Source organism: Pristis pectinata, chromosome 37, assembly GCF_009764475.1.
Source record: "Pristis pectinata isolate sPriPec2 chromosome 37, sPriPec2.1.pri, whole genome shotgun sequence".
NCBI classification, from domain to species: Eukaryota; Metazoa; Chordata; class Chondrichthyes; order Rhinopristiformes; family Pristidae; genus Pristis; species Pristis pectinata.
This window is the reverse complement of record NC_067440.1, coordinates 13,234,159-13,361,310: the sequence shown is the minus strand read 5'-3', so window position 1 is coordinate 13,361,310 and position 127,152 is coordinate 13,234,159. Positions and strand designations below refer to the sequence as shown.

General features: G+C 55.3%; 5 protein-coding genes across 7 annotated transcripts; 2 read left to right on the top strand and 3 right to left on the bottom strand.

Annotated features, from left to right (window-relative positions):
* Positions 1-5,995: 5,995 nt before the first annotated feature.
* LOC127586617 (sodium/potassium-transporting ATPase subunit beta-2-like) lies at positions 5,996-22,908 on the bottom strand. The gene is made up of 7 exons (XM_052044728.1): positions 22,685-22,908; positions 16,379-16,507; positions 13,362-13,466; positions 13,070-13,275; positions 11,919-11,975; positions 9,415-9,510; positions 5,996-8,853 (listed from the first exon to the last, which is right to left on the bottom strand). Exons 1-7 carry the CDS (start codon positions 22,791-22,793, stop codon positions 8,674-8,676), a joined length of 882 nt encoding a protein of 293 aa, XP_051900688.1. The 5' UTR covers positions 22,794-22,908; the 3' UTR covers positions 5,996-8,673.
* LOC127586613 (rhodopsin kinase GRK1-like) lies at positions 13,497-46,414 on the top strand. Of its 2 annotated transcripts, XM_052044722.1 has the most exons (10): positions 13,497-13,670; positions 29,430-29,584; positions 29,905-30,008; positions 32,989-33,705; positions 35,371-35,498; positions 43,183-43,340; positions 43,914-43,997; positions 44,547-44,671; positions 45,064-45,265; positions 45,908-46,414. In XM_052044722.1, the coding sequence occupies exons 4-10, from the start codon at positions 33,007-33,009 to the stop codon at positions 46,186-46,188; spliced, it is 1,677 nt and encodes a 558-aa protein (XP_051900682.1). In that variant the 5' UTR covers positions 13,497-13,670; positions 29,430-29,584; positions 29,905-30,008; positions 32,989-33,006; the 3' UTR covers positions 46,189-46,414. The 2 variants fall into 2 exon arrangements, with proteins under 2 accessions (XP_051900682.1, XP_051900681.1); XM_052044721.1 differs by lacking the exon at positions 29,430-29,584.
* A 2,575-nt stretch (positions 46,415-48,989) lies between these two features.
* shbg (sex hormone-binding globulin) lies at positions 48,990-76,628 on the bottom strand. The gene is made up of 12 exons (XM_052044766.1): positions 76,378-76,628; positions 70,349-70,538; positions 69,551-69,697; positions 63,610-64,122; positions 63,099-63,275; positions 59,679-59,785; positions 59,020-59,215; positions 56,255-56,416; positions 53,943-54,108; positions 52,813-52,967; positions 50,060-50,279; positions 48,990-49,235 (listed from the first exon to the last, which is right to left on the bottom strand). The coding sequence occupies exons 1-12, from the start codon at positions 76,626-76,628 to the stop codon at positions 49,072-49,074; spliced, it is 2,448 nt and encodes an 815-aa protein (XP_051900726.1). The 3' UTR covers positions 48,990-49,071.
* Positions 74,186-109,992, bottom strand: zbtb4 (zinc finger and BTB domain containing 4). 2 transcript variants are annotated; one of them, XM_052044706.1, is made up of 4 exons: positions 109,565-109,992; positions 107,079-107,196; positions 91,440-91,619; positions 74,186-82,251 (listed from the first exon to the last, which is right to left on the bottom strand). In XM_052044706.1, exon 4 carries the CDS (start codon positions 82,235-82,237, stop codon positions 78,560-78,562), a length of 3,678 nt encoding a protein of 1,225 aa, XP_051900666.1. In that variant the 5' UTR covers positions 82,238-82,251; positions 91,440-91,619; positions 107,079-107,196; positions 109,565-109,992; the 3' UTR covers positions 74,186-78,559. The 2 variants fall into 2 exon arrangements, with proteins under 2 accessions (XP_051900666.1, XP_051900665.1); XM_052044705.1 differs by lacking the exon at positions 91,440-91,619.
* Positions 87,645-118,766, top strand: LOC127586649 (solute carrier family 35 member G3-like). The gene is given in 8 exon segments (XM_052044765.1): positions 87,645-87,791; positions 100,109-100,287; positions 102,681-102,710; positions 117,778-118,041; positions 118,043-118,164; positions 118,167-118,523; positions 118,526-118,666; positions 118,669-118,766. Coding segments are annotated over 8 exon segments (1,338 nt in total).
* Positions 118,767-127,152: the final 8,386 nt, after the last annotated feature.

Sequence of the window (127,152 nt, the reverse complement as noted above, 5' to 3'; positions counted from 1 at the left end):
CGGTGCGGCGCACCCTCAGTAGTGTCACCACAAGAGTTTGTTCATAACATTTAACTTGAATGTGTTGGAGTCCATCATGGTTTTGGATGGCATTTGGCTTCACCAGTAACCCCCCACCCGCCCCCCCCCCCAATGGGAGAAAATTCAAATCCCTGTCTATTGCCACACAATAGCTTTTGAGTCTATAGCAATTCAGTCAATTTCTGGGTTCTGAAGTCCTTCAAAAGCTAGACACTGGTCAGTCTGAAGCTGCCACACTGCCATAGTGATTACAACATTTCCTGAATTTCTTCTTCCCAATTCCTGATTTACAGCTAGTTTTGGGATGTTACTCAGTCATGAAGACTGATGCAAAATACCCGTTTAATTCATCTGCCATCTTTTTTTCCATTATTAATTCCACAGTTTCACCTTCCATGGGACCAATACTCAGTTCTTAAGTCTTTTATTTTTAAATAGCTACAAGAACTCTCACTATCTGTTTTATATATTACTGGCTAACTTTTTCTCGTATTTCCTTTTTCCTTCCTTGCTAATCTTTCAGTCATCCATTGCTGTTTCTATATTCTGTGCAATCTTCTGAGGCCATCTTTGCATAATAGACATAGTTATACAGTGCAGAACAGGCCTGCAGCCCAAATTGTTCACGCTGATTAAGGAGCCTCCTGAGCTCGTCCTATTGCCTGCAATTTGCCCCATATCCCTCTCAACCTTCCCATCCAAATGGCTTATGAATGTCGTAATTGTTCCCACCTCCACCACCTCCTCTGGCAGCTCCATCTTGTCAGCACTCGGTGTGGGGAAAAGTTGCCCCCCCCTTTTAAATCTTTCCCCACTCACCTTAATTATATGCATTTTCTATCACACTCTCTCTATATATATATCCCTCCATCTCTGTCCCTACCTTTCTCTATCTATGTGTCTCTATCCATCTCTATCTCTCTATATCTTTTTATCTATCCATCTTTCTCTCTCTATCCCTCTGTCTCTCCTTTCCCTATCTCTCTATCCCTCCCCCTCCTCTCCCCCTGCACAACTACAGTTGAGTTATCAGCTGCCACTGATACCGTGGTCTGACAGCCCTCTTCTGAGCCCTGTTTCCGGGTTCTACAACTTTGGTCAACATCAACCTCCATCCTTTGAAAGTTCATCCCAGGTGAGGGGAGAGATGGAAGGTATAAATGTTGGGATAAATCAGGGTCGGATCAGGATCGACTTGTTACACTCCTGTGTGGCAGCAGCAACATACCGACAGATGTTACCGTGGTTACTGTCATCAATACTCAGTAATAGGAGAGGAAGGTGAGAGCAGATCTGGAGTGCACCCTTCCTCCACAGAAGGAACTGTCGACCTCTGGGGGACAAAAGTCCCTGACTCCCAGTGCACCCTGTGTCATTTGGATGAGAACATGGAGCTTAAGCATTCTAAATCTGCTCTGAACTGGGATTAAAACCTCTGCCCTTCACCAACCTCCCAGCTGTTCACAGAGCCTGAATTACATTTAATGATGAAATAATGAAACTTCTCTCCCCAGTGGGTTGGGGAGAGTGTGGAACTCACTCCCGCAGGGAGGGGTCGAGGCAAAGCCTTTGCTGCCTTCCTTGGAAGCACATTCCCCGATCTGGGATGTGCTTCCAAACACAACATCTGTTATAAAGTTATGATGCAAGAGCAGGGATGGGTTTAGGGGGAATCTGAATAACCAGCTGAGGGAGAGAGGGATAGCAGGAGATGGGCCAGGATGGGGCAGAAAGTCTGACATAGAGCTCAGGGCTGAATGGCCAATCTATGACATGGAGCTAATCTCACCTGGATGATCAAATGCTACTGATACTCTACTCCAGAGACCAAGTAATTGGATAATTATTCCCAGAGTCAACTAAAGATGCCAGTTGGTGCAATATGAGAGTAAAGAGTGGTTAATTTTTAAGCTCTTTTCAGTATTCCCAAGTCTCAGTTTCCCTCAGAGCAGGTTCGGGGGAGACTTAATGGAGGCGTTGGGAATCAGAGAGGGTTGGGACGGAGTGAATGAGGGGGAACTGTTCCTGGGGCAGGAGGGTGGGTGCCCAGGGGACACGGAGTGAATGAGGGGGAACCGTTCCTGGGGCAGGAGGGTGGGTGCCCAGGGGACATGGAGTGAATGAGGGGGAACTGTTCCCGTGGTGGGAGGGTGGGTGCCCAGGGGACACGGAGTGAAGGGGGTTGGCAGAAGAACCAGAGGGGGGAGGAGGGGAACTTTTCTCCGCAGCGAGTTGTTGTGATTGGGAATGCGCTACCTGGAGGGGCGGTGGGAGCGGATTAAACAGGAACTTCCAAAGGGAATGGGGGGTGGGTCACTGGAAGGGGAAACATGCCAGGATGTGGGGAGGGAGAAGGGGAAGGATGAGCCCAGTGCTGGAAGTTGGGGGGTAATTGTCTCACGCCTGGGGATGCAACCTGATGAGGCTGACAATTCTGAAAGGGCATCAGGATATTGATTTCTCTGTCCCAGAGGTGGAGGGTCAAAAAGGGATGAGCTGACGGGTGATGGGTGGGGAAAGCCATCAGCCTATTTACACAGCAAGATCCCTGAGGCAGATGGATGATCGTCATCTGACTTTGTGATGCTGGTTCAGGGATCATTATTGGCCCCGGGGATCTGGGGTAACCCCACTGCCCTTCTCCACAGCAGTGATCCGTCCACTGGTGAAAAAGGTGCTTCGGACAGTGTGACCCTCCCTCAGTACCGCCCCTTCCACAGTGTGACCCTCCCTCAGTACCTACATCCTTCAGTGTGACACTCCCTCAGTACTACCCCTCCCGCAGTGCGGTACTCTCTCTGCACAGCCCCTCCCACTGAGCAAAATTCACCTCCTACCCAAGATCTCCAATGTAGATGATCCACCTGTTGTACATGGGATCTTGCTGTCTTATTGCAGCTCTGTTATGGAAAGCACTGGCATTGGTTGTGAATAAGCTTTGGATGCACTTGTGGTCTCTCTTTGAGACTGCATGTTTCTGTGATCCAGTAGTCACAGATGTGATCCATACTTGAATCAGATTGCAAATCTATTTTTAGTCTTTAAGTGTCTTAGCTCTAATACTGAGTACCGGTGGCTCAGTGCACTGACCTGCTGTAATATTCCAGCCGAGTGACCTGTCACCCTCGGCCATGGTCAGTGTTCAGTCAGATGGGTGTAAGGGGGAGCTGGGAAACACACGGGAGAGACAGGAATAGAAGGGTGGGGATGGAGGGGTGGGGGTGGTGGGGAGGAGGGAGAGGTGGGGGTGATGGAGTGGTGGGGGAGGTGGGAAGGTGATGGAGAGGTGATGCAGCAGTGGGGGAGGTGGGGAGATGCGGGGAGTAGTGGGGGAGGTGGGGTGGTGTGGGAGGTGGAGAGGAGCTGCAGCGGTGGGGGAGTGGTGGAGGAGATGGAGCGGTGGGCAGGGTAGGGAGGAGGGAGTAGTGGGGGGTGGGGAGAGGTGGGGGAGCAGTGGGGGAGGTGGGGAGGAGATGGAGAGGGGGAGGAGGGGAGGAGATGGAGCGGTGGGGAGATGCGGGGAGATGCGGGGGAGCAGTGGGGGAAGTGGGGGAGCGGTGGGAAGGTTGGGAGGAGGAAGCGACGGGGGAGGTGGGGAGATGCGGGCAGCGGGAGGAGTGTGTCGAGCAGAGAGACCAGAGTGGAGCAGACAGACTGTTTCTGGGCTGCACCATCCATAGCAGGATGATATACCGAGGGTGAGACAGACAAGGTTGTTCCCCAGGATCCGGGGCTGATTCACACTGGCCACTTTCCCATGGGAAGTCTCCGTGTCCTGTACTTCGGCTGCTCGACAACAGGGTGCATCCGGTCTGGTGTATCCTGTGGTGCTGGTGGGGAGGGGCCTGGGCAGTGACCATGACCAGGACCAGGACCAGTGACCCTAGGCTTTCCTGACCCCTCCAACCTGTTGGACAACGGTGTATGTGACCTTTCACCACGTCAGCACCCTCTGTCCTCTCCCCAGACCCACACAGATTACGATGCCAAGTTGGTATTTTGGTCAGCATGGAGTTTTCAAAGTGAAACTCTGTCACTGGATTAAACTAGGGATGGAATATCTGGAGAGAATCTGCACACACACTCAAATTCACACTCATGCATACCCTTGCACGCACGCGCGCACACACACACACACACACACGCACATTCTCACACACATACACATGGATTCATGCTCAAAATTAGAATTATCCACACACTCACATACAAATACTCACATACAAATACTCACATATAAACAATCACATTCACACATACAGTACTATCTCACACAGACACATCTATAATTCTGTCCATATACACAAAGACTCTCATATCCCCATTGACATACAAACATTTAAACATTTACAGGTTTACACACACACACACACACACACACACTCTCTCTCTCACAACCTACCTGTCCTAACCCATTGTCAGACTCTTGCAAATCACAACAGGGACTGTTCCTGCCATGGGCAGTGCACTGCTTGTGGCTGTGTTAATGACTGCAATAATATTAACTTCAGGTACATTGGCAGTTGTTAAATAATTCATGGCGTAGCTACCTGATCCACATCAGAACAAAGGAGGCTGGAGATTTTAATCGCCTGAAGTGAATCCAAATGATCCACGATGTCAGCCCACGTAGTGGCTGCCCTAGCTGCAGGACTCCCCGAGTCCCCCTCGCGCACGTTCTCCTGACACCCTGGGGCTGCTCTAGAGTGTGGAGCGTGAATTTTATAACCTAAATGTGTTTCAGTGACTCTGGTCCAAAGTGCTCTTTCCCTTTCAGAACCTTTTCCCACTGCCCCCGCTCCCCGTGGGAGGGGTAGTACTGAGGGAGCTCCCCATGGGACGGGCAGTGCTGAGGGAGCTCCGCACTGTGGGAGGGGTGGTGCTGAGGGAACTCCCCATGGGAGGGCAGTGCCAAGGGAGCTCCCCATGGGAGGGGCACTGCCGAGGGAGCTCCCCATGGGAGGGGCAGTGCTGAGGGAGCTCTGCACTGTGGGAGGGGCAGTGCTGAGGGAGCTCTGCACTGTGGGAGGGGCAGTGCTGAGGGAGCTCCGCACTGTGGGAGGGGCGGTACTGAGAGAATGGCACTTGCTGATGCAATATCATGTGGAAAATTGGAAAGATGAAGTTCTTTTTAAATGGTGACAGGTTGAGAGGTTTTGGTGTTGGGTGGGTGGAAGGGGGGGGCGGTTCCCTGGGTGTTCTTGCAGATGAATCACTGAAAGTTGACCTGCCGATAGATGAAGCTGTGAAGGAGGTGAATGGTACGTTGGCCACTATTACAACAGGATTTGAATCGAAGAGTAAAGATGTCTTTTTGCAAATATATTGCAAATATATCCCTGTTGGGACCACATTGGAATGTTGTGTACACCACCTTATTCTGGCTTCTGCCCTCTTCCTTTCCAGTCCTGATGAAGAGTCTCGACCCGAAACGTCAACTGTTTATTTCCCTCCGTAGATGCTGCCTGACCTGCTGAGTTCCTCCAGCACTTTGTGCGTATTGCTCCAGATTCCAACATCTGCAGAATCTCTTGTGTCTCTATGTTGTGTACACACCTGATCTTCCTTCCAAAGGAAGGGTCAGTCCCGAAGCAGTTGCTGAGGCCATGAGCTCTGGAAATCCTTCGCTGAACCTTTCAACCTTTCCACCTCTCTCACTGTGACCAAGCTGTTACCTTCCACGTACGTCTGTCGCTGTACAACACTGGGATATGGTGCCGGTGGGGACGGGTCCATCACTGTATAACACCGGGGTACGGTACCGGTGGGGACGGATCCGTCGCTGTACAATGCCAGGGTACAGTACTGGTGGGTCTGTCACACTGTAACAGCAGGTGGTGTGATGTGTGATGTAGTCAGATAGTACATGATAAAGGTCCAACTCCACTAGTACATGTGTAATTTTACCTCAGAAGGGTGATGTTAAATTGCCAAAACTAGCAAAATTAAAATTAGTGAGACGTGTAAAGTTAAATGTTGTCAAAGTTGTAATGGTTTATTTTTGGGAAAATGCCAGCAGAACACTGATATATATACACCAATAGAAGCGGCATCATACGAAGTTGCTGAAGAGAAACCAGTTCTCCCTGTGACCACGTTATGTCAATTCACGGCGGGGGAGCCTCTGAGTGCCAATGAAAGGCCATCGATGGGGTTCACCCTCTCTGAGGCCTGACTTGCTGAGTATTCCCATTACTTTTTGTTTGATTTCAGATTGTTGAGAATGTTAATAGATTTGGAACAAGTTTTGTGGCTTTGTTGGAACAGGAGAAGTACGAGCAGGCTAAAACCATTCAGTTCGTTGAACCTGCTCTGCTATTCTACAAGATCAGGGCTGATCTTCTACCTCAGCAGCAGTTTCCTCCCCAGTCCCCACATCCTCCGATATTCATCCGGTTTGAACATAATGACTGAAACTGCACAGCCTTCCAAAGAAGTAATTATTTCTCATGCCAGTCACAGATGGCTTACCCCCAATTCTGAGGCTGTAACATTCCCCTGGGGGAAACATCCCCCCTTGTACCTGCCCTCCAAGAATATTTTTTTTTACATCTCTATAATGTCACCTTTCATTGTTCCAAACTCTTAAGAATACAGGCTCAGCCTACACAATCTTTCAGACCAACCATGCTTGGACCGGTCTAGTGAATCTTAGCTGCACTCCTTCAACAGCAAGTGTATCCTTCTGTGTTAAATATGAGACCACCGATAGTGCGCACAATACAGGTTTTGTCTCACCCTGGGTCTACACAATTGTAAAAGTCTTGCACTGAAGTCCTCTAGTAATAAAGGGCAACATATCATTTGCCTTCCAAGCTGTCCACTCCACCTACACATTGGCTTACAGTGACAAAGGTACCCAGGTCCTTTCGAACATCAATATTTCCCAATCTCTTTCTGTTTGAAACAAAACTCTGCTGTTCTGTTTTTACCACCTGTGGGTAATATTTTGTCTCTATGTCACCAGGCCACATCTCCCTCCATCCCCACCACCACTCCTGTCCCACCTGCAGACTTCAAAACTTTGTGGTTGGCCCCCCCCCCTCAGCCTGATCATGAGATTGTGAATTGTTGGGTTGGGATGTAGATCAGCTGATAACGAGAGAGAAGTTTGAGGGATTACATGTGCCTGCTCAAGGGGCTGAATTAGCCCCTCCTGATCTGTACAAGGGGCTGGATGGCCTCTTTCTGCTCCTGCATAACAGCCTTGCCAGACTGCATGGCCTCCTCCTGTTCCCATTCAACCCTTGAGAAGCTGGATGTTCCTCCTGGTAGGGCCTCCTCCTGTTCCTGTGCAACAGAGCCAAGGGGCTGAATGGTCTCAGGTTCCTGTGTAACAGGCTGCAGCAGAGAGCACCATTTGAGTTTGAGTTCCACCTCCTCAGTGTATGTCCCATGGCAAAGGGGTCCACAGAATAAAGTCAAGAATATCATTCTCTGGGGCAGACTCATTTCTGGCCTCCAAGGGCGAGATGTATGGAAGGGTCAACAGCAAAGTCAGGGCTTCTTAACCTGGTGCTTACAGCAAGGAAGGAAGCTGGACATTGTCCAGTGGGGATCTCCAGACCCTCACTGAAAGAGTCCAGCACTTCCAAAGTGGCTTCAGTGCAAGGTAGGATGAAGGATTTAAGCTCCGTATCTTTCTTTTGCTCACCCCTCCCACCACCCCCCTCCCCCTTGTTGTGGGGTCTCAACAGGATGGATGCTCAGAGTATTTCCCCTTGTGGGGGTATGTCAAACTAGGGTGTGGGGTTGAGACATTTAAGACAGAAATGAGGAGGAATTTCATCTCTCAGAGGGTCTTTGCAGTCCTCCCCCCCACCCCCTCCCCAGTGAGTTGTGGAGGGCAGGGGTTATGGGGAAGGGCCACCTGAGTGGGGTAGAAGCCAAGATCAGACCAGTGAAATCACAGCCAAAGGGCAGAGCAGGCTCAGAGCAGAGTGGCCAAATCCTGCTCCTACTGTCCCTTGTGCCTGAAGTCAGGAAAGGGGCAGGGTGTGGAGAAGGGTGGCAGTTTGCAGGAGGGGGGTCTGATCTGATAGGTCGCCACACAGCAATTGTTCACCCACAGACAGTGCAATGAATAGATCTCAGTGCCAGAGAATGTCGACCTGATGGGACAAGGGACTGGCCACAAGCCTGGTCACCATTGCAGGTTTCTATTCATGCAGCTCCTGAGGGTACGGGACACTCCTGTACACATCACGCACACTCCTGCAGGAACACAATCCCAGGGGCTGAATTTTTGGGAATGGAGAGAAGGTCGAAGTTCACGTCCTTCTCTCGTCCAGCTCACCCGAAGGTACATGAGCCGAAACACACAGAAGGTGAGATAACAGTGTTCACTGCTTTATTGGTGAGATAGACTGTTTCCCAAAGCTCTGGGGCAGGAGGAGGAGAGATCGGCAGTGCTGGACCCCACCTGGGAGAAGGAAGTGACTTCAGACTTGGGACTCGGATTTTAAACCAACCCCTCTGATGTGGGATGTTACCAGTGTCCAGATGTCCAAAGTTAGGGTCAGATGGGGGTAGGAATGGACCGTCCGTCCAGATTCAACCTGAAACGCAGTTCGTGAAAGATTCTCCCAGCCACCCCTCCTAACCCTGCGATAGTTCCTCCCCACCTGCCCACACCACAACTGGGGCAGTGGGTTATTGGGAGCCAGGTGGGTTCAGGCCGACATTGAGTGTGAAGACCACCCTGCCGGCAAACCTGTCTCGTTCGTCGTCATTCCTCACGTTCGAGCCGTGCACTTTGCACTCCACAGTGATGTCCACGTTGGTGGTGACATTCATGAACTTCACGGCCACCACTGGCTGGGTGTAGTTCACCTGCAGTGCACAGTAGGGCAGCCGTTAGTCTCCAAGTCCAGCCGGCAGGCAGAAGGTCATCCCGTCCTCCGGATACCCTCCCTTCCTCATATCCCGTCTCTGTCACCCCCTCTGGCCCCAGCACCCCTCCCCGTCTCTGTAACACCCTCCGGCCCCTACACCCCTCCTCATCAGCCCCTACACCCCACCCTGTCACCCCCTACAACCCTCCCCATCTGTAATCCCCTCTGGCCCCTACACCCATCACCATCACCCCCTACACCCTCCCAGTCTCTGTAACCCCCTCTGGCCCCTACACCCTCCCACTCTGTAACCCCCTCTGGCCCCTACACCCTCCCAGTCTCTGTAACCCCCTCTGGCCCCTACACCCCTCCCAGTCTCTGTAACCCCCTCCGGCCCCTACACCCCTCCCAGTCTCTGTAACCCCCTCCGGCCCCCACACCCCTCCCTGTCTTTAATCCCTTCTGGCTCCTACACCCCTCTCGATCCCCTCCATCCCCCTACTGTGACCTGCATAGGGTGGTGTGTCTGGAATGTACAGGCAAGATTCCTTTAACTCACGTGTGCCTTTTTCCCATAGTACGGGAAGTACATCAGGTCCAGAGTTCCGTTGGGAGGGAAGTACCTCAGCTTGTGAACTTTATCCACATCTCTGGTCTGGATGTAGAGGGCCAAACAAAAGGTGTAATTCAGTGACCTGATACCACCACCAACATTCAAGTCACATTCTGGGGCAGAAGGCTCAAAGCAACCATTTCATCGGGTTGTGCTGAGAGACTGGGGGGGGGGGGGGAGGGGGGGGGGTCACACATCTTTATCTCGGGATGTCCCAGAGCAGACCACAGCCTTTCATCATCATTGTCAGTAGCAAACACAGCGGCCAATTTTGCACAGCAAGATCCCACAGAGGGCACTTGTGATAATCCCCAGATCATCCTTGACAGTGAAGCTTGAGGGATAAATACTGCTCTGGGACACAGGTCTTCTTCAGAAGAGGCCATGGGACATTAATGTTCACCTGACAAAGTGGAAGGGGCTCAGTGTAATGGCCAACTGAAACATTGCACAGCGCGGCACTCTCCCGGTACCCTGGGGTGACAACCTTGTGTCTGATTCACTTCACCATCCATCAGATAATGCTCTGGTCCTTTCCTGCTCCTTCAGCAGGCTGGGACACTGCTGATGCCACACGTGTCTAAGGCAGCAAGAACTAGGGGCCAGAAATTCTATCGCGTTTGGCACTGTGCATGAAAGTGGCATTGTGTGGAGACATGTCGGGTTCACCCCAGGTCTGGATCTTGCACGTGCACATGAGGCAGAGTGTAGGAGACTGAGGGGTGACCTTATAGTGGGGTACAAGATCATGAGGGGTATAGATACACAGTCTTTCTCCCCAGGGTTGGGGAATCAAAACCTAGAGGGCACAGGTTTATGGTGAGAGGGGAGACATTTAAAAAGGGACCTGATGAGCAACTTTTTCCACCCAGAGGGTGGTCTGTCTCTGACGAGCTGCCCGAGGAAGTGGGTGAGGCAGGTACAATTACGACATTTGAAAGACATTTGGACAGGTACATGGATAGGGAACGTCTAGAGGGATATGGGCCAAATACAGGCAAATGGGACTGGCTTAGCTGGGCACCTTGGTCAGTATGAACGAGTTGGGCTGAAGGGCCTGTTTCTGGGCTGAAGGGCCTGTTTCTGGGCTGTACAACTATGATTCTATGTAATGTGACATGTAACTGTCACGCCTCCTTGGTTTTCTGCATGTGACTGTGTTCTAAGCAAAGTCCAGTGAGAAATGTGCTCCGATCTCTCACCCGAGGGAGACAGATCTGGTTCTCAAAGGAGACCCACTGCTTCTGGTGGTGGGGCCAATCCAGGGCAGACTGGGGATATCTCCCACTGATTCTAGGTGGGAGAGCTGGGCCTCCTCAGAAGGGATCAGGGTAGGCTGGGCTCTCCCACCACCCCCAGTGACGCCCTTACCCTCAACACTGGCCAAGGTAGAGTTGGTGGACACCCCAACATTGGGGCAGATCATGGCCCACGTAGAGCTCTGCTGTATGCACAGTTGTTGCAGCTGCACCATCAGGCATGCATTGCAGGTTGCAACATTACTGCATGCAACAAATGGTTGTGGCCTGGAAGTGCACTGGCAGTGGGACCAGGGAACAGTGGAGGCAGATTCTACTCCAGTATTCAGTAGGGAGCTGGGCAGGTATCTGGAAGTGAATACGGCAGCACAGTAGGGCTGCTAACACATAGCTCCAGAGACCCAGGTTGAATCCCGACTTCTGCCGCTGTCCATGTGGAGTTTGCACATCCTCCCTGTGACCACAAGGGTTTCCCCCGGGTGCTCCGATTTCCTCCCACATCCGAGGTGTGCAGGTTGGTAGGTTAACTGCCCCTAGTGTTCAGGGGAGAGCTAGGATCTGGGGGGAGCTGATGGGAACGTGGGGAGAGTGACAGTTAGGATGTGTAAAAGCGTACTTGATGGCAGGTTGAGAGACCTGTTTCCATGCTGTGAGACTCTAGAGGACTGTGGGGAGAGGACATAGGTGGGAGGCAAACTGGATAGCCCTTGCATGGAGCCCCTGCAGACTTGATGGGCTGAATGGCCTTCCTCCATGGTGTAACCTCTCGTTGATTCAGTTGCCTCCATGCACGGGAGCACCTTGCCCGTGGAGCTCCGCGATAGAATTTCTGTTGCACAGAACACAATCGGGGTTCCGATTCACTCCAGGCTTGATGGCAACTCAGAGGTGCCGCACTGCACCACACTCTCCCCCAGCCTGGAGCTGTTACCTGCAGCTCTTGGGCCAACCAGTGCTCGCAGCCTAGAGCACAAGCTTTACTCATCTACTGACAAGCCAGGGAAAGCTTCTGCTAGCTACGTTTTGTGCCAGAAACTGAAGACATCTCACCCTTTCCTTTTGGTGAGGCTTTGCCTCCTGCAGCGGGCCGGTGGGTGGGAGGAGGTGGAAATGAAGCAGAGGCAGTTAACAACATTACTCCCGTGAAGACATGGTCACTACAACAGTGCAGAAGATCCAGTAGCCACTGACCTTTCCGGTGCAGGACACATATGGAGTCATCGCTTCCCCAGGAAGGAACCCGATGATCTGAAAAGGAGAAAGGATACATTCACTGCTATTCTGATGAGGGGTCCAGGCCCTGAAAGGTTAATTGTCTCTCTCCCCACAGATGCTGCCTGACCTGCTGAGTGTTTCCACAAGTGGGAGAACCTCGAACGAGGCAACATCGTTAGAAGAGGACGGAGCAGTCATTTAAAGTCAAGGTGCAAGTTCTGAGGGTGGTGAATCTTTGGAATTCTTTACCCTGGGGTTGTGGAGGTTGGATCTTTGGGGGTATTTGAAGAGGGGGTAGATAAATGTTGGAAGGATCAGGAAGTGGAGGGATGTGGGGAACTGGTACAGGACAGAAGTTGAGGCCTGGGGCAGATCAGCCTCGATCACACCAAATGGCAAGGCTGGCTTGAGGTTGTGTGGCTCCTCCATGCTCCTATTTTGTGTTCTTTTCCATTTTCAATCCATTACCATCATCCCTTATCCCCACCCCAGGACTGCCCAGTACAAGAGGCATTTGGCGCACCTGGTCCTTGCTATGTTAGCTCCCAATCCCATCCGCCCCATTCCTTCTGATATCTGTGCATTGTTCCATGGCACATGCATATCAGCCATTAACCCAAGGGCCATTTACCCAATCCGGCAAGTGTTTGGGATGTGGGAGGGAACCAGAGCCCCCGGGGGAGACCCACGCGATCACAGAGAGAACGTGCAAACTCCACACAGACAGACAGAGCCGGAGGTCAGGATCGAACCAGGGTCTCTGGACCTGTGAGGCAGCAGCTCTACCTGCCACACCACCGACCAATGTGGGCAGCACAATAGCCAGGCTGCACACAGCAAGATCCTACCTGACTAGCAGCTGCTTTGAGATGCTGGTTCCGGACTCCAGGGCACCTCCCCTCTATTGGTCCCCAACACTGAACCAAGTGGCTCACTTTGAGGGGGTGGGGGGGGGGGTGCGGGGGGAAGAATATTTAGGCACGAAGGGCCGAATGGCAGCCTCCTCCCACGAGATAGGCTTGAACAGCCTAGCAGGCCCTGCGGTTCTGCCCTGAAGCAGGGGACGGGTGAGATTCTCTGCAGTGGGATTCTCTGTGGTGGGGGTTACCAGCCGCTGGCCAACCCACCTTGTTCATCTTGACGAGGATGCAGGGCTTGCCCTCGCTGTACCCGTAGGTCTGGTCCTCGAGGCCCGAGCACTGGCCCAACATGGTGCGGTTGAACTGGCAGGCACGTTTGGGCGTATTCCTCACATCCCCGCTGTCCTCCTGCAGGTAGTAGCTCCCTGGCTTGCACCGGTCATTGGTCGAGACCTGCACACTGTCGTTGTAGGCTGGGGTGACAAGAGAAGACCAGGGCGATCACTCAAAAGAGCATCAAAACCGCAAGCTAACGTGTGCTTCCGCAATGTCTACTCACGGTCCAGGTAAGTGTTGAGGGCGTTGACATACGTCTGCCAGGAGGCTCTCTGGGACACGTTGAACCCCACCACCAGGCTCTCAGATGTGGGCCGAATCATCAGACCTAGGGACGGAGAGGGAGAGGGGCATTTCTGCAGCACCTGTGGCAGCCTGTGCCCCAACAAACCCCCCACCCCATCACCTCACATGCCTGGCACAGGAACAAAGGAGAAAGACAACACGCAGTCGGTGTCTGAACCAACAGGCGATTCATCGAACCTGGTGCACACTGGAGAACGGCCAAAACGGATTGGCCCAAACAATTCTGGTACGGTTTATACACTTCCCCGCACGTGATTACACACAAAATCTTATTAATAGCAAATCTAAGTTTTGATTTAGGTGTACAAAATATTAAGAGGAATAGATAGAGTGGACAGCCAGCACCTCTTTCCCAGGGCACCAATGCTCAATACAAGAGGGCATGGCTTTAAAGTAATGGGTGGGAAGTTCAAGGGAGATAGAGGAAGGTTTTTTTTTTACCCAGAGAGTGGTTGGGGCATGGAATGTGCTTCCTGGGGTGGTGGTGGAGGCAGGTACATTGGTCAAATTCAAGAGATTACTAGATAGGCATATGGAGGAATTTAAAATAGAGGGATATGTGGGAGGAAGGGGTTGGATAGTCTTAGGTGAGGTTTAAAGGTTGGCACAACATGGTGGGCCAAAGGGCCTGTATTGTGCTGTACTGTTCTATGTTCTATTACAGAATAAAACATGGAATTATCAGTAAATCTAGTTTAGTTAACAGCAAGTTTAAGTTTCGGTTACAACGATAGTCACAGGCAGTAACAGTTATCAAGCTGCTGTACCTTGGGTGCAGTTACAGCTGCACCCAGTCTCTCTACGGTTAAACTACCAGCGGTTCCCTGCTCCCACATCAGCTACATCCTGTTTCACTGCTTATTGACTCTCTACAACACCTGCCCACTGATGCTAGGTTGGAATAGCAGCCAAGCTGTGCACAGCAAGCTCCCACAAACACAAGTCACCAGGTGATAGGTCCTTTCAATTCTATTACAACACTGAAGCAGAGCAACCCCATTCCCCCACTGATGTTCCCTGTAACCCATTCTTCCCACATTCCCATCAACTGCCTCCCCCCAGATTCTACCCCTCACCTACACACTGGGGGAAATTTACAGCAGCCAATTAACCCATCGACCCCGCACGTCGTTGGGATGTGGGATGAAACTGGAGCACCCGGGGGAAACCCATATGGTCACTGGAGAACATGCAAACTCCACACAGACAGTGCTGGAGGTCAGGATCGAACTGGGGTCTCTGGAGCTGTCTGTGTGGAGTTTGCACATCCTCCAGTGACCGTATGGGTTTCCCCCGGGTGCTCCATTGGCTTCATCCAGCTAGACGTGGGGCAGAATTCGAGGAGATGGTGCTCAGATCTGGGTCCTGTGTCTTGAGGGAAGAGTAACTGCTCTTGGGGGCAAGGGTTGGCAACAGACTCAGACATCCCAGGGCTGAAAGGGTTAAATCACAAGGTCCGGTCACACAGACTGGATGAGTTTCCTCCAGGGGAAAAGAATCGGGAGTTTGACAGAGTGGATGGTGGGACTGTTTCCTTCCAAACGGAGGAAGCTGAAGGGGGATGTCATTGAGGGGCACAAAACTCCGAGGGGAGGCAGAGGAATGATTAGACAAGGCCTACCTTCCCTTGGACGGGGTCAGACATCGGGACAGATTTACAATTCTGGGTGGAAGGATTATTTGGCCCACCGTGTCCATGCCGACCATTTTGCCCATCTACACTCATCCCATTTCACTGCATTAGGTCTGTAGCTTTTATTTATTATAAATGTTTATTAGCTAAAAGCACTACAAAAAGGACAACCAGTGTCAATACACAACATCTAATACAGAAAAGAAGAAACAACTAAGTAACTGCATAACTACAGTAGATAATGCAAACTAATACCCAGATTTCCTTTAAACATTGTAAATGTACGTGCCTCTACACTTCCTCTTGCAGCTCGTTCCACACACCCACCACCCTCTGGGTGAAAACGTTGCCCCTCAGGTCCCTTTTAAATCTCTCCATTCTGTGGCACTTCCCAAGTTGGTCGAGATCCCCTTGTAACCCTCTCACTGTCCAAGTGCTTCTGAAATGTGGGATGTTTAGTCTGCCCTTCCCAGAGGGTGGGTGGTATCTGGAACTTGGTCTAAAAGGGTGCTGGAGGCCGGCACCACTCCCTCCCGCCCCTACCCCCCCCCCCCCCCCCCGGAAGCTGGCCAAGACCCCTCCCTTCCAGAACTTGGAGCCGTGGTCTGCAGGGTGCGGACCCAGTGGTGGACAGTGGGATTAGACTAGGTAATCATTTTTGACCAGTACAGACAGGCTGAATGGCCTCCTTGTGGACAAGGACTTTTGCTGTTGCCATGAGTGCAGAATGAAGAGGAAGAAGCTCGGGATTTGACTCAGGAAGTACCTCCGTAAGCAGAGGGTGGGGAACCCCGGAGGTCTGTCAGTGTTTGGGGTGGGGGCTGGTTACAGTGAGACAGAGATTTACCCCAGGTTTGAGTGCACTGGGGAAGAGAGAAGGCAGGGAGTCACATAGAACTGAAACAGGCACATCGTCCCACTGTGTCCATGCCAACCCCACGTATCATCTCATTGGTCCATACCCTTCTACACCTTGGCCATCTGAATGCTCATCCAGATACTTTCAACGTGAGTCTCTGTCCCACCATCTCAGGCAGCACGTTCCACATCCCAACCATCTTCTGGGTGGAATAGTCTTTTTCTTCAGATCCCTTTAACCCTCTCACTCACCATTATGTCTCCATTATGGGGAATGTTTCCAACCATCCAGCCCAGAAACACCCCTCAGTTCTGCTGACGCCAACTCGGGCCGATCACTGCGATACGGACGGCTGGTGATGTGAGGCAGAGCAGACACACAGGGCAGACCAGCCGCCTCCTGGAGACAGGGAGGGAACCGAGCAGCCGGTTCAAACCCTTACCTGGGTTTGTGATCCTGTCCTGGTACTTGGGGGTGTACTCGTCCACGGTCTGCAGCATCACCCACATGGTCAGGCTGAAGAGCCCCGTCAGGAAGGCGTAGAACACCACGTAGAACAGCAGGATGAGGGCTGTGGGGGGAAGCAGAGCACTGACAAGAGGGAGACCGGAGGCTGCAGCTGCTGGATTCAGAGGACCTCAGCGGGTCGAGCAGCGCCCGCAGGGGGAGATGGATGGCCGGGCAGCGCCCACAGGGGAGAGACAGATGACCGGGCAGCCCCCGTAGGGGGAGAGACGGACGGTTGATGCTTCTGGTCGAGAACCTTCATCGAGATCCAGCTGAAGGTCTCAACCTGAAAGCCAACTGCCCATTCCCCCCAGCAGCTGCTGCTTGGCCCAGAGCTCCCCCAACAGTTCTGTCTGTTCCAGACAAGGGGCAGTCCACTGACGGGGGAGACCTTTGCTCTAGGCACAAACCAAGAACAGCGCTCGCTGGACACATGGTGTGGTGATACAGCAAACACACAGCAAATCCTGCCTCTCACGTTGCACTCAGTCACACAATAACCATATCTACAGCCCAGCAACAGGCCATTCAGCCCCTCTGCTCCACACCAGCCTCCTTCTATCCCCCCCATTCCGCTGTGGAGTGGCGCAGTTAATTGAGCTGCTGCCTCAGTGCTGGTGACCCAGATTCCATCCCGACCTCGGGAGCTGTTTGCGTGGAGTTTGCAAGTTCTCCCTGTGACTACTCGTTTCCTCCCACATCCCAAAGATGTGCGGGTTGGTGGGTTAATTGGCCACTGTAGATTGCTCCTAGTATGTGGGCGCATGGTAGAATCCGGGGGGATTCATGGGGGACAGGTACAAGGGGAGATGTGATGTTTGGCTATGGACTCAGTGGGCTGTTTCCATGCTGCACAGCTCCCTGACTCTTCCCCCACCCCACAGCCCCCCTCCCCTGTGTGTTTCTCCAACTTCCCTTTAAACCCATCCCACGATTCTTCCTATGGGAACGAGTTCCACATTCCCCTGCTCCCTGGAGAAACAGGTTTCTCCTGAATTCCCAATCGAATTTATCAGGGACTGCCTTATGTGGATGGTGTCTGGGTGAGGGGGAGTTTCCTCCCTTGGAGGGAACTAGACCCAAGGAGCAAAGTCACCCACTTAAGATGGGAGACGAGAAGGAATTTCTTCTTAGGAAGGTGGTGGAGCCGTGGAATTCTCTATCCTTGAGGGCGGTGGAAGCCAAATTACTGATCATATGCTTGGCAGAGATAGATTTTTGGGGAGTGAATGGTTAAAGGAACCGGCAGGAAATTGGAGACAAGTCCAAGATCAGATCAACTGCTGGGATAGCCATCTCGAGGGGCCAAACAGCCCAGTCCTGCTCTTTTTTCTTAGTGTTACAGAAGTGAAAGCACCTCACTCTCGACCAGGTCATCATTAGCCTTCTCTTCGAGGGGAAGGCTCTAGCCCATTACCAACAGCTACAACCCATCACAATGGGTCACCTCTTCATGTTGCTTAACCCCCAGTGGCCTGAGGGAGCCCACCCAAGGACATTCACTCCCACACCCTGTTCAATTGGACATAGTCCCTGACATCACGTTCAGGGGTAGATGGAAGACCGAGCTGGGGTGAACGAAATGGAGAGAGGCTGAGAGGGGGAACAGGAAGAAGGAACTTGCCTCAGTAGAGAGTTCCATAACTGGGGTGATGACTAAGATTCTGAGTGATCAGGAGAAGGGTTGTGGAAGGTAAATTGAGGAGAATTATTGGGGAGCTTGGGGCTCTGGGTTCAGTGCTCGAGGGAGGTGAAAGCAGTAAACTGGATGGTACTTGGAGCCACAGACTGGGAGCTGGGAGGTAGAATTGGACCAGGTAGTTGTTCATTGGCCGATTATGGACAGATGGCCTTCTCTGCCACAAATTTCTACAGACTCCTAAAGTTGGCAAAGTCTCAAGACTCTGGGGCCACTGGAGATTTGGAATACAGAGAGGGGGGGGGGGGAAAGAGAAGGAAAACACAGGGCAGAAATTCACCTTTCGCCACCTTGGGATGTCCCAAATCCCTCTGGGAATGATGAAGGGTGTTTTGGAGCTTAGTCACAGTTTTGGTCCCCTTGTTTATCAAAACATTGGAGGCATCCAAGAGATTCACTAATTGCTGGGATGAGGGGGTTTGTCCCACCATGAAGGACTAAAGAAATTAGATAATATTCTTTGCAACTTAGAAGAATGAGGGGTGATCTTACTGAAACATACAAGATCCTGAGGGGTCACGATAGGGAAGATGTTGAGATGTTTCCACCAGTGGGAGGGTCCCAAATGAGGGGACACGGTTACAAGGTTCAGAGGGGTGGTAACTTAAAACTGAGGTGTGTTGGAACTGGTTCTCGCAGAGGGTGGGGAACCTCTAGAATTCTCTGCCCCAGAGGGTTGTGGAGGCTGGATCATTGGGGGTAGGCAAAGATGGGGTAGGCAAATCTGAAATGGACCCCATCATGGAAACAGTCCCTTCAGCCCAACTGGTCCATGCTGACCAAGGTGCCCACCTGAGCCAGTCCCATTTGCTTGTGTTTGGACCCATCTCCCTCTAAACCTTTCCTATCCACATGCCCGTCCAAGTGTCTTTTAAATGTTATTGTTCCTGCCTCAACCACTTCCTCTGGCAGCTCGTTCCATGTACAGACCACCCTCAGTGCAAATGCTTCCCCTCAGGTCCCTATTAAATCTCTCCCCTCTCACCTTAAACCTATGCCCTCTAGTTCTTGATTTCCCAATGCTGGGAAAAAGACTGTGTTCACCCAGTCTATGCCCCCAAACACTAGGGAGATCTCACAAGAGAACAGGGGCAGGAGAAAGCCAGCTGGGCCCTCTAGCCTGCCCTGGCATTCATCCCCCTTCTTTCCCAAACAGTGGCCACGGGATCCATTACATCCACCTGAGAGGGCAGGTACCTGTAACTAATACACTTGGTAATTGAAACGCGATAGCGAGTAGGTCTGAGGTAGCAGACTGAATTTCGGTTCAACGTCAGTCATGTCTGCAAGATCTATTTCCCTGGTCCCTGTTTAATTTGCAAACACCCATTACTCAGGATACAATTCCCAGCAAGGTCCAACAATAAAAACCACAGGAGGATAAGATTCTCCTTAAGCCAAAGACACCACTCCACTAACATTACCGACTCAAATACAATCCAGTCACCTGGAACCATGTCCTGGACAAAACTAGGCCAACGGCAGGTGCTGGACTGTGGGGCAGTGAGCTGGAGGGGAGCTTCAAGATGATACCTCTGGATACCTCAGAAGATCCCACTGTCCCGAGGAGCACAGTGTCTCACTGGTGCCCCAGAGATGCAGGAGAAGCCTAGTCAGTCCCTCAGCTGATCATTATCCCTCAAACCTCACTGCAAGAGATTGGCTGGAGACTACCGCAATGCCATTCGCGTCATCTTGCTGTGCGCAAGTTAGCAGCTGCATTTCCTACACGGACCGCACTTGTAAAGTACGTCCTTGGCTTTCGGGATGTCCATTGCTTAGGTCTGTACGTCATTACTGGACCATCGCTACCTATGGGGTTGGGGACTGCTGTTGTAAATGGCAGACTATCCCAGAATGCTCTGTCACAAACTCCAGTGGGCTCAAGTGTGGGGGTGGGGGAGGGAGGAAACCAGGTGAGGGGGCGGGTGAGGAGGGAGGTATTGCAGATACATCAAGGGTGTGAGGGACAAAGCTTGGAACCCCCATGATCTGGACAAGCCTATGGATAGGAGAGGTTTAGAGGGCTCTGGGCAGATGGGACCAGATCACTGGGGAACACAGTCAGCATGGCCCAAAGGGCCTGTTTCCATGCTGTATACAACTTGGTTCCCAGCATTGATGGTGGTCCGTAGAGGAGAGATCCCCTCACTTCCAGGGAGAGTTCTTGGAATTCCCTCCCCCAAACAGCTATAGACACCTGGTTGTTAGGGTATTCGAGGGTGGGATGGACAGATTTCGAACATTTAGGGAATGGAGGGAGAAATCAGGCGGAAAAATGGACCAATGTAGAGAAAACCAGCCAAGACCTTACTGAATGGCAACGGGGCTGAATAGTCTTCTCCTGCTGGTTCCAACGGACCTGCCCTGGGCTCAGCGTTGGAGCAAGGGGTGGGGTTGGTGGTTTCAACAGTGGAGTGGGTGGGTATCCAGACTGTGGCAGTTTCAGCACCTGAGGGAGCTCCCCAATAACATTTGGCCACCAGAACTCTGTGGGGAAAGGCGGGAGGATGCTAGTGGAGATCGGACCTTTCGCAACTGGCTCATCATTGGGTTCAGGAATAGGGCAGAAAGCCTGACCCATGGACCCACATCCTGGAGGTCAGCTGGGTAAACCAATTGCCATCACAGCCTGTAGGTTGTCGTCCCAGTCACAAACCCCAATCCCAGGAACCATCTCCCCACAGCAGCAAGAGAGATCTGGCTTCACTCAGAAACAGGAGGCCACTCAGCTTCTCAAACCCATTCCAACCTACTTGACCATATTAATCTATAATGGTTCAGAAATCCCAAACCAACTAAAGTCCCATCGATCCCTAGTCGAGGTTGAGGTGGTCGAGTCCACTCTCTGGAGTTTAGAAGTGATCTTATGGAATCACTTCAGGGTTTGACAGGGTGAGGGGACATTTCCCCCCCATGATGGCATCCAGATTGGGGGTGGGGAGGGGTGTGAGTCTCAAACTAAGTCGCCCATCTGAGATGGGGATGAGGAAATTCCTCGGAGGGGGGTAACTCTCTGGAATTCTCCACCTTGGGGCTCAGGTAGAGTAGATTCTCCACGTAGTCACTAACTCAATTTGGGTGCCTGGGATTCAGAATATCTGACCAACCTCCTGGACCAGACCCAGTTCAGCATGGTGGTGAAATCCCTCCCTCCTGGAAATCCCATCACCTTTGCCATTCCCTGGGCAACCTCCACTACCCACTACACCCCACCCAATCACAAAGGGGGATCATTTGGCCCATCGTGCCCAAGTTGGTCGGATTCGGCAAAATTCCAAGGAGAATGTTAGAAACACTCGGCAGGTCAGGCAGCATCTGGGGAGAGAGGGTCATTGACCTGAAACCTTAACTCTCTCGAAACAGTGTGTCTCTCTCTCTCTCTGTAGACGCTGCCTGACCTGCTGAGTGTTTCTGTTGAGGTTAGTCCCATCTCCCAGCCCCTTCCCCTGCAAGTTCTGCTGCTCATCTACCTACACATAGGGAGGTCTCTGCCCCCACCAGCAGACCCTCACCACACATTGAGGGGAGGCATTTCCCCTCATCTGTAGAATTCCTCTCGCTGATCACCTTTAAACCAATTGCCCTACAGGTTGGTGCCGCGGGAAGTCGGGTCTCCCTGCTCACTGTATCCAGGGTGCAGATTTCATCCCCTCTCCACCTCCGCTGTTTCAGGGAAAACTGGAGGGGAGACAATTCATGGGCACCCCAGGGCCCAAAGAATCTGGGAATCCTAAAACAGCACAGAAATGGCCCTTCAGCCCACTTGTCCATGCTGCCCCTGATACCTACCCATGCTAATCCCACTTGCCCGTGTCCCTCCACATCTTTCCTACCCGAGGACTTGTCCAAATGCCTTTTAAACACTTGTCATTTTATCTGCCTCCACCACCTCCCCTGGCAGCTGGTTCCAGACACCCCCCCCCCAATCCTCTGCCTGACAGATGTACCCCTCAGATCTCCAACCAGCTGTGGAACCAGATGCCCACGACAAGGGCAGGTTCTCCCTGATACTGTGTGTACTGGGAGCCAAACATACAGCTGGGAGTTAAATCCACCCCCACCTCAGCCAGAACTTGGTGAATGAAAGCTTCGTTTGCAGTCTCCCTCCCCTCAACCCCTCCCCAAAACTACCAAAAAAGCCAGCTGACCCACCAAAGCCCCCCGATGTAAACGGCAGGGAGGGGACTAGGGTCTTGGAGACTCTCACCCTCGGGGAGGAAGTTAAACCCACAAGGGGTGCAGACAGAGAGATCATTGGCAGGGGAGGAGAGATAGACTGAAGGTGATTGGAACCAAGACACCGACAGGAGATTGTTTTGTTCTGCAGAGAGTGGTTGGGACCGAGAGTGCCCAGTCAGGGGGCTGTGGCAGAGAAAGAAAATTCAATGAGACAGAATTTGTGTTGGGGGGAGATCAGAGAGGGCCCCTGCACTGGGCTGGTAGGGACTGGAGGGGCTGAGGGGTTCTCTGTGTCCAAGTGAGATTGCCCACCCAGACATCACCCCCCCCCCTCCTCCCGCCAGCCACCCCATCACTCACCCCAGCTGCTGCCGGTGCGACCCAGGAACTCCTGGGTCCGGGGGTTCCACAGAAACGCCGTCCACTCGTCCACCACCTGCCCGCACGACTTCTTCTCGCTCGGGGCCATCTTCACCACAACTGGATGGGAAATACGGTGGGGTGTGTGTTAATGAGGGCCTCCCCTACCTCCTCCCCCCGGCCCACAGACTCTCTGCCCCCACCCCTGAACCTGCCGGGGGTGCCAACGCACCGACACGGGTACACACCAACTGGGTCCAACACACACTGAGCGCCCGGCGGAGACCGGGCGCTTTATAATCCCCAGCCTACTTAATATTAATACATGCAAATCCACGCCCCGCCCCTGTATTAATATTACCGCAATGCAAATTCCCGGAGTTAGATATAAAAATAAAGCTGCAGCAGCTGGAAATCCGAGATAAAATCAGGGAACACACAGGTCGGGCAGTGTATGTGGAGAAGGGAACAGTTTCAGGGTCTGGGAACCTTTGGATCCAGCTCTGGTGTGGTTCATTACTCCCATTCCCAGTCCCCTTCCTAGGGTGGCGGGGATAATCCCACTCTCCCTCCATGGTACAGGGGCTGTCTGATTGACTCATTCGGGGCCAGTGGGTCATCACTGGTCAAACCTGACCAGCGTCCCCTGGGATGAAAATTGCAGCGAGACAGATCAAATTGTGCAAAAATAAGATTGCTTTTTGTTTGTAATAGTGGTTACTTGCAAAAATCAGAATTTATATGTTTCTGTGGAGGAAAAATACATAAAATACTTTCATAAAACATTTAAATGGAGAGTTTTACCCCAGGAACATCCACTTTCATTTTAGTTCCATTGCAGCTTCCGCAGTGTGCCAAACACACTGCTCCAGTTTTGGGACCTGACTGGATCTGCAGCGGGTGTGGGGTCTAAGGTCTGGGAAAGGGTGGCAGACACAACATCCAGGAACACTGAGAGGGATTAGAGAGAGACCCCAGGTGTGACTGGGAGAGGGGGGAGACCCCAGGTGTGTCTGGGAGAGGGGAGAGAGTTCCCAGGTGTGACTGGGAGAGGGGGGAGTCCCCAGGTGTGGCTGGGAGAGGGGAGAGAGGCCCCAGGTGTGTCTGGGAGAGGGGAAAGAGTCCCCAGATGTGACTGGGAGAGGGGAGAGAGGCCCCAGGTGTAGCTGGGAGAGAGGAGAGACCCCAGGTGTGTCTGGGAGAGGGGAAAGAGTCCCCAGATGTGACTGGGAGAGGGGAGAGAGGCCCCAGGTGTGTCTGGGAGGGGGGGGTCCCCAGGTGTGACTGGGACACCCTGGAACAAGTCAGATAATCTGACCCATTTCAGTGGAGGCTTGATGCCGTGGGATCCATAACATAGGGAGGGTTTTAAGCCAACCCCTCACTGTCCTTAAGAGGGTGACAGAGAGGTGTCCCCGTGAACCACTGCGGGCCTTCTGGGGAAGGTGCTCCCACAGTGCTGTTGGGATGGAGTTCCGGGACTTACACCCAGTGACAGTGAAAGGCAGGCGATACATTTCCAAGTCAGCGTGGTGTGTGAGTTGGAGTGGAACCTGCAGGTGGTGGTGCTCCCCCTGTGTCTGCTGCCCTGGTCCTTGGTGGGAGAGGTGGTGGGTTTGGGAGGTGCTGTCGAATAGCCTGGGTGAGTAACTGCTGTGCATTCTGTGGACGGTGCGCACTGCAGCCACTGTGTGTTGGTGGTGGTGGGAGGGAGTGCTGGGGGGCGGGGGGCGGGGTGAGGTGTACAGGGTGCTAGTCAAGTGGACTGATTTCTCCTGGATGGTGCTGAGATTCTAGAGAGTTAGAGGTGCCCTCACCCAGGCAAGTGGGGAGTGTTCTGTCAGCCTCCTGACCTGTGCCCTGTAGATGGGGGAGAGGTCTCGTGGTGTGGAGTGTGGGGTCACTGGGCTAGGTAAGGCAGACATTAGTCACCCAGATGTGTCCGACACCAATGCTGGGAGTGGCTTCACAGCCCAGGCTGCAGAGACCACCTTCAAGTTTTAATTCCATTTTTAATGTAAATTCATTTATATTCCCCAACTCTCAATGGTGGAATTTGAACTGCTCGATCATATCCGAGCTCTAGGTTATCAGGCAGGTATTATATCCATTAGGATACGCCATGCTGATCTGTGGCCACAAAATCTCCAAACAGTCATGTTTCAACCTTGGTTCTTCGTCCCTCTGCTTCTCCCTGAACATCCTCTCTGCCCACTGTCAAACCCGTCCCAACTGCCCCTTCATTCCTGCCTCCTGACACCCCTTCTACTCTCAGTATAAAATCCCCAACCAGTAAAATCTCGCAGCCACTAGTTAAAGAGGAACCAGCAGCTCCCCCAGTGTCCTGAGCCTGATAGTCACCCATCCCCAAACATCACTGCAATGGGCAATTGGGTCTTTGACGAATTGCTGCTGGTGGGATCTTCCTGTGCACAAATTGGCTGCTGCATTTCCCACCCTGACAGACAGAGAGAGATGTCCAGCAAAACTCTGATTATCCGATTGTTGGGAAATCCCGGTGGTTCGGTATCCGGCGCACCGTGAGATGTCTCTCGCACTCCCTTTAATCTCACCTAAAAATTATTAAACTTCTGTGTAACATCTCAACAAAGTGAATTATAAAGGTATTAATGGGAGTAACGTCCAATAGTCTGGAAAACTACCAGTCCAAGGGTGTCAGGTTATCAGAGTTTTACTGTAAATTCTACTTACCTTTTTTAACATTTGTCATTTTTTAAACGTTATATCCAAATTGCACATTGGGTGTCAGCTCCAACCACTGACCAGCCCTGTGGCTATTTGTTCAGAGTCCCCAGAGCCCTGGCCTGGACCCAACCTGCCTCAGACCAGGCTGAAATGACGATGGAAAGAGAGAGGGTGACCTGTACCCGAGTGGGAATGTAGTACCACTGCTGCGCTCCTTGGAGGTCGGAGGCCAAGGGAGGAGTCTCAAAGGCACCATGGCAACAGTCACTCATGCTTGACCACTGAGCGTGCAGTCAGCATTGTGATGGCATCTGCGAGCAAAGCAGCCGGGGAGATTTCAACATGTCAGCCTCACCAACAGCATGCAGTTCCTTCCACTGTAAGATCAGCAGCAATCTATCGAGTATCAATTCTGTATGAATACAGCGGACAAACTGTGACCTGGGATCCAATCCCTTATACATGTCACTGTCAGCTCCACACTCCGCTGCTCCAACTCTCTCCTGGCATCTCCCACTCCTTGCTCTCCCAAGCCTCCTGTTGCCTGATTCACGCAGAGTCCCCACCACCCATCACTCCGAACAATGTTCCAACCCAGTGACACATCGGGTTTAAAATTGTCCCTGTTGTTTGCAGGTCCTTCCAGAGCCTTTGCACCTTTCCTGTGTCTGAAACTTCCTCCTCACCTCTGTGACCCCCTCCAGCCCCAACACCCTCCCTATCTCTGTAACCCCCTCCGGCCCCAACACCCTCCCTATCTCTGTAACCCCCTCTGGCCCCAACACCACCCCTGTTTCTGTAACCCCCTATAGCCCCCACACCCTTCCCCAACTCTGTAACCCCTCCAACCCTTACACCCCATAATGATTTCTACACTCAATACTGGCCTCTGTAGGAGGTCAGTACTGAGGGAGTGTCATACTGTGGGAGGGGCCCAATCAACATCGGTTAGCTCGTGGGATCTTGCTGTATGCAATGGTTCCTGCATTCTCACTTTCCCTGGACTCAGTGCCTCTCAAGGGCTACAAGGCCCCTGACCTACTGAGGAGGGGAGAGGAGTCGGGGAACACCAGGTGAGCCATGATCTCCTGGTGAGCCAGTAATTCCATGAGAGCCCAGCAGAGGTCACAGGAGAGTCATTGTGGCTGACCCTTCCGTCAATCCTTGTCATTCCCTGGGTTTTCATGGATCAGAATTCCCTCCCGTTCCTGAAGCACATTCTCCTGTACACAGGTTGAAGCAACCTACAGCGCAGAAAGTAACGTGAAGCTCAGCAGAGTGATGCGGGTTGACTGTCTATTTTCCATTGGCCACAGGCTTGGGATGAAGTTCATGCCTGAGATCGGCTGCCAAGACCCAGTACGGCAGTTCGGTGTACTGCACAATACCACACACTCTGAAGCACAGGCTGATAGGTGGCAAGTAACATTCATGTCAATAATTCAGTATTCAGTACCAAACACTGACAGGCCTGGATAGAGCGGACGTGGAGAGGATGTTTCCATCAGTGGGAGAGTCCAGGATCCCAGGGCACAGCCTCAGAATAAAGGGACGTCCCTCTAGAACTGGGATGAGGAGGAATTTCTTCAGCCAGAGAGCAGTGAATCAGTGGAATTAATTGCCACAGAGGGTGGAGGCCAAGTCATTGGATGTATTTAAGGCAGAGATTGATAGGTTCTTAATGGGTCAGGGGGTTAGGGGTTACGGAGAGAGGGTGGGAGAATGGGGTTGAGAAAAGGAAAATCAGCCATGATCAACTGGTGGAACAGGCTCGATGGGCCGAATGGCCTAATTCTGTTCCTATACCTTATGGTCTTATGTTCAATGAACTGTAGGCAATGACCAATGAGACAATCGACCTACCTACCCTTCAGCTGAACAGCATCACCACCGCTGAGTCCCCACCGCCAGCATCCTGGGTCACCGATCACCAGAAGCTCCACTGGACCAGCCAAGTGGTACTGAGGGAGGGTCAAACTGTGGGAGGGGCAGTACTGACGGACGCGATTCTTATTTGAAGTGTCGCGTTGACGGGTGTAGAGTCGCGTATGTGTTTCGGTAGTATTAGTTTGCATTCTCTACTGTAGTATGTCGTTGCGTAGTTTCTTCTTTTCTGTATTAGATGTTGTGTATTGACACTGGTTGTCTTTTGTAGTGCTTTTAGTGAATAAACGTTTATTATTAAAAAAAAGGGGCAGTACTGAGGGAGCGTCCCTGTGGGAGGGGCAGTAGTATAGGAGGGTCCCCGGTGGAGGTCTCTCCACTCGGGGGTCCTCCCCCTTTACATCGAGGACCTGGGGTGGAGGGTGTTGCACCGGGCAGTACCGTGCAACCATTTCCTGCGCCGGTTCACCGACACTCCGGCCGCCTGTCACTTCTGCGGCTGGGAGGAGACGATGTACCACGCGTACGCGGAGTGCAAGAGGTTGCAGCCCCTCTTCGGGTATCTGCGGGACCTGCTGCTGAAGTTCTGGCTGCACTTCAGCCCGGCGCTGTTGGTCTACGGGCACCCGGTGCGGCGCGGGGAGGAGCGTGCGGCGGATCTCCTGGTGGGACTCCTGCTGGGCCTGGCCAAGCTGGCCATCCACAGGACGCGGCGGCGGGCGGCCGAGGGTCCCGGCAGGTCGGCCTGCCTGCCCGTCTTCTGCACTTACGTGCGCGCGTGGGTGTCGTTGGAAAGGGAGCACGCGGTCTCCTCGGGCGCCCTGGCCAAGTTCCATGCTCGCTGGGCCCCTGAGGGGATCGCGTGTGTGGTGGACGAGACGGATGCGATTCTGGTGTGAAGTGTCATGCGTTTTGCGGTTGCGGGCGTAGTGTTGCGCGGGTATTGGTTTCGGCCGGGCTGTTTCTTTCTGTATTCGATGTAGCGTGTTTGCTGTTGGTTGTTTTGTGGTGTTTTTGTTTTAAACGAATAAACGTTTTGTAAAAAAAAGGGGCAGTACTGAGGGAGCGTCCCTGTGGGAGGGGCAATAGTATAGGAGGGTCCCCCGTGGAGGTCCCTCCACGCGGGGGTCCTTCCCCTTTACATCAAGGACCTGGGGTGGAGGGTGTTGCACCGGGCAGTACCGTGCAACCATTTCCTGAGCCGGTTCACCAACACCCCGGCCACCTGTCACTTCTGCGGCTGGGAGGAGACGGTGTACCACGCGTACGCAGAGTGCGAGAGGTTGCAGCCCCTCTTCGAGTACCTGCGGGGGCTGCTGCTGAAGTTCTGGTTACACTTCAGCCCGACGATGTTGGTCTACGGGCACCCGGTGCGGTGCGGGGAGGAGCGCGCAGGGGATCTCCTGGTGGGTCTTCTGCTGGGCCTGGCCAAGCTGGCCATCCACGGGACGCGGTGATGGGTGGCCGAGGGTTCCGGCCGGTCGGCCTGCCTGCCCGTCTTCCGTGCTTACACCCGCGCCCGGGTGTCCTTGGAGAGGGAGCACGCAGTCTCCGTGGGCACCCTGGTTGAGTTCCGCGCTCGGTGGGCCCCTCAGGGGATCGCGTGTGTTGTGGACGGTACAAACGCAAATTTTATTTGAAGTGTCGCGTGTTGCGTTAGCGGGTGTAGTGTTGTGTGTGTGTTTCATTAGTATTAGTTTGCATTCTCTACTGTAGTTATGTCGTTGCTTGGTTTCTTCTTTTCTGTGTTAGATGTCGTGTATTGACACTGGTTGTCCTTTCTGTAGTGCTTTTAGCTAATAAACGTTTATAATTAAAAAAAGGGGTGTACTGAGGGAGGGTCACACTGTGGGAGAGGAGGTTATGAGGGAGGGTCACACTGTGGGAGACGGCTACTGAGGGAGTGCTGCACTGTGGGGGGTGCTGTTTTCCTGGTGAGATATTGCCCAGTTTCTCCGCCACTCCAGTGGATGTAGAAATTCTGACTGTCCACCATTTCAAAGAAATGCATGGGTTAGGAGTCTCCCCGGGTCCCTGAGGCCAATAGTTAACTGCGGTTCAAGAACTGCCTAACATCGGTACAAGTGACCTGCTGATTGATTTGCTAGTGTTTGCAGGAGCTTGCTGTGCATTGACTGGCTGCAGTGTTTCCTAGATTATCTGCAGTGTCGGTAATTGGGAAGTCAATGTGAGAGAGAACAAGTTTCAGGGATACAGGGAAGTAAGGAATTGGAACCGATGAGATTGTTCTGCTGGGAGCCGGCATGGATCAGATGGGCCGAATGACCTCCTTCTGAGTTATAACAAGAAGTAAGTGTGTGAGAGAGGTGCTAGCAAATGCCTGACCTGCAACACTTTGCTCTCTGATGGTCAGCCTCGCTTCCCAAGGAGCGGTCATGTGTTGGTAATCCGAGGTGGAGCTCTCTCACCGTGACGAGGCAGCTGGGGATATCGCCTGGGAGCGGATTTATGTTGTGGCTTCTGACTTTCCGATTTGTCCTCGGGGTTTAAGAATCCCGTCGCTGGTGGATTTCCTTAATGTCACTTGACAAGGCTCATGCCTCTAACTATAGCTGGTAATCTCCCTCCTTCCAACATTGCTGCCAAACAGCCCCTTCCACTCTCCGCAGGGTGCTTCGACAGAGCTGGGATGAGGAGTGGGCTGCCGTAAGCAGGAGGGACGTTCCGGCTGGGAGACAGAATCCCTGTGCTCTCTTGGTCTGCAGGCTAAGTGGTAAGTTCTGTTGTCCAACCTCAAGGTCCCACTTCCACCGATTGCCGACTGTGGTCCTTCAGAAAACCTCTCTCCGCTCACCCAGATCCCCCCGCATTGAGGAGCAGAGGACTGGACCCAATCTGAGGGCAAACCCATCGCTGGATGTACCCTCTCATGTGTTGGGTGTCTCCCCGGGAGGTGTTCACCAACCACGGGTTTGGCACTGATTCCACAATGCAGGAGGTGACAGGATGTTCGGTCAAAGATGTCAGTTTTATTGAGTACCTCAGAGGAGTGGGGAGAGGGGTGGAGAGCGAATTCCAGAGCTCAGGGTCCAGCCAGTTGGAGACAAGGCAGTCAGGAGTCGGGGAGGTGGAAGGGGCTGACATTGCAGGGGCACAGAGGACTCGGAGGGTCATGGGGCCGTAGGTTACGAGAAGAGGGGGGTGGGCAAGACCGTGAATGCATCGGAATAAATGGATGGGAATTCTACAGGCAGTGGTTCAGTAATCAGGTCAGTCGGCACAGGGAGGACGAGGAACAGGTGGGGTAAGAGGATGGCACAGGTTCTGAGGAGCTCAGCTTTACTGAAGGCGAAGGAAAGGGAAATAGCTGGTGTCCCACATAGCGAGTCTTCTGAGGGAGGGTCACACTGTGGGACGGGCGGTACTGAGGGAGGGTCACACTGTGGAGGTGGGGGTGTTTACACAATTAGTGGTACTAAGGGAGAGGACATGTTTATGGAATGTGTATGAGTTAGTTTTCTGGATCAATATGTTGAGGAACTGTCTGACAAAAGGCCATGTCGGATCTAGTTCTGTGCAGTGACAATGGGTGAGTTAATAACATTGTAGAGGAGGCCTTGGTGGAATATGATGGAATTTTACACTGAGTCTGACAGTGAGAAACAAAGCAAACTGCAGAGGTACACAGGTGAGGTCCATTGCCGTTGATTGAATTGAATATATGAAGGGTACATCGGCATTTTCAGAAGCCTTTCAGTGAGGTCTGGCACACGAGGTCAGTCGACAAGATCAGCACGTTGAGTGGGGGTAATGGACATGAATGGAGAATTGTTTAACTGAGGAGAGCCAGGAGTCGGGGGTCACTGTTGCACTGCTGCCTGTGGGATCTTGCTGTGCATCGGTGTGGTGGAGCGGGTGGAGTATCCTCGCATTATGTCCCTCTAAACCGGAGGCCAGTGTTAACAAGCCCGAGATGGGTTCAATGCACAAAAAGGATCTGGCAGACTGTGGTGGAACTCCCTCTGGTTCACCGGGGTCCTCCAAGTGGGAGATCTGACGTCCTCACCCAGCCTGTCTGTATGTGACTCCAGCCCCAGCAACACGGCTGACACTTCACTACCCTCCCAACCAACCAGAGACACTGGTTTCAGGGCAATTGGACTTCACAGTGGTGCTGGCCCTTCCATTGTTGTCTGCACCCCATGAACAATCAACTGGCTGGTGTGGTTCCTGCAATGTAATGCAGGAGGTTGAGGGGTGAGCTGATGGAGGAACGTAAGGTCACGAGGGGCACGGACAGGGTGAAAGCACACAGTCTTTTTCCCAGGGAAGGGGAGGTGCTAAAAACAAGACAACATAGGTTTAAGGTCAGAGATGAGAAATTTAAAAACTTGTACCGAGGTACAGTGAAAAACTTATCTTGCGTACCGTTCATACAGATCAATTCATTACACAGTGCAGACACATTGAGTTAGTACACAGTGCATTGAGGTAGTACAGGGTAAAAACAATAACAGTACAGAGTAAAGTGTCACAGCTACAGAGAAAGTGCAGTGCAGGTAGACAATAAGGTGCAAGGTCATAACAAGGTAGATTGTGAGGTCAGAGTCCATCTCAGTGTTGAAGGGAACCGTTCAATAGTCTTATCACCATGGGATAGAAGCTGTCCTTGAGCCTGGTGGTACGTGCCCTCAGGCTCCTGTATCTTCTGCCTGATGGGAGGGGGGAGAAGAGAGAATGACCCGGGTGGGTGGGGTCTTTTATTATGCTGGCTGCTTCACCAAGGCAGCAAGAGGTATAGACAGGGTCCATGGAGGGGAGTCTGGCTTCTGTGATGTGCTGAGCTGTGTCCATAATTCTCTGCACTTTCTTGTGGTCCCGGGCAGAGCAGTTGCCGTACCAAGCCATAATACATCCAGATAGGATGCTTTCTGTGGTGCATCGATAAAAGTCGGTGAGTGTCAAAGGGGACGTGCCAAATTTCTTTAGCCTCCTGAGGAAGTAGAGGTGCTGGTGAGCTTACTTGGCCGTGGCGTCTACATGGTTGGACCAGGATGGTGCATATTGGGAATGAGCTGCTAGAAACAGTGGCTGAGGAGGGCACATCAGCAACATTTAAAACCCATCTGGATAAGTCAGTAGAGAGGAGAGGTTCAGAGGGCTATGGGCCAAACGTGGGCAGGTGGGACCAGCTTGCTGGGCAACACAGTCGGCAGGGACAAGTTGGGCCGAAGGGCCTGCTTCCGTGCTGTGTGATCCTGTGAATCTGATGGTCAGGATGCAGTGAGGTGGTGACAGTGCTGGGGAAACACATTTCTGCCTCTCTCACTTTCTCTTCCTCTCTTCCTTCCCACCCCACCCCACCCACTACCTCTCTCCCACTCCATCTCTGCCCCCTCTCTTCCTCCCCCACCGTTCTCCCCGTCCATTTCCCTACCCTTGTCCCATTTCCCTTACCTCCCTCTCCCTGTCCTCTCCTTCCCCCTCCTGTCTCTCTCCCCTTCCCCTCACCCTCTCGCTCTCCGTGTCCTTCCCTATCCACTCTCTTCCCCCTCTTTCTCCTCCCCCTCTTTCTCTCCCCCTCTCTCCCCTCTCCTCCCTTTCCCCTCTCCCCCTCTCTCTCCCCTTTCCCATCTCCCCAACCCATACCCCTCTCCCCCTCTACACCGTCCGCTCCCCATCTCCCTCCCTTCACCCCTCCCCCTCTCCCCCTCCGCTCCCCATTCCTCACCTGCCCATTCTGCGCTCTCAAGGTGACCCCACCCACCAGCATGGACTTCGGGGGGCTGGAGACGGTGGTGGCGAACTCGGCCTACGTGGCGGCCAGGAGCAGCATGGACGCCGGCTCAGCCTTCACCGCGCGGGACAAGAAGATGCGGGCGCGGCTGAAGCTGCCGCCGGTGTCCCAATGCCAGGGGCTGAGGGACCAGGTGGACCTGACCTTCCAGAGCATCTGCTGTCGCCAACCCATCGGCAAGAAGCTCTTCCAGGAGTACCTGGGGGGCACCGAGCGGTTCCAGATGGCCGCCGGGCTGTGGCAGGACATGGAGGACTACGGCACCATGGAGGAGTCCGGCCGAGTGGCCCAAGCCCAGAGCATGGTCAACAAGTACTACCAGAGCGGCTCCCAGGACTTCTGCTCCTTCCTGGACGAGAAAACTGTCCTCCGGGTGAAAGAGGACCAGGGGAACGGCCACGCCGAGCTCTTCCGTGAGTCCAAGATGCAGCTGCTGAGCTACCTGGAGACCCAGGCAGCCGAGGGCTACAAGGCCAGCCCGTTCTTCCTGCGCTTCCTGCAGTTCAAGTGGCTGGAAGCTCAGCCCGTGGGTGAGGAGTGGTTCACGGACTTCAGGGTCCTGGGCAAGGGGGGCTTCGGGGAGGTGTGCGCCTGTCAGATGAGGGCCACCGGCAAGATGTACGCCAACAAAAAGCTCAACAAGAAGCGGCTGAAGAAACGGAAAGGATACGAGGTCGGTGGGCCAGAAAGAACTCCCCCACCCCACCCTCCCCAACCCTCCTCCGCACTGGATGTACACCACAATTCAGCCCACGCTGTGTAGTGTTCCCCTCAAGTTTCCCCCCATCTCTCCTCATCTAAGTCCATCAGTGGGACCTTCTCCTGCAGAAGCTTGTTCAGCCCCCACTTATATATCCCTTCCTCTCAACCGCGCCCTGTGGAGGTGAGTTCTAGCCAGGTCGAGTTTGTTGCCATGGGCACAAGTACAGTGGGACAGAGGTCCAGTGAAGCTCTGCTGGCAGCAGCTTCACAGGCTCATAGGTACAGGCAACACACAGAACAGACGTTATACAGGACAGAGAAGAGATAAATACTGTGCGAAGCAAGACAGTAGTGCAAAAGCACACGTCCATGGCAGTGCAAGAGGTGGTCCGTGCTGTTCCGTGGCTGAAGTAGGGTTAGGGGTGTGCAGGTCAGTTCGAGAACCGAACGGTCGAAGGGAAGTCGCTGTTCCTGAACCTGGTGGTGTGGGACTTCAGGCTTCTGTACCTCCTGCCCGATGGTAGTACTCTCACTGCTCACGGCATTTCCTCTGACATGCCTCTTGGGTGTCTGGTCAACTCAGATATCAGCAGCCGCTGCTCCTGCTCTTCCCCAAACCTCCTCTTCATCCATCCACTGAAACCCTTCATCACTGTGAGGACTGCGATTAGTCAAAGTCAAAGTCGAGTTTATTGTCATCTGTACGAGTCCGTGTGTGCACAGGTGCAATGAGAAACTTACTTGCAGCAGCATCACAGGCACATACAAGGCAGGACAAGACATCTCTATTAGTCACATGTACATCGAAACACACAGTGAAATGCATCTTTTGCGTAGAGTGTTCTGGGGGCAGCCCTCAAGTGTCGCCACACCTCCGGCGCCAACATAGCATTCGACGTGATCATACCTGATCGGACGGGACTCTCAACGATCCCACCCACCCCCAGACACCTTTGCTCAGCGAGTATCTACCGATCTCCGCCTCAGAAACGTTCACAGGCTGTTCCACCACCCAGAGAGGAGAAGGTACAGAGACTCGCAACCCTCTGTGGGAAGGGACGTTGCTTCGTCCCTGGGTGAACTGGGAGAGCCCTAAATCCTGAAGCAGAGACCTGGTCCAGAGCTCACCTCATCAACCAGGGAATGATTGGGGGCTGTGAAAGAAAGGAAAAGAAAATCAACTTCAGCTTTACACTGTCCTTTATTTCTAACCCTCCCCATCTCTATCTCCCCCTCTGGTCCCTACACCCCTCACAATCTCTGTGACCCCCTCCAGCCCCTACACCCCTCACCATCTCTGTGACCCTCTCCGGCCCCTACACCCCTCCCCGTCTCTATGCTCCTATAATCTCAGTCTCTCAATCATCTGTGAATCCAACCACTCCGCCGTCGGTCATAGCACAGAGTGAAGCTCCCTCTACACCGTCCCATCACACACTCCCTGGGTCAGACGCAGAGTGAAGCTCCCTCTACACCGTCCCATCACACATTCCCTGGGTCAGACACAGAGTGAAGCTCCCTCCACACCATCCCGTCACACACTCCCGGGGCAGGGACAGCGCGGGTTAGACACGGGTCGGGTTGCCGCTGCGGTCCTCACCACACTTTGTGCCTCTCTCATTCCCACCACCCATAGGCGGCCATTGTGGAGAAGCAGATTCTGGCCAAGGTTCACAACCGTTTCATCGTTTCGCTGGCCTACGCTTTCCAGACCAAGTACGAGCTGTGTTTGGTGATGACCCTGATGAACGGCGGTGACCTGAGGTATGGAGGGCGAGTCCCTCACCCCTTCACCAGTCTGGTGAGAGGTCGGGTCTGGGGAAAGCCTGGCTTGTCGTTTAAGGGTCCTCCCACAGCAGAACACAGTCTCCACCCTTCAGACATCAAACCCTCCACTCTCATCACGTCAGCGAGAGCTGAAACCAACCACCCCCACCCCTCAGATCCCCACCGCCATCCGTCGGACAGGTGTCCCCAGTGCCCGGGCAGGGCTCTGGGACCTCCTGTGCTTGTGGGATGAACTTCCCTTCCGTTCAGTACTGATCTCACCACTAAAACTGATAATCCTGTCATCAGCACGCTGCTCTTTGTGGGATCACTCTGTGCACAAATCAGCGGCTGCATTTCCTTCTGGTTTCTCGCGTAGGCCCTCGGGATTGGGGACGGCTTCCTTCCTTCTCTGGTCCTCAGATGGCTGATGAGGCCCCAGAGAGACCCTCAGACTCTTCCGTGGGTGGGGCGGGAAGTGGCTGACGGGTTTGTGGGACAGTGCCCCCCACCCCACACCACTTACATTGGACACACGGCCCTCAGTACTGTCCTGAACCCCGTCCTCCTCTCTGAGAGGTTGTGGACCAGAGACTCCCAGGGCTCAGTGGGGATGCTGCACTTCTTCAAGGAGGCTTTGAACAGGTCCTTGAATCCTCGAGCCTGTCCACCTGGTAACGGCTTCCCATGACGGAGCTCGGGATAGTGAGATGTTGGAAATCTGGTGTGAGCCGTGTGGCCTGCCTACTAGAGGCAGGGCTCAGTGCTGGTGGGATAGGGGTTGGCCTGACGTTGGTTCCCTTACGCTGCCATTGGATTTGAAGGGATTTCCATGTGGAATGTTGGCGTGATTTCTCCTGCCCCCTGTCGGTAGCCAGGAGGCGGGGATCACAGCTGCCTGCCCTTGGAGTTGTGTTCACAGTGACCACATTCAAATAGCCCCCCCCTTCACCGTCAGCCTTCCAAACATCCTCAGGTTGACCAGTCGCCTCCTTTCTTGGTCTGGAGTTTGGAGCGTTCAGCATGGGGGTGGGGGTGTGAAGGAGAGGCGATCAGAGGAACCGCGTAACATCCTGGAACCACTGCAGACCACATGGACGCAAGACCAACACAACCCAAGCCCCAAGTGAGAAGAGAATTGACAAGGTGTAGGAGACTCAGCACCATCCCTGGGTCGGGAGTGTGTGATGGGACGGTGCGGACGGAGCTTCACCCTGTGTCTGACTCCGGGAGTGTGTGATGGGACGGTGCTGAGGGAGCTTCACCCTGTGTCTGACCCCGGGAGTGTGTGATGGGACGGTGCTGAGGGAGCTTCACCCTGTGTCTGACTCCGGGAGTGTGTGATGGGACGGTGCTGAGGGAGCTTCACCCTGTGTCTGACCCCGGGAGTGTGTGATGGGACGGTGCTGAGGGAGCTTCACCCTGTGTCTGACTCCGGGAGTGTGTGATGGGACGGTGCTGAGGGAGCTTCACCCTGTGTCTGACCCCGGGAGTGTGTGATGGGACGGTGCGGACGGAGCTTCACCCTGTGTCTGACTCCGGGAGTGTGTGATGGGACGGTGCTGAGGGAGCTTCACCCTGTGTCTGACCCCGGGAGTGTGTGATGGGACGGTGCTGAGGGAGCTTCACCCTGTGTCTGACTCCGGGAGTGTGTCATGGGACGGTGCTGAGGGAGCTTCACCCTGTCTCTGACCCCGGGAGTGTGTGATGGGACGGTGCTGAGGGAGCTTCACCCTGTGTCTGACCCCGGGAGTGTGTGATGGGACGGTGCTGAGGGAGCTTCACCCTGTGTCTGACTCCAGGAGTGTGTGATGGGACGGTGCGGAGGGAGCTTCACCCTGTGTCTGACTCCGGGAGTGTGTGATGGGACGGTGCTGAGGGAGCTTCACCCTGTGTCTGACCCCGGGAGTGTGTGATGGGACGGTGCTGAGGGAGCTTCACCCTGTGTCTGACCCCAGGAGTGTGTGATGGGATGGTGCGGAGGGAGCTTCACTCTATGTCCGACCCCGGGAGTGTGTGATGGGACGGTGTGGAGGGAGCTTCATAAGGACTTAAGAAACAGGAGCAGGAGTCAGCTATCAGGACCATCGAGCCTGCTCCGACATTCAATGAGATCATGCCTGATCTGGCCGTGGACTCAGCTCCTCCTACCTGCCTTTTCCCCATAACCCTTAATTCCCCTGCTATGCAAAAATCTATCTAACTGTGTCTTAAATACATTTAATCAGGTAGCCTCTGCTGCTTCCCTGGGCAGAGAATTCCACAGATTTACTACTCACTGGGAAAAGCAGTTCCTCCTCATTTTCGTCCTATAACTATTTCTCCGAATCCTGAGGCTATATCCCCTAGTTCTAGTCTTACCTACCAGTGGAAACAACCCTCCCGCCTCTATCTTATCTATCCCTTTCATAATTTTATATGTTTCTATAAGATCCCCTCTCATTCTTCTGAATTCCAGCAAATATAGTCCCAGGCGACTCAATCTCTCTTCATAGGCTAACCCCTTCATCTCTAGTGAACCTCCTCTGCACTGCCTCCAAAGCCAGTATATCCTTCCTCAAGTAAGGAGACCAGAACTGCACGCAGTAGTCCAGGTGTGGTCTCACCCGTACCCTGTACAGTTGCAGCATAACCTCCCTGCTCTTAAATTCAACCCCTCCAGCAATGAAGGCCAACGTTCCATTTGCCTTCTTGATAACCCGTTGCACCTGCAAACCAACCTTTTGTGATTCATTCACAAGCACTCCCAGGTCCCTCGGCACAACAGCGTGCTGCAATCTTTCACCATTTAAATAATAATCTGATCTATTTTTCTTTCCAAAGTGGATGACCTCACATTTACCAACATTGTACTCCATCTGCCAGACCCTTGCCCACTCACTTAACCCATCTCTATCTCTCTGCAGACTCTCCGCATCCTCTGCACAATTTGCTTTTCCGCTCAATTTAGTGTCATCAGCAAACTTAGACACACTACACTCGGTCTCCTCTTCCAAATCATGCATGTATATCGTGAACAGTTGTGGGCCCAGCACCGACCCCTGCGGCACCCCGCTCGCCACTGATTGCCAACCAGAGAAACACCCATTTATCCCAACTCTCTGCCTGCTATCGGTTAACCAATCCTCCATCCATGCTGATACATTACCCCCAACTCCATGCATCCTTATCTTATGGATAAGTCCTTTATGCAGCACCTTATCGAATGCCTTCTGTAAATCCAAGTATACAACATCCACCTGTTCCCCTCTATCCACTGCGCTCATCGTATCCTCAAAGAACGCCAGTAAGTTTGTCAAACAGGACCTGCCCTTCCTGAATCCACGCTGTGTCTGCCTGATGGAACCACTGCTATCCAGATGTCTTGTTATTTCTTCCTTAATGATAGCTTCAAGCATTTTCCCGACTAAAGACGTTAAGCTAACTGGCCTCCAGTTACCTGCCTTTTGCGTATATACTTTTTTAAACAGTGGTGTGACATTCGCTGTCTTCCAATCTGCAGGAACCTGCCCAGAGTTCAGAGAATGTTGGTAAATTATCACAAACGCCTCTACTATAACTTCCACCATTTCTTTCTGTACCCTGGGATGCATCCCATCAGGACCAGGGGACCTGTCTACCTTTAGGCCCACTAGTTTGCTCATCACTACCTCTTTTCGTGACAGCGTTTGTATTGAGGTCCTCACCTCCCATCGCATCCATAACATCTCTCTTTGGCATGTTAGACGTGTCCTCCACCGTGAAGACCGACACAAAATAGTCGTTCAAGGCCTCAGCCATTTCCACATTACCCGATATTAATTCTCCCTTCTCATCTTCCAGGGACCTACGTTCACTTTAGCCGCCCTTTTCCGCTTTATATAATTATAAAAACTTTCACTGTTTTTATATTTTGTGCTAGTTTACTTTCATAATCTATCTTTCCTTTCCTTATCACTTGCTGAGTGGTTCTTTGTTGCTTTCTAAAGTTTTCCCAGTCTTCCAGTTTCCCGCTAATCTTGCCGTCTTTGTATACGTGAGCTTTTAGTTTGATGGCTTCCTTTATTCCCTTAGTTATCCGTGGCTGGTTCTCCCACGCTTACTGTCCTTGCTTTTAACTGGAATATACCTTGGTTGAGCACCGTGAAAAATCTCTTTGAAAATCTTCCACTGTTCCTCAACTGTCCCACCACACAGCCTGTGTTCCCAGTCTACGCTGGGCAGCTCCTCCCTCAACCCATTGTGGTCTCCCTTATTTCGACATAATACACTGGCTTTAGATCGAACTGTTGCACACTCCATTTATATGAGAAATTCAGTCACACCATGATCACTCTTTCTAAGAGGATCCCTAACTACAAGATGGTTAACTTTACCTGTCTCATTGCGCGGGACCAGATCTAAGATAGCATTTTCCCTTGTAGGTTCACTAACATGCTGTTCAAGAAAGCTATCATGGATGCATTCTATGAAGTCTGTGTCTGACCCCGGGAGTGTGTGACGGGACGGTGCGGAGGGAGCTTCACCCTGTGTCTGACCCTGGGAGTGTGTGACGGGACGGTGTAGAGGGAGCTTCACCCTGTGTCTGACCCCGGGAGTGTGTGACGGGACGGTGTAGAGGGAGCTTCATCCTGTGTCTGACCCTGGGAGTGTGTGACAGGACGGTGTGGGGAGAGCTTCACTGTGTCTGACCCCGGGAGTGTGTGACGGGACAGTGCAGAGGGAGCTTCACCCTGTGTCTGACCCCGGGAGTGTGTGACGGGACGGTGTAGAGGGAGCTTCATCCTGTGTCTGACCCTGGGAGTGTGTGACAGGACGGTGTGGGGAGAGCTTCACTGTGTCTGACCTGTACTGTCCCAGCTGGGGACAGGGTGGGTGAAAGGGCTCCTGGCAGGAGATGGTCTCCCCTCTCAGTGACGTCACGGCATTTCCTGTGAACAGCTGCTGTCTGATAACTGACCAGCTGAGTGGCTCGGCTCAGAGAGGCTGATGTTTAAATCTTGGCCCCAGAGGCAGATTAGTGCATGGTTTAGCTCTGACGCAGACTGATCCGGATTTGCCAGTACAAAGCATGGTGTGATCATTTCAGCTGCCCCCACCTTTAATACATCCACATCAGTTCCATCTGCTAGATTTAACAGTGACTGAAACATGATTCTTTCAAAGAACCACACAGTTCCAGAGTTTAAAAAATCCCAGAACGACCTGGACTGCTGGGAGGCCAGTCAGCCCTTCAAGTCTGTGCCAGCTTTGTGATCGAGGTCTCCAACCAGCCCCTCGTCCCCTGCTCTCTCCCCACATCCCACCACCACCTCCCCTTCCAGTCTGCCCCCCACATTCCCATCAGAAGTTCCTGTTGAATCTGCTCCCACCGCCCTTCCAGGCAGTGAGGATTATTTCAAAGTCAGGATGGGGTGTGACTGTGAGAGGAATCTGTGGGTGGCAGTGTTCCCTTGCACCTACCGTCCTTGGGATACTGTGTATTGTGCACAGTTCTGGTGACCACACTGCAGAGCAGGTGTGGGGCAATACAGAGTGTGCAGAGAAATTGGCTGGGATGGTGCCTGGAACAGAGGGCTGTGGTTATAAGGAGAGGTTGGACAGCTGAGTTTGTTCTCACTGGGACTCCGAGGCTGAGGGGTAACCTTGTAGAGGTTTATAAAGTTACGAGGGGCGTAGGTAGCCGGAGTCTTCCTCACAGGGCAGGGAGTGTAGAACTGGCAGGCACAGGGTTAAGGTGAGAGGGGAGATCTGAGGGGCAGAGTTTTCACCCGGAGGGGGGTGGGTGTGTGGAACGAGCTGCCAGAGGGAGTGGGAGAGGTGGGAGAGGTTACAACTTTAAAAAGGCTTTAGGACAGGTGCGTGGGGAGGAGAGGAGCAGAGGGACATGGCATTAGCGTGGACAGGCGTCACAGTTAGCATGGATGAGCTGGGCCGAAGGGCCTGTGCCTGTGCTGTACTGCTTCATGACTCGAAGCCCTAGTCCTTGATCCTGGAGGTGATGGGTTTGGGAAGTGCTGTCGGATTCCCCTGGGGAAGTGATCCAAGGCCCTGTACGGATTTTCCGCACTGCATTCACTGTTCAGGGTTAGGGATGAGGTGCCGATCAGGTGGGGGTGCTCACCCAGGCAGGAGGAGGGTCTTCCATCGATGGGGAGAGGCCTCGTGGTGTCAGGAGGTGAGCCACCCACCACACAAGCCCCAGCCTTTGACTCGCTCTTCAGCCAGACCATTAATGGCGATCCCCGCGGAGTGCCTGGCCTTGAAGCTCGGCCGTGGTAACGCTCTTGAACGTCAAGGGAAGGTGTTGGATTCTCTCGTTGGAGATGGGCATTGCCTGGCACTTCTGTGAGGTGAATGTGTCTTACCAGCCGGGTCTGAACGTTGCCCAGGACCTGCTACATGTAGACGGACAGCTTCACCTACTGAGGAGCTGGGAATGGGATTGGACTGTGCAGTCAGTGAGCATCCCCACTCTGACCTTCTGGTGGAAGGAAGGTCATCCTTGCAGCAGCTGAGGATGGCTGAGCCCTGGGGAACTCCCCCAGTGATGTCCTGGGACTGGGGTGATTAGCCTCCAACGCCCACCCCCACCTTTCTCTGGGTGACTCCAGAGTTCTCAGCTGTTTCTTCAAGTGGAGTGAGTTGTATGGGATGGAGACTGGGCACCCAGGATATAGACCCTTCCTGAGCACCACCCTTTTTTTTCCACAAAACATTTATTCTCTAAAACCACTGCAAAAAACACCCAACATCAAATACAGCACAGCTAATACAGAAAGAAACAACTGAGCAAATACCCGCGAAACACACACAACACTACGCCCGCTACCGCCACACACAACACTTCAGATCAAAATCACATTGGAACCGTTCACGACACACGCGATCCCCCGAGGCGCCCACTGAGCGCAGAACTCAACCAGGGTGCCCGCGGAGACCGCGTGCTCCCTCTCCAAAGACACCCACACGAGCACATAAGCACGGAAGACGGGCAGGCAGGCGGACCAGCCAGAACCCTCGGCTCAGTACTGCCCCTCCCACAGTGTGACACCCCCAGTACCGCCCCTCCCATGGTATCGGAACAGAGCTGCTGCCTGTCACTTCCAGGGATCTATGTTCCACCTTGGCTGTGCGTGGGGTTTGAACGTTCTCCCTGTGACCACGTGAACTTTCCCCCGGAGGCCTGGATTCCTCCCGCATCCCAGAGACGTGCTAGTGAGTGAGACGTGCTGCCCCTGCTAGGTAGGTGTCAAAGAAAAAGAATGAAGACACACTTGGACAGGTGCAGAGATAGGAACAGTTTCGAGGGGTACCAGCCAACATGGGCAAATGGGACTGGCTGAGCTGGGCACCGTGGTCAGCATGGACAAGTTGGGCTGAAGGGCCTGTTTCTGTGGTGTTTTGCTCTCTGCCTCTGTGACTCTCTAAAGGCAAGAATAAGTTGAGAGTTGCAGGGAAACTGGAGGGAATGGGACTTGGAATGAACGATGGGTTGAATGGCCTCCCTCTGTGTTGGAATGAGGAAGGTTGGAACAGTAGGGCTGGAGGTGACTTTGACTCTCTGACCTCTGGCCAACACCTGAGGAGGGTGAGAGAGGGAACGGGACGTTCTCCAGGTCAGGTCCAGATCCAGGTAGCAGATCCGAGGGTCCTGCACCCGTCCCCTTCACCAGCTGAATCCTCTGGTTCTGCACCACAGGTTCCACATCTACAGTGTCGATGAGAAGAACCCAGGCTTCGACGAGTCGCGCGCACGTTTCTACACCGCTCAGATCATCTGCGGCCTGGAGCACCTCCACCAGCACCGCATCATCTACAGAGACCTCAAGCCCGAGAACGTTCTCCTTGACGACGGAGGTGGGTAGGGAGGCTGGGGCTCCCGGCTCACACCGTACTGCAGCCTCGAGTCTTCCCTCGTCCCACCAGCCGGCCCCCGCCACGATCTGGGATGTGGCTTAAACATCCCGTCCCACTCTGACAGGCCACATGGATGGTGGGGAAAGGGAGGGGGAGCGCCAGGTGTTGGGGGTGGGGTGGCACTGTGGTTAGTGTGGGATATCTCCAGATCAAGAATGTTGTTACAGTGCAGAGGGAGCTTCACCCTGTGTCTGGCCCCGGGAGTGTGTGACGGGACGGTGCAGAGGGAGCTTCACCCTGTGTCTGGCCCCGGGAGTGTGTGACGGGACGGTGCGGAGGGAGCCTCACCCTGTGTCCGGCCCCGGGAGTGTGTGACGGGACGGTGCGGGGGGAGCCTCACCCTGTGTCCGACCCCGGGAGTGATGAGTATACGAGATGCAGACACTTGTTGCCTCGAACACCCTTTTATACTTAGCTCCAACAACAAAGGGTTAATTCCTCTCCTGTCTGCCTTCTCCCCTTCCTGCACCCCACTCCCTCCCTCCTCTCGCCCCCCCACCCCTCCCCCCGCAGGTCACGTGCGGATATCGGACCTGGGACTGGCCACAGTGCTGAAGGAGGGTCGCGACCAGACGAAGGGCTACGCCGGCACCCCTGGTGAGTGACCCCGCTCTCACCGGGTCAGAGGGCAGCAGTGCCGACCCTGCTCCCACCGGGTCAGAGGGCAGCGGTGCCGACCCCGCTGTCTTCAGGGAGGGGCGATCCCATCACTGAGTCTTGGACACTGAGCGATCTGGGACGGCAGGAAAATGGGACTGAGGTAGAAGGACAGCCGTGGTCTTCCGTGGGGCGGGTTAGGAAGGGCAGAATGGCGTCCACCTGCTGCTATTGCTTAGAATTTATGTTCTGAGGGAGGGTCACACTGTGGGACGGGCAGTACTGAGGGAGCGTCACTGTGGGAGAGGGACCGCACGACGATTGTAAAAGATCTCATTGCGCCTGTTTTGGCTGCAAGTTGACCCCAGTGTCCTGGAGCTGACAATATTGGTGAAGCGATGTTTGTGGGATCTTGCTGTGCACGGATTGCCCTGCAGTTCCCTCCAGTGGCCGTGCTTTGGGATGTCCAGGCGGGGAGAGGCGCCTCTGCTCTCTGCCACACCCCGGCTCCCTCCCCACCTCCCTGACCCTCCGACCATCTCTCCGCAGGATTCATGGCCCCGGAGATGCTCAGAGGGGAACATTACAACTTCTCCGTGGACTACTTCACACTCGGGGTCACGCTGTACGAGATGGTGGCAGCAAAAGGGCCGTTCAGGATCCGCGGAGAGAAGGTACCGCCCACCCCAGGGTGGGCCGGAGACTGGACAACGCACTGGGTGTAGGGGGCACACGTCCTCGGGAGTGGGATACAGGCTTGTGTCTCATCCAGGGGTTCGGGGGGTTTGTGTATAGAGTAACAGGTCCCCGGGAGTGGGTTACAGCTGGGGTCTCATCCAGGGGTTCGGGGGGTTGTATGTAGAGTAACTGATGCCCGGGTGTGGGTTACAGGCTGGGATCTATCTGATCCAGGGGTTTGGGGGGTTTAAATATAGAATAACAGATCCCCGGGAGTGGTTTACAGGCTGGGGTCTGGTTGAGGTTCCAGGGTGTGCCCTGTGATGTGGGGTCCCAGGGGAAGCTGAGGGGGACTGCAGGCAGTGAGGACCATCCTCTCTTCCCTCAGGTGGAGAATCAGGAGGTGACACGGAGGATCCTGAGTGATGCAGTGCAGTATCCACCGACATTCAGCGCAGACTGTAAGGCGCTGTGTGAGGCTCTCATGGCCAAAGATGCATCCCAGAGACTCAGCTTTAAGGACGGGAACTGCTCGGAGGTGAAGAACCAGCCCTTCTTCAGCACCATCAACTGGGGCAGGCTGGAAGCAGGTAATTGATGGAGGGGGTGCTGAGGGAGCACCGCACTGTGGGAGGGGCAGTACTGAGGGAGGGTCACACTGTGGAGTGTGTCCTGGTTCACGTGCCCTTGGTGTAGACACTCCCATTGGTGTAGAGAGTTTCCATTGGTGTTCACAGTTCCCATTGGTGTAGACAGTTGCCATTGGTGATCACAGTTCCAGCAGAGCCTCCCTCCCCCATCACATGGTCCCTTCGGACCGCGTACTGACCGGTCCTGTGCCTGTAAGGGTCTGGGGACGTGCTCCCAGGAATTTATTGCGCAGGTAACAAGGAGATGTCAGAGAGCGGGCGGGAGCCACGTGTGATCCTGGGGCAGGGAATATCACGGGAGGGAGCTTATGCTGGAACTGTGTACCGCAACGTTAAACCTCCTTGTCAGCTGCACAACCTCCTGACGTTTCCTGAACAAACATCGGGTGAATGTCATTTGAGGAGCCCAGACCCACGACATGCCCCCCGCCCCCCGCCCCGACCCCCGCTGTCTGACGGGGTTCGGAAGAGCCAGCTTCCCCGCTGAATCCCTCCAGCTACAGGGAAGCTGATGTCGGTGTGGTCCCTGGCATTGACTGGGCCAATGGACAACCGATCTAACTGTTGCCACTGCTCGCACAGGTCTGGTGACACCTCCGTTCATCCCTGATCCTAAAACGGTGTACGCCAAGGACATTGGGGACGTGGGCATGTTCTCCTCGGTAAAGGGCGTGGTCATCACCGACAGCGACAAAGACTTTTACAACGAGTTCGCCTCGGGCAACATGGCCATCCCCTGGCAGGAGGAGATGATCGAGACCGGCGTCTTTGACGAGATGAACGTCTGGGGGGAAGACGGCAAGATGCTGAACGAGGTGGAGGATTCGGCCAGTAACAAGTCCGGCACATGCACCCTCCTGTGAGGGGCCGCCGGGCCGGAGGAGGGCAACGCGGAGAGAGACACACAGTCTGCACGGAGCAGGGACTAAGAGTACAGGGCGGCGCTCCCTCAGTGCGGTGCTCCCTCAGTACCGCCCCTCCCAGTGTGATGCTCAGTACCGCCGCCAGTGACGCTCGGTCAGTGTGTGACCCTCCCTGCATACCGATCCTCCCTCAGTACCGCCCCTCCCAGTGAGCAGCACTGTTGAACCGCAGCCCTCAGAGACGATGTGATTTGAATTTATTAAACGCTGATCCTGTAAACCAGCGAAACGCTGAACGGTGCAAAAATGTCCTCGGTGTTGCTGGTTTGTGGGTTTCACTGCCAGCAAACTCGACCCCTCCACCTCGCCCCTCACCTCACCCCTCACCCCGCCCCTCACCTCACCCCACCCCTCCACCCGCCCATCACCTCACCCCTCACCCCGCCCCTCACCTCACCCCACCCCTCCACCCACCCCTCACCTCGCCCCTCACCTCACCCCTCACCTCACCCCTCACCTCACCCTTCATCTCCTGTGGCATGGAGAACTGAAGGGGGCTGAGCCACCTGTTCCCGTATATCCATCCCTCAAGGGGCTGAATGTCCTCCTCCTCTCCCATCCGAGGGGCTGAATGGCCTCACATCTCCTATCTGAGGGGCGGGGTGCCGTTTGCTCAAGGATTCAGCCACAGGCTCGGTGTCCCAGGGCTCTCCCCGGGAAGGTGGATGGGATGTGGCTTTATCCCAGTCACAGGACACCTGCGGCACTGAGACGAGGTTGATCGATCAGCCGAGCCGCCCGACCCGCGATCTGAACCCCATCACACTGGCTCAGGCAGAAGAACTGCTGCCTCCCAGCTCCAGAGAGCCCGGTTCGATCCTCACCTCTGGCGCTGTCTGTGTGGAGTTTGCATGTTCTCCCTGTGAGTGCGTGGGTTTCCCCCGGGGGCTCCAGTTCCCTCCCAGTTCCACCTTTAGCAGATGGAATTTAATCCCGATAATCACCTTGGGGAACTGTCAGGAGTGCAGGACATACACCTAGAATGGGGGTTTGGGGAATATTGAGGAACAGAGACACCGTGGGTGTACAAGGATCCTCGGTGGCAGCTCAGGCAGATGGGGTGTGAAAAGGGATACTCGCCTTCATCAGCCAGGGCACAGAATATAAGAGCAGGGGTACAACAGTGTAAAACACCGGTTAGACCTCAGCCAGCGCATCACGTGCAGTCCTGGTCTCCACGCAACAGGGCAGTGCCAGGGATGGGGGTTGACCAGAGAGGCTGGGTCCGTTCGCCCCCGAGCAGAGGAGGCTGAAGTTGGAGTGGGGGGGGTGGGGGGGGAAACTGATGGGGTGTAAAACATTACCAGGGGCACAGTTAGTAGTGACCTCCTCCCACTGCAGAGGTGTCTAAACCCACAGGTAGGGGCTCAGCGGGAAGGAGAAATCTGTTCCCCAGTGGTGGGGGTGGGGAGTCTGGAACCCACTGCCTGAGGGGTCGGTGGAGGCAGAGACTCTCGCAACATTGAAGAACGTTCTGGACGAACACGGTTCCGATGCCGGAAAATGTGGTTAGCATAGGTTGGTGTTTGCTGGTCAGCACAGACAGTGGACTGGTGGCATGAGAACTGAAGCCAATGGGCATGCGTGAGAGAGGGAGCTGTCAGGGAATGGGACTGACGGGGCTGCTGTCCTGGGAGAGAGCATGGACCCTGCAGGCCGTGTCATTAACAGAACATAGAACAGTACAGCACAATACAGGCCCTTCGGCCCACAATGTTGTGCCGACCTTTAAACCTCTCCTAAGACTTTCTAACCCCTTCCTCCCACATGTCCCCCGATTTTAAATTCCTCCATATGCTTACCTAGTAACCTCTTGAATTTGACCAACGTACCTGCCTCCACCACCACCCCAGGCAGCGCATTCCATGCCCCAACCACTCTCTGGGTAAAAAAACCTTCCTCTGACATCTCCCTTGAACTTCCCACCCATTACTTTAAAGCCATGCCCTCTTGTATTGAGCATTGGTGCCCTGGGAAAGTGGCGCTGGCTGTCCACTCTATCTATTCCTCTTAATATTTTTTACACCTCTATCATGTCTCCCCTCATCCTCCTTCTCTCCAAAGAGTAAAGCCCGAGCTCCCTTAGTCTCTCATAGTGCATGCTCTCTAAACCAGGGAGCAAGGAGCTGGTAAAACCAGTGAGCAGACAACTCAGTAAAACCTCACCTCCATGGTGACCACTGAACTCGGGGTGTGCCAAGAGGTGTGGGCCTCCCAGGGCAGTGCTGCCCAGCGTCGGAGAGGAGAAATCTGTCCTCCTGATCCAGATGTGGTTCCAGACCCAACATCTGGAGCCACTGGGGGCAGGAGATGAGGAACCCCAGATGGTCCCCTCACCGGCACTGGGACACAGAGGCACCCAGCATTCAGTACAGTGAGGCCACTCTCTGGGCACTGATAGCCCAATGGCTCTGCAGGATCATCAGCAGAATGAGGCCATTCAGTCCCCATGCCTGATGCTACACCATCCAATAAGATGGTTCTCCGTGCTGCACCAGTGCTGATTCCCTCAGTATCAGTGAACCCCTGTGCTGGATGGATGGAGGTGTCCACAGCTCTCAGCAGAGAGAACTCCAAAGGTTCCGGATGAAGAAATTCCTTCTCATCGGAGGGGGTCACAGAGATGGGGAGCGGTGTAGGGGCCAGAGTGGGGTCACAGAGACGGGGGAGGGGTGTACACACACGGCGGGAAGGAGAGAGCCGCGGTAATTCCCAGAGACCCAGAGAGACAAGACTCACTGTCCATTCACAAGAGACTTTAATGTGATCGAGAGTGGGGAGGCAGACAGACTAGGGAGAGGTTGAAGATTGTGGCTGCTGTGCTCACAGATGATGTGACTGGCTAAATTTCACAGCTGGGCAGCTGTGGGTGGAGATGGCCTCGTGCACGAAGAACGCCTGGTTCAGGTCGACGGACACCCCCTGCACCTTCAGCTCCTGCATACAGCCCTGGAAGTAGAACCAATCATAGCCCAGTGTGTCCAGGGCTGGAGAACAACAGGGAAGTGGTGGGTTATTCTGCGGCTCTGAGGGTTCACCGCTGCTCATGCAGTCCCCATCGCCATCCCAACCCCTCGCCGGACCCCGATCGCAAACCACATCCCGATCAGCCCCGTCTCTGTCACCCCCTCCGGCCCCTACACCCCTCCCCGTCTCTGTCACCCCCTCCGGCCCCTACACCCCTCCCCGTCTCTGTCACCCCCTCCGGCCCCTACACCCCTCCCCGTCTCTGTCACCCCCTCCGGCCCCTACACCCCTCCCCGTCTCTGTAACCCCCTCCGGCCCCTACACCCCTCCCCGTCTCTGTCACCCCCTCCGGCCCCTACACCCCTCCCCGTCTCTGTAACCCCCTCCGGCCCCTACACCCCTCCCCGTCTCTGTCACCCCCTCCGGCCCCTACACCCCTCCCCGTCTCTGTCACCCCCTCCGGCCCCTACAACCCTCCCCGTCTCTGTCACCCCCTCCGGCCCCTACACCCCTCCCCGTCTCATCTTTAACCCCTCACCAAACTACATCCCTTCTGCCTGCACATGAGCCATCTCCCCCCGATCCCTGCACATCCATGTGCCTTTTTCACACCACTGTTGTATCTGCCTCCACCCCCACCCCTGGCAGCCCGTTCCAGGCACCACCACCCACCAACGGCCTGCCCCACTCATCCCCTTAAACCTTCCCCCTCTGAATGCCTGCCCTCCAGTGCTTGTCACTTCTGCCTAGTGGACCAGATTCGGACTGTCTCCTCGATCTTTGCCTCTGTAGCTTTACAAACTTCTCCCCTCAGCCCCCGTGGGGTGTGGGGGAGCCCACTGACCTGGCAGTCCCCCCAGGAACAGCAGGGCTTCCCCGTCGAACCAGGCAGTCCGCAGTGTGGCGATGGTGTCCTGGGTAACGGGCCGGCTCCTGCTCTGGCCGCCGATGTGTAGGGAGACCTTGCTCGCGGAGAGGCTGATGGTGACTCTCTGGCCCTCACACAGCAGACTGGGCCCTGGCAGCTGAACCAGTGTGGAGCCCCCGAGCTTCAGGCGGAATTGCTGAGGAGGACATCACAGGCTTTAGCGGGCGGGGAGTCTGGAACCTTCTGCGGGATGGTCGAGGGAGGGGTCCCAACAACATTGCCCCCCTGCCCAGCTCCCCAACCGTGATTGGTGCATCATCTGCCTCGCCAACAATAGAATCCCACCATTAGTTGGCCCACCTGTCTATATTCCTGGAAACCCGCCTCCCTAATGCCCCTCCTGCCTTGGGTGAAGGCTCCCCTCACCGACCAGCCCTGGCTCCTCTGAGCCCCCACCCCCCCCACCACCCCCACCAATCACATTGTCTCTCCCCCACCCACCAATCACCTCACCCCCCCCCCCCCACCCGAGCCCACCAAGTTCTCAATATTCCTGGGAGTGTGATTTCCCCATTTGTGGAGTCCTTCCTTGAAACCGGACCCCATCCCGATCCCCATCCCAAGCTCAGGTCCCTGGGGATGTCCGATCCCACCCAGCAGAATGGGTGGAAAAATCCTTCGGATCAACTGCAGGCGGGGAGCTATACCTCTCCTCACTTTGTCCTTCACTCCATGAACAAGCCAATCGCAGGGTCCTCGCACTCAAGAGGAGGCCATTCCACACATCGAGCCTGCGCCAGCTATATGTGTACTCACTCTGGCCTCCGTGCCACTCCCCCACTCTCTCCCCACACCCCTTGACTCCAAAGTTCTGTCTCCACCTCGAAGGTTCTGAGTGATGTGGCCTGCACAGCTCTCTGGGGCAGAAGATTCAGGAGAGGAGATATTCCTCCTCCTCGCTGCCTGTGACTCTGGAACCCTGCCCCTGGAACACCACCCCCGCCTCAGTGCCACCGTCGACCCCGCTCAGACCCTTTCATGTTTCAATGAGATCACCCCTCATTCTAAGCCCAAACCGCTCAACGTCCCTTCACACGCCAACCCCTCCCCTCCACTCCAGGGATTGGCCTTCGTCACACTCCCTCCAGCTTACATACCCCCCTCCTTCCCAGAACTGTCCACGGCGCTCCAAATTCTCCCCATCACCCAGGAGCGGCCGAGAGCTGGGACAAAGTCACAGATCCGACTTCTTCCCGGTGATCCTGTTCCGACGCGCAGGATCACAGGGGGCTGCAGAGGGTTGTAGACTCAGCCAGCTCCATCACAGGCACAACCCTCCCCACCATCAAGGACATCTTCAGGAGGCGGTGCCTCCGGAAGGCAGCATCCATCACTGAGGACCCTCACCACCCGGGACATGCCCTCATCTCACTACTACCATCGGGGAGGAGGTACAGGAGCCTGAAGACCCACACTTTTGAGGGTAGGCACGGTAGTGTAGCGGTTAGTGTAACGCTTTACAGCGCCAGCGACCCAGGTTCAATTCCAGCCACTGTCTGCAAGGAGTTTGAACGTTCTCCCCGTGTCTGCGTGGGTTTCCTCCGGGTGCTCCGGTTTCCTCCCATATTCCAAAAATGTACAGATTAGGAAGTTGTGGGCGTGCTATGTTGGCGCCGGAAGCGTGGTGACACCTGCGGGCTGCCCCCAGAACACTCTACGCAAAAGACGTATTTCACTGTGTGTTTCGATGTACATGTGACTAATAAAGATATCTGATCAACGATTCAGGAACAGCTTCTTCCCCTCTGCCGTCAGATTTCTGAACCGTCCTTGAACCCATGAACACCTCATCGTTCCTTTTTGTCTGCACTGTTTATTTATTTTGTAATTTATATTAATTTTATGTCTTTGCGCTGCACTGCTGCCACAAAACAACACATTTCACGCCATGTGTCAGTGGTACTAAACCTGACTCTGATTCTTAGTGTGGGTGGAGTCACAAAGGGACCTCAGTCTAACCCAGTGCAGGGGGTGCACAGTTACTGATCTGAAAGTCCTCTGTCTGCGGCACTGTGGGAGAAGCTGGGAGCACCCTGTCAGTGAGGGGTGGGGTTGTGCCAGAGGACTCACCTCTCCCCCACCTCCCTACCCCCTCCGTCCCCAAGCAGTGAGAACATAGAACACAGAACAGTACAGCACAGGAACAGGCCCTTCGGCCCATTGTGTCTGTGCCGAACACGATGCCAAATTAAACTAAATCCCATCTGCCTGCACACGATCCACATCCCTCTGCTCCCTGCACATTCATGTGTCTAAAGGCCTCTTAAACACCTCTATTGTATCTGCCTCCACCCCCACCCCTAGCAGCCCACTCCAGGCACCCACCGCTCTCTGTGTAAGAAAATTGCCCCCCATATCTCCCTTAAACTGTCCCCTCTCACCTTAAATGCATGTCCTCTGGTTTTTGAAATCCCTACCCTGGTAGACACAGAGACTGCAGACACTGGAATCTGGAGCAATGACCAATCTGCTGGAGGACCTCAGTGGGTCGAGCAGTGTCTGTGGGGAGAAGGAATTGTCCACGTTCGTCCTTTCCCCCCACAGATGCTGCTCGGCCCACTGAGTTCCTCTGGCAGATTGTTAGTTACACTGACTGTGTAACCTGCCTGCCCCTCCTGTACGCCTGGCAAGGGTCTTCTTCCTGCGATCACGTCGGGAACACAACTCACCTCCTGCCTGTTCTTCTGAACAAAGTCCAGCTGCAGCAGAGGTATGTAGGTCTGGGACAAAATGGCCAACACCACCCCGCTGTGTTTGGAGGGACGGATCAGAGCCTCAAACCTCAGAGACCAGTCCTCCTGGGACTCTGAATCATTTTGGAAACCTGGCGAAGAAAATCCAGTGTCACCCACCGGGAGAGCACCTTACACCCCTCCACCGCATCACGGTCGGGATGTCCCACAGACAAACAAGATCTCCTACCGGTGCCAGATTTATTTCCCATCCCTAATTACCCCTGAACTGTGAAGGCAGATGGGGGGAGGTCTGGGTCGGATCAGACAAGGTTGGCAGGTTTTCTTCCCCAAGGATATTAATGGACAGGGTGTGTTCTTACCAGAGGCTGCTAGTTCTGTGGTCACCATTACTGAATCCAACTGTTATCTATTACAGATTTATTTAACTACTTGAATTTAAATTCCCCAGCTGCCTGACGGGATTCAAACTGTTGGCTCTGGAACAGTTGGTCTAGATCTCTGACTGCTGGTTCAGTACACCACCACACCCACGGTTCACGGTGGCACAGGGGATACAGCCACTGCCTCACTGCTCCAGAGACCCAGTGTGTGTGAGTCTGTGTGTGTGTGTGTGTGTGTGTGTGTGTGTGTGTGTGTGTGTGTGTGTGTGGTGTGTGTGTGTGTGTGTGAGTCTGTGTGTGTGTGTGTGTGTGTGTGTGTGTAATCCCTTGGGTTATTTAAATTAGTAATTGGTAGTTGGTTTATTATTGTCACATGTACCGAGATACGGTGAAAAGCTTTTGTGTGCGTGCCATGCAGACAGATCATTCCGTACGTCAGTACATCGAGGTTGTAAAAAGGAAAACAGAAAGCAGAATGTAGTGTCACAGTTACAGAGAAAGTGCAGTGAGGGCAGACAATGAGGTCGTAACGGGGTAGATCGGGAGATCAGGAGTTCATCTTTAACGTGGCAGGGTGAGTGTGGACGGTGAGCCCAGGGCAATTACCCCTGACCCCCACCCCCCCAAGCTCAGGCCCCATCTTTTGGTGGTGTTGCCCGGCGACCCCGGCCACCCCACGGCTCATCAATGGACATTTGCCAAGAAGATGGAGAATTCCCTTACCGCTGGTCTTGAACGTTGCCGTTCCCATTCCCGGGAAAAAGGTTCCCGGCATGATGTTGGTTGGACATTGGATGTTGGGGTTACTGGCCACCTCCTTAGCCAACCACGAGGTATTTTGCTGCAGCCAATCCCAGTTGGTGATACAGGCATCCAATCGGTCCTTGAGCTGAAGGGGTTAAGGCCAAGGTTCAGTCCCCGGGATCACTCACTTCTCATCCTTTGACCTGTGACCTCCAATACTGCCCCATTGCCAACCCCAACCTCTCCCCAACCCCTGCTGTCCTAGCTCCCTCCCTCTGGGGGAAAGTATACGTTACAGCACAGGACGAGGCCACTCAGCACATTGAACTCATGCCGGCTCTGTGATCAAGCTCTCCAACCATCCCCTCCCCACTCCCTCTCCACATCCCGGCACGTTCCCCCTTCCCGTGACTCCCCCCCCCCCCCCCACTTCCCTTCAGAAGTTCCTGTTGAATCCGGTCCCACCGCCCCTCCAGGCAGCGCGTTCCCGATCACAACAACTCGCTGCGGAGAAACGTTCCCCTCCTCCCCCTCTGGTTCATCTGCCCACCCCCTTCACCGTGTCCCCCGGGCACCCACCCTCCTGCCCCGGGAACAGTTCCCCCTCATTCACTCCCTGTCCCAACCCTCCCTGATTCCCAACGTCTCCATTAAACCTCCCCTGAACCTGCTCTGAGGGAGCAGCCCCAGTCCCCCAGTCTCCCCCGTAGAGCCGAAGCCCCCCTTCCCTGGAGCCACAAGACACTGGAGGAACTCAGGGGGCAGGCAACATCTGTGGGGGGGAGACGGACAGTCGACGTTTCCAGCCGAGACCCTTCGTCGGCGTCTAAAGCCACTGCCTCACACACTCAGTTCCTCCGGCATCTCATGTGTTGCTCCAGATTCTAGCATCTACCGTCGCCCAGTCCTCCCTGGGACTGTCCCAGGAAATGCTGCTCCCTCCCCTCCTGTTCCTTCCAGTCCAGGATGTCCTGTGATGAAGGGGCTTCTGAAGAATTTGGCAATAACTGTTGATGAGGTCAGGGATTCTTCATGTTCAAATCGTACGCTGGTGGGACCAGGACTTGTGTCCAGCACCCGGCTCCTCACACCCTCTGCCCAACACTTAAACTGTTTACTTTACCCCTTCTCTATCTGCGTCACCTGGATCATCGCCTCTCTGTCCCCCTCACCTGTCCCCTCACCTGTCCCCTCACCTGTCCCATCACCTGTCTGCCTCACCTGTCCCCCTCACCTGTCCCCCTCACCTGTCTGCCTCACCTGTCCCCTCACCTGTCTGCCTCACCTGTCTGCCTCACCTGTCCCCTCACCTGTCCCCTCACCTGTCCGTCTCACCTGTCTGCCTCACCTGTCCCCTCACCTGTCCCCCTCACCTGTCTCCCTCACCTGTCCATCTCACCTGTCTCCCTCACCTGTCCCCTCACCTGTCCCCTCACCTGTACCCCTCACCCCTCACCACCTGTCCTCCTCTCCTGTCCCCCTCACCTTCCCCCAACCTGTCCTCCCTCACGTTGCCCCTCACCTGTCTCCCTGACCTGTTCTCCCCTCACCTGTCCCCCTCACCTGTCCCCCCTCACCTGTACCCTTTACCTGCCCACCTCACCTGCCCACTGGAAGCCTGTAGAATCCTGGACCCCTGACATATCCCCCCCCCCCCACCCTCTGCATGACAACCGCCCCTCAGGTTCTTTTCCCTCTTACTTTGCTCTCTGGTTTCAGACTCTCCAGTGCTGGGAATGACTGTGACCTTCCGCCTTGCCTTGGCCCCTCTGGAAGGTCACCCCACAAGCTGAATCTGTACAACACACTGGTCAGACCCTCCACCTGGAGAACTGCATCCATTTCCGGTCACCACTGCCTTAGGAAGGATGTGAGGATCCGTGTGTGGGGACGTGGGACTTCAGCTCCATGTTATGGGGGAGAAGTTGGGACCGTTCTTGGCGGTCGCTGGAGATTGGATGGGGTGGGATGATTCACGACTGGTTTAGGAAGGGGGGAGGAGGAGAGGGTGCTGGTCTCATTAACCAATGGCACTTTGGCTAATTCAGGGTCATGGGAATGTGGGGGAAAGCCTCTTTCGTTTACACAGAGATCAGGAACTTCAGTGGAGTGTTGGATAGGGGCAGCTTTGGAGACAAGAACTCACAGAGGCTTGCCACCAGTGGGGGCCAGAAAATGGGCCAAATGGACTGACGGTTCTTCAGTCCCTCCTTCCGAGACCCCATCATCGACACGGCGCCCCAGAAACCTCCCCCCACCCCAGCGTCAGGCCCCCACTGTGTAGAACTCACAGGGATGAGGAGGCTGGACTCGTTGATGAGAAGGTGTCCCATGGTGATGCGCATGTCGATCAGGTTCCCCTCCAGGCCAATGTTGGGCAGAACGGTGATGATCAGGGAGGGTTTCCCGTCCACCAGAAGCTTGATGTTTCTCCTATCACTCTGCACAGTTATCTGTTGGGGACAGGGGTGGAGGGAAGGGGGAGGAGGCAGAGGGGACACAAACACAGGCACACGTGAGCTGCAAGGTTAGGCCGACTATCCTTCCAACACTGGCCCATGGCGCCCGGTGCTGCACCTCAGGCGGGGTCATGGGACAGGGTGCAGAACTGTTCCAGGGATCCTGGCCTTCCGGCTGTGAGGGAACTGGGGTGGGGGTTCGGTGGTGGGAACAGGAGATCCCAATGGGTGTAACAGGACTGCAGAGGGATGCTGGCAGGGGGAGCTAGCTCAAGTCATTGATGCTGCTCCCCTCCCCATGGCTGCTGACGGACCTGCCCTGTGCTCCCTGTGTTCTCTGCCTGTACTTCCTAAAGGCAGGTAGAGTCACAGGGTCGTACAGCAGGGAGACAGGCCCTTCGGCCCAACTCGTCCGTGCCGGCCAAGATGCCCAGCTAAGCTCCCATTTGTCCACGTTTGGCCCCTATCCCACTAAACCTTTCCCATCCATGCACCTGTCCAAATATCCTTTAAATGTTGTTAATGTACCTGCCTCACCCACTTCCTCTGGCAACTCGTTCCATGTACTGACCACCCTCTGGGCGAAAAAGTTGCCCCTCAGGTCCCCTTAAAAACTTCCCCCTCTCACCTTAATCCTGTACCCAACCCTGGGGAAAAAACTGTGATCATCCACTTCGTGATTTTATAAACCCAGGCATCGGAAACAGGGCCACAGTGAGCTTAAAGGGAATGGGAAACGGGGTCCCGGTGAGTTTAACCATCGGATCTCTGTGCAATTGGACAATGGATTTATCAGGGTTCTACTGTAGTTACATTCATGGGGATGGGTCAGATGTTGGGAAGAATTGGCTTAGGTTAGGTTTTAATGTTGTGAGGTGCTGCGAAAGACATCTTCAGGATTACCGACACATTACGCAGACCGAGACACTTTAACTGATCCCCTTCCCTCTAAACTCACTGGGTCTCGGTTCCTGCTCCCTTTAAACTCTAACTGATCTTTGACTAATCATGTCTCAGGAATGGGTGTTTTGAACAAGTAACCAAGAAGGTCAATGAGGGCAGGGCGGTAGACGTAAACTATATGGGCTTTAGCAAGGCCTTTGATAAGGTTCCACATGGTAGGCTGCTCTGGAAGGTGAGATTGCATGGGATCCAGGGAGAGCTGGCTGATTGGATACAGGATTGGCTTGATGCCAGGAAGTACAGGGTGACGGAGGAAGGTTGTTTCTCGGACTGGAGGCCCGTGACTAGCGGTGTTCCCCAGGGCTCGGTGCTGAGCCCATGTTTGTTTGTCATCTAGATCAACAACTTGGATGAGGATGTATAAGGGCCGCTTAGTAAGCCTGCAGATGACACTAAGCAGCTGGTGTTGTTGACAGTGACGATGGTATGGGGATTTACAGAGGAATCCTGATCAGCTGGGCAAATAGGCCAAGGAATGGCAAATGGGTAAGATGCTGCATTCTGGGAATTCAAACGAGGGGAGGAGTTTCACAGTGAATGGTGGGGTCCCGGGCAGTGTTGTAGGACAGAGGGACCTGGGAGTACATCAACATGGTTCACTAGAAGTGGCATCGCAGGTAGACAGGGCAGTGAAGAAGGCGTTTGAAACGCTGGCATTCATCAGTCAGGGCACTGAGTACAGGAGTTGGGAGGTTATGTAGCAGTTGTACAGGACATTGGTGAGGCCGCACTTGGAGTACTGTGTTCAGTTTTGCTCACCCTGCCATGGGGAAAGATGCCATTAAGCTGGAAAGAGTGCAGCGGAGATTTACAAGGATGTTGCTGGGACTTAAGGGCCTGGGTTATAGGGAGAGCTTGGGCAGGCTGGGACGTTATTCCTCGGAGTGCAGGAGATTGAGGGGTGACCTTATAGAGGTGTATAAGATCATGAGGGGAATAGATTGGGTGAATGCACACCGTCTTTTTCCCAGGGAAAGGGAACCAAAAACAGAGAGCACAGGAGTAAGGTGAGAGGGGAAATATTTAAAAGGGACCTGAGGGACAACTTTTTCACACGGAGGGTGGTGGGTGTGTGGAACGAGCTGCCAGAGGAAGTGCGTGAGGCAGGTACATGAACAACGTTTAAAAGACATTTGGACAGGTCCAATGATAGGAAAGGTTTAGAGGGATACGGGCAAAATGTGGGTAAATGGGAGTAGCTCAGATGGGCACCTGGGTTGGCAGGGATGAGTTGGGCTGAAGGGCCTGTCTCTGTGCTGTATAGAGAGCCAGTATTGACAATGGGCCTTCATCCTTCTGGGACCCGAGGTGTAGTGCAGATGGGAACCAGAGGGACCCCAGCATTGAAGGGGTTAACGGCCCAGACTGGGCCAGGGTTCCCTCAGCGAGAGACGGGGGGGGGGGGGGAGGGGGGGCCAGGGTGGGAGGAGTCTGGTGGCAGCTCCTCGTCCCGTGGGGGTGGGACGGGGGTTATCACGCCAAGCTCCCCCCACCAACAACGAAGGTCACCCTCGGTCCAAGGGAGTCGGGGAAAGGGGTGGGGTATCGGTCACCAGAGGGCAGGACCTGTCTAGAGGGCCGAAGGGCCTGCGGCAGGCCCTGGGTGACAGTCTCGAGGGGCTGAATGGCCTCACCGTCCTCCACCTGCCGTCGTTGAGGACGTCTCCGGACGAGACCACGGTTTGGCAGTATTGGTTACTGAGCTGGATCTCTGGCCGGCCGTTCCTCAGGCCGAGGATGAACCAGTTCACACTTCCCTCTGTGTCACCGTAAAACACCAGCCCCTCAGGGTCCAGGGTCCTCAGGTCGAACTCCGACTGGTAGATGTGCCTGTGGAAGGAGAGAGCAGGGCCGGGTTCTGCAGGGAAACACTCCGATACACCCCTCGCCCACTAAATGCCCCCTCAACCCCGTCTCTGCAACCCCCTTCAACCCCTACACCCGTCCCCCCGTCTCTGTAACCCCCTCCGACCCCTACACCCCTCCCCCGTCTCTGTCACCCCCTCCGACCCCTACACCCCTCCCTCTCTCTGTACCACACCCAGCCACACAGATCTAAGTCCACACACTGTTCCCCCAGGTAGTGATCCTGTAACCTGAGAACTATCATCCAAGAAATTCTTTACACAGCCCCTCCCACAGTGTGACCCTCCCTCAGTACCACCCCTCCTTTACCCCTAACAGGGATCCCTCCCCACCCTCCCCAGAACCAGTCCAGCTGGTGGGGGGTGGTGGGGGGCAGCGATGTAGAGCGAGCTGCCTGTCGGCATGTTCAGACTGTGCGCGCACGTACTTGTGTGTCTTCAGTGTCTTCTCGAGTATGGCCACGTTCCCGCTCTGGGCCAGGGACAGTATGCTGGGATCCTTGGCACTGCCCCAGAAGAAGCAAGTGTTGTGTATCTAACGGTGATCCAGGCAGAACAAAGAACAGAGAGTTTTAGCAAAATATCTCCCATGGAATACAGGAGCAAGGCAACTTCTACCTGGCGAGCTCCACACCCCTGTCATTGGATCTTGGTACCTCTCCCCTGAAGCTCACTCACTCCCTGTCTCCAACAACTAGTCGACCAAGCAGCACCCACTCACCAATAACCTGCTCACTGATTCCCAGTCGGGGTTTCACCGGGACCACTGGACACCATTGCCTGGTCCACTCATGGTGCAGCGAGCTGAGGTGAAGGAGACTGCCCTCGACATCGAGGTAGTGTACAACCACGTGTAGCATCAGGGACCAGGGTAAAGAAGGAGCCAGTGAGCATCAATGGTTGGAGCCGGACCTCACCCAGAGGAAGGTGGGTGTGGGTGTTGGGGGTCAATCACCCCAGTCCCAGGACATCACTGGGGGAGTTCCCCAGGGCAGTGTCCTGGGCATCATAAGGATATTTAGGATCATTTTTTGGGATAGCAAGGCCAGCATTTATTGTCCATCGCCTACTGCCCTGGAGACGGTGGGGCTGAGCTGTCCCCTCGAACCCTGCAGTCCTTCTGATGAAGGTTCTCCCACAGCGCTGTTGGGGAGGGATTCCCGGGGCCGAGATCCAGTAGCCTGGAAGGAATGGTACAATGGTGAGGAACCTGTGGGTGGTGGTGTTCCCTGAACCTGCTGTACTCATCCCTGGTGCGACAGCCGGCAGCTTTGGGAGGTGCCCTCAGACGGTTGGACAAGTAACCGCAGAGCGTTCTGTAGATGGTCCGCGCCACAGCCACTGTGCGCCAGTGAGGGAGGGAGGGTGGTGTTTAGGGGGGAGGATGGGGTGCCGATCGAGCGGCTGCTTTGCCCTGTATGGTGTCGGGCTCCTTGACAGTTGTCGTAGCTGCTGTCACCTAGATAAGAGGAGTACGTTCCACCACAGTCCAGACCTCATAAACGGTGGGAAACCACTGAGGTGTGAGGAGATGCTTCACTCACCAGTTTCTGGTCAAAGGTGACCCCCATGATGCTGACAGTGGGGACTCAGTGGTAATGGCACTGAATGGCCAAAGAAAGTGGTTGGAGATGGTCATTTGCTGGCAGTTCTGTGGCCTGAATTTTGCCCAGGACCTGCTACATGTAGACAGGCAGTTTCTTACTGAGGAGCTGGGAATGGGATTGGACTGTGCAGTCAGTGAGCATCCCCACTCTGACCTTCTGGTGGAAGGAAGGTCATCCTTGCAGCAGCTGAGGATGGCTGGGCCCTGGGGAACTCCCCCAGTGATGTCCTGGGACTGGGGTGACTGACCCCCAACACCCATACCCACCTTCCTCTGGGTGAGGTCTGGCTCCAACCACTCAGTGTTTACCCTTTGATGCCCACTGACTCCAGCTTTACCCTGGTCCCGGATGCCACATAGGTTGAAGGCTGCCTCGATGTCAGGGCGGTCTCCCTCAGCTCACCTCTGGAACTCAGGTCATTAGTCCCTGTGTGGACTGAGGCTGTGATGAGCTCTGGTGTCCAGTGGTTCTAGTGATGCCCCAACGGTGCATTGGTGAGCAGCTTATTGGTGAGCAAGGCATTGGTGAGCAGGTTATTGGTGAGCAGTTTATTGGTGAGCAGGGCATTGGTGAGCAGGTTATTGGTGAACAGCTTACTGGTGAGCAGGGCATTGGTGAGCAGGTTACTAGTGAGCAGGTTATTGGTGAGCAGGTTACTGACTGATAATTGGAGTGGACTGTTGGGTGGCGGTGAACCATTTTGGATGAATCCTGCTGCCTGTGAGCGGGACGGAGCTGGGAACTGTCCCCAGCTGTAACTGCTCTGGAACAGCTCGGACAGAGACACAGCCTGGAGCACAGGCCTTCAGTACCACTGGGGGGTGGTGTGGCCCTGCAACCCTCGGGGGGGGGGGGGGGGAGAGGATGGAATCGGCTGGAGACTGGTGTCTGGCACCGTGGGGACCTCAGGAGGGGCAGTGACGGATTGCCCACTCCGCACTGTGGCTGGACACGGTCACAAATTCTTCTCTTCAGCACCCACACTGCGCCCTGTCACACACTCCCGCGCCCCCCCCCCCCACCCCCCGGTCAGTGAGGACAGATATCTTCTTGGAGCCTCCTCCTCCCGTCGATTGTTGAATCGTCCACCGCCGTCCACCGCTACACGCGGTGGGGCTACAGAGCCTCCGTCTGATGCGATGGTCTGGCTCCGTCTGGCACGGCTCTGCCTATCGCCTGGGGTTCCTGCTGCTTGGCTGCATGTAGCCCAGTGTTGCAGTTTCACGGGGCTACACCGTTGCCTTCGGATGTGTCGGTAGTCCAGCCTCCTTCCAACAGCAGTGGGGATGTTCGTTGATGACTGCCCAACGTTCAGTCCCATTCCCAGCCCGTCAGTGAGTGAGGCCACCCACATCCGCTGGACAACACTCGGGCACAGGCTGACCAGTGGCAGGGCGCGTTCCTGCCCTCAATGTCCCAGGCAGCGACCATCTCCAACAAGAGAGGATCTGACCACTTACCCCTCATGTGCAGGGGCTTGACCGTCACCGAGTCCCCGGCATGAAGATTGTGGGGGTTTACACTCACCACATAAACGCTGGGCACCAGGGGCAGGGGCCGGGGCCGGGGATCCCGCGGGGAGTGACTCACGGGGAGTCTGTGCCCCGTCTGTCGGACAAGGGTCAGGAGTGAGATGGAACTCTCTCCACTCGCCTGGGTGAGTGCGGCTCCAACAGCACCCAGGAATCACCACAAATCCCCCCTCCCTCCACCGCCGGCGCACGCAGTGGCTGCAGAGCGCACCGTCCTCAGAAGGCACCTCTCAAACCCGCCAGCAAGGGCAGTGGGTGCAGGGGCACGACGGCATCTACAGGTTCCCCCCCACCCAGTCACCACCACTCCCCCCCCCCCCACCCAACCACACACCACCTCCCAAACCTGCCACCAAGGGTGCAGGGGGACTCCAGCACCCACAGATCCCACCCCAGTCACACACCACCTCCCGCAGGGGTGCTGGGTCTACCTGATGCAGTTCCTTCACAACAGAGAGCAGCGGCCCGAGAGGGTGACTCCCCTCCCCGCGGCAGTGGGACTCAGGGGGCCAATGGCCACCACATCCCTGAGGAAACAACGGTCCCATCAAACCCTTGTTCATCCCAAGCTCCTGGTGCCGGGACATTCCCGTAACCCCAGTCACTTTCCCCTGTGCGTCATGTTTTGTCCCTGGGGCATGGTCACCACCGCAGTGACACGGGGGCAGTTCAGTCAGAGCCGACCGCAGGGAGCTGGGATTCACATTACCCTCTCCGACATCACCCGTGCCCGAGAATGAAACAGCGACATGTCAGCGTAGGCAGCCGAGAGGATACTCAGGGCCGACAGTAGCTTCCAAGGACCCATGGTCAGATATAGACACCGACAGTCCTCGTGTCGGTCGGCAGAGAGCTGCCAAGCTACTGATTGGGAGCGTCTTGGCAACTGGTCTTATATGAGAGCGGAGGTGATTTCTCAACAGTGTCCCTGCTGAACCAGTGGACATTGACCGGGTGGGTGACACCGTTGAACTGCTGGGACCGTGCGTGGGAGACCACAGCCCTCAAACACAGACCACAGGCACGCTGCTCTCCCCCCCCCCCCCCCACCCCCGCCGAGAGGCTCTGGAGATGGCCGGGGAGAGATCCCACAGGGGAGGGGAGTCGCTGGGTGGTCCCAGTGGTCTCCCACTCCAGGTCCCCGGAGTGAGACATAAGGGGAGGTGGGGGGGGGGGGGTGGGGGGCAGGCTGGTGGCTGGGTCACGCACACCGCTCCCACCGTCCCTTCCGAAGTGTCGCCCGCGTCTCCCTCGCTGGCTGGCGGCAGTCCGGGCTGGGTGGGCTTGGGTAACGGAGGGGAGGGGATTCCTGAGGGAGCGGTCGGGGGTTCTGGAGGGTCCCATGACATCTGGGATCGTGCTGTGTGGCGGTGAGCCCTGACCGTGTCCCGGTGACTCTGGGTCGCAAGGACGTCCCGACTCAGTGACAAGGGGCGCCCCTGGACCCCCTCCCACGCCGGGATCCCAACCCTGGGCTCTGGTCTCTCTGTGAACAGGGCGTCAGGGCGACGGGACATGCCGTGGACGGGGAAGAAATGTTGGGCTGTCGGAGCGCGGCGGGCTGGGCGCCGCACCGTGAGCCGGCGGGACGCGCTGAGGGTGTGGAGGGTAGAGGGCTGCCATCGCCAGTCCCAGGGCCGACCCGATGGGCCGGACGGCCTCCTCTGGAGGTGCCATCGTGCTGTGGGTCTGCTCCCGCCACCTGCCCTGTGGTGTGGGAGCCAGCCAGCTCCCTGCTAAACATTAACCGGTGGCGGGGGCGGTGGGGTGATCGCCATCGGACAGTTGCACAATCGCACATGTTTGTTGAATGGTTACAAAACAGGTTGGTGTGACCTTTGGCCCCGTCACCAGGGACACATGGGGGGTGCGGGGGTGGTGGTCGACCTCAGGACTGGTTAATGCCCCAGAGACACCACCCCCCCCCACCCCCGGCCCATCGCCCCAACGACACCCCCCACCCTTGACCCATTGACCCAGCAACACCCCCCACCACGACCCATTGACCCAGCAACACCCCCCACCCCCGGCCCATCGCACTGGCAACACCCCCCCCCACCCCCAGTCCATCGCCCCAACGACACCCCCCACCCCTGACCCATCGACCCAGCAACACCCCCCACCCCCGGCCCATCACACCGGCAACACCCCCCCCCCACCCCTGACCCATCGCCCCAACGACACCACCCACCCCTGACATCGTCCCGGCAACACCCCCTCCCTAACCCCGGCCCATCACACCAGCAACACCCCCCACCCCCAGCCCATCGACCCAACAACACCCCCACCCCTGACCCATCGACCCAGCAACACCCCCCACCCCTGACCCATCACCCCGGCAACACCCCCACCCCCGGGCCATCACACCGACAACACCCCCCCCCAACTCCCGGTCCATCGCCCCAATGACACCCCCCACCCCTGACCCATCACCCCGGCAACACCCCCACCCCTGACATCTTCCCGGCAACATCCCCCCCACCCCCGGCCCAGCGGGTCAGGCAGCATCCGTGGAGGGAGGTGGACAGTCGACGAAGGATCTCGACCGGAAACATCAAGCAGCCCAGGTGCAGGGTGTCGAGCGGAAACGTCAACCGAACCCCTCCGTCCACGGATGCTGCCCGACCCGCTGGGCTCCTCCAGCAGTTTGTTCCTCGCCCCAGACCCCGGCAGCCGGTACCTCCTGTGTCCCTGCCCTCCCTGGGGGTGCCAAGCCCTGACCTGGGATGGGTTCCTGGTCCTCAAGGTGGAGACGTTCCCACGTGGCAGGGTCTCCACAGAGCTGCAGAAGGGGAAGCTGTGCAGGCAAGGGAGGGGGTATCTCTGGCATTCTCTACCCTGGGGGTGTGGTGGAGCCCAGATGACTGGGGGCAGGAGATCACCTTCCAAAAGATCGGGGAATCAGGGGCCACGAGGAACAGAAGAGATACCATCCTCTTGGGGCAGATCAGCCAAGATGTTATCGAATACAGGACAGGTTTGAGGGGCCGAGTGGCATCCTCCTGCTCCTGTTCCCTGGGTCCTTCACTCGTTGAGCTGTTCCTGGGATGGGGCTGGTGCAATCGTCCACCCCACACACCTTCTGTCCAGCAGTGGACAAAGGTCCCTCAATGTCCCAACAACCTGGCAAACCGGGCGCAAGACAGAATGCTGGAGGAACCCAGTGTCTGTGGGGACAGAGGGATGGTCCTGACAGGGTCTTCACCTGAAACATTGACTGTGCCTCTTCCTCCACAGATGCTGCCCAACACACTGAGTTCCTCCAGTAGATTCCGTTGTTGCTCCAGATTCCAGCATCTGCCCTCTCCGGTGTCCCCGGAGGACCGGACACTCAGTGACCCCGAGGGACCCCGGCACTGGGAACGCATGCCGCCGGCTGGAGGCAGGAGTTCCAGCCGGGTCGGAGATCACATACAGACCCCAGGGTCAACAGATCGAGTCTCACTGCTGAGGGAGCGCCGCGCTGCAGGAGGGGTGGTGAGGGAGGGTCACACTGTGGGGGGGGTGGTGAGGCCGCCGACGGTGCCGTTCCGCGAGGCGCCGAGGCGGTTCTTGTACGGGCTGCTCCTGCAGACCTTTCACTTCCTCGCCCTGGTCTGCCGGCCGGACACGCCGTGGCGGTCCGTCTTGCCGGTGGGCGGCGAGGGCGGTCCCCGGTGGGGGTCTCTCTACGCGGGAGTCCTCCCGCTGTACATCGGGGACCTGGGGTGGAGGGTGTTGCACCAGGCCGTGCCGTGCAACCGATTCTTGAGCCGGTTCACCGACACCCCGGCCGCCTGTCACTTCTGCGGCCGGGAGGAGACAGTGTACCACGCGTACGTGGAGTGCGAGATGCTGCAAGCCCCTCTTCGAGTATCTGCGGGGGCTGCTGCTGAAGTTCTGGTTGCACTTCAGCCCAGCGCTGTTGGTCTACGGGCACCCGGTGCGGCGCGGGGAGGGGCGCACGGCGGATCTCCTGGTGGGTCTCCTGCTGGGCCTGGCCAAGCTGGCCATCCATGGGACGCGGCGGCGGGCGGCCGAGGGTCCCGGCAGGTCAGCCTGCCTGCCCGTCTTCCGCGCTTACGTGCGCACGCGGGTGTGTTTAGAGAGGGAGCACGCGGTTTCCGCGGGCACCCTAGCCGAGTTCCGCGCTCGGTGGGCCCCTCAGGGGATCGCGTGTGTCGTGGACGGTACGGACACGATTCTTATTTGAAGTGTCGCGTTGACGGGTGTAGAGTCGCGTATGTGTTTCGGTAGTATTAGTTTGCATTCTCTACCGTAGTATGTCGTTGCGTAGTTTCTTCTTTTCTGTATTAGATGTCGTGTATTGACACTGGTTGTCTTTTGTAGTGCTTTTAGTGAATAAACGTTTATTATTTAAAAAAAAGGGGCGGTGAGGGAGTGCCGTACTGTGGGAGGAGTGCTGAGGGAGTGTTACACTGTTGGGGGGGGGCGGCAGTACTGAGAGAGGGGCAGCACTGAGCAAGGGGGAATGGAGACGGAGAGCCCCATTATCAGTGGTGCCTTCTCCAGAAGAGCAGCTTGTGGAAGGGAAACCTCTGCACTGCCCAACCAATGGCCTGCCCATGACCACATTCTCCCTGTGCTCTGGACATGGGACTAGACGGGAGTATTGACACCAACATCTAGCAGGCTCCCAACAGACGGCACACGAGGCAGTGCGAACGTGGTGTTGATTATACTTTATTTGCAGATGTTCATTTATAGTAACACACACACACACACACACACACACACAGATATATATATAAGCAATTCATCCGCTTGCTCTATACACAGGTTGGACACAGACACACGTCTCATTGGGCACACTGACCAGAAGCAGCGGCTAATAATTGCCAAGTACTAAGAGACAGAGCGTCTAAAATACCAGATACATTCAGTAGCAAATAGTAGGTCTTCAGTGGCAAAGTGCAAGTTACTTTGATTTTTAAAACAAACTTTAAAAAAATAAGAGAAACAGATGGAAGTCATTCTACTGCAGTCTATGTGTGCACACACGGAAGGCTAGGATAGGTGGTGATCAGCGATCACAACAACACCATACGTCATTGGTCTCTCTGGTTTGTTCCCGCAGTGTCCACAGCATCTCCATCCCAAAGAGCAACTGTCTCAAGCAGCTGCTTGTTCTCAAACTGCCTCCCTCCCTCCCTCAGTACTGCCCCTCCCACAGTGCAGACCTTCCTCAGTACCGCCCCTCCCACAGTGCGGAGCTCCCTGAGTACTGCCCCTCCCACAGTGACACTCCCTCAGTACTGCCCCTCCCACAGTGCGGAGCTCCCTCAGTACTGCCCCTCCCACATTGCGGAGCTCCCTCAGTACTGCCCCTCCCACATTGTGGAGCTCCCTCAGTACTGCCCCTCCCACATTGCGGAGCTCCCTCAGTACTGCCCCTCCCACAGTACTGAGCAGAAGAAACGAGCAGAAGCACATCCAGAGATCTAAATGTGACCCTTTAAGATTGAAGCTGCCTGGAATAACCAAAACTTGTAGCTTCCAGACTGGAAGCTAATTGAAGGGTTTGGGAGGGTTTATACATCAAAAAAAAGATACCCAGGGATGAAGTATGAACCCTCCAATCCTCACTGCTCGGTCCCGTACTTTGCAAGACCAGGGGAAAGTTTCACCAAGTGTAGTTTCTGAAGCTGCAGAGCTCAAGAGTTACTGATGGAGATTCCTGCTCTGTAAGTTTTAGTGCAATAGTCTTCACTCTGATACAGAGTGAAGCTCCCTCCACACCATCCCGTCACACACTCCCAGGGTCAGACACAGGGTGAATCTACCTCTACACCGTCCCATCACACACTCCCGTGGTCAGACACAGAGTGAAGCTCCCTCCACACCATCCCGTCACACACTCCCGGGGTCAGACACAGGGTGAATCTACCTCTACACCGTCCCGTCACACACTCCCGTGGTCAGACACAGAGTGAAGCTCCCTCGCCACCGTCCCATCACACACTCCTGTGGTTAGACACAGGGTGAAACTCCCTCCACACCGTCCCATCACACACTCCCAGGATCAGACACAGGGTGAAGCTCCCTCTACACCGTCCCATCACACACTCCCGGGGTCAGACACAGAGTAAACTACTCTCTGCTGTTCCTTAAAGAAAACAACAAGACTTACAAGGCGCTGCAAATTGTGGAACACATGAGGAACGGGACAGGGAGCGGAACGAGGGGAGATTAGGCCATTTGGAGCCTCTCCCTGGGAAACAGAAGGCTGAGCTGGGCTAATGGGAGCTTCTATCCGAGGGTTAGGTGAGTTTGAGATGTGACAGGAGACCAGGCCGGGACTACAATGTGTGACAGTCCCAGTGAGTCTGATCGGGAATTTGGGATAAAGTTCTCTGCCCTGAGTGTGGGGTTGATGGAACTCACTGTCAGAGGGATGGGTCGTGGGGGAGAGCACAGGAGGAGGAGATGGGGTTGGCATGGTCAGGGAGAGGGCAGATTGGGATAGAAGACCAGCATGGAGTAGAGGGGCCAAATGGCCTGTACTCACACTGTAGGTTCATTGGAAGTGGACGCAAGAATTTGGGGTTTCCAGGGGGATCTCCTTGCTGCCAGCTACCCTGGTTGGGGCTGGGAATTATCCCAGGAACCCTCGCCCACTTACCCCCCAAATCCCCCACCCCCACCCCATTCTGTGAGGCTCGCTCCTGTTGACCTCAGTTCCCTGGGTGTGTACAATCTGGCTTCCTGCTGCCTAATTCTACCCAGTGCCCCCACACCTCTCACTGTGGAAGGTCCCAACCTGGCTGATGCCCAAGAAATGGTCCCATTAGTGTCTCCTGGTCCCCGTTACATCAGCCTCAGAGGGACCCTCACACCCTGCACATCACCTCAGAAACCCAGTGGTCCTGGGGAGAGAGCAGGAACCCACTAAGGACCCCGTGAGACACTGACCAGACATAAATCCCCTTCTAAACATTACCCTCATCTCTGCTCAGCCCTGTGCATTGTAGTGCACACTGTGTGTGTGTGACACATTCCACCCTCTACGTAATCCGTCTCCTCGGTCCTGTGTACAATGTTTGATGGGCTGAATGGCCTAATTCTGCTCCTGTGTCTTATGGATGTGTCTGGTAACACAATCGGGACAGCAGCTCACCACTCAGCCCCTCTAACCTGCCCCGCCATTCTGTACAATCTCACTGGTCCAATCCTGCGACTCTGGGACAGGGAATTCCGAGGATTCACCATCAGGGAGAAGAGATTCCTCTCGTCTGCCACAGTGCTCCTGATCTGAGGTATCTCCGTCTCGGAATCGCAGATGTCGCAGTAGGACCGCCTCTCATTTTTCTAAACACCACGGAGTGTGGCCCAACGAGCTCAACCTTGTCTGCAGTTCTGGTCGCCCCGGTACAGGAAGGGTGCAGGGGCTTCGGGGAGGGTGCAGGAGAGGTTCACCAGGACCCTGCCTGGATTAGAGGGCATGAGTTATAAGGAGAGGTTGGACATCTTGGGTTGTCTTGTCCGCAGCGGTAGAGGCTGAGGAAGTTTATAAGATTATGAGAGGTGTAGACAGTAGAAATGTCAAATAGCAGAGGCCGTGCATTTAAGGTGAGGGGAGAAATGTTTAAAGGGGATGTGTGGGGCAAGGTTTTCTTTACGCAGAGAGCGGTGGGTGCCTGGAGCGGGCTGCCAGGGGTGGGGGTGGAGGCAGATACGATAGAGGGGTTTAAGAGGCTGTTAGACAGACACGTGGATGTGCAGGGAGCAGAGGGAGATGGATCATGGGCAGACAGAAGGGATAATTTGGCATCATGCTCAGCACAGACATGATGGGCCAAAGGGTCTGTTCCTGAGCTGTTCTAGGTTCTAACATCTCCCCATGAGTCAAGCCCTTCATTGCACGTGGACCCGCCCTGTACTGCCTGCAGTGCTGGGAACGCCTCCTTACCCAAACCATGGTCCCTGGGGGAGGCTGAGGGCATCAGCCAGAGTGACTACGAGCCCACAGCCCAGCCAGCCCTTGTGAAACCGGAAGCCCACCACACCGGCACTGACACACCGCAACAGCAGGCAGAGAGCAGGAGAACTGGCGTGGAAGACAGCTCCGTCCCATTTGTATCCAGTTGGAAATTGGGAGGGCAGGGAGTTCGGTGGGAGTGGCAGTATCCCCAGCCTCCCCTCGCTGGGGCTGTGGGAGGGAGGAGTGGCAGAGAGCAGGGGGAGAGGGATGGAGGGGAGACACTTCATGGTGCTGTCCCTCAGCAGAGAAACACACCTTCATCTCTGATGGTCTCACAGAGGCTGAGCCAAGGTCGAGCTGAACTCCGCCAGGGTAACGACCCCCACCCTTACCCTTGAAAGCCCCAAACCAGGCAGACCCTCAAGGAAGGGGCAGAGTGGGGCTCAGGGAAAGGAAGGGAGGGCCTCACCTTAAAATCATGTCATTGTCCAGATGGACAATGCTGGTGAACTAATCTGTCTGTCACCCACTCCCAGAGTGAAGCTCCCTCTACACCGTCCCGTCACACACTCCCGGGGTCAGACACACAGTGAAGCTCCCTCTACACTGTCCCATCACACACTCCCAGGGCCAGACACAGAATGACGCTCCCTCCTCACTGTCCCATCACACACTCCCGGGGTCAGACACAGGGTGAGCTCCCTCTACACCGTCCCATCACACACTCCCGGGGTCAGACACAGAGTGAAGCTCCCTCTACACTGTCCCATCACACACTCCCAGGGCCAGACACAGAGTGAAGCTCCCTCCTCACCGTCCCATCACACACTCCCGGGGTCAGACACAGAGTGAAGCTCCCTCTACACCGTCCCATCACACACTCCCGGGGCAGGGACTGTACAGGTTGAATACACTCTGCACCATCCCATCCAATCCCTCCCGGGATTAGGTTCCAAGACAGTCTCAGTCTACTTGGTCCCAGGAATGCATTCCGAGCCATTTCCCACCCCACCCCTGGGGACCCTTCATCAGCTGCCCGCCCCTCCTGAGGTGAGGATGTGATGACCTGCTGACAGCTGGGTCAGGGACTCTGGACCAGGAACCAGGAGCTTCCTGTGGTGTGAACGCAGCCTGGCTTCTAACCCGGAGCTCAGAGCAGCTGCACAGGGGAATGACCCCACTCCCACCTCGGCTCCCAACTCCACCATTTCCTTTGGTCCTTCTGGAACCCTCACTTCAAGGTTCAAAGTCACAGGCTCGCTGGATGCCAGGATCCTGCTTAGCTCGGGTATAAACTGCATTCCCCCTCGTCCAGCCGACAGCCCAGCCAAGGATGAGACACCTGATAAAGTGCTTCACTGGAACACGTCCACATTCAGCATGCCCAGCGTCAGAGGTCCCAACCAGGAGGTGGGACGTGTTCCTCCAGTCCCCACAGCTAGCAACAGAACCCCAGGGGGATCACTGTGTGTACACAGGGGAGTGAGGGGTCGGGGCAGGTTTGGGACAAGGGTACCACTTGGTACCATGGGTTTGAGACCAGATCCACCTTCCCCCAGTTGCACTTCCCTCTAACTTCCACCCCCACCCTCACCCCCACCGACAGAGAGCTGGGAACCCCTCCATTCCCAAAACAGGCGGGTCAGCCAATGTAGCAACCCTTAATATTACAGCAATAAATCTCCTATCACAGCCGTCTCACTAGTAGTACAGTGACTAAACTACAAAAATAAACTCTTCATCATCTTTGTATATACAAAAATAAAAAAATCTTTAATCCAGCCTCTACATGCTTTGTTTCTTCCGCACGTGAACCCCATACTCTCGTCCTTTTAGCCACTTGATTGCTGCATTTTTTCCACTGATGCTGTTATCCATTAAGAACAAAGTTTATATCCCCTTCCAGACTGCTTTGCTGTACAACTGTCCCCATCTGGGTCTCTATCGCATTCTGTCAGTTTTGTAGTCCCATGTTAGGCCACCAGTCTGAACAATAATCCAGAGAGCACCTTATTCCTTCATAGGTCAGATGCCCAGTCAATGAGACCCTGTGTGTGGTCACCCCCCTGCCTAATGTCCTACCTTTCCATTCCTTTACCATGAAGAATAATTGTTCTCATCCTTGAATAAAGGATCTCAGCCTCAGAATGAAGGGGCATCAGTGAATCTGTGGAATTCGTTGCCACAGATGGCTGTGGAGACCAAGTCATTGGGTGTATTTAAGGCAGAGAGCGACAGGTTCTTGATTGGTGGGGGGGGGGTGGGGGGGGTTTACGGGGAGAAGGTGGGAGAATGGGGTTCAGTAAAAACAAAATCAGCCATGATTAAGTGGGAAAGCAGACTCAATGGGCCAAATGGCCTAATTCTACTCCTATATCTTATGGTCTTGAATAAACTCAACAATAGCATCCACACCCTCTGGAAAAAAGGTCCCAGAGGTTAACTACCGTTCTTAATCAAGGCAAGCAAACTGCATGTGGCTTCATGGTTGGGAACCTCGAGACTGATGCTTGGACACATGGGGTGTAGGGGGACTTTCCTTCACAGCTCTCTCTAAAACCCTCAGCCCCGCACTCCTGCCAAGGAACTCTCCAGGGGAGCCTTTACCCCAACTGAGGGTGTGTTGGGCGGTGGGGGAAGGGACCCGGTCTGAGTTTCTGCCCCGTGTTCTAACTCCTGCTCCTTCCCCAGCTCCTAATGGTGCAGGTAACCAGGGAGCTTCCTGTGAAACCTTCACTGGGGAGGAACCATCTCACCCCGTCCCAGACATACCATGTGACTGCAGCCCCACTTCCCCATGTCCATAGTGAATCACGCCCACAAGCTCAAGGTCCACCATCCACCATTTCCCACAGTCGGGAAATCTACCAACTTCTGCTTAAATACCTTCACCAGAAACCCTACTGCCTTTGGTCATCTGTCTGTAGTCCCTCCTGGTCCCAGGTTTACCAATGAGGTGCCACATCTCCTGGGTCAGACCAGGGAACTGGGGCTGTTGGAGTACAGGAGATCTGCTGGGGGAGGCCAAGGTCTCGGGGGGTTTAGGAAGGGTAAGGAGGAGAGATTGTTCCGATTGGGTCGGGGGGTGTAGCTCGAGGTTAAAGTGATGAGCAAAAGGTGCAGGGGGAGGTGAGGAACTTTTTTAGTGCTTTACAGAGAGCAGGTGATCATCTACAGACTAACAGAGGTGGTGGGAGCCACGCCAATCAGGAAATTGCATTGGCATTTGGGACATAATAATTTACAAGGGTCTGAGGAAATGGTGCGTGTGTGTGTGTGTGTGTGTGTGTGTGTGTGTGTGTGTGTGTGTGTGTGTGTGTGTGTGTGTGTGTCTGACTGTGTGTATGTGTGTGTGTGAGTGTATCTGTGTGTGTGTGTGTGTATCTGTCTGTGTGTGTGTCTGACTGTGTGTGTGTGTGTGTGTGTGTGTGTGTGTGTGTGTGTGTGTGTGTGTGTGTGTGAGAGAGAAGACGTCACCCAGTTGGCTGACAGTGAAGGAAACTGTGAGTCACCAGCGACAGAGAGCAGCCTCAGGCCTCGATGGGATTGGCTGGGAACTGAAAGATAAAACGGAATTGAGACAGCAGAGGGAGCCAGTGAGGAGGGAGGGAGGGAGGGAGGGAGGGAGGGAGGAGGAGAGAAGGACAGAGTGATAGGGATGAGAGGGAATGAAATTAGTGGGAATGAGCACAGAATTTAAAGAGGCCGGAGGGGGTCACAGAGACGGGGAGGGGTGTGGGGGCCGGAGGGGGTCACAGAGACGGGGAGGGGTGTGGGGGCCGGAGGGGGTCACAGAGACGGGGAGGGGTGTGGGGGCCGGAGGGGGTCACAGAGATGGGGAGGGGTGCAGGGCCGGAGGGGGTGACAGAGATGGGGAGGGGTGCAGGGCCGGAGGGGGTCACAGAGATGGGGAGGGGTGTGGGGGCCGGAGGGGGTCACAGAGATGGGGAGGGGTGTGGGGGCCTGAGGGGGTCACAGAGATGGGGAGGGGTGCAGGGCCGGAGGGGGTCACAGAGATGGGGAGGGGTGAAGGGCCGGAGGGGGTCACAGAGATGGGGAGGGGTGCAGGGCCGAAGGGGGTTACAGAGACGGGGAGGGGTGCAGGGCCAGAGGGGGTTACAAGGACCAGATGGTTGTAGGGGTGGGAGGGGGTTATAGGGACCGGGAGGGGTTTAGGAGCCGGAGGGGTTTACAGAGACACGGAGGGGTGTAGGGGCTGCAGGGGTTACAGGGACCGGATGGTTGTAGGGGTGGGAGGGTGTTACAGGAACTGGGAGGGGTGTAGGGGCCGGAGGGGGTTACTGAGACAGGGAGGGGTGCTATAGCAACAGCTAGAATCTGACTGACAGACAGGAGGAGCTCCCAGGTTTGTTTATAAAACCCCTCTCCGTTCCCAGGGCCGGTAACAACCCCAGCTGGACCACTGTGGCATCGCTCACACGGGGAGTGTTAACCTCGCCGCCCGCCAGCTCTGCTCCCCTCCCCCTCCCCTCCCCTATCCTCCCTCCCTCCCTCCTTCCCTCCACAGACACGAACTGAGGGAACATCGGGCAGTGAACCAGTGTTCGCCAACCTGCAGATCGTTGAACCGTCACCTCAGGAGCCAGCTGCCAGGAAGTGCCAGTCCCACCACTGCTCAGTAAATAGGCCATGCTGTCTGTGAAGAAATAACAGCTGCATTTCTATAGCACCTTTGATGAAGCAAAGCGCCTCAAAGTGCTTGACAGGGGTTTCAGCCCCCAAGGGGACTGCAGGACCTGGTCCAAACTTTGGTTGAGGGTTACAAGGGAGGTGGAGGGGGTACAGGGGTTTGGGGAGGGGTTCCAGAGCTCAGGACCCAGGCACACTGTGATGCAAATCAGGGGATGATGGAGGGTACTGAGGTGGGTTGGAGGGTTGTGGGGTGAGGGTTATTCGGGGAGGTGAGGTAATGGCACAGTATCCACCCCAGGACAGGGACAGCACTGGTCAGGCCAGGGAGTGAGCTGTTTCAGCCAACTGCACCGCTGGGTCTGGAGTCACACTGGGCAAGGGCAGCCAGCATGAATACAACGGGCCCAATGGCCTCTCTTCACAGATCCGAAGCTATTGGGAGACAAATGCTCACAAGTCTAGTGCTGACTTCCAAAGGACAGGGGGGTGTAGGAGGGGACGGTGGGGGCGGAAATAGGGAGGGGACATCAGCACAGGGGGACAAACAGCGAGAGATAATCCCCAATTGTCTTTGGTTTCCTCACCAGCTCTCCCCTCGATCCCTACCTCCCAGGGATATCCTGGCTGTTGCAATCGAACTCTCTCCACTCATTGACCCCACCCTAACGGATCCCCACCCCCACCCCACAACCAACACCCTCAGACCAAGGCTCAGGGTTGAGGGTGGTTTTACCCCCGACTCCCTCCACAGCTGCTGCTCTGTGTGGTAAACACAACCACCAGCTTCGTTCCCTCACACCCAGACCCGTCATAACTCGGCAGAGGGACTGCACCGTGCGCTGCCCTGCTTCAAGGGGAAGGGGTGGGATGGTCCTAACCCACCCACAGGCTGGGGATGGGAGGAGGGAGGTGGAGGGACATGGAATGTGAGTGGGAGGGGCACAGAACTCAGACAACTCGTTAGATCCATACCGTGACAACCCAGGGACAATGTCCTTCCAATCCAACACAAACACTGGGCTTTGGAATCACTTGGATTGTTTCCTGCTCTGGGCCCTCGAATATTCCTCAACACCAATTTACCTGGGTCCCTGTCGCACACCAACCTTTCCCCGACGCTCTGCGACCACCTCCTCCCATCCCAACTGTCCCTCCCGTCTCTGCTATCCGACAACTTCCCTGCATAAACGTCTCAAGGCACTCTACGGGAATCCTTCTCCGATACAGCCAATCCGGACAAGGAGAGGGCTGGGCTGGCTGCCTGGAAGAGGCTACACGGAGAGAGGTTTGGAAAATCAAAGGACGCAGATGCAGGAATTATGGAATATAAACGGAAAACGTTGCAAATGTTCAGGAGGGTCTTTCCATCTGGAAGATTAACCGTTTCTCTCTCTGCAGCCGCTGCCTGACCTACTGAGTGTCTCCGGCCAGTTTTGGTTTTGAGATCCGTGGAGGGACATGAAGTTTAGGGAGAGGATTCCGGGGCTCGGGGCCCAGGCAGCTGAAGGCACAGCTCAAATGGGAATCAGGAATGTTGGTCAAGAGGCCGGAACTGGAGGAACTCAGGGACCTCGGAGCGATGTGGAGCCCGGTGAGGGGGAGGGCTGAGGCGGGCATGATCTGTGGTCTGTAGGGGGTAGGCAAGGCCAAAATCTGATCAGCCATGATCGTAATCGTGAACCAGGCTGGAGGGCCAAATAGCCTCCTCATTGAGGAATCATCAAGCCCAGAGGCGGTGGAGGCAGGGACAAGAGTGTCCGCAGATCAGAGGGAGGGGGCCACGACTCGGGGTGTGGTACGTGGAGGAGCAGAGATTGGGAACTCAAACAGTGGCACCTCCAGCCTTGGAGACGGGGCTGGTGAACATGGGCAGGAGGACCCTCTGGGACACGGTGCCAATGGTGTTGGTCCTTTGGGGCTCAGGGCTGGGTAGAGAGGGGTCCGCATTTGGGGAGAAGCCAACCTCTCACCCCTCAGCCAGTCTGGCAACTGAAAAGGGGAAGGGAGGACACTCTCCCTGGGGCTCTCCACCCTTGGGAACGTGGAGTCCACCTCCGTCCCGGCCCAGAGACTGACCCACCTCGTCTGGAGATGACCATGACTCAGCTCCGGTGAAGCAGGAGCCAATTCTGGGCACAGCAAGCTCCCAAAGGCACAAAGTAACGATGGCCAGGTAACCTGTTGGGGTTTTCACACAGTGAGGGTGAAATATCTGCCTCGGGACACGGAAGGGGGGGGTGAATGTTGGGGGAGAAGGCAGCATGGAATGGGGCCAGGAGGAAGAAACACCGACGGTGGGAAGATGCCGTGCCGTGGACTTTGACGGAACGTCTCCGGGCTTGAGCCACAGACTCATGTTCACCAGGAGACACCAGGGGCAGCAGCTGCTAGAATCTGGAGCACACACTGCTGGAGAAGCCAGCAGGTTGGGCAGCGTCTGGGGAGGGAAAAGGGACAGTCAATGTTTCAGACTGAGACCCTTCATCTGTCCTTGACCTGAAACGTCGACTGCCCACTTCATCTTTATACGGTTGTGCTTGCTTGCAGTTTAAGAGACTGGTCCCCGGGGAAGCTCAGCACGAATCTGACGGACACGGGGCCCAATTGGCTGCCTTGCTGTGGAACGTTCAGTGAGATGGTGCTGAGGCCCAATCCTATGTCAACATCAATCGCCACGGGCGACTGTCACTCCCTCTCCCGTAGGGAGACATCCTGGTATGAGGGACCATTGTGATGGTTGGTTGGCCTGCCCATTGTAGGACAGCAGGGATGGGCCACTCTGGGCCACGGCTGGTGGGATCAGACGTGTGGGGTGGGATTGGGCGGGGGGCTGGTGGCGGTATTTGGAGGAGGGGGATCCAATGCACCCACGGTCAGGACTGGAGCCAAGAGCCGATCGGCCACTGGAGTCCGTGGTGCCCCCTCCCACACCAAGTCTGCGGTGGAGGCGGCGTCTCGCTGGGGGAGGAGGGCTATAAAACTCGATGGTTGATTCAGACCGGAGCAAAGTAAAACGGTCGTCAAAGTGCAGAAAGTGAGATTGCCCCAGGCCAGGATGGGGTTGGGGAGGGGGGGACACAACCTTATCTCCGTGGCAGTGACCATGGGCATGGCAACGGACAAGGAGGAGGAACTGGACTGCCCAAAGACCTTGAGCTTAGCCGATGAGCATCACCTTGGCCGATGTGCCCCATAACCTCGGCCATCGACTCCATAACCTCAGCCAATGATCCCGTAACCTCTGCCATTGACCCTTAACTTTGGCCAATGACCCCATAACCTCAGCCAATGACCCATAACCTTGGCCAATGACCCATAATTCACCCAATGACCCCATAACCTCGGCCAATGACCCATAACCTCAGTCAATGACCCCGTAACCTCGGTCAACTTGGCCTTGTTGCTTTCACCGCCCTTGCCCAGGACACTGGTCAACTCCCACCCCACCCCCCTTGTGCTCCCCACACCCTGCCCCGACACAGTGCAATACCTAGAACGTTGTAGTTCGCTGTGCCCCCGACCACAACTCGGGAGGTGGAGGTGGGAGGGGGGAGATGGGGGAGGGGGGGGTTGGTGGGGAGGGGTCTGAGCGGCCCTCAGTACATCCGGCCAGCCTTGTCCCCGGCCAGCACCTCCCGGCCAGCCTCGTCTCGGCCCCCCGTGCCCCCGGCCCCCAGCGGGAGAGGGGGAGGTGGGGGCAGAGGGTGGGCCTCATCCCGGCAGGGGGTGGGGTAGACGAACATGCGGTGCAGGAGGGGCAGCGGCTGCCCCTTGTCCTGGATGACCATGTTGAGGGCGACGGGCAGGGGTGAGACGGGGCCCAGGCTATAGGGGTAGGCGCCAGCCAGCAGCGGGTGGCCATACACCAGCTGGTAGGGCTCCTGGTAGAAGGCCACCTTGCCCAGATCCTCTTCCCCTTCCTTGAAGCGCAGGGCGCCGGGGTGGAAGGCCAGGCCCTTGGCTTGGAGCTCGGGGTGGGAGCGGCAGCTGCCAGCGGTCACCAGGGGCAGGGGGAACTCCTGCACCGGGTAGTCGGGGTCCGGGCGGGGCCCACGGCCCTCGAAGGCGTCCTCCTCCTCCTGGGCCACCTCCGGTAGGCCAAAGCCCCCCCCACCATCTGCCGGCGGCTCCGTCTCCTGGGCGCGGGTGGCGGGGGTGGGGGCGGGGGGGACGAGGGGCTCCTGTCCACTGGCAGGCAGGCCGGGATCGGAGAGGGCCCGGCAGGGCTCCGGCGCGCTGGCATAGGCCGTCCTTGTCTCTGGAGCGACGGCAGGACAGGGCTGGCCCCCCGGAGGAGCCGGCAGCCGGAGGGGCGGGCTGGGGAGGTCCTGAGGGACAGGGCTGGGAGTGAGGCGGGTGTCCCGGGGAATGGGGCTGGGGGGCCGTCCTCCCCCCGGGGCCTGCTGGTCGCCATACGGTTCCCACCCCGGCCTTCCCTCGCCCTCCTCCTCCTCCTCCTCACCCCCTTGGGGCCCGGGGTAGACGCAGGCCCCCTCCTCAGGGCCCTCCTCTGGCTGGGGCCCAGGCACCTCGACATCCTCCTCCCCCTCCACCCCGGCCCCCTGCTCCAGGCCCGGCCTGTCCCCCATCAGGTGGCGCCTCTGATGCCGTCCCAGGGCTGCTGCCGTCCTGCAGGCCTTGGGGCAGTGGGCACAGGCGTGCCAGGCAGGGGCCTTCCTGCCCGTACCCGGCGGGGGTGGGCTTCCAGCCTTGTCGCAGGCTGGGCCCGGCTCCCCAGCACTCTCTGGGCCCCCGCAGGCTGAGCAACCTGGGGGCCTCTCACCCTCGGGCCCATGGGCGCACAGGCCACTCCCTGCCCGCGGCCCAACCTCGGGACCCTGCTCCCGGGGGGATAGACTCGGGTCCTCGGCCTCTTCCGGCCCGGGCCCGGGACCCTTGGCGGCTCGGTGGAGCCAGCGGGCTGCAGGAGGCCTGAGGCTCAGTTTCCTCCTCCAGCCCGCCCTCTTGGCCCGCTGGAAGCCGGCGCCCCGGCGCTTGGGCTTGTAGGAGTAGTAGGGCCGCCAGAGGTTGTCGTCCGCATCCTGGTCGCTCACCTCGTCGGCCGACTCGGCTCCCAGGAAGTCGTCAGCCTTCCGCCGGCAGCACGGCTCGGCTTCCTCCGCCGCCCGCGCCTTCTTGGCCCCCAGACCGGGCGAGAGGACCTCGGGACGTCGGCCTTTGGCCGGGCCCGGACCAGGGTCTAGAGTCGGGCCCGCCTTGTCCCGGATCAGGTCGGACTCGGAGATCCTCCGCTTGACGATGGCCTCCTCCCCGATGCGGACGGTGATCTGGCAGAGCGGCCCTGGCCTGCTGCCCGAGGCCGCGGACGCGGGGCAGGCGGGCTTGGCCACGTACGTCAGGGTCTTGGGCCGGCCCGGAGCCGCCTGCCTCTTTGGCTTCGGGGCCCTGGGCAGTGGCGGTCTTTGGTCGGTGGTGTCCGGGGTGCCCGGGGCCGGGGGCGGCGGGGGCGGCGGGGCCAAGGCTGAGTCCTCATGCCCGTCCTGCCGAGGGCAGCGGCCGTTGTAGGCGATGACCGAGGACGGGATGGCGGGGACCAGGGCCTTGCTGTGGACGATGACCGACGACTTGGCCGCCCGCCCGTACGTGATGACTGAGGAGAGAGTCCCGGGAGCCCCGGCCGGCCTCAGGCCCAGTGGGTCAGGCCCCGGCTCGGGGAGCGGGCTGCGGGAGGCCGGGTCACCCTCCTCCCCTGGGGACGGGCAGGCCCGGGTCGGCCCCGGCAACGGGCTGACCGGGCCCGGGCCCTCCAGGGCCCCCGCGCCCGAGTGACTGTAGGTCTTGTAGGGCCTCTTCTGGGACCTCATGGGCAGCAGACGGTAGAGCTTGAAGGCGTTGAGCTTGGGCTTGTAGCCGCCGTTGGGCGTCTTCTGGCTGATGGTGAGTCCCGGGTCAACGCCGTGGAAGGACTTCTGGTGGGTCTTCAGGTTGTAGTAGGTGACGAAGGTGTCCCAGCAGAAGATGCACTGGTAGCGGCGCTCCCCGGTGTGCCACACCTCGTGCTTGGTTCGGTACTCAGCCAGGGCGAAGACCTTGTCGCAGTAGCGGCACGGGTACTTGCGGCGCCATGAGTGCACGTTGGCATGGCGCTTGAGGCTGGACAGGGTCATGTAGGAGCGCTGGCACACAGCGCAGAAGTAGAGCAGGTGCCCGTCCACCACCTTCATGAAGTGCTCCTCCTCGGGCGCAGGCTCGTGCCGCGGGGCCCGGCGGGCCTTGGCGGGCCCCGGCTCCCCCGAGGGCGGCTGGGCCTGCCCCTGGCCCTGCCCCTGGGGCTCAGCGGCGGGTGGGCGTCCGGCCCGGCGGCACAGCTGCCGGTGGGTCTGCAGCCGCTTGACGTGCACGAAGGCCTTGTGGCAGTGCGGGCAGCTCAGGGTCCGGTGGAGCCGCAGGTTGAGAGCCGGGATCCGGCCAGAGGGGAGGGCGCTGGGCGGGGCGAGCTGGGGGGAGCAGGGGGCAGGGGTCTGGGTTCCCGCAGACCCCTCTGCCTCCCCCTGCTCGGCCTCCTCCTCGGCTCCATCCTCCTGGGGCCCGCTCCGGCCTCCTCCAGGCCCGGCCTCCTCCTCCACGCTGAAGCCCAGCCCTCGGAAGGCCACGGTGCTGAGAGTGTAGAGCCTCTGGTTGTCCTCCATCGACCTCTCCCCTTCCCCCTGCTGCCCGCCCTCCTCCTCCTCCTCGCCGGGGGGGCCGGGGGACGAGTGGGGCACGGTCCCATCCGAGGGGCCTTCCTGCCTGCTGCCCGAAGACGTCAGATCGACAGGGAAGGAGGGGAAGGGCCGGTCCGTGTGCCACACTCGGGAGGGGTGGGTCCCTTCTGCCCCTCGGTGGGGCGGGTCCTTTGGGCCCGGGGGAGGCTGCTGGGGGTAGTCAGGCCGCTGTCCAGCGGACGTCCGGGGGGCCAGCTCCTCCAGGAAAGGGATCCCCAGCCGAGTGCCGGCTGCTGCCAGCTCACGGGCCTCCTCCAGCCGCTCCACCACCAGCCGCGAGCTATACATGAAGCCCAGGATCTTGGCGAAGACCTGGGCCTTCACCTCCCTCAGTTCCAGCACTGGCTGCAGGGGGCAGGGGGCGCGGCCCGACAGCAGCTCCTTGAAGTACAAGCTGAAGGCGGCCAGCACGTTCCTGTGGGCCTTGAACTTGCTCTCCTCCACCACGATGGTGACGTCGCAGAAGCTGCCCTGGAGCCACTGCTCATTCAGCCTGTGAAGGAGCATCCTGCAGTGAGCTCGGTCTGTCACCTCGAAGCTGGAAGCCATCTTTGTCTCTGAACCTGCGGGAAACAGGGGTGGAGAGGTCACCGCACAGTGAGGACTGGTGTGCAGCCTGTGGGGGGTTACTGAGGGAGGGTCACACTGTGGGAGGGGTAGTATTGAAGGAGCTCCGTGTTCTCCTCAAGATTAGACTGCAGAAATGGAAACAAAGGGGGCATTGGACTCGGTTCCTCACTGCCACACGTGCCGACATAGAGTGCATGCCAGTCCAGCAGATCACGCCATACCTCCTCCATCTGACACAGAACGTAGGACATCCCCATCAGTGCTGAACACCATGCCTCGTTCTAATCCCAGTCCTACACACGATCCACCTCCCTCCATCCCTGCCCGTTCACGTGTCTCTCTAAATACCTCTTAAACGCCTCGATCGTATCTGCGTCCACCACTCTCATTGGCTGCACGTTCCAGGGAACACTTTATAGACTCACCTCACACACCTCCTTCAAACATTCCCCTCTCACCTGTAAACTCTGTCCTCCAGTACTTGACATTCCCACCCTGGAAAACAAGCTTTGACCACCTAGCCGATCTCTGCCTCTCAGAATTTTATAAACCTCCATCAGGTCTCCCCTCAGCCTCCGCCGCTCCAGAGAAGACAACCCAAGTTTGTCCGACCTCTCCTTATAGCTCATGCCCTCTAATCCAGGCAGCGTCCCGGTGAACCTCCTGCACCCTCTCCAAAGCCTCCACGCCCTTCCTGTAACAGGGCGACCAGAACTACACACAATACTCCAAGTGCGGCCTAACCAAAGGCTTACACAGATGCAAAATGACTTCCTGACTTTTATACTCAACATCCCAATTGATGAAGGCAAGTATTCTGGACGCCTTCTTTACCGTCCGATTTACTTGTGTTTCCACTTTCAGGGAGCTGTGGACCCTATCGGTGCGTCAGTGTTCCAACGGGTCCTGATCTTTCCGTCCATCCACACTGATCCCACTTGCCCGCATTAGGACTATATCCTTGTACGCATCGCCTATTCGGTTGCCTCGCAAAAGCAGACGACATAATCAGGGACCCCTCCCACCCCGGACATTCTCTCTTCTCCCCTCTCCCATCGGGCAGAAGATACAAAAGCTTGAAAGCACGTCCCACCAGGTTTAGGGACAGCTTCTATCCCACTGTTTTCAGACTCTTGAATGGACCTCTCATACGCTAAAGATCTCCCAATCTACCTCGTCGTGGCCCTTGCATCTTATTGTCTGCCTGCACTTTCTCTGTAACTGCAACACCATATTCTGCATTCTGTTTAGTTTTGCCTTATGTACTCCCTCAATGTACTTATGTATAGAATGATCTGTCTGGATAGCATGCAAACGAAAGCTTCTCACTGTATCTCGGTAGACGTGACAATAATAAACCAATTACCAATTTAAGTGTCTAAATGCCTCTTAAGCGCAGTGATTATATCTGATGCCACCTCGTTCTCCTGCAGTGCATTGCTGATGTTAATCACTCTGCAGAAAAAAAATCTTACCCCTCAGTTCCCCTTTAAAACCCTTGCGTTAAACCACTCCCCTCTTGTTTTTGATAGCCCTGCTGTGCGGAAAAGATTCTGACGATCTACCCCACCCACGCCTCTCATAACCTTCCATCAGGTCACCCCTCAGCCTCTGTCGCTGCAGGGAAAACAATCCCAGCCTGTCCAATCCCTCCCCATAAAGCCCTCCATCCTGGTCAAACAAGGGTAGAGGAAGCCCCTGTCTGCCACTCACCATCCTTCCTCAGTGGGTGACCCTCCATGTTGTACCACCCTGGGGAACAGCCAAGAACTGTCCTCTGGGTGGGGGTTCAGCGTCAGGCAATCGGTGGTTCGGTAACAATGGCAGGGACCATGCGGTCACTTCCCAAAGGATGGAGGTGTCAGACTGGGTCTGCAGCAGGAAGGCAGTGACCAACACCAGGGATAAACCTGCCCGCCCTCCAGCAGACGAAGTGACCACAGCACCCTCCTGTGGAGACAGTCCTGACGTCACACCACAGGCAGTGACGCTCGTGGTCTCTAAGCTCATGCCCAAGTGTTGTCCAGCGGATGTGGGTGGCCTCGCTCACTGACGGGCTGGGAACGGGACTGAACGTTGTGCGGTCATCAGCAAACATCCCCACTGCTGATGGAAGGAAGCTGGAGTACTGAACGAAACAAAAGAGCTGGTCATTGACTTCAGGAAAGGGGGCGGTGTACATGCACCTGCCTACATCAATGGTGCTGAGGTCCAGAGAGTTGAAGCTTCAAGTTCCTGGGAGTGAACATCACCAACAGCCTGTCCTGGTCCAACCATATAGATGCCACGGCCAAGAAAGCTCACCAGCGCCTCTACTTCCTCAGGAGGCTAAAGAATTTGGTTTGTCCCCTTTGACACTCACCAACTTTTATCGATGCACCATAGAAAGCATCCTATCCGGATGCGTCACGGCTTGGTACGGCAACTGCTCTGCTCAGGACCACAAGAAACTGCAGAGAGTTGTGGACACAGCCCAGCGCATCACAGAAACCAGCCTCCCCTCCATGGACTCTGTCTTTACCTCTCACTGCCGTGGTGAAACAGCCGGCATAATCAAAGACCCCACCCACCCGGGTCATTCTCTCTTCTCCCTTCTCCCATCAGGCAGAAGATACAGGAGCCTGTATCTCTCAACACAGGCCCACCCTCAGGACCTGATCCACCCTCCCCTCGGACCTGGGATGTCTCAATCGTCTCCTCCCAAACCCCAGTGGATACGAGCCCAGCCTGTTCGACCTTTCCTCATACAACCACCTGTCCATTCCAGCTCCTGTTCCAGTAAACCCTCTCCAACATCATTCCTTCGATGGGGGTCCAGCACTGTACCCTGGTCCAGGTGTGGGTCCCCCAGTGCCCTGAAGCATAACCTCCCCACTTTTTCATTTACCTCCCCTCCCAGCAACACTCTGTTCTCCTGATTATTTCCTGACCCTACATAGCAGCTTCCTGCAAACCGTGTGCCCGGATGCCAGCACCCCTCTCGTTTACCTGTTTGATAGACTTTACTTCACGTTTTGCCCCACTGTGCTCCACGCCAGAGTTTTGCCCACTCACTTAACCCTTCCACATCCCACTGAGCCCCTGCACGCTCTCTCTGCAGCTTTTTTCCTGCCTGTCTTTCTGTCCTCAACAAATTTTGCCTCTAGACCTCAGTCCTTCCATCTAAGTCACGTGTACGGATCGTGAAAGGTCGAATCTCCAGCTCCCATCCTTGTGACACCACTCGTCACACCTCGCAAGTGAAACAGACCCATTCATGCCGACGGGATCCCGTTGGCCAGCTCACCTATCTGCATTCACATGGACCTCCTACACCACATTAACTCAATAATCATCAGTAAAGCGGTGGATGATGCTAACAGCACTGTCAAATAGCAGTTGACTCACCAACCACCTCCCTGCTCACTCTACCCACTAGGACCACAACACGGTACCCCATCACCAGTCTGGTCCAAACACGGGCCAACGAGCTGAGTTCCAGAGGTGAGGTGAGCGAGAGAACATTTGACCGAGTGTGGCATCAGGGAACCCAGGCACCAAGGGTAAGTCTCCCGGTGGTTGGAGTCAGACCTCACCCAGAGGAAGGTAGGTGTGGGCGTTGGAGGTCAATCACCCCAGTCCCAGGACATCACTGGGGAAGATCCCCTGGGCCCAGCCATCCTCAGCCGCTGCATCAATGACCTTCCTTCCACCAGAAGGTCAGAGTCGGGATGCCCACTGACTGCACAGTCCAATCCCATTCCCAGCTCCTCAGTCTACATGCAGCAGGTCCGGGGCAACCTTCACACCACACAAGTGCCAAGCAGTGACCATCTGCAAAAAGGGAGAGATGAGCCATCCACCCTAGTTACCGTCACCAGGAACCCCACCATCCACATTCTGGAGGCCACCTTTGACCAGAAACCCAACTGGACCAATCACATAAACACTGAGACGACAAGAGCAGGTCAGAGACGGGATCCTGCAGGGGGTGGCTCACCTCCTGACACCCCAAGGTGTTCGACCACCCACAAGGCACACGGTGGGAGAGTGACAGAACACTCCCCATGGCCTGGATGTGTGTAGCTCTGACGGTATCTAAGGGCCTCAACACCACCCAGGACAAAGCAGCTCGTGCTCCCTCCCCTAACCCCCCCACTGGATTTGTGCACTTCTTTCAGGACTGCTCCCCACCCCCCTCCCCTCAGCCTCCACCGCTCCAGGGAGAACAGACCCAGCCTCTCCTCGTATCCGAAACATTCCATCCCGGGCAACATCCCCAGTGTATCACGTCCTTCCCGTGGTGTGGCGACCAGACTCTAGGCGGGGCCTGACCAACGTTTTACCAAGTGGGACCATCACCTCTGCTCTTGTATTCTGTGCCTGGCTAACGAGGGCAAACATCACATCAGTCTTTGCACCAGCTTATCTCCCACCTTCAGGGATCCTGGGGTCTGTGCACTGAGGTCCTCCTGTTCCCCTACCGTCCTCGTCAGACCTCCCAGAGCACATCACCTCTCACTTACCAGGATCATTGCTTGTGCCTTCGTTTTGTCTCTCACCAACAGACCAATATCATCCACAACCTAAGACTATCCTCCAGTCAACAGACTTATAATCCTACCTCATCCACATCCAAACTGTTAATGTATATAACGGTCCCCAACTGACCCTGAGTTCCTCCAGTGCTTTGTTTCTGCTCCAGATTACAGCATCCACAGTCCCTCATGTCTCCGACTGATCCCCGTAGACAACACAGTCTACCAATCACAAAAGCATCCCTCCACCCGCACCCCCTGGAGGGATTGTCCAACGAGGCCATGTGGGTAGAACTTAGGAATGAGAGAGAGAGCGGTGATCACTTTGCTGAGGTTATACTATAGGCCCAATAATCGGTGGGAATTAGAGGGATACGTACGTAAGAAAATCGCAGAAAGGTGCAAGAGGTAGAGGGTCAGAGTTGACGGGGATTTAACTTTCCCATTATTGACTGGATTGATTTAGCGCCGGGGGCTTAGATGGGGTGAAACTCATTAAGTTGTACAAGGCAGTGTTTTCAGACAATGTGTAGATAGTCGACCAAAGAAGGGATTGTACGTGGTGTCACCTTAGGAAATGAAACCGTGGGGGGGGGTGGAAGTGTGGGTGGGGGAACACTTTGGAAACAGTGACCATACTTCTGTAAGTTTCAAGACAGTTTTGGAAAGGGACAAGGTCATTCCTCAACTGAGGGTCCCAAATCGGAGAAGGGCTCTCTTCAAAAGTGCAAGAGAGGACCTGGAGCAGATGTTGTGGGGGAAGCGACATCTGACAAGTGGGAGCCTTTTAAGAGAGAGTAAACGAGAGATCAGGGCAGTGCGTTCCAGCAGGGCTGCCAGCCGAAGGTGCCAAGGTTTGGGAACCTGCGATGACAAAGGTTGGTGGAAGTTTGATTGAGAAACGAAAGAAAGCAAATGGCAGGGTCCGGGCAACTGGAACCGTCAATCTCTCGAGGAAGACGGAGTGCGGAGGAGAGTGCGGAAGGAATTCGGAAGGCAAAATGAGGTCATGGCAGGTAAGAATAAGGAGGATCCTGAATCATTGTAGATGGAAATCAGCAGTAAGAGGGGAGCCAGGGAAAGAGCCGGACCCCTTGGAGACCAAAGGGGTCATCTGTGTGCGGAGCCAGGGGTTGTGGGCCAGGTCCTGAATTAATACTTCTTGTCTGTATTCACCAAGGAGAAGGATGTGGAGGGTAGTGAGTTCGGCGAGCTGGGGGGTATGTGGATAGTCTGGGACATGTCGGTATTAGGGAGGTGGAGGTGTCAGATGTCTTGGAATAATAAATCCCCAGGGCTGGATGAGATCCACCGCAGAATGCTATGGGAGGCAAGGGAGGTAACTGCTGGGACCGACAGAGATTTTTGTGCCTGTGTTAGCCACAGCTGAGGTGCCAGAAGAATGGAGGACAGTTAATGTTCCTTTATTTAAGGAGGTCACCAAGGATAAGCCAGGTAACCAGTGAGCCTTACAACAGAGGTAGGGAAATTATTGGAGACAGTTCTAAGGGACAGGATTTATGTTCACATGGAAGGGCAGGGACAATCAGGGATAGTCCGCATGGCTCTGTGCAGGGAAATCCTGTCTCACTGATGTGATTCAGTTCTTTTGAGCAGTAACTAAGATTGATGAAGACAGGGTGGTAGACGCTGTCCGTGTGGCCTTCAGTCGGGCATTTGACAAGCTCCTGCATGGGAGGCTGGTCCAGAAAGTTGGGGCTCGTGGGATCCAAGGTGAGCCGGACAACTGGATCCGAAACCGGCTGGTGATGGGAGGCAGAGGGTGGGGGTGGAGGGGTGTTTACTGATTGGGAGTGTGTGGCCAGTGGTGTACCGCAGGGAGTGGTGCTGGGCCTGCTGCTCTCCCTGACGTATGAACGTGGGAGGAATGATTAGTAACGTGGAGGACGACACAAGGCTGGTGGTGTTGTGGACAGCGAGGAAGGTTGTCTAAGGCTACAGCGGGATATACATCAGACGGAAAGTTGGGCAGAGCGTTGGCAGGTGGAATTTAATCCCGGCAGGATGAGGTGATTTTGGGGAGTCACATAGGGGCAGAACATTGACAGTAAATAGTAGGGACCAAGGAATGTTGACGAACAGAGTAACCCTGGGATTAGTCCATAATTCCTGACAGAGGCAACACAGGTAGGTAGGGTGGTGGAGAAGGGATGTGGAATACTTGACTTCATAAATTGGGGCACAGACTATAAAAGTTGGGGGTTATATTGCAACTTTACAAGCCACCGGTTAGGCCACACTTGGAGCAGCGCGCAGTTCTGGTCACCACACTACAGCAAGGCTGTGGTCGTGCTGGAGAGAGAGCAGAGGAGGTTCACCAGGACGTCACCTGGAGTGGAGGACGACCGTTATCGGGAGAGGTTTGATAGGCTGGGCTTGTTTCCCTGGAGCGAGGGAGGCTGAGGGATGACCCGAGAGAGGTTGATAAAATGATAAGAGGCTCACATAGGGAAGGTCGTCAGAATCATTTTCCCGTGGTGGGGGAATCAAAAACAAGAGGGCACAGTTTGAAGGTGAGGAGTTTGAAAGAGGACCTGAGGGGAAAGTTTTAATACCGCGAGTGGGTGATATCTGGAGGTGGTGGAGTCTGGTACCATCACTACACAGAAACATACAGGCACTTAAATAGGCAGCATATAGAAGGAAAGGGACCTAATGCAGGCAAATGGGATTGGTGTAGATGAGCAAGAGGTCAGCATGGGCACAATGGGCCGAAGGGCCTGTTTCTGTGCTGCAAGAGTCCTCGACACACTGAGATTCTAAGGACAGAGGCCTGGGAGTGAGAACAGAGGGGTGTAGGGGCCGGAGGGTGTCACAGAGACGGGGTGGGGTGTAGGGGCCAGAGGGGGTCACAGAGACGGGGAGGGGTGTAGGGGCCGGTGGGGGTCACAGAGACGGGGAGGGGTGTAGGGGCCGGAGGGTGTCACAGAGACGGGGAGGGGTGTAGGGGCCAGAGGGGGTCACAGAGACGGGGAGGGGTGTAGGGGCCGGTGGGGGTCACAGAGACGGGGAGGTGTGTAGGGGCCGGAGGGTGTCACAGAGACGGGGAGGGGTGTAGGGGTCGGAGGGGGTCACAGAGATGGGGAGGGGTGTAGGGGCCGGGGGGTGTCACAGAGACAGGGAGGGGTGTAGGGGCCGGAGGGTGTCACAGAGACAGGGAAGGGTGTAGGGGCCGGAGGGTGTCACAGAGACAGGGAGGGGTGTAGGGGCCGGGGGGGTGTCACAGAGACAGGGAGGGGTATAGGGGCCGGAGGGGGTTACAGACATAGGGAGGGGTGTCGGGGTTGGAGGGGTTACAGACATGGGGAGGGGTGTCGGGGCCGTGAGTTCTGGCTCTCTCAGAGGCCGATGGGACCCACAGGTTCCCCGCGGCCAGTCTCAGCCTCCGATCATGGGGGGTGGCTGAGCTGCAGTGTCTGGGACACGGTGGCCAACCTGTGCACAGCAAGATCCCACAAACAGCGAGATGATAATGGCAGTGAAGTTACTGTGGGTTGAAACCAGCACTCTCAGTAGTTGTGTAACCCTGGGCAACCCATAAACACAGGCCCCATATAACGCCTTCCTAACACAACACAGGCTGATCATAATGCAGTACAACACAACACAAGCCCAATAAAACACAGGCAGATCATAATGCAGGCTGTACACAACACTGCCCAACAGAAGGCAAATCAGTAAGCACAGGCCTAGAACAATACAGGCGCTGTATAACACAGGCCCAACTCTTCATGGTCCATATGTAACACCATCCCTACTTAACACCATTCTGACACAAAGCACACCAGTAAATGCCGGCTCAGCACAATGCAGGCAAAACACAATGCAGGCACCTTGTAGCACAGACAAATCATAACACAGGCCCAAGATTTTATAGGCCAAATATAACGTTAGCCAAACAAAACACTGTCCTAGCACAGGGCAAACCAGTAAGCACAGGCAGATCATAACGCAGGCTCAACTGTCACGAGCCAAACATAACACGGGCCCAACACAACACTGCCCAACATAAGGCAAACCAGTAAACACAGGCCCAACACAATACAGGCCCAACACAATACAGGCCCAAAACAATACGAGCCCTACTCAATACAGGTCCAACACAATACAAGCCCATTAAAACACAGGCCCTAAACAACACCTCTGTCTTGCAGCAAACAGCAGAAATGCAAGCACAACACAGGCCCATCCAATCACAGAGCTGACACAAGCGGGGAAAATGGAACGCAGCCCCTCCTAACACAGGTCATGGCAACACAGAGACAGTGTACCACAGCCCGGTGACAATAACACATTCCCAGCACCATGAACACTGTACCGCACCAGCCCACATAACACAGCACTGTGCGGACATGAGGCTGACGTAACAGTGGACCAGCACAATGTAGGCAGACTGATTATCGCAGTAACGTTTCATCATCAAGCAGCAGACGTGCAGCAGACGACATTCTCCACAAGCCCCAACGCAGCTCAGACAGATTTGTGCACTTCTGTTTGACAGAGGGGGCCATTTAGCTCATTAAATCGACGCTGGCTCACCGAGCAATCCCATTCCCAGTAGTTTACCCTGCGACCTGCTCTCCCACATTCCCATCAGCTCCCCCTCACCCTACCCCTCGCCCACACACGGGCGGGTAACTTACAGTGGGCGATTGTTCACTGTCAGTAGCGTCACAGGTAGACAGGGCGGTGAAGAAGGCGTTCGGCACGCTGGCCTTCATCGGTCAGGGCACTGAGTACAGGAGTTGGAAGGTCATGGTGTGGTTGTACAGGACGCTGGTGAGGCCGCACTTGGAGTATTGTGTTCAGTTTTAGTCGCCCTGCTATAAGGAAGGATGTGATTAAACTAGAAAGAGCGCAGAGGAGATTTACGAGGATGTTGCCGGGACTCAAGGGACTGAGTTATAGGGAGAGGTTGGATAGGCTGGGACTTTATTCCTTGGAGCATAGGAGACTGAGAGGTGATCTAATAGGGGTGTATAACATCATGAGGGGCATGGATAGGGTGAACGCACTTATCAACATTCCCAAAGTTGGGCTATCGAGAACTAGAGGGCACAGGTTTAAGGTGAGCGGGGAAAAATTTAAGAGGAATATGAGGGGCAACTTTTTTTACACAAAGGGTGGTATCTATGTGGAACGAGCTGCCAGATGAAGTGGGTGAGGCAGGTACAACAACATTTAAAAGACAGTTGGACAAGTACATGGATAGGAAAGGTTTAGAAGGTTATGGGCCAAGCGCTGGGAAATGGGACTAACTTGGGCGGATATCTTGGCCGGCGTGGACCAGTTGGGCCAAAGGGCCTGTTTCTGTGTTGCGTAACTCGACGACTCGATGATTAACCCCCCGACCCCGCACATTGTTGGGATGTGGGAGGGAACCGGAGCCCCCGGGGGAATCCATGTAGTCACAGGGAGAACGTGCAAGCTCCACACAGACAGCGCCGGAGGTCAGGATTGAACCCGGGTCTCTGGAGCTGGGAGGCTGTGGGATGCAACAGTGCAGTGGGTAAGGACAGAACCTGCAACCCAAGCGCTGGACCATTGATCCAGAGATGTTGGGTTCCAATCCCACCACAGCTGGGAACGTAAGTTCAGGGAAATCCATGCATTAGAGTTGGACTGTTGGAAAAATCCCTCTGGCTCAGGGGAGGACATTTGCTGTGCTTGTCCAGCCTGGCACATATGTGGTCTGGGATGGCAGTTCGAATGCACAGGAACGTGAGAACCTGCAGAGAGTAGTGGACTCAGCCCAGTACATCACGAGCACATCCCTCCCCACCATCGGGAGTATCTACAGGAGGCGCTGCCTCAAGAAGGCAACACCCATCATCAAAGATCCTCACCATCCGGGCCGTGCCATCTTCTCACAGCTCCCATCGGGCAGGAGGTACAGAAGCCTGAAGTCCCCACACCACCAGGTTCAGGAACAGCTACTTCCCTTCAACCACTCGGTTCTTGAACCAACCTGCACACCCCTGATCACTGCCTCGGTACAGCAACACCGGGACCACTGTGCACTGCAGTGGGCTTCTTTTTTCATTCTAATTGCGTTCTTTCTTGTAAAACTTGTCTATAATTTACGTTGATGTTCTTCTTGTGAATGTCACCGATCTGCTGCTCTGTGCCCGTGATGCTGCTGCATTTCCCATTTCATCCGCACACACACCGACTTGTGCATCTGACAATAAACTTGACATTGACTAAACGTGACTGCTGACCCACCCACATCACTGATGGCTTCAGGACCGATTGCAGACAATGACCAGTGACACTGCCGGTATCGTCTGCATCACAGCAACCAGAAAATAATTTAAAACTCTCCGAGGTCCCAGCCAGCTTCTGACAATAGACGTGCCCTGGTTACAGTTCTGGCCCAGACAGCACCATGTGATGCAAGGGAGCAGTTCCGAAGCACATCCTGGATCCTGCTCTCTAGAAAACTGGCACCTGCTGCCTTCAAAGGCCACCTGTCAGCAGCCTGGTTGCTTTCCCCTTGATCTCTCCCCTGTCCCCGCCTCATAGATTCGATGCCAAGGAAGAAGCTGGCTTCACTCCTAGGGGGGACGACCGGGAAACTGGGGCTGCTCCCTCAGAGCAGGTTCAGGAGAGAATCAATGGAGACGTTGGGAATCAGGGAGGGTTGGGGCAGAGTGAATGAGGGGGAACTGTTCCCGGGGCAGGAGGGTGGGTGCCCAGGGGACGTGGAGTGAAGGGGGTGGGCAGAAGAACCAGAGGGGGGAGGAGGAGAACATTTCTCCGCAGTGAGTTGTTGTGATCAGGAACGAGCTGCCTGGAGGGGCGGTGGGAGCAGATTCCAGAAGGAATGTTTGGGGTGGGGACACTGGAAGGGGGAACATGCCGGGATGTGGGGAGGGAGCTGGTTGGTAATTGGTTTATTATTGTCATAGGTACTGAGGTACAGTGAAAAACTTTGTTTTGCATCCCACCGATAGGGATCAATCCAAACATCAGTGCATCGAGGGAGAACAATAGTGTTCCAGCTACAGAGAAAGTGCCGTGCAGGCAGACAATAAGGTGCAAGCTCATAACGATATAGATTGGGAGATCAAGAGTTCATCTTTAGGGTGTGAGAGGTCCATTCAAGAGTCTGATAACAGCGGGATAGAAGCTGTCCTTGAGTTCTCAGGCTTTTGTACCTTCTGCCCGATGGGAGGGGGGAGAAGAGAGAATATCCGGGGTGGGTGGGGTCTTTGATTATGTTGGCTGCTTTCCTGAGGCAGTGGGAAGTGTAGACAGAGAGTCCATGGAGGGGAGGCTGGTTTCTGTGATGTGCTGGGCTGTGTCCACAACTCTCTGGAGTTTCTTGCGGTCCTGGGCAGAGCAGTTGCCGTCCCAAGCCGTGATGCATCCGGATAGGATGCTGTCTTGGAGAACCTTGTGGACTGAGTAACACCACCCACGTCACTCCATACTTTGCTACCTACCTGTCATCTCTCTGATCCTCTGTGTCCTTTCCGTGCATCCTTACCGTCAACAGCACCTGAGTGTCACTGGCAGGGCCAGCATTTATTTCCCATCCCTAGCTGCCCCTTGGGAGGGCAAGGTGAGCTGTCTACCGGAACCACTGCAGACCAGAGTGTGGTCCCAGTGACAGTGAAGGAGCGAAGGTGGTGTGTGACCCTCCCCCCCACCCACCCTCCCCAGAGGCGAAGCTGCAGGTGGTGCTGGCCTCCCAACACTGCCTTATCCTTTGTGGAAGAGAACGTAGTACACAGACCAGTACAGCACAGGAGCAGGCCCTTCGGCCCACCATGTCTGTGCTGAACACCATGCCAAATTAAATCAAGTCCCTCCTGCCTGCACCTGACCCCTATCCCTCCGCTCCCTGCATATTCACGTGTCTATCTAACAAAAACACCATATGATAATCTGCCTGCACCCCCACCCCTGGCAGCACATTCCAGGCACCCACCGCTCCCTGTGTAATAAACTTGCCCCACACATCTCCTTTGAACTTTCCCCTCTCACCTTAAGTACATGCATTTGATATTTCTACCTTGGGAAAAATATTCCGCCTACCCTATCTGTGCCTCTCATAATCTTATAAACCTCCATCAGGTCTCCCCTCAGCCTCCACCGCTCCAGAGAAAACAACCCAAGTTTGTCCAACCTCTCCTTATAGCTCATGCCCTCTAATCCAGGCAGCGTCCTGGTGAACTTCTTCTGCACCCTCTCCAAAGCCCCCACACCCTTCCTGTAATGGGGCGATCCACAATAAAGGTTGTTTGGGAGGTGCTCAGGCAAGGAACAGCCATGTGTGTGTTTGGGATGGGCTGTGGTGGGTGTTGAGGGGGCTCAGATCCCACGGGAAGCCGGGAACGGTGGGGAATGGAGTCACCCAGCCCTCGCCTGACACTCCATGCCCAGAGGAAGGTCACATGCACTGGGAGCTGGGCACCCAGCTGTATTCACTTGACAAGGTCGGAGCGGGGAGAGGCAGAGACGTCTGGGTCTGCTCCTGTACCCTCAGCGAGCTGGCTCAGTACCACTGGCAGACCACTGCAGGGGTGGGCTTTGCGGGGGAAGGGTCTTAAACGGGTGGGCTCTGTGGGGGAGAGTATTAAAGGGGTGGGCTTCATTGGTGGTGTATTCCTGTCTGGCATTCTGAATAAAATCCAGTGAAGGTCCCAGATTTGCCGTAATTTCCAGAACTCTGTGGGCTCTTCCTGCTGGAAGTTTTTCCCTCAAGGTCCAGCTCCACTGCTGGATCAGAGATGGTTTTATTCCCCGCAGCAGGTCAATGTTTGGAGCAGGTATTAAAGGCATGGGGCATGACTTTCACCCAGCACTGATTTTTTTTTGCTGAGATCCGATGTATATTTGGTTTGAAGTGTTGTTGGTGGCAGCGTTCCCAGAAATCTGTGTTGTTCCCTTTAGTTCCTGTTCTCGGGAAGAGCTGCTTCCAACTGCCCACTTCCTGTGGTGGGTCCAGCTCGGTCAAAGCTAAGTGTAAGTGGAGTTTCCATGACTACGTCAGTTCCATTATCCTTAGAGAGAGCTCAAGCATGTGAGAGAGAGTGAGGGAGAGAGGTAGACAGACAGACTGAGAGAGAGACGGGCAGAAAGAGAGAGAGAAAAATCGAAACAGAGAGACAGACAGTGAGATATTGACAGAAAGCAAACTGAGAGAGACCGAGAGAGACAGAGAGACACAGAGAGAGAGAGACAGACAGAGACACAGACAGACAGACACACACACACACGCGCGCGCGCGCACACACACACACACAGACAGAGACAGAGAGACACACACACTGAGAGAGAGAGAGGCACACACACTGAGAGAGACAGAGAGAGACAGAGAGAGAGACACACACACACACTGAGAGAGAGAGAGACAGAGAGAGACACAGGCACTGAGAGAGAGAGAGACACACACACACTGAGAGAGACAGAGAGAGACAGACAGACAGAGAGACAGACAGAGAGAGACACACACTGAGAGAGACAGAGAGAGACAGACAGACAGAGAGACAGACAGACAGAGAGAGACACACACTGAGAGAGACAGAGAGAGAGAGAGTGACGGAACAGTGCAGCACAGGAATAGACCATTCAGCCCACAATGTCAATGCCAACCATGATGCCAATCTGAGCTAATCCCATCTGCCGGCACATGGGCCGCATCCCTCCACTCCCTGCCTGTTCACGTATCTAAGTGTCTCTTAAATGTTGCTGTTGTACCTGCTCCCACCACCTCCCCTGTTTATCTCCTTTAAACATTCCCCCTTTCACCTTAAACCTGTTTTGACATTTCCACCCTGGGGAAAGGACCCTAACCATCTACTCTATCTGTGCCTCTCATAATCTTATAAACCTCTATCAGGTCTCCCCTCAGCCTCCACCGCTCCAGAGAGAACAACCCAGGTTTATCCAACCTCTCCTTGTAGCGCATGCCCTCTAATCCAGGCAGTGTCCTGGTGAACCTCTTTTGCACCCTCTCCAAAGCCTCCACATCCTTCCTGTAATGGGGCGACCAGAACTGAACACAGTACTCCAGATGCAGCCTGACTAAAGTTTTATAAAGCTGCAACATAACTTCCTAACTTTTGTACCCAACGCCCCCACCAGTGAAGCCTTCTTTACCACCCTATTTACTCGTGTGGCCGCTTTCAGGGAGCTGTGGACTTGCACCCCAAGATCCCTCTGTACATCAATGTTCTCAAGGGTCCTGCCATTTACGGTGTCTTTTCCTCTTGCATTTGACCTTGCACTTGTCTGGATTAAACTCCATCTGCCACTTCTCTGCCCAACTTTCCAACTGGTCTACACCCTTTGACAAACTTCCTCACTATGCACAATTCCACCAACTTTTATGTCTTCCGCAAACTTACTCATCAAAACAGAGAGATAGAGAGAGGAACAGAGAGACAGTGAGAGAGAGAGTGAGAGAGAGAGAGAGAGAGGGAGAGCGAGAGTGTGAGAGTGAGAGAGGGAAAGCGAGAGAGAGAGAGGGAGAGCAAGAGTGTGAGAGAGAGAGTGAGAGAGAGAGAGTGAGAGAGAGAGAGAGAGAGAGAAAGAGGGAGGGTGAGAGTGTGAGAGAGAGAGTGAGAAAAGCAGAGAGACAAGGGCTTAAATCAAACAGGGCAGAAGAACCAGAACAAATGTGAGGCAGGTCGAGTGAACACAGATAGACAAAGTGCTGGAAACACTCAGCGGGTCCGGCAGCGTCTGTGGAGAGAGAAGCAGAACTAACTTCAGACAAAGGGTGTCCTGAACCATTTCTTCCTCCGTGGATGCTGCCTGACCTGCTGAGGGTTTCCAGCATCATCTGCTCTTGAGTATAAAAGTCAGGAAGTCATGTTGCAGCTGCATACAACATTGGTCAGGACGCACTTGAAGTATTGGTCGCTCCGTTACAGGAGGGGTGTGGGGGGCTTTGGAGAGGGTGCAGAAGAGGTTCGCCAGAATGCTGCCTGGATTAGAGGGTATGTGCTACAAGGAGGGGTTGGACAAACTTGGGATGTTCTCTCTGGAGTGGTGGAGGCTGAGGGGAGACCTGATAGACATTTATAAAATTCTGAGAGGCACAGACAGGGTAGGCAGTCAGCATTTTCTGCTTTTATTTCCAGTTTCCAGCATTTACTCACAAGCCTTGGCCAAATTCTGGGCTAACTGACCATGAGGGACCTGTACAGAGTAACTGGCTGAGCAGAGGCTGAGAAACCACTGGGCAGAGGTTGGAGGTCACCCGTGGATGGACTAGAGGGGAGATGAGGAGAAGGTTTGTCCCGGAGAGTGTTGGTGGTCTGGAACTCCCTGTCTGAGGTGGGGGGGGGGGGGTCAGAAAGCCCTCCCCATGGTACACAACCTGGATATGCGTGTGTGTGTGTGTGTGTGTGTGTGTGTGTGTGTGTGTGTGTGTGTGTGTGTGTGTGTGTGAGAGAGAGAGAGAGAGAGAGAGAAGCCGAGGGCATGGGCCCAGTGCTGGTACGTGGGCTAGTCTGGGGCATTCTCTCCAGACTGGTATGGACATGATGGGCTGAATGGCCTCCAGCTGTGCCACACGTTTGCTGGTTGACTGAAACCTGCAACGTGAGAGAAGGAACGTGGCAGAAACAGTCAGGGTTGAAAGAGTTAAACCCCCACTACAGATCCAGTGCTGAGGTATTAAGCACAACACCACTGCTCGGCCCTGAGTAGGTGAACACTCTGGTACAGCCTGGGCACACATGGTTAAACAGGGTCACTATCCCAGAATGGAAGGGGTTAAACACTGAATGTCCCAGCATGGACATAGTTAAACACTGATACTGTCCCAGCATGGAAGGGGTTAAACTGACATTCCCAGCATGGGAAGGGTTAAACAATGACACTGTTCCAGCATGGAATGGGTTAAACTGATTCTGGTTGGAAGGGGTTACTGACTAAGAATGTAAGGGGCTTAACATTGGCTCTTGGCACGGAAGGGGTTAAACATTCACTGTCTCAGAATAGGGGTTTAGCTGATAGACAGAATAGAAAGGGTTAAACATCAACACTGGCTGAGAATGGGTTAAGCACCAACACAGACTGAGAATGGAAGGGGTTTAACACTGACACAGAATGAGAATGGAGGGGGTTAAACCGACAGGCTGAGAATGGAAGGGGTTTGACACTGACATAGATTCAGTGCAGAAGAGGTTAAGCTCTAACTGCCTCAAAATGGAAGGAGTAAAACACTGATATAACTCAGTATTGATGGGGCTAAGTACTGAGGGGGTTAAATACTGTGAAGCAGGTTAAGTATTGAAGGGGTTAAACACCCTGATACTGACAATGTTATGGGTGGTTTAACTGTGATGGTTCACTGTGTTAAAGGGTGACATTCTTTACCTTTGGTAGTCATGAGGAGTTTAAACACCACACTGGTTTCTATCAAAGATATTCACTGGTCTGATAGTGACTCATTTTAAAAACTCTGGTTAAAACATGCTGATTCTGGATTCATACTGAAGCAATTCTACATCCATTTCTGTATTGAACTCCTTCCTACTGCCATGGGATTGAATGGGTTAAACAGGCATCTACTGGCTCAAGACTCAATGGGTTAAACATACTCAGAATTGGCTTTGAACTAAAAGAGTTAACAGTCTTGGAATAAGAAGGGTTTGAAACATTTATACTGGCTCAGCATTGAAGGGGTTAAACAGGCTCATACTCTAATGTGGTTTAAGGGGTTAAACAGACTCATACAAACTTTGGGACAAAGGGTTAAAGAGCAAAAAGCTGCAGATACTGGAATTCTGGAATTAAAAGCAGAAACCTGTGCAAATACTCAGCGGATCAGACAACACCTCAGGAGGGAGAGAGTTAATGTTTCAGGTCAAAGGACTTCAAACCAAAACGTTAATTCTCTCCATGATGTGACTGGCCTGTGATTGGACTAAATGGGCTCACGCTACCTCAGGAATGAAGGGCCCAAACAATTTTGTGCTGGCTCAGTAACTGAAGGAGTTAAATATTCTCAAACTGCCTAAAGATTTAAAGTATGAAACAGACTGATACCAGTCCTGGTTTGAAGGGTTAATTATATTATAGCTGTGAAGTGTCAGGGTTAAAACATGTTCATACAGGCTCAGGATTGAAAGGGGTCCAACATGGGTCTGGGATTGCAGGAGTTAATCAGGTTCATTCTGGCTTGGGTTCAAAGGAGATTAAACATTGTCTGACTGGTTCATTGAAGGGGTTAAATGGACAAACAACCAGGAATGAAGAGCTTAAACAGGCTGGTAGTGCCATCAGACAGAAGGGGTTAAGTACAATTGTTGGGGATTGAAAGAGTTAAACGGTAATTCTACTGCTTTAGGGTCAAAGAGCTTCAACAGACCTTCAGACAGAAGGGGTTAAGTGTAGGATTGAAGGGGTGGTTCGGAACTTGGTAAAGCCCAGGGGTCAGTCCGCAGTGACGTCCACCGTCACCCAGGGTGACAAAGCCCCTTCACCGACTTCACTGGGAACCAACCAGCGGACGATCCCCAGCGGTCGGTGAAACGGCACACCCCCCTCAGGGCACCGAGAGCTGAGAACAGGAGCGGTTATTCCACCTGCAGCAGAAGACGTGGACACACACAGAAAATCTGTGCCAGAGATATAAATATTAATTGTTCCCAAAATAAACAGATGGGAGGGCTCCAGGCGCTGCAATCAGGAGGGCCCCAGCGCAGTGGAAAAAGGCAGCAGGGGGTAAATCGCAGGGTGACACTCAGATACACAACTAGTGGGGACAGTCTGCAGGGTCACAGTCAGACCCTGGGCAACGTCACCAGGGAAGTGGTAATGCAGCAACATTACAGAGTACAGGCCCAAGACTACAGTAATACAGAGGTGTCTGCCACTGTACAATACTGAGGTACAGTACCGGTGGGGACGGGTCTGTCACTGTATAACACCGGGGTACAGTACTGGTGGGGACGGGTCTGTCACTGTATAACACCGGGGTACAGTACTGGTGGGGACGGATGTGTCACTGTATAACACCGGGGCATGGTACCGGTGGGGACGGGTCTGTCGCTGTGTAACGCCGGGGTACAGTACTGGTGGGGACGGGTCTGTCGCTGTAGAACACCGGGGTACAGTACTGGTGGGGATAGGTCTGTCGCTGTATAACACTGGGGTACAGTACCGGTGGGGACGGGTCTGTCGCTGTATAACACCGGGGTACGGTACCGGTGGGGACAGGTGTGTCGCTGTAGAACACCAGGGTACGGTACCAGTGGGGAGGGGTTTGTCACTGTATAACTCCGGGGTACGGTACCGGTGGTGATGGGTCTGTCGCTGTATAACACCGGGGTACGGTACCGGTGGAGATGGGTCTGTCACTGTATAACTCTGGGGTACGGTACCAGTGGGGACGGGTCTGTCACTGTTTAACGCCGGGGTACGGTACCAGTGGGGAGGGGTCTGTCGCTGTATAACTCCAGGGTACGGTACCGGTGGGGACAGGTGTGTCACTGTATAATTCCGGGGTACAGTACCGGTGGGGATGGGTCTGTCGCTGTATAACTCCGGGGTATGGTACCGGTGGGGACAGGTCTGTCGCTGTATAACTCCGGGGTACAGTACCGGTGGGGAGGGGTCTGTCACTGTATAACTCCGGGGGAAGAGGTCCTGTGCAGTGAGCATAGGGAGTTAGGAAGCTGCTGAAGAGCAGGATCTCCAGGGTAGTAAGCTCTGGATTACTCCCGGTGCCACGGGCTGGTCAGGGCAGGAATAGGATGGTATGCCAGATGAATGAGTGGCCGAGGAACTGGTGCAGGGGGCAGGGTTTCGGGTTCTTGGATCATTGGAACCCCTTCTGGGGCAGGCGTGACCTGAGGGACGGGTTGCACCTCAACTGGAGGGGAACCAATATCCTGGTCAGGAGGTTTGCTGGTGCTACTCAGAGGGGTTTAAATTAGTTTGGCAGGGGGATGGGAACCAGAGCACTGGGTCAGAAAGTGGAGGGATTGAGAGGAAGGGAGATGTCAGGGCCAGTAAACACAGGCCAGAGCAAAGTGACAGACACGATGGGACGGGCAGGTTGAAGTGTGTGTACTTGGATGCTGGGAGTATTATGTGTCAGGGTGATGAACTTGGAGCATGAATCAATACATGGAACTATGATGTTGTGGCCACTGCAGAGACTTGGTTGTAACAGGGACAGGAATGGGTGCTTAACGTTCCACGGTTTCCATGTTTTAGAAAGGATGGTGAAGGAGGTAAAAGGGGTTGGGTGGTGGGGGGGGGGGAGTTGCACTGCTCATCAGGGACAATATCACAGCTGCACCCAAAGGGGACATAATGGAGGCTCGTCCACCGAGTCTGCATGGGTAGAAATCAAAAATAAGGAAGGTGCAATCACACTGATGGGATTAGACTACAGACACCCCCCACCCCCCCACCCCCACCCCCAGTAGCCACCAGGACAATGAGGAAGAGAAATGCAGGCAGATTAGGGAAAGGTGTAAAACCGTTGTCACGGGGAAACTTCCCTAATATAGACTGGGACCTCCTTAGTGTAAGAGGTTTAGACAGGGCAGAATTTGTTAGGTGCATCCAGGAGGGTTTCTTAAATCAATATGTTGATAGTCCAACGAGAGGAGGGGCCGTACTGGACCTGGTGCTGGGTAACCAGCCTGGCCAGGTGACTGACCTTTCAGTGGGGAACAATGACCACAACTCCTTAAGTTAAGATAGATATAGATAAGTATGGACCTTACGGGAGAGTATTAAATCGGAGCAGGGCAAATTCCGGGAGCATTAGGCAGGAACTAGGAGAAATAATTGGGAACAGCTGTTTTTGGGCAAGTCCACATCTGACGTGGAGGGTGGTTAAAGACCAACTGCACAGAGTACAGGACAGGGATGTTCCAGTAAGAAGGCAGGACAAGGATGGCAGGGGAAGGGAACCTTGGATGTCGAGAGAGGTGGTGAGTTCAGTCGAGAAGAAAAAGGAAAAGTATGTAAAGCTTAGGAAGCGAGGATCAAACAGAGTCCTTGAGGATTATAAAGAAGCCAGAAAGGAACTCGAGAAGGAAATTAGGAAAGCCAGGAGGGGCCATGAAAAGTCCTTGGCAGGTAGAATTAAAAAGAATCCCAAGGCATTCTATACACGAGCAAGAGGATACCTAGGGAGAGGGTAAGACAACTGGATAAAGGAGGGAACGTACTTGGAGGCAGAGGAGGTGGGTGAGATCCTAAATGAGTACTTTGCATCAGTGTTTACCAAGGAGAAGGCTGTGGAGGGTAGGGAGATCAGCGTGGAGCTTGCTAATATGCTGGGGCATTTCAAGATAAAGGAGGAGGTAGTGTTGGGTCTCTTAAAGAGCATTAAAGTGGATAAGTCCCCAGAACCTGATGGGATATACCCCAGGTTATTGAAAGAGGCAAGAGATGAGATTGCTGGGGCCTTGACCAAGATCTCTGTGTCCTCTCCAGCCACAGGCGAGGTCCCGGAGGACTGGTGAGTAGCTAATGTTGTTCAAGAAGGGAAAGGGGGATAATCCTGGAAACTATAGACCAGTGAGTCTCACGTCAGTGGTAGGGAAGTTACTGGAGAGGATCCTCAGGGGTAGGATTTTTGAGCATTTGGAAAACCATAGCCTAATTAGGGACAGTCAGCATGGCTTTGTGCAGGGCGTGTCATGCCTTACTAACGATTCAGTTACTTGACGAGGTGACGAGGGTGATTGATGAAGGTAGAGCTGTGGATGCTGTCTACGTGGATTTCAGTAAGGCGTTTGACAAGGTCCCTCATGGGAGACTCACCCAGAAGATTAAGATGCATGGGATCCACGGTGAATTGCCCGTTTAGATTCAGAACTGGCTTGCCTGTAGAAGGCAGAGGGTAGTGGTCAATGGAACTTATTCTAGCTGGAGGTCTGTGAGTAGTGGTGCTCCTCAGGGATCTGTACTGGGACCTCTGCTGTTTGTGATGTATAGAAATGACCTGGGTGAAAATGTACATGGGTGGGTTAGTAAGTTTGCAGATGATACAAAGATTGGTAGTGTTGTGGATAGTGTAGAAGACCGGCAGAGGATACAGCGGGATATAGATCAGTTGCAGATATGGGCAGAGAAATGGCAGATGGAGTTTAACCCGGCCAAATGTGAAGTGTTGCACCTTGAGAGATCAAATGTAAAGGGACAGTACATTGTTAATGGCAGGACCCTTAACAGTGTTGATGAGCAGAGGGATCTTGGGGTCCAAGTCCATAGCTCCCTGAAAGTGGCTGCACAGGTTGATAGGGCGGTAAAGAAGGCATAGGGCATGCTTGCCTTCATTAGTCGAGGCACTGAGTTCAAGAGTCAGGAAGTTAAGCTGCAGCTTTATAAAACTTCAGTTAGGCCGCATCTGGAGTATTGCATTCAGTTCTGGTCGCCCCGTTACAGGAAGGACGTCGAGGCTTTGGAGAGGGTGCAGAAGAGGTTTACCAAGATGCTGCCTGGATTAGAGGGCACGTGCTATGAGGAGAGGTTGGACAAACTTCGGTTGTTCTCTCTGGAGTGGCGGAGGCTGAGGGGAGATCTGATAGAGATTTATAAGATTATGAGAAGCACAGACAGACAGCCGGTATCTTTTCCCCAGAGTTGAAATGTCTAATACCAGAGGGCATGCATTTAAGGTGAGAGGGGGTACATTCGAAGGAGATGTGCAGGGCAAGTTTTTTTTTACACAGAGTGGTAGGTGCCTGGAATACGCTGCCTGGGGTGGTGGTGGAGGCGGCAGACACGATAGAGGGGTGTTCAGGAAGCTCTTAGCTAGGCACATGAAAGTGAGGGAAATGGTAGGATATGGACATCGTGTAGGCAGAAGGGATTAGTTTAGTTGGGCATTTTATTACGAATGTAATTGGTTCAGCACAACATTGTGGGCCGAAGGGCCTGTTCCTGTGCTGTACTTTCTATGTTCTGGTACAGATGCGGACGGGTCTGTGTCTGTCACTGTATAACACCAGGGTACAGTACCGGTGGGGATGGGTCTGTCGCTGTATAACACCGGGGTACGGTACCGGTGGGGATGAGTCTGTCGCTGTATAACACCGGGGTACAGTACCGGTGGGGATGGGTCTGTCGCTGTATAACACCGGGGTACGGTACCGGTGGGGATGAGTCTGTCGCTGTATAACACCGGGGTACAGTACCGATGGGGATGGGTCTGTCGCTGTATAACACCGGGGTACGGTACCGGTGGGGATGGGTCTGTCACTGTATAACACCGGGGTACAGTACTGGTGGGGATGGGTCTGTCGCTGTATAACACCGGGGTACAGTATCGGTGGGGATGAGTCTGTCGCTGTGTAACCGGGGCACAGTACGTTGGGGATGGATCTGTCCCTGTATAACACCGGGATACGGTACTGGTGGAGATGGGTCTGTCGCTGTATAACACCGGGGTACAGTACCGGTGGGGACGGGTCTGTCACTGTATAACACCGGGGTACGGTACTGGTGGGGACGGGTCTGTGTCTGTCACTGTATAACACTGGGGTACGGTACCGGTGGGGACGGGTCTGTGTCTGTCACTGTATAACACCGGGGTCCGGTTCCGGAGGTTCAGTGGGATTCTCTGCGGGTTGCTGTGGAATGTTTTCCCATGCCGGTTTTGAGCTGCGCTGCGCTCTGATCCCGTGTCCGGGGGTTGTGTGAGCTGCTCTGGGTTTGGGTTTCGAGCTGTGGGCTGGGCCTGTGTTGCTGTGAAATGGCTGCACTCGTCTGCACACCTAGTTACGAGGTTAATGCAGCCCGCAGTCGCCAAAGCCTGCCACCACCGGACACCCCCTCGCCCTCCAGCTCCGCCACTCACAGAGGTTGTTTCATGTCTGACTGGACAAAATGGTCAAAACTGAGACTGGCATTTCCCGTCCCAATATACTTTTATATCTAACCAACTGCCCGTGAAAATTAAAGCAAAGAATCCTTTCTTCTTCTTGCCTCACTCAGAAGTTCCCCCAGGGTTTCCTTCGCCCTGCGTGTGGACTTTTAACTCCCGACAGACAGGGCCAGAAGTAGGCCTCAGGCTTGGGCACTCAGGCCTAGGCCTGGCTTTATCCAGCCACAGTGGAGAGGGACAGGGAAGGAATTCCAGGCAATGGGAAGCAGCAGTGTGGCGAGGCTGGGAGTGAGGGAGTGCAGGGATCTCGGAGGGCGGTAGGGTTGGTGGGAGATTCTGTGACCACAGCCCCAACCGTCAGCTCTGTCCCTCCCAGCAGCGTTCCCAGGAACGGCAGCTCGGGGTCATTGGGCCCAGTGACGCAGAAATGGGGCAGTGGTTCATGGACCAGCCTTAGTTTGGCACCTCAAACCCTCCCGGGGTTGGGAAAGTAACTTCACATCATGGAAGCAGGGACAGAGATCACCACAGATCATCCGTGGATGGAGGGAATGATCACAGACCGAAGCACTCTCTCCTCACCACCCCTCCCATAGTGTGGCGCTCCCTCCTCACCGCCCCACCAACAATGTGGGGCTCCCTCCTCACTGCCCCACACACAATGTGACACTCCCTCCTCACCGCCCGTCCCACAGTGTGGACCTTCCTCCTCACCGCCCGTCCCACAGTGTGGACCTTCCTCCTCACCGCCCGTCCCACAGTGTGAACCTCCCTCCTCACCGCCCGACCCACAGGGTGGAGCTCCCTCCTCACCGCCCCTCCCACAGGGTGGAGCTCCTTCACTGCCCCTCCCTTTGCTGGAATGGAGGCTGGAACCTCGAGGGGTGAGGGAGGGGCTGCCTATGAACTGGACCCTGCACCTCACTGATGCTGAACGTGTGTGGCCATGGCTGCAGGAGGTGGGGAGACTGGTGGGGTGGGGGTGGGGAGGGGAGGGGAGGGGAGTGCGGGAGGAGAGGTGGGGAGTGGGGCAGGGGAGGGGTGGGGAACGAAGACATCCCACACAATCAGGGACTGTCTGCCCTACTCCCCCCCGCCCAGTTGGGGGGGGCACTGGGGTTCGATCACTGACCCCAGACCACTGAAACGTCTCCCACCAGCCCCCGACCTCTTCCCCCGACCTCTCCCCGCCCCAGCAATCCCCTCCACACTCCCTCCCCCGAATCCTCACTCTCCCCCCCACCCCCCCCCCATTCCAGGTCTGACCATGGGGGCCTGTGTCTGTGTGGAACCCATAGGGTGAGGGTGTTCCCCCTCCCACAGCCCCCCAGGACTACCCTGACCCAGTAGGATCCCCCCTCCAGCAGCTGGGCCGGGGACGGTGAGTCGAGGGTTAATGGCGGCGGTGACAGGGGCACAGAATGAGCAGACACGGCAGGGCAGTGGTCGGGACCCCCGTCCTTACCTTGCGTGGCGTCCGGACACTGAAGGGTCCTCAGCTCTGCTCCCCGAATCCTATCGCATCGGCGGGACACTCAGGGACCAGAACGAGCCCAGGAGGAGAGGCAGCGTGTGGAGGGAGCCTGGGGGAGAGAGACCGGCAGGCACACGCACGTACACGCACACGCACACGTACATACACGTGCACACATACATGCGTGCACGTACACACACACACATGCACATAATCGCACACACATGTCCACATATATGCATGCACGCACACACACACGCACACACAAACATACACACAGACACACAAACACACACACGGACACACACACAGAGAAACACAGACACAAACACAGACACACGGTCAGCAGATCCAACCTACGCAGCGCGAAGATTAAAGCACCGTTGCGTTTGTTAACTCTGGGGTGAGCCATGGGTGGGCCAGGGGCTGGGACAGGGTCTAGGTCGTGGCTTCCCCCACCCTCCCAAGGCAGGGACCGAAGGGACAGAGGGACTGAGCCCGTCTGTGGGTGGACAACGCTCCCATCCACCCCTCCCTTCAGCTCTGCACCTCCCTCACCCCCACCCACACCCTGCTCACCCCGGGGCCAGACACCCACCAAGGAGATCGAGGGACAGTGTCCCAACAGCCTGTTGGTAGGGTTACTGCCTCTGTGTGTGTGTGCGTCTGTCTGTCTGTCTGTCTCTATGTGTCTGTGTGCTTGAGTGTGTGCGTGTGTGTGCCTCTGTGTGTGTGAGTGTCTGTGTGTGTCTCTGTGTGTCTGTGTGTATGTTTGTTTCTGTGTGTGTCTATGTCTGTGTGTGTTTTTAGTATGTCTCTGTCCTTGTTTATGCGTGTGTCTCTGTGTGTGTCTGTGTGCATACTTGTGTGTATTGTTGCCTGTATCAACATGTGTGTGCCTGTGCCTCTGTGTGTGTGCACGTGTGTATCTGGATGTCTGTGTGTCCATGTGTGCCTGTGCCTACTTATAAGTGTGTGTCTGTGTGCATGTGTGGGTGCATATATGTCTGTACCAGTGTGTGGCGTGTCTGTCTGTGTCAGAACATGTATGTGCGTCTGTGTATGTTTGCCTGTATGTGTGTTATTGGGTGGGTCTGTGTCAGTTTGTACCTTTCTGTCTATACACATCTCTTTGTGTTTATGTGTCCATGTGTTTCTCTCTGGGCCTGTGTTTGCGTGTTTGCCTGTACACCCATGTGTATCTACACCGCTGCCCTCACTCACATCCACACGTGAATGTGTTTGTATGGCTGTGTGCGTGTGTGACTGTACCTGTGCATCTCTGTGTGGTCACACCTGTGCATATGTGTCTGTGTGTGTCTGTGTACATGTCAATGTGTGTCCCTGGGTGTGAGTGTGTGTCTGTCACTCTGTGCTTTCATGTCTGTCTGTAACCAGTGTGTGCTCACACCGTGTGTCTGTCAGTGTGTGTGTGCCTGGCCTTACACATCCATGCCTGTGTCTCGTGTTGGACTGTGGGCATGCGCACCGGATTCTGTCCGTTTGTGTGTCTGAGTGTGGGTATTTGTCTGTTTGTGTGATTGTCAGTGTTTATGCATGTCTGTTTCTCTGTGTGTGTGTGTGTGTGTCTGTCTGTCTGTCTGTCTGTCTGTCTGTGTCTGTCTGTCTGTCTGTAATCCTGTGTTTGTGTATGTGTGCTCCTGTGTGTGAGTCTGTGGTCTGTGTGTGTGTGAGTGTATGCATCTGTGTGTGAAAGTGTGTGTGTGTGAGAGACTGTATGTGTGTGTCTGTGTATGTGAGAGTGTGTATGTGTCTGTCTGTGGTCTATGTATGTCTGTATGTGTATCACTATGTGCATGTGTATCTGTGTGTGTACATGTGTGTATGTGTGTACATCTGTGTGCGCGAGTATGTGTCTGTCTGTGGCCTATGTGTGTGTGCGCATGAGTGTGCATGTGTGTCTGTGTGCATGTCACTGTATGTGCGTGTGTCTGTGTCTGTGTGTATGTGTGTGTACATATGTCTCTGTGTGTGTGTCTCTGCGTGTGTGTGTGTGCATATGTGTGTGTGCATATGTGTCTGTGTGTGTGTGTGCGCGCGTGTGCGTGTCTGTGTGTGCGCGCGCATGTGCGTGTCTGTGTGTGTGCATGCGCGCGCGCGTGTGTGTGTGTGTGTGTGTGTGTGTGCGCGTGCACACTAACAACCCACCCCCTTCCTCTCAGCACAGCGTCTGCCCATTGCCTGTACCTCTGGCAGACAGTACAGTGTGACTGTGCAGCTTGGAAGCACATCATCAGCAGGCTGGCATACACTGTCCTGGCCCCTCTCCTCCTCCCATCCACCCCTGCCTGCCCTCCATACCAACCCAGCAGATAAACAGAAGCAAGATGCTCGTCCGAGGACCACATCGACAGATATTTACGTGTTTTCATTTCTATATCTAACACACCCTGGAGAGCTCGAGTCGACACCCCTCCTTCCCCTGCTCCCTCCGAGGCTGCCAGAGGTAGTCCTACCTGCATCCTGTCTGCTGCAGAGGGCACTCACTGCCACTGAACCCAATATGGAGTCGTTTCTCCTGTCCCTCTCATACTAAGGTTCTGGCAGTATTCTCCGCACTTGCGTGCTCTCTCTCCTGTGACATCATCAAGGTCTCTGCTGATGTTTGGTAACTTTCTTCTGTGTGTGTGAGAGAGAGAGAGATCGAGAGAGAGCGAGAGAGAGAGAGAGAGAGAGAGAACTAATCCATGCGATTGAAAATCAACCAGCCATCCGAGGGAGAGCAGGAGGGGGAGAGGGGGAGAGACACAGGCAGGGGGAGTCTGCTTTCAGCAGGAGGCTGCTTTAGTGCTGCACACATCTACGCCCTGCAAACTGTAAATGCAGCGACTGTCAGCTCCTTCCTCTCTCTCTCTCTCTCTCTCTCTCTCTCTCTCGTTCTCGCTCCCTCCCTCTTGCTAGCTTACACCAGCCAAAGAACAGGCTTCGCCAAGCATTGTGCTGGAGCCTGGATCTGGCACACGCACAGAATTTCAAGAATCCTGTCGCACTTAGAACTGTGAGAGCTGAGAGATAAACACACACTCTCACTGACACTCACACACACACTGACACTCACACACACACTGACACACTCACACACACTCACACACACTGACACACTCACACACACTGACACACTCACACACTCACTGACACACAGACACTCACATACACTCACTCTCATAGTGACACACTCTTACACTCTCTCACACACATAACACACGCACACAGCACAATCACATACTCTCACACACACACTCACAACACACAAACACACTCCCTCACACACAACCACTCACACACAACTCTCTCACACTCCCTCACTCACACTCTCACACAGACACAACACACACACAAACACACAACACTCTCTCTCTCTCACACACACACACACACCCACACCCACCCACCCACCCACCCACACACACACACACACACACACACACACACACACACACACACACACACACACACAAATACAGACAGCTTGACAGGTTTAAATCCCTCTCTCCCTTCTCTGCAAATCAAACAGGAACTGGGCACTGATCACTAACACACCCCGATTTTATTTTTTTAAAGCCTGCAAATTAAAGTTGCTTCACCCTCAGGCCTTGCTGGATTTTCAGCCAGCGGCAGCCTGGTTCTGGCCATCGGCAGCACAGGCTCCCTGTGCCAAGGCCCAGGACGGTCGTCACTCTGAGCTCCTGGCTGCCGGCTGTCGTGGGGGTACCAGGCCTTACTGGGCTGGTTTCACTGGGGGAAGGCAGGAGCCTGCTCCCCCTCCCTCCGAACATTCCTGGCACAGTGTTAGGGAGAGGGGGGTGGAGGGATCTCCCCCAGTGGCATCCAGCTGCTCAGCCACAGCTGCCTCCGAACTCGGGCCTGTGGAGCAGGCTTTGGTTGGCTGGTTAGGCCGCGGGGATTGGCTGACTGGCTGCACCGTCCCCTCCCGCGTCCCGAAAGACCACATAAATGCACCTCCCCTCTTCCATGGCACACCCCCAGCACTACCTCATGGGGGCATAGCAAGATCCCACGGGGAGGGAGATAACCCGAGGCAGAGGGGAGGGGGGAACAAGCAGGCTCCTTCCAGTCCCAGGGGAGTTGGCCTACTCCAGCCCAGAGCCTTCCCTTTGGCAGAGGAGGGCAGGGTTGGTTTGCCAGAGGGAGGGGAGAGCAAGGCTGAGTTTGCCAGGGCGGTGGTTACTGGTGTCCAGTGAGGAATCCCTCTGCGTGGGGGTGTGTGACATTCAGCAGCCCACAGGAGGGGGTTCCTGCTGGAAAGGGGTCCGCGGTTGAGTGTACAGTGTGACACTGCGATGTGGGGTTTCTTAAGGTAACCGCTCATTATACAGAATGTCCTTCAGTAAGAGCTTGTGTTTTTCTTGGCTCCACCAACGTGAATCCACCCTTCTGCACTGTGGCTTCATTTCAGAGAGCTGGTTTCAGCAGACACTTCAGTGAACGTACTGGGAGTGTGTGATGGGACAGTGTAGAGCGAGCTTAACTGTGTCTGACCCCAGGAGTGTCTGATGGGAGGGTGTGGAGGGAGCTTCACTGTCTGACCCTGGGAGTGTGTGATGGGACGGTGAGGAGGGAGGTTCACCTTGTGTCTGACCCCTGGAGTGTGTGATGGGACCGTGAGGAGGGAGCTTCACTCTGTGTCTAACTCCTGGAAGTAGAAACTCACCGAATTATAGAGCACGGAAACAGGACCCGCGGCCCAACTTGTCCATGCCGACCAAAGTGTCTACCTGAGCTGGTCCCATTTCCCTGCATTTGGCCCGTATCCCTCTAAACCTTTCCTATCCATGTAAACTGTCCAAGTGTCTTTTAAATGTTGGTAATGCTCCTGCCTCACTCACTTTCTCTGGCAGCTCGTTCCATATACAGACCATCCTCTCTGTGAAAAAGTTGCTCCTCAGGTCACTCTTAAACCCTGTCACCTTATGCAGGTCCTGATGCAGGGTCTTGACTGAAAAGTTGACAATTCCTTCCCACCCCCACAGATGCTGCCCGACCCGCTGAGTCCCTCCAGCAGATTGCTCCTGGAGTGATTGCTGGGACAGCGGGAGGGGCGTGTGAGTGAGGAGGGGTTGGGCTGACTGGGACACTCCTCAGAGGAGGGGATCATGGAAACCTATGGAATTCCAACAGGACCAGACAGACTAGATACCGGGAGGGAGGACGTTCTGGATGGCAGGAGATTCCAGGACCAGGAGTCATGACCGTGGGATACGGGGTTTCCCAACTGGAGCAGAGAGCCAGAGGGTGTCCCCCCCATCGGGACTGGTGAACCAGTGGAGTTCTCTCCCACTGATGGTGAAGAGGGCCGAGTCTTCAGACGTGTTCAGGAAGAAGATGGAGATATTTCTTCTCACCAAAGGTCAACAATTATGATGGATAATCAGCCATAATCGTGTTGAGTGGGTGAGCACGACTGAAGGGCTGAATGGCCTCCAACCTATGACTGTCCACACCTTCCTCCAGTTCTGTGTTTGCTGTGTCTCAGCAATGAAGGCAGAATCACAGAGAACTTGACCACTCACCTGTGCAGTCAGGACAACAACCAATGAGCTGGTCATTGACTTCAGGAAGGGGCACGGAGTGCACGCCCGTGTCTGTATCAACGGTGCTGAGGTGGAGACGGTTGAGAGCTTCAGGTTCCCAGCTGTAAGTATCACCAACAACTTGTCCTGGTCCAACCACGGAGACGTTATGGCCAAGAAAGCTCACCAGTGGCTCTACTTCCTCAGGAGGCTGTGGAAATTCAGCATGTCCCCTTTGACCCTCACCGATTTTTACCGATGCACCATAGAAAGCATCCTATCCAGATGCATCACGGCTTGGGACGGCAACTGCTCTGTCCAGGACCACAAGAAGCTGCAGGGAGTTGTGGACACAGCCCAACGCGTCACAGACACCAGCCTCCCCTCCTTGGACTCTGTCTACACTTCTGGCTGCCTCTATAATCAAAAACCCACCTACCCCGGACATTCTTCTATTCTCTCCCCCTCCCATCAGGCAGAAGATGCATAAGCTTGAGAGCACGTACCACCAGGCTCAAGGACAGCTTCTAACCCACTGCAATCAGACCCTTGAACAGACTTCTCACACGCTAAAGGTGAACTCTCGATCACACAATCTAGCTCACCGTGACCCTGCACCTCATTGCCTGCCTGCACTGCACTTTCGCTGTAACTGTGACACTTTATTCTGCAATCTGTCTTCCGCATTCTGGATGTGTGTGTGTGTGTGTGTGTGTGTGTGTGTGTGTGTGTGGGGTGTGTGGGGGCTGTGGGTGTGGGGGTGTGGGGTGTGTGTGTGTGTGTGTGTGTGTGTGTGTGTGTGTGTGGGGTGTGTGGGGGCTGTGGGTGTGGGGGTGTGGGGGTGTGTGGGTGCTGTGGGGGTGGGTTGTGTGTGTGTGAGTGGGAGGGGTGTGTGTGGGGGTTGTCTGTGTGTGTGTGGGGGGGTGTGGGGTGTGTGTGGGGGGTGTTTATGTGTGGGGGTGGGGTGTGTGTGTGTGGGAGGGGTGTGTGTGGAGGGTGTCTGTGGAGGGGTGTGGGGTGTGTGTGTGGGGTTGTGTGCGTGGGGTGTGTGCGGGGTGGTGTGTGTGGGAGGGGGGTGGTGTGTGTGGGTTGTGGGGGGTAGTGTGTGTGAGGGTGGGGTGTGTGTGTGTGTGTGTGTGTGTGTGTGTGTGTGTGTGTGTGTGTGTGTGTGTGTGAGGGGTGTGTGTGTGGGGGGTGTTTATGTGTGGGGGGGGCGGCAGGGACCCGGTGACCCGCCGCGGTGTTTGTGATGTCACAGCCGAGAGCAGATCCCCGGACACAGCCCCTTCCGCCGTTCCGTGCTCCTGAGGTGGCCAGGGTGAGTGGACTTCTCCTCCGGGGAGGTTTGGGGGCACTGGATAACGGCAGGAAGGGAAATGTCTCACACCCCCTCTCCCTCCCCGTGTGTGTGGTGGGGGGGGGGGGGTGGGAACCTGTTCACCCGGACCTCCTCCCCACCCAACCTTCCTACAGTCAATGAACAACCCCACAGATTAACCTCACTCTGGGCAAACTGACCTCCACAGCAGGGCAGAATCACTGGGTAATGGGCTTACCAGGCATTAGGGCGGAATGGTTCAGGATACAACTCCCTGAGTAGGTTCCCAGGTTCTTCTCCAGCTACCCAAGCAGGGTCAGCCCTGCATTGACAGACCACCACTGAGAGAATGTCCAAAGCTCTTCAGAGGAGCGAACACCAAACCTCAGTGAGGCCACAGCTGGAGAACCGCGTGCAGTTCTGGTCGCCACTCTCCAGCAAGGAGGCATCTGCACTGGAGAGGGTGCAGAGGGGACTTCCCACGACGTTGACTGGGATGGAGGGTCTCAGAGACGCGGAGAGGCTGGGTCTATTGTCCCCGGAACAGAGGAGGCTGAGGAGCACTCTGAACGTCTTCCAACACATCAACATCCTTCCTTAGATCAGACGACCAACACGGTACACGGGACACCAGCTGTGGCCGAAGTACAACTTCACGACGTTTGTATTCACTTCCACCAGCAGGAACATCTGCTGGCTTCCCTGTCCAGCTCACTGGGCCTGGGTGACTCGTGCACTCGGACACCCAGACCCCTCTGCATCTCAGAGCTCTCCAGCCTCTCACCATTTAGATAATTCACTTCTTTTTGTTTTTGTTTTTTCTTGACCACCCCACCTTTTTCCACATTGTCCGGATCTCGGCCGGATAACTGAACCCGTCCACCCCGTTCTGGAGGTTCCTCCGCTCCCCTGTCCTTGTAGCATCTGGCAGTTCAGGCAACCTCTCGCTCTGAGACTTCACCCGACTCACCTACACAACCCGTGGGACATTGGGGTGCCGTTGATACCACTGGTGCCGTCCGGCAGAGTGTGTATCGCATGGAGCATAAACTGCCATCTGCGATGGTGGGTTCTCAGGAGGGACTCAGGGTGGATCACCCACTCGTTCTTCGGCACCTACACAGGGCCCAGCTGTCACTGAGGTGGACATCTTCCACCTCCTCCTGTAAATTGTTGAATCGTCCACCGTCGGATGCAGTGGGGCCGCCAGAGCTACGATCTGATCCGCTGTGGCGGATTGTGTGCAGTTTCTGGTCGCCCGGTACAGGAAGGATGTGGAGGGGCTTGGAGGGGGTGCAGGAGAGGTTCACCAGGACACTGCCTGGATTAGAGGAGAGGTTGCACAAAGTTGGGTTGTTCTCCCTGGAGCATCGGAGGCTGAGGGGAGACTTGATAGAGGTTCTTAAAATTATGAGAGGCACAGATAGGGTAGGAAGAGACTTTTTCCCAGGGTAGAAATGTCAAGTACTAGAGGGACGTGTGTTTAAGGCGAGAGGGGGAACGTTTTAAAAGAGATGTGAAGGGCAAGATTTTTTACACAGAGAGCGGTGGGGTGCCTGGAACAGGCTGCCAGGGGTGGGGGTGGAGGCAGATACCATAGTGGTGTTTAAGAGACTGTTAGATACACGGATGTGCAGGGAGCGGAGGGCTATGGATCATGTGCAGGGAGAAGAGATTTAGTTTAATTCGGCATCAGTGTTCAGCACAGACACGGTGGGCCGAAGGGGCTGTTCCTGTGCTGGACTGGTCTGTGTTCGATGTTCTGACCCATGCCCCCTGCCGAATGCATGCGGCTCCTGCTCCTCCACATGCAAGGACTGCTTCGCTGGGCTGCTGCATGCTTTGCTCCCAGATGCTCCACTGCAGCTGCACGGAGCCAGGGCGCAGCCCCGGTCCTGACATTCACGGTGAGGGAGGGGTGTGTCGGGGTGCGTGGGGGGTGAACGTCTCTGCAGCTGGTCCGCGCTGTCCCGGGGGCGCCCAGTTCGAGTCTGTCCCACCAGGCACAGGTCCGGTGGAACAGCCTCCACTTACCTCCAACAACTCTCCATCCAGGACGAAGCAGCCGCTCGATCGGCTCCCCCTCACCCCCAAAACACCCCCTCCCTCCACCACCGGCGCACGGTCACTGCCGTGTGCACCGTCCACACAACGTCCTGCGGTTACTCACCAGGCAGCACCTCCCAAACCCACCACCTCTCCCAAGCACAAGGGCAGTGGGTCCAAGGGGAATGCCGCCACCCACAGGCTCCCCTCCCAGTCACGCACCATCCTGCCTTACTATATCGCCGCCCTCCACTGTCACCACACAGTGCAGGGTGTCCCTGGTGTGAGGACAGGACAGGTCTCCACAAGGACTGAGTGGTCACCACTGCGGTCATGGACAGGTGGGCGGCCCACAGGCTGATCGGGGAGGACGAGTTCCTGTAGGTTTACCCCTCCTGTTGGGTCACTCACCAGCAGCCCCCAACCAGCGAGGTCAGGGGTGGTCCTACCGACCCACCCAGAGAACATTCCGGCCCTCACTCCCCTCAGTCCTTCCTCCAACACCGAGGGGCACCGGTTCATCAGCTGAGCGAGGGCAAGGCCAGGGGGAACAGGAGGAGGTTGTTGGCGCATGTTTGACCTGGTGCCGATACTTCATGGGGTGTGGGGTTTGTCCCCATGGTGATGACACCGTCCCACCCATCTCACTGGCCTGTGGGACCGGCTCTCCCAACCTGCATACCTGTCCCCCGATGTTTGCAGGGAGGACATTCCCAGAGGTGGGAATGACTTTGCTGAGTCTGGATCCAGTTGCTGGGTCAATGGGTCCAGTTGTCCAGCCCATCCATTCCCTCTGCTTCAGTCTGGTGGGAGCGGGGCAGCGGGAGTGCTCACTGGGTCTGGAGGACACAACAGCCCCATTCGGGGTGCCAGCGGGAGGTCCCGTCAAGGAGGTCCCATCAGGAGATCCCATCCCCTGTCCGGGGTGTAGGCGGGAGGTCCTGACCAGGAGGTTTACGACAATCCGCTGGTACCACAGGTTTGCCTGTCCTCACCCACCCACTGCCAGCCACTGCTGTGGGTTTTGAACTCTGGATTACTAATCCAGTAATGACCAGTGCGTGCCTGTGCTTTAACCCAGGGATACGGAGATGGAAACCATGCACGGTGCTCCCAGTGTGGGTTCTGATCCAGGGATATGGAGACAGGAACCATGCACGGTGCTTCCGGATGTGGGTCTGATCCAGGAATACAGAGATGGGAACTGTGCATGGTGCTCCCGGTGTGGGTCCGACCCAGGGATACAGAGACCGGAACTGTGCACGGTGCTCCCGGTGTGGGTCTGACCCAGGGATACAGAGACCGGAACTGTGCATGGTGCTCCCGGTGTGGGTCCGACCCAGGGATACAGAGATGGGAACCGTGCACAGTGCTCCCAGTGAGGGTCTGACCCAGGGATACAGAGACTGAGGGGTGACCTGTAGAGGTGTATAAAATCCTGAGGGGCATGGATAGGGTGAATGCACACTGACTTCCTAGGGTTGGGGAGTCAAGAACTAGAGGGCACAGGTTCAAGGTGAGAGGGGAGAGATTCAAAGGGGAGCTGAGGGGCAACTTCTTCACCCAGAGGGTGGTCCGTGTGTGGAACGAGCTGCCAGAGAGTGAGGCAGTTCACGAACACGTTTAGGAGACACTTGGACAGGTCCATGGAGAGGAAAGGTTTCCAAGTGGGACCGGCTCAGATGGGGAATGTTGGTCAGCATGGACCGGCTGGGCCGAAGGGCCGACCCCCGACCACTGCCTGACTCTGACCCGGTCCTCTCTCCCCGCCCAGGTGCCACCGAGAGGTCCGGGGGGCTCGGCGCGCCGATGGAGCTTCAGCGGGAGCGCGGCGCGGGGGACCGACCCCGGGAGCCGGAGGGTGGCCGGACGGGCCGGCGCTGGAGCTGGGGCGGGGGCTGCTTGTCGGACAGAGCCGAGGGGCTGGTGGTGGCCCTGCTGGGGGCGGCGTGCCGGCCGGCTTCGTGGCGCCCTTCACCCGCATCGCCTACCAGGCGTCCCGGCTGCCGCCGCTGCAGATCCTTTTGTTACGCTGCTGCTCCTCTGGGGCTGGGCTTCGCGCTGCGCTGCCGGGGCGCGCCGCTCTTCGGACCCCGCGCCGCCTGGAGACCCGTCTTCGTCCACGCCCTGGTCAACGTGGTGTCGGTGGGCTGCGCCTACAGCTCGTGATGGTCATCCCGGCCGGGAGCGCCACCACCGTGCGCAAGGGCACCTCGACCCTCTGCTCCACGCTGATGGGTCTGGTCATCAGCACCTACCGGCTCAGCCCGTGCGACTGGCTCGGCGTCCTGGGCAGCGTGGCCGGACTCTGCCTGATCGTGGTGCCCGAGTTGGCGGCGCTGGACAAGGTCTCGCTGCTGCCTGACGTCTTGGCTACGTGTTGGCCATGCTGGCGGCTTGGCGCTGGCGTCGCCCTGGTCATCTTCCGCGCCCTCGGCCACCCGGCCAAGCTGCTGACGGCCGCCTTCACCTTCGGCGTGGTGGGCAGCCTGGCGTGCGCCCCTCTGGCGCCGCTGCTCCAGGACCGGTGCTCACCGCCGACCCGCTCACCTGGGTCTGCGTGGCGGCCGGCTCCCTGCTCGCCCTCGTCTCCTTCTTCTGCGCCAACCACGCGGTGACCAGGGCGCACCCGGCGCTCGTCTGCGCCCTGCTGCACTCCGAGGTGGTGTGACCATGCTGTTGCAGTACCTGCTGCTCGGCGAGCCCGTCACCGCCTACGACGTGGGTGGGGCGGGGGTGATCGTGGGCGCATCGTGCTGGTGACGGCGCACACGGTGAGCCGGGGCCCGGAGCGGGGGGAGGCCGGCGACAAGCAGTAAAACTCATGTTGTTCTCACCCCAGCTCTCTCTCTCCATTGGTCCGTTGGGGGGGGGGGGTAATGCCTGAGGGTGTAGTGTCTGTGGGTGTGTGTAGGGTCTGTGGGTGTGTGTGGGGGGTATGGGGTGGAGGGGGTCGATGGGGGTGTTGGGGTGTGTGTGGAGAGAATGTGGTAGGGGGTGTGTGGGTGTGTGGTGAGGGTGTGGGGGGGTGTGGAGGGGTGTGTGGGGGTGTGGACGGGGTGGGTGGGGGGTGTTCGGGGTGTGTGGGGGTGTGTAGGGCGTGGTTGGTGTGACGGGGTTTGGGGTGTGGGGGGGGTGTGTGGGGTGTGATGGAGGGGTGTTGTGGGGTGTGGGAGGGGGTGTGTGGGGGTGGTGGAGGGGGTGTGTGCGGGGTGTGTGGGGGGTGTGGGGGGGTGTGGGGGGGGTGGAGGGGCGTGTTGGAGGTGTGGGACGGGGTTGGGGGGTGCGGAGGGGGTGTGTGGGGGGTGTGTGGGGGTGTGGTGGGGTGTGGGGGTGTGGAAGGGGTGTGAGTGGGTGTGTGGGGGTGTGGAGGGGGTGGGTGGATGGGTGTGGGTGAGGGGGTGTGGGGGGTGTGTGAGTGTGTGTGAGTTGTGTGTGGTGTGTGGGGGGGTGTGGGGGGGGGGTCGGTGCAGAGCCTCAGAGGTGTGCACAGGAAGAGTCCAACTGCCCACTGAGTCTGTCCCCGACCCTCGTGTCCACTCAAACCCTGGGGTCCCAACCGGTCTCTGCTCCGTCCGCTGTCGCCTTGTCCGCCCCCCACCTCCCCATCCCCCCCCCCCACACACACCACACCTGTCCGCCCTCGGCTCCGGCACCGCCAGGGGCGCCGCCTCAGACCCCGACGGGATGGTCTACACCCCAACGGTGAATTCTCCAACCTCTGGTAAACCGCCCCCCCCCCGACCCCTTCCTCCCTCCTCCTGATCCACAGCCATCCCCCCCATCGGCCTCTCTCTTTCCCCTCGCCCCCCTCCACCTGCCCCTCACCCACACTCCGCCACACCGGTTCCCCTCCCCACGTCCCATCCTTCAATTACACCCTCACTACCTCCCCCCCCCCCCCCCATCTGCAGCCCTTTTTCACTTCCACCTCCCAGCTTCTGGAGCCATGTCCCAGTCTCCCCCCCCCTCCCTCCCCATCCCCTCCCTCCCCCCCCTACCCCTCCTCCTCCCCCCCTCCCCTCCCTCCCTTCCCCATCCCTCCTCCCCCTCCCTCCCCATCCCTCCCATCCCCTCCCTCCCCCTCCCTCCCCATCCCTCCCTCCCCTCCCTCCCTCCCCCTCCCCATCCCTCCCTCCCCCTCCCTCCCATCCCTCCCTCCCCCTCCCTCCCCTCCCTCCCTCCCCTCCCTCCCCCCATCCCTCCCTCCCTCCCCCTCCCTCCCCCTCCCTCCCTCCCCCTCCCTCCCCATCCCTCCCTCCCTCCCTCCCCCCTCCCTCCCCTCCCTCATCCCATCCCTCCCTCCCCCCTCCCTCCCCATCCCTCCCTCCCCCTCCCTCCCCCCTCCCTCCCCCCTCCCTCCCTCCCCCCTCCCTCCCCCTCCCTCCCCATCCCTCCCTCCCCCCACCTGCTCATCACCCCCTCAACTGGCTCCACCTGCCAACCTCTTCCTCCGCCCCTTCCCTCCGCCTCCATCCTTCAGACGGGCCGAAGGGTCTCCGTTTCCCTCCGCAGACGCTGCCCGACCCGCTGGGTCCCTCCGGCAGGTTGTGTGTTGCTCCGGATCCCCGCCCTCGCCGCCCCTCCTGTGTCCGCTCCCCGCGGTGAAAGGGGAAGAGGGGCCACGGGTTCGAACCCCCGACAGCCGGTAGGAGAGTTCAATTCAGCTGCAGCAAACACCGGCCCCGTTAACAGAGACCGTCCGACTCCCGGATCGTTGGAACAAGCGGGGGGTTCGCTGCTGCTTCGGGAGAGAATTTGCCCCCATTTGTCGCCGAGCGCGCTTCAGGGCGGCAGGAAATTCTGCGCCTCGCACAAGTCTGCGTTTTTATATCCCCGGTTTTCCTGGGCTGCGGCTCTGGAACGGATCCCTGTGTTCCCGGGATTAGATCAACCTTTAGCCAGGAACGGGAGATCTTTCGGCCCTCAAGCCTGCTACAGAGAAACACGAGGAGGCCTTTCGGGCCCCTCGAACCTGTTCTGGCATTGGCTGACACCCTGGCTGACCTGGGACGTTCCCAGTCATTGCCTCTCCCTCGGTCCGCTGAGCCCTCCCGTTACCGAGACCTCTCCGCACCGGAGCTGGAACCGACAGCTGATGTGGCACCGAGTCCCAGGCTTCCGGGTGTCCCCTGTGGTGTTCCCAAGCGTTATTCCCAAACCCCCAGCTCAAACGCTCGGACCCTGCCGCCAGGTCCCGGGTCAATGGGAACAAGTTCCCTCCTCATCAGTTTCGTCAACTGGAAAACCGATTCAATCACAACCCTGATCCCGATAAACTCCAAGGAACTAAACCCGGATTGTGGGATCTCCCCTGGATCGCTGGTACAATCCCGGTAAATGCCCTCGCTCCAAGGAGCTGCCTGGATCGCTCGAAGTCTTCCAGTTACCCCAGCAAAGTCTAATGGTGGAATCACCCGCTTACCTCCAGGACCTCGTGTGCAAGGGGGTCCGACGATAAGAGCAGAGACGTCCTGCTCCGGTGACAGCGTCCTGCCGGGGCTCCGCCTGAACTATCGTCCGCAGGGAATTCTTCATGTGTTCACTGCCTCTGGAACACGAGAGTAGGCCACTCGGTCCCTCAAGCCCTCCCCGTCCCTCAAGGCTGACAGGTGTTGGGCCTCACTTCCTCCTCTGTCCCAGTTCCCCAGAAACGCTCAATACATAGAACATAGGACAGCACAGGAACAGGCCCTTCGGCCCACAATGTCTGTGCTGAGCATGGATGCCGAATCAAACTAAATCCCTTCTGTCTGCACATGATACCTATCCCTCCATTCCCTGCAGATCCGGGAATCTTATAGTATCTGCTTCCACCCACCCTGGCAGCCCGTTCCAGGCACCCACCGCTCTCTGCGTAAAAAAATTACCCCAAAACATCTCCCTTAAACTTTCCCCCCTCACCTTAAATGCACGTCCTCTAGTATTTGACATTTCCACCCTGGGAAAAAGATCCCGGCTGTCTCCTCTATCTGTGCCTCTCAGAACTTTATAAACCTCTATCAGGTCTCCCCTCAGCCTCTGCTGCTCCAGAGAAAACAACCCAAGTCTGTCCCACCTCTCCTTACAGCCAATACTCTCTAAACCAAGCAGCATCCTGGTGAACCTCTTCTGCACCCTCTCCAAAGCCCCCACATCCTTCCTGTAACTGGGCGACCAGAGTTGCGCACAGTACTCCAAGTGCGGTCTAACCAAAGTTTTATTGTTTAATTCCTTCTTTCAAAATTGTATCAACCTCCACACCAAACATAGAACAGTACACCACAGAAACAGGCCCTTCGGCCCACAATGTTGTGCTGAACTAATTAAATTAGTAATCAAATGCCCAACTGAACTAATCCCTTCTGCCTACTCAATGTCCATATCCCTCCACTTCCTACCGATCTAAGAGCCTCTTGAACACCTCTAATGATCTGGCCTCCACAACCGTGGGGAAGAGAAATTCCAGAGATTCACCACCTTCTGCAGAAAGACATTTCACACCTCAGTTTTAGGTGACCAGCCCTGTATCTTGTAGTTATGTGCCTAGTAATGACAACATCCCAACATCTACAAGCCCCCCTCAGAATCTTATGTTTGAATGAGGTCACCCCTCGATCTTCTAAACTCCAAGGAACACAGAACCAAACCCTCTCGTCCCAGAACGAGCCTGGTGACTCTCCTATGGACTACCTCTGACACTACTCAATCCTTTCTAAAACTGTAAAGTTGCAAAACTCTTCACGGGTTAAGAATGTCGGAAGACTGCTCCTGACAGCCATGGCTGTGAGTTGTCCATGGTCCCAATTAACTCAAGCCCAAAGGGTTGGGTCTAAACACAGCTGAAACATCTACTGTTCCACACCGGGGGTCTCCTGGAGTTTAGCCGGCTAACACCAAACAACCAGCACCTTCAATCTAGTTCATCAGGAGTAGGAATAATAGTTACCGGTGCTGGAGAAGATTATCTATGAGGAGAGATTAACTGGTCTGGGAAATCCTTGGACACATATCAGGTACAGCAAGCAATTAGGAAGGCAAATGGTAAGGTGGCCATGACTGCGAGAGAACTTGAGTACAAGAGATGTCGTGCTCCAAAGATGTGGAGCGATGGTGAGACTGCACCAGGAACAGTGCACAGGTCTGGTGCAGGAGAATGAGGGGTGATATCATAGAGTATAAAATCATGAGGGGCATCGATAGGGTGAATGCACACAGTCTTTTACCCAGGGTTGGGGAATCAAGAACTAGGGGGCACAGGTTTAAGGTGAGAGGGGAGAGATTTAATAGGAAGCTGAGGGGCAACCTCTTCACCCAGAGGGTGCCCTGTATATGGAATGAGCTGCCAGAGGAAGTGGGTGAGGCAGGGATATTAACAACTTTTAATAGACACTTGGACAGGTCCATGGATGGGAAAGGTTTAGAGGGATATGGGCCAAACATGGGCTTAGATGGGCGTCTTGGTCAGCATGGACCAGTTGGGCTGAAGGGTCTGTTTCCGTGCTGTGTGAGTTTATGGGCCACTAAGGAAATTCCTCCCCATCTGCGTGCTGGAAAGCCGACCCCTTCTCCCGGGACCGTGGGTCCACTCCACAAGAAAATAGGAGCAGGAGTAGGCCACTCGGCCCCTCAAGTCTGCTCCTCCATTCAACTGACTGTGGCTGATCTTTGTCAGGCTGCTTCTTCTCCTCTGTACTAGTTCCCCATGGGCCTCAGCTCACTGATCTATCCAAAATCCACCTCCTCTTATGATCCAGTTTCCACAACCCTCCTGGGGAGGAGATTCCAGGGATTCACCACCTTCTACAAGAAGTCCCAATGGTTCCCCTGGTCTTGTACCTATACCCCCTTGTGTCTGAGATCCTTTGAGATACCGGTCTCATCAGCCTGAGGAAATAAATAAACCACTGGAGTCCAGGTGAAGGGTCTGGACCCCAAACGCCGACCGTCCACTTCCCTCCACAGATGCTGCCCGACCCGCTGAGTTCCTCCAGCAGTTTGTTCGTTGCCCCAGATTCCAGCATCTGCCGTCTCTTCACCAGCCTGAGGAAGTGACCCAAAGTGCTTCTGAGGGGAGGCGTGGATTAAACTGGATGTCTGATTCTCACTCTCACACTAGGTCGCATTTCGAGTATTGTGCACGTTGGTCACCTCACTACAGGAAGGATGTTGAGGCTTTAGAGATGGTGCAGAGGAGGTTTACTAGGATGCTGCCTGGATTAGAGAGGAGAGGCTGGACAAACTTGGACTCTTGTGTATGTGTAGGTGAGCATTTTGGGTCCAGTGACCACAATGCAATTAGTTTCAAGATAATTATGGATAAGGATAGGTCTGGTCCTCGAGTGGAGGTTCTAAATTGGAGAAAGGCCAATTTTGTGGAAATGAGAAAGGATCTAGGTAGGGTGGATTGGGATGTTATTTTCTGGCAAGGATGTGCTCAGTAAATGGAAAGCCTTCAAAGACGAAATTTTGAGAGTGCAGAGTTTGTATATCCCTGTCAGGATTAAAGGCAAGGGTAACAAGCATAGGGAACCTTGGTTTTCAAGGGATATTGGTGAGCTGGTTAAGAAAAAGAGAGAGGTGTATAGCAGGTATAGGCAACTAGGAACGGATGAGGTACTTGAAGAGTATAGGAAATGTAAGAAAATACTGAAAAAGGAAATCAGGAAGGCAAAAAGACATGAGGCTGCTTTGGCAGATAATGTAAAGGTAAACCCGAAGGGTTTCTGCAGGTATATTAAGAGCAAAAGGATAGTAAGAGACAGAATTGGTCCCCTAGAAGATCAGAGTGGTCGTCTATGTGTGGAGCTGGGGGAGGTATTAAACAGTTTTTTTGCATCAGTATTTACTCAGGAAACTGGCATCATGGATATGGAAGGAAGGGAACATATAGAGATTAAAAAGGAGGAGGTGCTTGATGCTTTACAGCGAATAAAGGTAGATAAATCCCCAGGGCCTGACAAGATATTTCCTCAGACCTTGAGAGAGACTAGTCTAGAAATTGCAGGGGCCCTGGCAGATATATTTAAAATGTCCTTAGCCACGGATGCCGGAGGACGGGAGGATGGCTCACGTTGTTCCCTTGTTTAAGAAAGGCTCGAAGAGTAAACCAGGTAATTACAGGCCAGTGGGCCTGACATCAGTAGTGGGTAAATTATTGGAAGGTGTTCTGAGAGATAGGACATATAAGTATTTGGACAGCCAAGGGTTGATTAAGGATAGTCAGCATGGCTTTGTGCGTGGTAGATCGTGTTTAACGAATCTTATGGAGTTTTTTGTGGAGGTCACTAAGAAAGCTGATGAAGGAAAGGCTGTGGATATTGTCTACATGGACTTTAGTAAGGCCTTTGACAAGGTCCCATATGGGGGATTAGTTCAGAAGGTTCAGACACTAGGTATCCATGGAAAGGTTGTAAACTGGATTTGAAATTGGCTGTGTGGGAGAAGACAGAGAGTGGTAGTGGATGATTGTTTCTCAGACTGGAGGCCTGTGACTAGTGGTGTGCCTCAGGGATCTGTGCTGGGGCCATTGTTGTTTGTTGTATGTATCAATGATCTAGATGATAATGTGGTAAATTGGATTAGTAAATTTGCAGATGATACTAAGATTGGAGGCGCAGTGGACAGCGAGGAAGGTTTTCAAAGCTTGCAGAGGGATCTGAACCAACTGGAAGAATGGGCCAGAAAATGGCAGCTGGAATTTAATGCAGACAAGTGTGAGGTGTTGCATTTTGGAAGGACAAATCAAGGTAGGACCTACACAGTAAATGGTAGAGCACTGAGGAGTGCGGAGGAACAAGGGGATCTGGGAGTTCAGATACATAATTCCCTGAAAGTAGTCTCAGGTAGACAGGGTTGTAAACAAGGCTTTTGGCATCCTGGCATTTACAAATCAAAGTATTGAGTATAGGAGTTGGAATGTTTTGGTGAGGTTGTATAAGTCATTGGTGAGACCAAATTTAGAATATTGTTTGCAGTTCTGGTCACCGAACTACAGGAAGGATGTCAGTAAGATTGAAAGCGTGCAGAGGAGATTTACAAGAATGTTGCCGGGTCTTCAGGAGTTGAGTTACAGGGAAAGACTGAGCATGTTAGGACTTTATTCCTTGGAGCGGAGAAGAATGAGGGGAGATATGATAGAGGTTTACAAAATGATGAGGGGCATAGACAGGGTTAATGCAAGTGGGCTCTTTCCACCTAGATTAGGAGAGAAGTACGAGACGATATGGCTTTAGGGTGAAGGGGGAAAGGTTTAAGGGGAACATTAGAGGGAACTTCTTCACTCAGAGAGTGGTCGGAGTGTGGAATGGGCTGCCATCTGATGTGGTAAATGCAGGCTCGCTCTTAACTTTTAAGAGTAAATTGGATAGATACATGGACGAGAGAGGTCTGGAGGGGTATGGGCTGGGGGCAGGTAAATGGGACTAGCAGAATAATGTTTTGGCACAGACTAGAAGGGCCAAATGGCCTGTTTTCTGTGCTGTAGTTTTCTATGGTTTCTATGGTTTATTTTCTCTGGAGCAGCAGAGGCTGAGGGGTGATCTGTTGGAAGTGTATAAAATTGTGATGGACATAGATAGGGTGGACAAGCAATATCTCTTTCCCATTATTGAGCGATCCAATACCAGAGGGCATGCATTGAAGGTGAGAGGGGGTAGGTTCAGAGGAGACGTGAGGGGTACGTTTTTACTGAGAGAGTGGTGGATGCCTGGAATGCGTTGCCTGATAGGGTGGTGGTGGCACATTCATTGGGGGCTTTTAAGAGGGGCTTGGAAGGGCACATGAGTGAAGGGAAAATGGAGTGATATGGGAATTCTGTAGGTAGGAGGGATTAGCTATATCGTCACAACATTGTGGGCCGAAGGGCCTGTTCTGTGCTGTACTGCTCTATGTTCTATGCAACAGACGCTCCGTCTAAGAGGTTGGTCTTTGAAGGGAAGAGGAAGAGAGAGATGTGGTACTAGTTTAGGAGGGAAGGCGATGAGGGATGATGCAGAGGCTGTGATTAGAGGGGTACAGGGCGTTGTGGGGGGGGGGCGTACACATGAAGCCCGAAGTTCTGGGAAGCTGATGGCTTTAACCTGCACCAGGACAGTGGCTCGACGGGACTTTCTACACATGGGGGAAACGCCAAGGTCAGGATTAGCTTGAGGTGAAGATTTTCATGCAC

Bases quoted from the DNA above. Each gene is read 5' to 3' on its own strand.
- LOC127586617 (XM_052044728.1), bottom strand. From the start codon at position 22,793: ATGGCCCCGAGCGAGAAGAAGTCGTGCGGGCAGGTGGTGGACGAGTGG. The intron at 13,276-13,361 runs GTGAGTAGACAT...TTGTCACCCCAG, and splicing joins CCTCAACACTTACCTGGACC to CCTACAACGACAGTGTGCAG. The intron at 11,976-13,069 runs GTGGGTTGGCCA...TCTCCTTTTCAG, and splicing joins TCCTCGTCAAGATGAACAAG to ATCATCGGGTTCCTTCCTGG.
- LOC127586613 (XM_052044721.1), top strand. From the start codon at position 33,007: ATGGACTTCGGGGGGCTGGAGACGGTGGTGGCGAACTCGGCCTACGTG. The intron at 44,672-45,063 runs GTACCGCCCACC...CTCTTCCCTCAG, and splicing joins TCAGGATCCGCGGAGAGAAG to GTGGAGAATCAGGAGGTGAC. The intron at 45,266-45,907 runs GTAATTGATGGA...CTGCTCGCACAG, and splicing joins CTGGGGCAGGCTGGAAGCAG to GTCTGGTGACACCTCCGTTC.
- shbg (XM_052044766.1), bottom strand. From the start codon at position 76,628: ATGGCTGATCAGATTTTGGCCTTGCCTACCCCCTACAGACCACAGATC. The intron at 63,276-63,609 runs GTGGGAGCGGTG...ATATAAGACCAG, and splicing joins GCGACACTTCGGAAGGGACG to TTGCCAAGACGCTCCCAATC. The intron at 54,109-56,254 runs GTGAGTTCTACA...TAACCCCTTCAG, and splicing joins AGTCCAGCCTCCTCATCCCT to CTCAAGGACCGATTGGATGC.
- zbtb4 (XM_052044706.1), bottom strand. From the start codon at position 82,237: ATGGCTTCCAGCTTCGAGGTGACAGACCGAGCTCACTGCAGGATGCTC.